The sequence below is a fragment of the Acanthaster planci genome, linkage group LG07 (genome assembly GCF_054643075.1).
Source record: "Acanthaster planci isolate LZ-2023a linkage group LG07, COTS_SCS, whole genome shotgun sequence".
In the NCBI taxonomy this organism is placed as follows: domain Eukaryota; kingdom Metazoa; phylum Echinodermata; class Asteroidea; order Valvatida; family Acanthasteridae; genus Acanthaster; species Acanthaster planci.
This window is the reverse complement of record NC_141783.1, coordinates 19,531,931-19,654,213: the sequence shown is the minus strand read 5'-3', so window position 1 is coordinate 19,654,213 and position 122,283 is coordinate 19,531,931. Positions and strand designations below refer to the sequence as shown.

Here is a 122,283-nt window from a genome sequence, read left to right as displayed (position 1 = left end):
ACAAAAACAGACGCGAGGAGACCAGATGAATGTTGGGATGCAACGCAGCTGGTTTGGAATGCGGCCCAGCTCTTGACGATCGGAACAACTCGAGAGGTTCCGGTCAATTTCCCCGATTTTTCTGCCCATCACGAACGGTGGAGTGCTCGTCCTCCGCTGCGGTGCATGCGTGCAACGTGAAGAGGATTCGGATGCATCTGGAAGATCTTCATCTATCAGAAATACAGCAATCTTATTTACCACATCATCTAGGAGACAAGAGTGTGGTGGTACATATTCATAATATCACAAAATTTCCAGTCACGAACCTGACGCATGGGATGCGTCAATGTTCTGTTTACGAGTAAACTATACATCTCCAGATCTCGTATTCTATTTATTCAAATTTGAAGGGCTATGACAAGAACATGGACCGCTCGCATTTCAGCGGAAGAGGATCAGCACCCCCAAATAACTTCTGACAACGGTGCCATCAGTTACTACAAAAAGTGCATCAGAGGACGCTACTTACTTTTTTCCATGCAAAAAACTGTTTCCTTTTCTATCCTGGCACAATCTGCTGTCATTCTTCAACTTGTCTCCACACGTTTACATTTTTCTCCGCATCATGTCGGAGTTTCACGGGGCCTGGAGCCAATTTTCCAGAATTCTCTAAAGGTGCCAAATTCTTCAATATTTTTCAGCTACTTTACACACTGTCCTAAAACAGCCACAAATTAAAAGCACGTGTCCATAGGAGATCTTCAAAATGCTTTAATAATAAAATACGGTTGAGGAAGGTTCTTTGTCAGATGTTGCCGTTCTGGAATGCAATATTGCAGAAATAAACAACTAAATCAAATGAATTACTCTGCAATACAACTTCAGAATAATCCTTAAGACAAAAAAAAAAGGTTTGGCATAAAGATTTCAATTCCTGCATAAATAATGGTAATATGAACTAGTAAAACAATTCCAATTCTTATTGTTCATACATGTGTCAGATGGGAAAATAACATCGAAGACTTTGTCTTTCCACTTATTGATGTTGCGGCTGGATTCCATACAGAGAAATTGGTATCTCTCAATCGTTTCGGTGAATCTCCATCCCAGTCCTGGAAGATTCTTCTCACGCACAGCACCTCCTCACTGGGCGTGGCTAAACAGGAGAGGAAGGGGGCAGCTTGGCAAATCATCCACAATCTGTCTCTTGGGACACATGTGAAAGAGCATCACTTCATCCAGTCTTTAATATACAGGTTTGATTCGCCTCCCCCAAATGGTCTGAAACTGAATCCGATCAACTTAAATCTTTGACATTTAGAGAATTATCCCTAATGTAAACGATTTTCACATTTCTTGTGCTTATACTCCACTTTATGGAGACATGCTTCAGCTCAAAGGATTAAATACAAAACCAATGTATACACTTTTTTCAGATTACAAGATTACATTTGGATAAATTATCTTCGCTGTTTCAGAGAACTATACATTTCCCATAAGATTCCGTGATGTTCTCAAATGAAGATGGAGATCTATCATCTCAACCTGTAAGTCTTAAGAAGATCACAAGCGACTTAACTGGCAACATGTTGAGCGACTGCGGGCGAAGTGGTACACCCTTTGAAATTAAATCCACTGGAGAATACGAGACACGCTTGAATAACATGCCAGACAGCTCCGAAAGCTTTTAAAAGCTCAGAGTAGAAGATGTGAGAGTTAAGAGTGCAATTTTCAAAGCATATGGCTAAATCTGGTCTTAAAACATAAAATCCCTCATTTCAAGAAAGAGTTCTTTGGGTTGCCAAAGCTCAATGGACTTTACTGGACGCTAACAATCAGGCGATTTTAAAGAATACTTCGGAAACCACAACTAGAAGCAAACACTGAGATGGTTATCATGCAAACAGGTGAGGCATTCTTAGATCTGAGGACATGCACAAAACATGTTTGAAACAGCCAATGCCTGGACACCACCAATGAGCTATGAGCCCTGCAGAGAGACTTTGAATCTGTGCTCATTCAAACGAAAATACAGTTGTGTGCACTTCAGAACCATGCTTGCTAAGCCAGAGTGCACGCATGCATCTTGTCTTAGGACTGAAGACGTCGTGCCATTGCCTCAGACCATTTCTGCACAGAGGCCTTTGCAGCGTTGTAGTTGGAGCCATCACAAGCCTGTTCACAATGCCCACCTGAAGAAAACCAGTCAAGAGTCATTTCACAAGACCAGTCACAGGTCAGTGACTTGGTTTCAGACTGGATGACTACATGTACATCACTGAGGCAGAGTAATGAGTGTCAAATCACTGACCCTCCCTAAACTGTCCCGCCTGGAACTGCCTGGCTTATACCTTACAGTCCAGCCACAAAGTTTTTTTTGGGGGGGTGAAATAAATTGAGTATTATACAAAGTGATTCTTTCTACACACTGTGCCTGCTAAACATACAAAATATGACTTTTTAAAGCCTGATTCCTGTTACCGTTTGATTAGTATGTTATTGTCCTTATAGATTTGGTGTCTAATGTTCTATACTATTCACTGTTCTTATTGTCAATATTTTATCCATCCATTTTGGATAAATGAAATAAAAAAATAACAACACAAAGAAACAGTCATTCCTCGTTGATGTATGAACAAAACCTCAATGAGTCTCTGTCACAAGCTTGATTTTTTTTTTGAGTTGTGAGATGTACAAATTCTACTTATCACATAATTAAAAATATAACTGTAGACTCTCTTTCCAGCCTGACTTTTTATGTCCTGGACTGAAGTGGCATGGATGCAGCGAGATCTCTGTAGGCTTTCCCTCCAGCCTGATTACCTTTGCATTTCACATACTCTAGCATCCGCACCTTGGAGGAAAACACAAGAGATTTTAAGCTGTGCAACATTTCAAATTTTCTTTCTTGCATGTGAACAGGCTAGATAAACAAGTTCAATTCCATTCCTAAACCTTGTCTCCAACTGCATGAATAAGATCTCAAATGCACACTGACATACGTAATCAATAGGAAACAAAATAAACAATATCCTCCGAATCTGTCCACTTTTAGGAGTCCCTTTATCCATTAGTATACTTACTTACAAGCTCAAATCACAGCAGTGTAGCAACAAAGGGATGTTGGGGGGGATGCGCCAATCCGTCCCTGATACCTTTGAATTCTCAAATTCTGCATACAAACTGCAGCTGATATCTGCTCTCCGTGGGCTTCTGAGAAACAAAATCGCACCCCTGGATCCCCCTTCCAGACATTTCACGCTAGTTACACCACTGCTTGCCCAGCTTAAAGCTATGCCAATCAGAACTAACCTAGCTTAGCAAAAATTCCTAAAGGACGTGCTAACCCACCCCGTCACTGCCTAACCAAATTTGACCCCTTCCTTCTCTGCTTGACTCATCTGTAGCCATCTCAAACACATCTGAACCACAATATGACCCGACCCACCAAACACAATACACCCCAACCAAACCCACTTCAACCCAGCTCAAAGTCAATCTAAGCATGGTCACACAAACCCCTTCCCACTGCATCCAACCTAGCCCCCAACCAGCTCACTCAAATACACTACACATCCTTCCCCAACCCAACTCAACAAAATAAACATACTTTACTCACACTTAAATACTTCCTTTCCAATTTTCAACCCCACCCATCTACGGGTGTTGCTAGACCATTTTGAATGGGGGGGGCACCACATGAAATTTGCCGACGGACTGTCACGCAGTGTACTGTATCCTCCTTCCTTTCAACTTGCTCTGTTCTTTGTTTTTTATTTTGCCAACAGACCTTAATTTTGCCAACAAAACTAACCAATGGGGGATGGGGTGACACCCACCAACATCACCTCCTCTAGCAACGCCCGTGTACCCACCCAACGGACCAATCAATACCATCCTACCCCAATTCAACCCAACTCAGCCCCATCCAAACTCACCCACCCTGCACCCACCCACCCCTCACCCAGCACCCACCATCTGCTTGGTGTCGGCATGGCCATGTTTCTGAGCCAGATTCCACAGATTGAGAGCCAGGGAGGCTATCTCTTGCTGCGCGATGTCGCCATGAACCAAGATGCGATTGAAGAAGTCCATAGCCAGATGGGATTGCCTCTTCTGTCCATTCTAGACAAAGAAGAAGAAACAATGTGTAAGAAGCCTCAGAACCAATAACCAGAACAAATTACGTGGGTATCAATCAAACAGGTATTTCAAAATGTTAGTTCTGTCAGCAGCTTCAATGCAATCTTTGGCTCTGGTCTTCTGAATATAGAAAGCTTAAACTGAAGATACATAAGATTTGAAACTTTGTATGGTGGAGGTTAGACTGAGGGAATGTTTGCAGGCACACCGAGTGGAATGGACCTCTTCTATAAGAGTGGCGGTTCGGAGCAGAAGCGGTGAGTGCAAACTCGTCGTTTCTTCTCTCCCGAGGGCAACCAAAGAGTCCTGGTCGAAAGAACAGATCCACATGACGGACATCGCTGAGATTTGATGAAAGGGAGCTAAAGCTGGAGTCTGAAAGTGTGACACTTTACACCCCACAACCAACACCTACCTCGGACTGCGCCAGCGATTTGCAGTGTTCCAGAATAGATGTGATGAGTGTGCCGCACAGGCCAGACACCTCGGCTAAGAACTTCTTATCACTTCCGTATAAGACGTCATTGGAGTCAACTGAAAGTCGAGAAACGAGAAACTCGATTAAAAAGAGAAGGCAGTTATTAGAGAGGTTCCTCCAAAAAAAAGGACTCCTTCTTTGAGTGACAGGTTGAATTTAAAGACAAGACCAGCAGCACTGGCATGTTTTAAGAAAAGCAGCAAAACAGAAACAACTTAAGCAACAACAGAAGGTCCGGAAATTGCAGCAACAGAGGAAAAGACACTGCTTCAATGAATGATGTGCACCAGTTAATACCTGTGCACCAGTTAATACCTGTGACAACTCAAGCAGCGGAGACAGAAACTGCCTCAACAGAGCCAACAGCAGGAAAAGCTCAGATGGAGCAGCAGATAAGAACAATATATATATGTGTATGTGCGGAAGGGAGAACGGCAACAGCATTACAGCAGCAGTAACGAAATTAGCACAGCGGCAATACAAGAAGCATCGATTGCAACAGTGATAACACACACAGCACGATACCAGTGACGGTTGTGGCAACAACAGTGGAAAAAGGATGCAAACAACAGCACTTCCATTAAGGGCCATGCCATTAAGCATCGACAACTGCAGCAGCGACTGGGCACACAACATCAGCAGTGGCAGTGGAAATACAACATATCACGGCAGCAACTGTGACATAGGCAGCGTTCACCACAGCAGCAACAATACCACAAATTAACAGACATAATGGCATTGAAAACAGAAATAAAATGTTTATTTTAAGCGTCTACCAACATCTATCAATATTGTGTAATCAGTATGTCTGAGGACAACGGTCCCGAGCTTCCAATTGATAACTGAGTACTTTGAAGTTGCTAACTTTAATATGTTTGAAGCTTGTCATTTGTTTTTGAATTGCAAGTTTGTGAATACTTGAGTTTTTTAATTAATATTTTAAAATACTGTTTTGATCTCACCCAATTTATTAGCGTTTATGGTTGAATATGAGAAATATATAAACAAGACTTGCACAAAAATTCACAAGCTCAGTAGGTGGTAAAAGCCTTAATCAAAAGCAAATTCGGGATTCAAACAAAACAAATACGGCAACACAATGGCAAGCCATCCCTCACCATTCTTGACATGGTATATGTACTGGTCTTGACAACTTGCAGACAGCAGGCTTAGGACATTCAAGAACACCAACGCCTTGGTGTCGTTGCCGGTATCCCACACGTAATCCTGTACCACATTAAGCAGACCACGAACCAAATACAGCACTCCGTGCTCGGAGTTGTCCTGAAATGACAGACGTTTCATACTTGGAGTCAGTACTCATGTTTGATGACACAACAAACCTTTCAAGATTGAAATGGGCATATCGTCTCTCTCTGTTGAAAAATTCCACTTTATGGGTTTGTTCCTGAAGTGTACGATGAAAAAAAACTACATTTTTGGAACAAAAACTCAGAACTCAGAACACACTACACTCTACATATAGCATTCTAAAAATATTGGTTTCATTTTGATATGGATGAAGCTTGATAAAATCAGTTGTTGGAATGATTACCTTTTATTTATTGCTGCAAAAGTTAGGAAGCAAATAAACAGAAGTGTTTTGGTCTGAACATTAAACTGAGGAAAGAAATAATCCTTCAATGTACACGTGATACTATGTGATACTTTTATACAGTGTGTTGTTTATAAAAAAAGGAAACCAAGATTAATTTGTTAATATCTTGGACATGGTTAAATATTTTGGACATTGACAACGACCACTTATTGACTAATGATGTCCTCTTCCTTATGATACCAAGACATCCAATTTACTGTCATTGATGAGCACGAAGCAGTTCAATCAACCATGGCAGAACTGGTCTTGCACCAGATAGATGTTTTGGTAAAGAACTTTGTCTGCCCAATGCAGGGTTTTGTTGCGCCTCCAATTTATGCAATCCTCAGCATGTTATTTCATCGCACACTCCTTAGAAGTTGGAAAGGTTGTTCATTTCTCAGACCAGCAAAATGCAGCTTACAACTAGGCAGCGTGTGTTTGTGGTAACAGAGTGGCGACATGGCCTCCTTGATTCAGATCTACCCAGACGACCAAGATTTTGACAGTGGTTACTGGACAGCCATCCCAGATTCTGGGAGCACCTTGTGATTGGGGATGGAGCAGTGTTTTCATGAATGGCCAAGTAAATAAGAATGTCTGTGAATACGCTCCGAAGCATACCCCACCCAACTTCAGTTTTGATGTGAAAATGAACTGAGAGAAGATTTCTCTTTGGATAGGTCTGTGTGGAGATGGCACTGTCGTTGGACTCTGTTTCTCTGATGACAATCTCAATGGTGAACTTTACCTTGAGATTATCAAGGACAAAATTGTACCGCAGTTACAGTCACACTTTGAACACCAGGGTGGAATGTTTCGCCGCTTCGGGTGGGTCAAGGATGGAGCTCCAGCTCCTCGTCAGATCATCGTGAGGGAAAGACAATGAAAGATGTTTAACCACGGTGGTAATCCGCTCGCTCTTAATTCCCCAAACCCTGGTATATTGTTTCAAAACAAGGCTGGATTATCTCCACTTTTGAGAGTGAAAAAATGTCAGTAATTCCCAGCGATTACGGTCTTTTGTTACAAGACCTTGTTCCTTTTGTCCGAGTTTGGAGACCCCGGCCACGCATATAAAGCATACGTGCCCGGATCCGGAATCCCTGGCAGGAATTGGTTAACACAAGAGTAATTGTGATAAACCATGAGATAGAGTGGCCACCAAGGTCCCCTGACCTCCTCCCCTGTGATTTCTTTTTGTGGGGGCATCTTAAGAACCAAGTTTACAAGTCGCTACCCCAAGATATTAATGATCCACGTGCCAGAATCGTTGCTGCAGTGGTGACCTTAAGAAGACAGAGAGATGTAAATCAGGAATGCATTGTGAACGATGAGAACCAGAGCTGAATCTTGTGTTAAAACGAATGGGGGACATGTCGAAGGACAATGGGGTTAGGTCCAGACAGGCATAAGCACCCAAATGTTAAATCACTAAACAAAAATTTTGCTAAGGACACACTGGATTTCCTTCTTTTTTTTTTAGGTAAGAAAACTGTCAGAGTCAGGCTGCGGTGAATCTGATGTAAGACCAGTTCTGACACGGCTGATTGAACTGCTTCGTGCTCAGTCATCTGTGACAGAAAATTGGATTTCTTGATGTCATAAGAAAGCGGACATCAGCAATTAATAAACGATGGCTGCCAATTTCCAAAATATTTAGCCATGTCCAAGAAATGAAGAAATCGATCTAGGTTTCCTTTTTTTAAAAAATATGCTGAATTATTTAGAATAATTATACTCTGATTTTATCTGAAATGTTTTAAATGAAAGAAAATGTTGAGAATGGATTGTTAACACAAAACTGCATCTGAATAAACACAACTTGTCAAAATATGTTCAGCAGACGGAGAGACGAAAATCTCAGAGGAAAACCTCATTAGACTTGATGATATTTGCTACTCACGGGAACAACAAGCAGAGTGGACAGGAAGTTATTGATGTAATTCAGGAGGAATGGCTCTGTGGAACGAGACTTGCTGTCGATGACCATGGTCTTGGGAACGTCCGGTATGAGACTGATGGCGCCCTTGAAGAAAGCATCGGCTGTCAACAAACAAAATGTTAGAGGAGTATACTTTTTTTTTACTCAAGAGGTCCCCCTTGACAACCACTGGTTAACAATTTCGAATACAATAACCCATTTTGTAATATTGCCCTAACATTTCCTTGTATTTACGAAGGATTTTCAGTCACATGATTTTTGATGATCAGCATTCAATTTCCAAAGACGTGCAAGGTGTGTACCTTTGAAGTCTTTCAATAGTCTGGCGTACATGAAATTACCAACAGAAACATACAGATTCCAAAATGCTCACGCCTCCACGGTACGCTTCCTGAAATCCTTTACCTGTGATGTTATGCCATGTGAAAACCCTCTATACAACCACGGTACCCCTAGCATTCATACCTGGGGAAACCCTGAGAAATGATTCACAATTGACCCAAAAACCCTGAAAAAAAACAAAATGGGTGTGCAGTGCAAACCAGGTTCAAATGGCAGTCCAGGTATGATTTGAACCCAAATCTCAAAGATGACACACCAACATTTTGATGATAAAACGAAAGGGTAGAGTCTTTTTATTTGTCTGTGTCTGTTATCTGTGTCTTTGGCACAAAACAGTTTGGAATATATTCTATTTCCCTTTGGGATGGGATTTCATAACTCTGTGGATTACCACCTGGCTAACGTTGGAACCAATTTACACCCCCTTGTGGTGCGAAGCAAGTCAAGGTAAAATGGCTTGCTTAAGGACACAACACATAAAGAGCAACTGGATTCAAACCTCAGATCCCCTATTCAATAATTCAATCACAAACCAAAACTCCCTTACCTGTTTCTCGTCATGTTATGCTCTAAAACTTCTGTGATTAATTTCATTTGACTAAATTCGTTCAGCAGGCAATCAGCTGCATGCCCTGTACACCGTTCACAAGATCAGAGCGCCCTAAGTGATTCTTACATCAGGCCAATAGGAGAGAAATTGTCCCTCACCTTGTGTCAGGGCCAGGTTGAGCATGGCAACCTGACCAGACAGGAGGTAGAGGTTCAGCCGATGGAAGATGTCGACGATGGAAGGGATGGTAATGAAGCAATACGCTGCGCAAGCCTGCGGGGAAATCACAAGAACGAGAATATGTCCAACAGGTGACAACAAAAATAGCATCACTGCAGATGATGACCCATTTGGACTGAAGCCTAAACGTCTTCCAAAAGTATGCTTTACACATCGAAAAAGAAAGCTTATGACAAAGACTCTGTACGCATTCAACTGAAAATCATTTGTGCAATTCATGCAAATGCGTGGCTGAGCGAGGTGAGCATAAAACAATAGAACTGTTGTAAGTAATCCCACAGCACCGTCTTCAATTTGAATGCGATGCAACGTGTGTTTCAGAAGAGTCCCTATGGAATGACATTAATTTCTCACAGAAATGAAATTGGTCAAAGAGTCACTAAAATGCACTAGTCTGGCCCCACTAGCGTAATTCTGGTTAACCCTAACAGTCCTCAATCCTCCAAGTTTAATATGATTTTCCACACACCCTAGGGGGTTAGGGTTAATGAATGAGTCTACAGAACTCCAGACTTTCAAATATATTCCACTTGCACTGATAGTAAAGAAGACTTGAAAGAATTGGTCTACTCACTCTGACAAACGCAGCGGTTTTCCTGGAGTGGTTTCCTTTCATGACAGTTCTTGTTTCTGATGCCAACTGATTTACGCACTAAATGAAAGACAGAGTACAGACAAGAAATACTGTCAGAATTCCCCTTCCAATTTCTCTATTTCTCTTCAGGGACAGGCCTAGGAAGCCTTCATCCATATCCACTACTTCAGTTAATCTGTAACCTTTTTCTTTCCCGTTAAACTAACAGGGCAATAGATTTTTCTACCCCATGCAAATAACTGCCAGTTTTGTTTAACAATTCAGGTACAAGGCATCTGCATGAAACAATTGTCATTTGCTTGTAGTAAGCAGGAGGAAAACGGTGGAAGCTGCCATCTGAATATTGAAAATTACCAATCATGTGGCATTTTGGCACCTTGCATGAGGCGAGCACATGGTTTTTCCTCTGCTAAGAGCTGTTCTTGTACTGCACAGTTCTTCAGTTGTTGGTTGGACAATTAAAACAATGACTGAAGGACTCAACCCTGACACCTTCAGAATTTAAAATGCTTGTGTCCAGGCCCCCGTATGTTGTCTCTCATCAAGCCATAAGCAAGTTTTTCAGGAGGAAGGTGCATGAAGATAATGTTAGACCATCTGCCCTTTTCCTCCAGAGCTGTGCTTGCTATTCAGTTCCTATGCGTGGAGAGTCTGGTGCAATCTTACCTGTACCAATGCGACCAGCACACTGTCAATATTGCTGAAGTTGGCACGAGCCTCCACGTAGAAACTCAATTGTTGCTCAAAATCTCGGCCGAATGAAATCTGTCGAGAAAAAACATCATGAAACAAATTCTCAATAAGTCTGTTTCAAATGACATCACTTCCTACAGGCTGCCGCGTGCACAAGTTTTGTATTTTTCGTGACACGTTTCATTTACGCTGTGCTTTGACGATATTTGGATCAACATGCATGCGTGTATGGAACATTTGCACAAACTGTGCACAAAGGCACTTGATAGAGCTGAAAAAGCAGCTCTGAGTTTCCTACAAAGATGGCGTCAAATGAGAAAGATCTATCGTTCCTTCACATTTCCTTGACGCTGTCTCCAACAGCCATTATTTGGCAATTTTCATTCATTTTCCTAGTTTAAACACTGGCTCGATATATTCTCAAACAAAAACAAATTCTTACTTTTCTGACGAAGCCGGCAATCAGTCGGCCAATTTCTCGGACATCGTCTTCCAAAGACAGGGCACTGATGGGAGAAATGAAATACAATCAACAAGGATGAGAAAGATATTGTAAAACAGAGGAATGCAGTCTGGTTTTTCTGTTCAAGTCTTGTTCAGAAACCTCAATGAACATTTCAAATAACACAAATAACCTTTCAAAGAATGTACACTGCGGTCTGTTGAAGATGGGCGTCCATGGGAGTTTCACTCCGGCACATGAACTACAGGAATGTTTGAACGACGGTCCATTATTTAATCATAGAACTCTGCCGTAGTGTGGATAACTTTCTTTCATTTTGGTTTTTTCACACTTCTCCACCCACCCTCCTGATGGTGGACCTGCATCCAATCCAGGCAGAAATATTCTCATTTAGTCATTTGGTGCAAGTGACAGGCGATGCAGATGCTGGCTTGAAGAGCCTCATTGCAATACGACGGAAAAAAAGCCTGATAGTTGCTAAAAACCGCTTAGAAGACTTTTATAAGACTTTCAGAAAAAAAAGAGTCACATGACCCACAAGAGCTCTGCACTTACTTGAGGGAGTCGTGCATGGTCTTGCAGACAAACATGAGAGCGTTGATGATGACTGGATCATTTGTCACTTTCTCTTGGTTACGGCAGAATGCCTCTATGATGGACCGGCAAAGCTCCACCTTTACCACGTCCTTCTGGAACATATCCACCATCGGCATGAACTTGTCCTGGGCACAGAGGAAAAGAAACAACAACTTGAGAGAAATTTAATTCCAATTCCTTGGTTACAAAGCTACCACCTTACTCTTCAAAGCAGATAAGTAACTGCTTTCCTAAACTTTGAACCGACCACAACATGTCAATTAAAGTCAAGTCCAGAAAGCTTTGGACCTGAATGATGCTGTGAGGCACTTACAACATCTGCTAAACCATATGTAGTTACCCAGTGACCCATACTCCAATTGAGTAATGCTCGATGCATGATGCAAAGTCAACAGTTTACTACAGGTTCTGGTACACAATATTTCATAAGAATATTAATGGTCGGGCAATTCTCAAATAATGCAACAATCTCATAAAGATAATTTCCGACACTCTCCGACTTGAGCTAAAAATCCCTTGCTTTCTATAAATATTGTGTCTCACACTGGCCAATATATGCAAGATGTCAATTTCAGTCAGAAAGTTTACAACAGCAGGGCTCTAACCTACTCTCAAGTGCTCAAGTTGAGTAATTCTATCGCATTTTAGGTAGTTTTCTAATTTTTAGGGCCCTTATTCATGACCTGATCTTCACAAGCTATGCATGCTGTTAAATTTCATTTCCAACCAGAGAGAGAAAAGGGCAGAAGGAAAGTCAACTTACCATTGACAGCAATGCAGAGAAATCCTTGATATGGGCCAAGACTTTGGACATCACTGACTGTAACTGAAATCAAACCAACCAATACAAACCATGAATGAATATTCATGAGGATAAATGAAACCAACTTTTGTTTACTGATATAGTTCAGTTTAGGGGAAGGGTCCAATTGAATTTTAATTGAAGTTTTAACCCCTGTTTTACTGTACTTAAATTCTGCAATTTATCTCCTTTTTCCGTGCGACCATTTCTTAGTACGCACAAAAATCCAGGTGTAAGATTTATATGAATTAAAATGGTCTAAATGGAAATGCTAAAAGCTGTTAAAATATCAGTCAACAGCAGTGACCAAAATTTAAGGGTAAGAAGGAATTTCAAAAAGAATGACAATTTCCTTTTCAAGTGCTCTGAAAAATTCTGAGACGGCCTGATTGATAATTAGGCAAACTGTACTGGCACATAAAACAAACTGGAAATTGTAATACGATAAAATTTGAAATTCTGGCTACAACGACTAGACTTGATTTCCATACCTGAGGATAGAACGACTCAAATGCACGGTCAGGGGTCATGTGCTTGATGATGTCACCCAAGATGGTGTTCACTTCCTTTTTCTACAAAAGATCAAGAACATTTTTACCCAAGAGAGCTCGCATACGAAATTGAAAAATTGTAATATCAGTCGATTTAACAATGCCCACCGTTGAGGCCAATTTCATAGAACACATTTTGCCAAGCCAGATAGTTTTGCTCAGCAAAATTTTACTCCACTTATTTTAATGAATAATTTATTAAATGGGGAAAATGGAAGCCAGTTTTAAACTGGTTCCCACTTGCCCTTGTGCACCAGATACATTTGCAACTTTGCAACCCTATTCAGTCACACTGCAAACTTGAGGCAAACCTTTCACTTTCATATCTGACAGATTTTATGTCAAATGTTTTCTTCTCTCAAATATCATGTAATTATTACAATTCGGTACTAAAATCCAAAGTTGAAAGACTCAATAAACGGACAGATAGTTGGCAACTTACAGTGAAGTGTCTGCACGGATACTCAATCCAGATCTCGGCACAACCGATGTAGTCCTGAAACAAGGAACAAAACAGAAAGAGAAATTCTTAAAATAACTTCAAAATCTCTGCTCAGAGTGGACTCAATTGCAAATGAGATTATTTTGAAAAAATCCATTTCTACCCGTGTATCACTATTATAACCACAGCAACATATTGTCATCAGATTTTACACACTAAACAAAGTCCTCTAATTAAATTGTACCCTGCTGATTCAGGACCCTACACCGGCCCCCATCTTATTAATGATTGTTAAAACCAGGAAATATTAAACTTCTGATATCACCTAGGGTGTCGCCAACTTAAAGTTGTAACTCACTGATGTCACTTGAAAACATGGCAAAATATGATTAATGAATGGAGCTCTGGTAACATACTGCTGTTAAAATGAAAACCCTTGTAATACAAATCTAGGTAAATGCACTGCACTAAACTCCCCTTGCATTAAACCCACAACTAAAATAGTAAGTACCTGACAATGTAAAGCTGGTTCAAATTGTCAATGGAGTCAGATGTCTGATAAAATACAGACCCGACAAAATATCAGTGCCAACAATTGAATGTACTCAGGTACAATACATCAATGGTTCCAACAGTGGTTAGATTTAACCCTGGTAGTTCAACCCCGCTCAAAGGTAAGACTCAACCAGTCTAGTTACCTACCTCTGGATTGCGTAACTTCATGACAGTCTTCCAGACTTCATTCAGCACTGTCAATCTCTGCTGCTGGGGTGGATCGCTCAGCGCCAAGTTGGTACCCAGAGATCGATACAGGTGGTGCTGTAAATGCCATAAAAATTGACAAAATACAAATGTTGAAGGTGGAACAGTATTATCACCAACAAAAATGCAATACTGTGTCAAGTGGAATTTTGTACTAGCTTTGGTGAAAGATTTTTGAGGATTTTTATACTATATTGGTTAATGTGTTTTTTAATCATATAACTGTAATTACAGGCCTGCCAAGACTATCACCACAACAGCTACATCAAAACTTTCAAAAACTGGTCCAACCACCAGTAAGTAATTTCTCACTTTATTCCTAGTAAATATCTGCAATACCCACTCTTTATTTGCCCTTTAACAACCAAACATCAGACCTTTTTTCACTGAACAGAAGGAAAGTCAGACAATGCTACCTTCAAGGTACAGAGAGTTATCCATAAACCCCCCAAAATTCAGCCTCTAAGCTGGCAAAATGCTTGGTTTCTGCTCACCAACATAAATAACCAGGTGATAGGGCAAAACAACTTGCTTCAGAAAACCAATTAACTCAGTTTTGATCTTAATGTAAGTTTTGTGGCAAAACATTCATCAGGGTTTGTACTTTGGGTATTTGAAACAAGAAGACTTAGTAAGTGTTGGTACCTTGGGAAATCCAGCTTCTTCACATTCCTTGATAAGATCAGTGAATCCGAGGGCCCTGCTGGCAATAAACTCCGGCTTGAAGGCAGACATGATGGAGTTCAACAACAGGGCACTAGTGTCAAAGTTAAATTTTGAATATCTAGATAAAGAGCATATTGTGGGTGACAAATTTTCAACTGACAAGAAAACATTCGAGAGAAATGTGGGGATCGCCCATACTGGCCAATACCAAAAGTGGCACCAAAGGTCAATGTTTTGGGCTAACAGCACAACACCTTTCTTACAAGTCCAAAGTCTGAAGTCTTGTTACATTCAGTGGCTTAACAGAGATAAAAAAGGTTGCTACATGTGCATAAGAAAAAACGGTCAGTGCTCTGAAGAAAAATTCTATGTTCTTGTTCACTTACTTGTTGCATTGCTTCTTGCATTTGCCAAGAATCTCAGTCAAGATCTCCTGTTCAAAAAAGCAAGTGGAAAGAAATCAAGTGGCAGAGTGATTCAAAGGGGATCTGATCTCATTTTGCGTACAAGAAACATAATTTGGAAAGCCACGAGATTGAGATCCGGCAGGACAAACTGAGGTGTTTTATTCGAGGCTTACCTCCGTGGCCTGATGTGCAATGCATTGCAATATCCAATCCAGTGCTGGCGAGTAGAGGGACAAGTAGTCGGCCATCTCCACACGTTGGATGGCTAGGACGTTCTGAACGCTGTCACTGTGGAGCTACAACAAAATAAAGAATACCTCTGAAATGTAAGGTGCAATGGGGCACAAGCTGTAACCTAGGGCATGTCACTTGACACCCTCACTCGTCTCTTGACACTCAGGGAGCAGAAGTAGCTACCTGTGAGGGCTGAGACGGTCATTTGTGATGGATTGACGTTGTACTGCTTAAAATAGTTCACCCATGGTTGCATCCTCCCTAGAGAGATGAGATGGTTTTGAGGACTGTTCCCGATCCTAGTGAGCTGGGACGAAATGGTGTGAAGCACATGGCGAGTTCGCCAGGAATGGAACGCATGACATATATAATATTATTGTCATCATATATTATGTAATCAAAGGAAAAAATTTGCAGCCACTTGGGCAGAGTATTGCTTGTAACTTGCTAAAGGAATGCCTCATCAGAAGATGGAACATTCCGATTCGGCCCGGAACACTCCTTTTGAGAACACGATACTTCCCTCTGAAAATTTGCCGTGTTCCCGTTGTGCTCCTGACAAAAATGAGTTCCCGGGTATGTCATTAAACAAGCAAATACTGGACAGCTATGTACCTGAGAGTACGAAGACAGGAAATCGTAGAAGTTGTTGATCAGGTGAGTGCGAACGTTAGGAGCTACAGCCATGCCAACCTGTCAAGATTGTAATCACACTGGACATTAATGAATCAGACAACTTCTGACAGAATGTGGAAGCAACTCATTAATCACCAATCATAATTATTTATGCAATTCTAATTTTATGATCAGTGCTGCATTATACAAAAGTTACTTTAAAACCCTCTCATTCAACTATTAATACGCATTTTGAAAATAGTTTTGTTGAGAATTTGAAATGCGTACGTGTGATGGTAGGGAAAGACAAACACAGATTATGAGATTAAAATGAGTACAAATGCAAAACGCTGGGTTCACCTATATATCCAGCATCATCACGTTAGAGGAAACAGTGACGGAAACTGAGCTAAAACTTTATGGCCTCTGTGCGGATCTTATTCGTACAGCCAATGCTGTGAACAGGGTAACAACTCAACATGCAACAAAATCAAGAATTTGAAAGGAAATTTACTTTTCAGAGTCCCCGAGTTAATTTTTTCCTTAAGCTTTGGGGAAAGTTTTCTTACCCGACACAGGTATGCCCTTGCATAGATGGCCACCAGGGGATCTCCAATGCCTCTCATTTGATTCGTTAGTCGTAGCAATGCTTGCTCATACTCGCTGAAATAAAAACGAGACAACTGAATCAAAACTGATCAGTTTTGCTTGTCAACCACTTCATTAATTTGAATCCGATCACACACCAGGGAGTTATGTTTGGGAAAAACCAAGAAAGATGAATTTTGATAGATTGAAATAACATGAAACCCTTTTGAAAAGTCAATTTACAGTCTCATAGGTTAATGGTCTTTCTTGCAAGTGGTTTTAACCAGCAGGATTAATTTCATTCTATTCTGCTTACATTGGACAAGATACACCATGACGGACACCTAAGACTTCTGACTTGGTCGAACGTTGTCTGGTTTGTTTGTCTCATTTCTGTGATATACATGTGTTTTATAACTTTCTGGGTTTAAATTTCATATGTAATCTAATTTTAAATTGCTCTTTCTTATTGACAAATTTTAATTTCTTTTCTGACATAACGCCTTGTATGAGTCTGTTTAGTTTTAATTATATATATGCATATGGATGTTCATGTCTTTTCATGTAGAGGACCACAATGGAAATACCGTTTCCAGCTTTTTTGGGTTATCCTTGACAATCCCTCGGATATACATGTATTTTGTATCCTGCTATATTGTATTATTGTCTGTTTTTAATTTTATGGTACCCGTGGAGATTATCAAATAAATAAATAAATAAATAAATAAACAAAACAAAACAAAACAAACAATGCCCAAAAAGAAAAAAATCTCCAAAGGCGGGCAGATAAACTAAATTCCGCTTACCCGGTTGTTAAAAAGCTGTAACAACCCATGATTGCAGCCTCAACATAGCTGTAGGGAACCAGTTAAGGTTAATTCACAGTCTCTCCCCCCTACCCCAAAAAAAAATCTCTCTCAGTGGATACACTGGCAGCAGTATGAAAAGAGGTCAGCAGTGCACTGAGCCAGGATTGTGAACAAACGACAGTTGTATAACACCGCACCATCTGGACTCTTTTACAAGGCTGCAGGCCTGGCTGAAAACCCAGGCGACAATAGATTTTGTCTGTCAGGCTAGAGGGGCCACCAGGCAGTCCTTCACGTGTTTGTAAGTGTCCAGAAAATGAAGATAGGAATTTTTAAAGAATTTTGAAAACAGAAAGCCCAGTATCATCAACATTGATAACTGCCCCAGAAGGAAGTGGTTAACGTGGTGGTACAATATTCATATGCATGTTGAAGGTTTTCAGTTTGAGACGCTGTCAGAACCCGAATGGTTGAAGAGTCATGACAAAAGTACCTGTAACCTGTGCGTGAATGCCTTGCCATCTCAGTGATGGCTTGTGTTCTTGATCACTAGAACTGGTCTCTGAAAGTACAACTTGACTCATAAATGCATTGCAGGGGGATAAAGAACAGTTTGAAACTGTCAGTTTTATTTTTCACAAACAGCCAAGGATACAGTCTTGGGATGAGCTCTCTGATGGAGGCGATCTTGAAGAACCAGTTACGGCAGGTTTCCTTGGCCGAGTCGGGGACCTGGTGAGGCTCAAAGTCCTCTGGGAGCATCTGGGGGGTGGTGCCACCGGAGGGGATGTAGGTAGACTTGCGGCGGATGCGGTCGTAGACAAGCCTCCCTGAAAAGAATGGAATATAAATACAATTGATGTTGTATGGAGGAAATGGTTAAGACAATACGAGGTCACCGGTTAGGGTTGCATGATGACTGTGATGACTGTGGTGGTGGTAGAGGTGACGGTGGTGTAACTGGTACACTGATGCAGGAGATGGTGGTGACTATGACGATGATGACAATGACAGCATTAATTGTGGTGGTGATTGCACGATGGGGTGAATGTTGTAAGTGGCGACGGTGGTCACTGTGCCAATAACAGTGATGGCGTTGAGGGATGATCGTTGTGGTGATGATGAAAATGAAGATAACAAAAATGCCTGCAGCAAAAGCAAAACAACTGTGGTGGAGACTGTGGTGAGTATGGTGAGTACGGTGACTATGGTGAGTACGGTGAGTATGATGAGTATGGTGAGTACGGTTAAGTATGGTGAGTACGGTGAGTACGGTGAGTACAGTGAGTATGGTGAATATGGTGAGTATGATGAGTATGGTGAGTACTGTGAGTACGGTGAGTACGGTGCAGTGAAAATAATAAAGAAAATGCACTAAACTGTGATAACATAAGTGATAAGAATGGCTCAGGTAAAAATGATAACAAGAACCGTGGTATCCATGACAATGTTATCGTTTAAAATACTTGTTTCTGCAAAAGTAAAAAGAGATGTTCTTGATTACTGGAATGAGACGAAGAAAAGATGGATTATCAATTGGAAGTAGTTCTTACCAAATGTGTCCAGGATATCGGTGATCAGAACAAACTTGCTTGGGTAGAACTGTATTACAGATGTATCTGCCAACAGCTTGGAACACTGTTAGAAATTGAAAATTCAACTAAATGATTTAAACTTTAACAAGAGAACAATAACAGATACATCAACTGATAAATTGCACAATTTTTAAGTTTGAAAAAATGCTGATTTTTGAGTTTGAACAGTTGAGTTCAGATTTTGATGACTCTAAAAGGTCAACCAAGATGAAGTAAAGATCAAAGACATTAATACTTTCAATGCCAACACCGTACATGTACAATCTCAAGTTTTCCTGTAAAAATGATTGTTCATAATTTCATGTAAAGTCACAACCTATCGCAAGAGGGCGTATCAGTCGATTTCTGTGTGGATTTTCTTTCATGTAAGACTTTTATTCATTGACTTCTTTTGGTTCCAAAGAGGGCGCACGTCGTAGTGAAGATGGCAGTCTCCAGTAAACGTGCGGGGTTTTCTGCAGAAGAAGTTTGTGAGTATTTTGCTGATTCGGACAGCAAAAGGGAGTATTTTCTGGGTTCAAATGATAAATCATCAGACCAAGATTATGAGTCAGAAGGTGATGAAGAAAATAATGATCAGGGGAATGGAGAAACCAATCATTCTTCTGATTTTAGTATGGATAGTGAAAGTGAAGAATTTCAAAAAAACCCAAAACGTTGGGCACTCTTGGGTAACATTACTGAGTATTCATGGGCACCGAAAGTGTTAAGCTGAACTGGCTTATTGAGCCTAATTCTATCACCTACTTGCATGGCTTTCACCAGCAACTTTGCTGTTTGATAGTGATCACACGTTGCTGCATGCATAATCGACTTTTTAACCCTAACTACCTAGAGAGTGTCTCGGTTACAGACCCTGCACAAATGAGGGGCCTAATTGCTGCACCAGGGTGCAGTACATCAGCTATCTCAGGGCTAAACAACCACAAGGTCCAAGCCAGCCAGCTACCATAGGATCCAACATGTTGGCAGTGCGCAATGGGACCGGCTGCCATTATCTCAGAATTGGTAGTTTAGGCTAAAGAGCGCTGTTGACGGCAAAATGCAACAGGGTCCTGCATCCCCGTACAGCCGTTGCGTCCGATTCACCACACGTCATCACTAACCTGTATGGCTATCTTGAGTGCCTTCACTTTCTGGTCCTGGTCCCAAGCACTGATGAGGGCTTGATTCAACTCGTTAATCCGATGAACATAATCCTGTTGACTCAAGTTCAACATCTCTTTCACGGAGCCCTGAAATAGACAGGGTTAAATCTTATGCCACATCATAACACATATTCCAGGCAGTACCGCAAAAGGTGTTTAGCGGCCTAATCACTGGTATGCACAGCAGAGAGCACTCAAGACCAATTGAGGATTGAGTAAACACAAATCTCTCATATCTGACAGGAACAAAAATGGACATTTTAAATAACTGTTTCAATTCTAAATATTTGAATGAAAAGGATGTAATTAAATGCGCATATTCTACAAAGCCTGGCCCATTAATTAAATTAATGAAGACAGACAACGCATTGCTTCTCCTGCAAATGGATTGATTAGACCAAACGCTGCCACTTTGAACTCAAAATACGAATAGTTCCACTGCCTCACCTCTTCAAAATCATCAATTTGCTCTAGTCGGTTCTTCACTTTGTCTGTGACAGTGCTCTGTGCTGCTGGTTGGGACTTGACAGTTGCTACCGGAAATAGAATAGGTTTGTTTAGAAATCCTGCGCATGGCCTACAAATATCTCAAATAAGATGCGAAGGTTTGCAAGTGGTTGGCGGTGACACCATGAAGCTTGAAAGATCTCTTTAAGTTTCAGACAGTGTGCTCTGTCAGTCAGACCTTTCAAGTTACATGGTGGCACCGCAAACCACTTGCCTTAAGGTTTTCTCATTGGTAAGTGATGGGATTTATAGTAGTTCAAGAACTGCAGTTTGCTGATCTCAAGAGTGACAGGCACACAATATGCACATGCTTGTTTGACACATGTACATGTGTGACTAATTTTTCCACGGAATGTGCACAAAAAATGGTGTTATCCACGAGACAATTTCACATTAGTAACAATATTCTGCATTTTTACTTCTGAGGGCTTAGTTGTGCTTAGAGTTCATGCCTGTTCCTTGCAATTTGTGGTTATCATTTGTGGAAACACAGGGTCAGTTTTCGGGGTGTACACCAGTGAAATGAGTACATGCTTTGTACACATTAACCAGACGTGATGACGATGTATACGTCTCAAGCAGACAGAAGAGCCTTTTTTTCTCTGAAGTACCTGTGGTTAACGTGGAAATTATACACTTAGTGGCTTATGTAAGCAGACATTTATAGAGCATTGTACATTATCCTCAAGGACTGTGCTTGTACCATATGGCATAAAAGATCCCATATCTGACCAGGGGTTGAGTACTGTGTTAGGAAAGTTGCTGAACTATTACACTTGAGTTGAAAACTCAACAGGTACGTATACATTCTGTATAAATCCAAAGTTATTAATGTCTCATTTTAGAGTTTCCTGTTGGGTTTCACTAGACATATATAACTAGATGTACAGTTTATGAATTGCTTGGTGGTGATCTGATCTAGCATGACGTACAAATACAGGAAATAAAACACTTTTACCTTTCTCTCGACCTGTAGTGGAGAGGAAGCTCTGTGAAATAAAGACCAATAAATGCGAGGTAAATTAAGGAATGTCACATGGAAAAAATTCTTCAAATTGAGCAAGCTTTGGTGTGTGGGTCAGCTCAGGCTGACTGAATTCCAACCACATCTGGAAACAAACTCTTTCTGGGTGTCATTTGTTTGGTTGAAATTCGAGATGACCTTTGGGGAGAACAGTTGGGATATTCTTGATATTTTGGAAGGAGGGAAATCTTTGGCTGAGGTTACCGTGGTGATGGAGAGCTTCTCGGAGGTGGTGTACTTGCTGAGGATGGTAGCTTTCTTGCTGGACCAGGGCTCAAAGGAGTCATCCAGTTGGTTCTTCTTAAATCCACCAGCATCCGTCTGAAAAACAGGAAAATAAGAAGTGATCCAAAATACAAAATGCTCCCAAAGGGGAAAAAAAACAAACATCAGAACCAAAAGCTTTCAGATCTTCAGTTTGTAAATCTTGACAAAAATGTGTGGTCAGATGCAAACTGGCCAGCCTTCCACTGTAGAGCCAGTGGAGATGTTGATGTGTGGTGCATTTCCTCTTTCATAGAGAATGACAATGACAATTGAAGGGGGTGATGTGATAAGGGAAACAAAAGAAAGAAGAAAATTGGAAAGGGGAAGAATGCAGTCAGTTTCCAAGAAAATGCCTCGGAGCTGACCTCCCTCCCGCTGCTCATGGCTTGCCAGTCTGTGTATCGTGTGCTTTGTCACCTCTTCTGGCCTCCAGCTCCCCCCCTCCCCTGGCAAGAGCTACGCCCATTCCTGGTGATTCCATAGATTGAAATACAAAAAAACTTGTGGCTGAACCGCTGGAACACATCAATTCACAACAATAGGGTGACTCATCAACAAAATAGGAAAAATGTAAGATACAAAAAACACAACCCAAAACAGTCAAAATGATCTCAAGACAAACTTCCTTCTCTTGGCCTAATTCCTGAGTCAGCCATCATGAATTACAATAGAGGCAAATGCCGCCAAAATTTCTACACATTTAGTAGGTTTGGGAACAATTTCACCTTTTTTGCCCACATGAACATTTTGTGCGCTTTGCAATCTCTTTGGCCCCTAGCTCCCCACTCCCCCGGCGAGAGCTACACCTGTTCCTGGCAATTTCATGGATTGAAATACTAAAAATAATGAACAGGGTGAATCATAAACAAAATACAATATGTGTTTTGTCCACATGAAAATTTTGTTTTTAAAGTGAGGGTTTAACCTGTATTAATGACAAAATAGTCAGGCGCCTTTGCATTTCAGAGTGTTCAGTAAAGTAAAGTAGATTTGGGGAGTTTGATCCACACTGATCATCTCATGAATAAAGCCAATCTGCTACGCTTGTATGAAATTTATTTCTGTCTACTTACAGCATCTGTTCCAATGCCTTGTGCCCCACCTTGAGACAAGGGGTCGACGACCTTGACAGCAGCCGCCGCTGCAGCAAACTGTGAAAGGGGATCCAAACCATCCATGGAGTCAGCCAGGGGGTCCAGGGCGGGGCTGGGCAGGGCCTTGGGCGTGGCCTTGGCTGCCTGCTGCTTGGCCAATGTGGAGCTGCTGCGACCAAGCTTCTTTACCTCAGAAACCTGAATATGGCGAAAAGTAAATTACAAGTGTCTGTTTAGCCAAAGTCAAAAAATAGATTTAGCATTCCATTTGCTTCCTATTTGGAGGCAATGTGGATTTAGTTTGAGGTGCCAAATAGAAATGGTTGTGGTTATAAGTTCTTGTAAAACCCAGCTACAAACTGAATAATTTATTAGAAACCATTTCAAATTTGTTCAATTCTCCATTGAAATCCTTGCATTTGTGTCTTTGTAGAGTGACAACACTGACAGTAAGAAAAAGATTAAATAGAGGCTGGCTGCCATCTTAAAAACTAAAATAGAAATAATATTCTCCATTTTATATTATCTTTAAAAAAAAATCGGAAAGTCTTTTTTTCTCTTAGCCAAACAGATTCTATAGGCTTGCCTTGCACAGAGGACTGACACACTAACGGAACAGAGAATTTTTCCGGTCTCAACAGTCAATCAATTGCTCAAAACCAGTCCACAAAAGTGTATAACTTTCTGCGGATCTAACGTCTTCAGTGACAGCAGAAAAGTGACAAACAAGTGCCTTGCCATAGTCCATTTGAGTAGCTTGTGATTAGCTCCAGACTGGATGACTTCTGATAGTCTTGACCGCAACAGTGGGAGTTTTACCAGTAGGCCTAGCTACTTACCGTGACTGGTTTCAGTGGGTGGTCCATTGTAGGCTCAGCCTGGAGAGCTCCAGCCTTCCGCTCGGCATTATAATGCCTGGGTCGAGGATGCCTAGGATAGATGAGAACATTTTGGAAATTCAATGCAGTTTTTTTCCCACAGTCTGGCTGTTGGGCTGATAATACAGGGTCTTTCTATGCCAAACCATACAAAACAAGGCCAATGAACAATGACCCAACTAAGATTTGCTTGAATAATTCCCAAATTGGATAATACCTCAATAAAGGCCTACCAAATAAGAATAACAAAAGTATTAGCTTCTCAGCTTTACATCTTGTGTCCTGACTTAACTTTGTCAACTGTCAAAACTAGCTTCATGTACATGTAAATTCATGGACCCAGTGGCAGTGTTATTCCCAATATGCTGTTTTTCTAAAATTTGTGTGTCCGTCATTTTTTACCTTGATTAATACCAAAGGGGTACTTGTAGGAAGAATAAATACATGTATGTGATTTGTGGAATCTACATGTACGGGACTTCACTTTAAAACTTTGAATCCGCAGTAAAGCTTTTGCCAAAAAAACTTATTCGACCCACACAATAACGTGGCGATGTCCAAACGAAATCCCTATTTCAGACTTACACATGTGAAACTGAAGATCCTTACACTTACCTTGATTTTATATTTTCATCTTACCTGTGGTACATGTCGGATTAGATTTGCATTAAAGATGAAAACTGAAACACGAGGTGGTTGTTATTACTAATGACCTTGCACAGTATCATTATCATTTCAAATCCACCGTTACAATGGGGAGGGGGGGTGCTGACAGCCCCCCCAGGGTCGGGAGAAATTCTGGTTCACTCCCCTTCCAACAAATTCCAGTTCCATATTGTATACGAGATACAGATATTTGAAATTGTATGTTATTTCTGAATTTATATCTTATAAACTGTCTAAAGACACCTAAAAGGTCACAAGTATTCTCGCAGTTGAGATGATGTCCCTGATCCTTGATTCTTCTTTCTAATTGGTCAATTGGTGGCTATTCCATATTTCACAATCGAAACTCAATGGGGCAAAAATTGTGTTGCCGTCTAGGCCAATGGGGAAAATCTGAATTATTGACTCAAACTCTTAACATTTACATCAACTGTGCCTGAAGTTTTACTATTTATGCACTATGAATATCTCCAACACCGAAAAGGTTTCAGTTATACATGTATTTATCATGTTGCAGCAAAAATGGAGGAAAAAAGCAAATCCCTGTACAAAGTGAATGGAGAGTTGCTCCTTTGCCCAGACGTGAGTGCAATAAATGGAACAACCTCCGACCGCAAGAATTTAACCTATTAAGCTACTTGCATGTTAATAATGTTTATGGAAAGCTTTCATTCTCTATTTAAGCACAACGAGGGTTAGAGCATACGGTGTATCCGTGAATGAATGGATCTCTTTCCAAAAGCGCAGCGCGATCCATCGAATATGTTGAACTTGTAGGCCAAATTTACAAAGCCAAACAAAACATGACAAACGTTAGATCCATGCCAAAGGTGCAAGTTCTCATGCAGATTTCGCCTAACATTTACACCACACATCAAACACTTTTAAGGTACTCATGTATGCTGTCGGTTTCACTTCGCATTGTAAATAAATTGCAGTTGTTCCTGTGCCAAAAATGAAAAGTTCTCACCACTCGTAAGTCGCCATTGTGACAAATGTAGCGCCCTCTGCTGTTTTGCTGTTCTCTGTCACGCCTCCTTCATCCCGAAGGGTGCACCGCGGCAAATACCCATAGACAGCAGTGATAAATCCCCATACTTCATAAATATTTTTAAAATACTCACAACTCTCACAGGTGTTCAGGCTGTACAGAAAAATGATATTCGACATGTCCTCTTTCATTTTCTTTTCAATTTTTAGTGGGATGACCAGTGAATTTTTGAGAAATTCTCCCCCAAAGCAGACCACTCCTAAAATTAGGGAAATTTCACTGCCCGGAAAAGTAGTCATTTTGAAAATGCATCCCTCTGCAAAATGGCTCAAATAGTGCCACTTTCGGATCTGATTGCATCCACATTGCTCAGAATTTGAAGCCCATAGTCAGGGCCAGAGGTTAAGTGCCATATTTATTCAATATCCGATTTTCATGGCTCTTAGGATCCTCTAATATAGAATATTTTGAGCCTATAACTTCTAATAACTTGAATGAGCTCGGCAGATTATTTCTGGCCTATATTATATACGTTGGTGCACCCCGAAACCTGCGACAATCTTTTCCTATACCTCCATGCATGGTATAAAATGTGTGTGTTTTGTTCTTCCGTGAGTAGCCTACATGTAATCCAATAATAAGCCTTGGAATTTCAAGTCGGGTCGTGGAGATCAGTAGGAAGGATTCATTTGTAAGGCCATTAATTTCCTTTGTCCGAAAAGTTCAGGAAGCATTTTATTTGTAGACGTAAACTGAAGGCTCTCAGTTTCAGAAGTCAGAAGTAGAAATATTTCTTCAGGACTTATGAATGAAATTCCATTCGATGAAAATTAGTTTGAGAAACTCTTACTCTGCAAAACCAAATGTAGCACAATACACAACTCCGCACATCCAAACTTTATGTTCCTACACTATGAGTACGACCGTGCACCGCGAAAGTGATCGTGTGACCCGCAATAATGCATGAAAATAACAGGTAGCGGTTTGTTTTTATTCTGAAGGTGACTGTGAGTTTTAAATTAACATCTGCAATAATATTCTAACTTCTTTTTCAGTGTTCTGAAAACAACCAAGGATCACATGTGGTCAATAGAGTAATATCCATCGGCTCGTCAACAGCCGACACACTCATCTAATCAACCTCATAGGTCAATATGAACCACGCCCCTCCCAGTACCTTGAAAACGGGGCTGGGTTCCCCAGTTTATTCAAAGGCTTTCACTACCTTGTCCATGTAGGGATTTTCTGGCACCCATAGTGGGCCCGCAGTTAGTCACCCACATTCTTCAGGTCCATTGTGTTCTCACCGAATCCTTTTGTCAAACGCTACGTAACGGCTAGAATGATGAATTGGTTTCTGTAAGCGCTGCATGCCATGAACATCACAGAAGTGTCTCCCAAGGATACGGCACGGGTCCTGTTTCCACACAGGGTGATTCTGCAAGCGGGTCTTCCTGATTTCGGGGAGTAATTTGTTCGACTTGTAAAGGTTCTTTATAAGACCTGATGGGCCAAGATGACTCCAATGATTTGATCTATACATCATGTCGACCTCGGATTGGGTTCGCCGGTGTTAGGAGGAAACAGTCTGTCATCATACACATGTTGGATGTTGACAGCTACTGTTAAATTCAACACGATCGGATCTGAGACTGAAAGAACTCGTGCCACTTTCTTATTTTCTTGAAGAACCAGGAGATTTCATTGCAAAAAAGACATGGAAATGCGAAGACGGACAGCCCAGGTACTGAACCTCGTTGTGCTAATGACTATCACGTTTGCATCGCAAGCAATGAGTGGTAAGTTTAAGACACGTTGACCTATACAGCTGTGAGGGCGGATGGGGGGGGGGTAGATGGAGGGCCTGCCCCCCCGAACAGCCCTCCCCATTTTGGGAAAAAGAGCAAGGTGTATTTGGTGGGCTGTTTCATTTCCTTTCCTTCAGAACACATGTAAAAAGCCCCAAAATGTAGCCTTAGGCCTACTTCCTCAGAAATTTCGGCCCTTATATAACTTATTCCAAATTCTGCCCCCAACTCGAAAACACGTGTGTCCTGCCCCCCCTTCGGTTCTGGATTCGTCCTTGATTAAAGCCACCGAAATCAATATTTGCGTCAAAATACCGTCACGGTTGAAATTAAAACGCCATCGGAAAGAGATTGGAGGGCGAAAACCAACAACTCGGATGCCTCCATACAGCGTTGTTCTCGTGGAGGAATAGTTCGTTGCACAGTACATAACACAACTACAAATTTTGGATATGGATTTTATACAAACAGGACATACAGCTAGGGAAAAAAGGACTTACCGAATGTTTAATTATTTCAATGAAGTTAAAATCAAAAGTCCAGTAACTTTACCTTCAGAGATGTGCGCCTGATTTCTTTTGCGTGCGACTCTGAGTCTCCACGCAACACTTCATTAATTCTATTGTGCGTGTGCTGTGTTTACATTGTAGGCAACTTGGGAACTCATCACGGTACTGTTATGCATTGTGACTTGAAATAGTTGTGGGAGTACACAACAGACCCATAAATCTTGGTGTTGAATGTCACGCAAGTCAAGGGTACAAGCTCTTCAAAAATAATTTCAGTCATGCAGTTGACGTTGTTTTTGTTTCCGGTCTTATAGGAATTTTGATTTTGTTGTACCCCCCCTTTTTTTTACAGTGAAACAAAATAGTTAAATTTTGGAACAGTGGTAAGGCTAACAATGAGGAAATGTGTTTCCCCTGAAATTAATTTCTGGAACTCGAATGAAACTATGACAAAGCATGAAGGAATCAAGAAATGACCACGATCAAAGAAAAATTGCGGGACGTGGCACATGGGTGGAGGCTGCATATGTTTTGAAACCCATGCAATTTGAAGATTGACTTAATGGTTTATTGGATTTTGTCTCGACAGTTTCGTACAATTTGCCCACACAAAAGCGTCATTATTATGATTGAGAATGTACACTATTGGGTGTTGGTTCAATTGATTGGAAATTGCTGAAAAAAGGGGTAAATTGGGGTGGGACCTTGACTCGGAAGTTTCGGCTTTATTCACGGTTAGGAGCGCTCAAAATTTTCTAAGGGCGAATGAGAAACTCGTGAGGGAGGGAAGCCTCACTCTCCTTAACAGGCTAAGTGACTGAGTTACAGCAAAACTGAAGATTTTTGTATTTGAATCTTTTATATCAGAGTTTGAAAAAATCGTTCCATTTGTGGTGGGCCTATACAGTTGCAGCAACATGCGTTTTCCTGCATCCTAGGCCCGTCACTAGCACTGTCCGAACACGGGAACTGAAGATTAATCTCGCAAAAAGTAAATCTTTCAAGTCAATAGGGGGCGGTATCACACTTGTGCGGGAGTTTTCGATTTTGCGCTTTGGATTATTTCCACAGCTGAAACTTTGAAAGCGTACATGTAGATTTGACTGCTTGAGAATAGGACCCATCTATTGCTGAAAAGAAGCCTCCATCGTGACTTTTTTCGGCGACAACTGCGTCAAATCATGAAGGAATAAGTTCCTCCGCGCTCTAATCGCGATAATTGAAGGTCCTGAGGCTCAGTTCATGCGGCGCGAGTCAGAATGCATGGGGCCGGGCGGGGACGCGTCAACATGCACCCGGCCGGCCGGATACTAGTTGACCTCCTTGGTTTCTCTGTTCCTGGCATGGTGGCCGTACCTGCCGGCCACGAAGAAATCCGTTGCTCCATTACAGGGTTGCCATTATTGTACATGTGAATACTGTCACTGATCAGAGCGACTGTCCTTGGTCACATTTACCTGTGAGTGACATAGGCCTAGTTTTGTTTGCAGTGAGTATTCATCTGTCATGTCTGTTCACGAGAAATTTGGCATGATGCATTGTTAGGGGAGGGGCAATAAGGGGAGGGGGTAATCACCTGGTAATAGTATTACACTTGTTGTAGCCCACATGGGAACTAAAAAACAAAATGTTACAGTCCCAGGAATTCTTTCCCAAGAAGATAAACAAATCAAAGATATGAAAATGCAGAAAACAATGTACTTAAGACTAAGTCTTCAATGATGAAGTTATCTAATGTTAAGCCTACTGCATTTTCAAAATATTTTGTGCTGTCAGTCCAAAATATGGACCATTTGCCACCATAATCTACCCCAAGAAGCTCAATCTGCCTCTCCAGAGAGGCAGATTCCTGAGCCCCGTTGATCCAGGGTAATATATAAACCTTTGTGCCGATAGAGTGGACATTTTTAGTGCTGATGACCAAGTTTTGTTGTCCAGGATGCAACTTGTTAAACCATGGAGGAATTCCCTCTTTCCTCCATGGTTAAACCTACGGTACATTACATTGTATCTCCAGATTGTTCATTGCGTCCATGTGAGAATGGTGCTACATGCCTAGATGCCTACCTCGACCCAGGATATGTCTGTCTGTGCCCTGCAAACTTCACTGGTGCAAACTGTTCCCAGATATCAAGTGAGTTACGTGGAATTCTTTGAATACTTGGTTTGTTCTTTAATGTGCTTTTCTTTCAGTTCTTTGCTTGATAATTAATACAAAAAACAGAAAAAATTATGACATACATGCATGAATAGTGTTGAAAGTCAGAAATGAGACTGGGGATTAATATTTTACAATTTTTGAATTGAGTAATGGGATGTTTTGGATGCATTTTGGCATTTCAATTAATGTAGTGCTGGGGTTTGGAAAAAGAATGAAAATTATTGTTAATTGTTTATTTATTTAGAAAAGCATAACCCCAACTTTTTTTATCTTTGAAAATTTTTTTTACTTTATAGAATCTACCTCTAACAAAAACGGTTGCCTTAAATGTGAGTAATATTTACATTTCCCTTGATTTTCAGATAAAAGATGCCAGTATAGTTTCTCCAATGCTTCCGGCATCTTCATGTCTCCAAACTTCCCCGGACAACATGACAACTTTGAGGACTGTCTGTACCACATCCGAGTGCCCGGAGCTGTCAATACCACCCTCAACATATCCTACATGCACACGGAGACGCTCAAAGACTATCTCCTGATTGGTTCGGGAAGCAACGAATCAAACGGACAGGAGTACAGCGGACAGCTGGACCAGCCGCTAGTCCTCACTTTGCAGACCAATCAGGTGTTTGTCAGGTGGCATTCGGACTTCAACATTATTCAGGAGGGGTGGGTGATCCAGTATAAAACAGGTAAATAGAGAATGTGGAATCTTTGGAGCAGTTTCACGCAAGAAACGCTGTCTGACCAGTGTTTGACTTGCATGTATTTTTGTCAAATGGTCAATAGTTTGTGGCCAGCCTACAGAGTTTAGTAATTTTGCTGGTTTCGAAGCCACGTGCAAAGCTTTCAGTTCTTTGGGGACTGTACAAATATTTTTCCTGAGATGGGCGTGAATCAATTGAAAATCAGTTGAAAATGAGTTTGTACTTTCATATTGTGTTACACTTTATTGTGACTGATAATTATAGTTGAATACATTTAATAATAACCCTGACAGAGCTAAAATCCTTTAGGTTTGGAGGATTCAGGACTGCTGAACAAACTTCATGTGAGTTAGTATTCATCATTACAGCTGATCACATTACAAAAACATTAGCCAATGAAATATCTATCTGGTCTACTGTTGCATGACCCATTTCATAGGGTCAGGTGACCAGTCTAGCTAGCTCACAGCCATTAAGTTCGATCAGCAATTTGTGTATCATTTGTCTTGCTATCCAGATGGTTTGGAATGTACATGGCCCACCAATCCATGTGAACCAGGCTTCAGGTGTATTGAAGGGTCTGGTAGCTATTCGTGCCAAGGTGAGTCACTCCATCCTTAGCATGTCAAAGATTGGACATACACTGTTGACTGGCAAGGCCACTAAAATGTGTGCCGTGATCGTAGAATTGTAATGTGTCGAGTTAATGACTCATCTTGAGTCTGACTTGAGTCACAAAGTTTGGTCACTCAACTCAAGATGAGTCGTAACAGGTGACTGTCTTGACTCAAGTACTTTTTTCCTCAAAATGACAAAACTTTGCACCAAGGTGATGATGGAGATTGTAGTGGATTCCTTCAGGAAGTTTTTACGCTCAAATTGAAGTTGATCACCTGCAAACCTTGTCAGGTTTCTGATATGGTACATGTATTTGATTTTGAAATTTGATTTCACATCCAAAAAGGAGTGCAAATGAATGAATATGCACTTTAATTTGAAACACTTGTTTTTTTTTCATCTGGAACTTTTGCAAGCAAAATTAGGCACCTAACAAATTGGATATTGGAGTTCCATTTTAAAAATAAATGCCATCTATCATAATTTTTTGGAAACCGTGACAGAGGTGTTGAAGTGCTCCAGTGATCCATGTCAGAATGGAGGCCAGTGTTTTGAGGGACCGTCGGCTTTCTTCTGTCGGTGTCCTGCAGGTTACACGGGGGATCTCTGTGAAACAGGTAGTGCTTTCTGGTGCTGAAAAACTGCATGAAATCTTTCACTGAAAGATCATTCCGACAGTCTTGATGTAGCCTGCCTTGAAAAGTCTTCACGAATTGAAATATTTGGTTCACAGGAAAGGAATGGGAGCTCTTTCCAGGTATATCAAATGCTACGACCCATCTGTAGCATGGAAAAAATAGGATTGAAGGCAGCTTTCTCATAATATAGACCAAACATTCTAAGTTTTTGGACCACTTAAAGGGATTACACCACAACTTGTTTAATCTTTCCATTTTGGATTTATCTAATAGTCAGTCAGTCAGTGCAAATACTTTGTATATTTGAATGCAAAATCAATTTTTCATTGTTGTAATGTCTGGGCAGAAATCAGTTTATGCAGTACAAGCAACCTTTGTATGAATGGAGCCACCTGTACTGCTCAGGGTACTTCATCATTTACATGTGAATGTGCAGATGGCTGGACCGGGTCGTTATGTGATGAAGGTAGACTTGTGAATTGGATCAAAAAACCTTGCTTAAGACGCTCATTCTGAGAATACACAAATGAAACAGTCACTTTACAAAATGGACGTTATCAACTTTGCAGAATTGGCCACTTACATGAAATACATGTATATAATCCATATCATCAGTTGCCAAATTGAGAAATAAATGATTACAAATATTGACAATATCAAAGAAATAATGTAAAAACCTTCAGAAGTATGATTCAATCTAAACTTCTTTCTTGAATCAGGGACAATGGGGAACAATTTCAACATGTTGCTGAAAACAAACACCAATTATGGCCAAGATACAAACATTTAAAATAAGCTCAGGCAGCATGATGCAGAGTTGTGGGAAGTCATATTCCATTTTTGTTGCTATTTTCATTTTGATCAATCTTTCTCATGTTCAGAGATTCTGGAATGTGCCAGTTCCCCCTGTTTAAATGGTGCTCTGTGCTTTGAAGGAATTGACTCCTACTTCTGTCAGTGTCCCGATGGATTTGTTGGTGAACGCTGTGAAAATGGTAAAGTTACAACAAGGATATCTTTACACTCCTTAGTTTGGTCTAGAATCTATCAAAAGTTGAATACTTTGTCTCACTATTCCTTTTCTAAAGGTGTGATTTGCAGCTTCACATGAGAAAAAAGTGGCTGTTGCAATCCATCCAATAAATTTACCGATCCAGGGTAGTTATCATTAAAGTTGATGAAACTCTTAATGACTGCAGACTGAAGCAAAGGTTTGCAAACTCTATGAAAGGTGTACAGAGACTCTGCTGTAAAAACGAATACTCAACTTTGGAAGGAGAATGCAGAAGTTTATAACTTGATTGTCCTGAATTGAAATGAGTCTTGGACGCACGATGGGTCGTTGGAGGGAGAGTTGGTGCTGGCCTCGTGTGGAAGTCCCACCATGTTTGGTTTAAACTTGTAATCTATGTTAAATTGTGTTTATTTTAATTATTTTGGGTCTTTGTAAATAGTATTTTTTTTGTTTGTTAAGCACTCCAGAACATTTTTTATGAAATGAGCGCTATATAAATTGAATTTAATAATAATAATAATAAATTATTGATACTTAAATGTTGTAAATAATTCTTTATAATTAGGATTAGTTTACGGATGGATTGGTGGAAATTCATATTTTTCCATTTGCTTTTGCATGGTCTAGAGACCTTGGAATGCGAGAGTAACCCGTGTCAGAATGGAGGCCTGTGTTTTGAGGGAGTCAGTGCCTATGCTTGTATTTGTCCATCAGGCTTCAATGGCACGAACTGTGAAAATGGTAATGTAGGATTTAACACGTAGGCGACTTCTTTGACAACTTTAATTAACCCTTTATTTTGACAAAGTGTGTGCAATATATTGCACACACTTTGTAACAAGTGAGGTTCAGATGCTAACAAACCTGCTGGAGAACTTATCCATTTGCCCTCAGATGCCTCAAATGATGGACGTGATGACATGAAATGATTTACTGTTTTGGTAAACTTCACCGAACTTTTTGGATGTTACTGTGACCATTCCTTAACCGTTCTATGAAGTTCTAATGCTTTTGTGGCAGTTTCCAAAGATGTATATTTCATGTTAGGGAGATGTCAATTTTTAATAGGTTTTACACTGATGTGTACATTCATAACACCGTATGCTCAGTGTTTGTGTCAGAGCTTGCAAAAAATATATATCTTTAGAAATAGTTCATGGTACTTAGGTATGCTCAGAATTTTTTGGTAAGTCTGTCAAATTTTACAAGACTGGTTTTCTGGCAGTTCGACTCTTGTGAATATAGCGCCCTCTACTGGTACTGCTCTTCGGCTGTGCTCGCCAGAGCATGTTGCCTGCATAGTGCACTGGCCAAAACAGTAAAACCAGTCTTTGGGCAAAACCACATCTGGCTTGGACTTGTCAGCCGACCTCGGCAAGCTCGGTGGTTGAGTGGTTGCACTAGTAAGCAAGCTTGAGTCCCATCTGAGTAAGGTTGTGAATTTTTTCACAAGCTCTCAGACAAATGCTGAGCATGCAGTGTTATGAATATATACGTCAGTGTAAAGGCAAAAACCTGTTAAAAATTATGGACATTGTGGCGGTAAGGTGGGGATGGCATCGTGTTGAAAATATTTCTGTTGTGAGTTGGTAAGCTTCTCCTGAGCTCAACATTTGGCCAGGGGGCAATGTACTCTGCCTGTCATCAACTGTGTAAGATCTCTTCATTATACACAGATATTGATGAGTGTGCCAGCTACCCTTGCATGAATGGAGCAATGTGTAGTGATGGCGTCAACCAGTATAATTGCACCTGTCTCCCAGGATTTAATGGTACAAACTGTGAAATTGGTAAATATTGGAAGTTTGTTTTCATCTCCACTCTTGCATAATCTAAAAAAAATACTTGCCATCATTTGCTTGCATCTATGCTCTTGTATGCATATTTTATGAATTAAGTACTTACTTTGTGCCACAAATGTAAATGTGCATTTCTGTGCAAAGTTTGGCACGCTGCAGTTTTTTTCCAATGTTATTTGGCTAACTCGATATGTATCATGCACTGAAGTTTGCACAAACATTTGACATCTGGGTCATACATGCTAAGTTGCTTCATTGCTCCACAGTGCTTGTGTTTAAGGCATCTAAATTCATTTAGCAAGATTGTGCCTGTGCCAAACAGGGCAACTGTTACCCTGACCTTTTGCGGCTCTAAAAGAAAATTGTACGGTGTCACTTCATCTCTGTATTTGACTTGATCTGACCTATTCAACTGAGTTGGTACTGAGTTTTCTTTTTTCTTCTCCAGATATCCAGGAGTGTGCTAGTAACCCCTGTCTGAATGGAGCATCGTGCATTGATGGAATAGACTCCTACTCATGTCAGTGTGAGCTAGGCTATGCAGGGGACAGGTGTGAAACAGGTAAGGACTGAGTGATTTTGCCGTGCTAAGGACACAACAGGTCACATGTTCTTTCTTAATATCCTATTCTTTGCTGTATCACTGACTGCTTTTTTGTTTGTATTTTTTGGTGTTTCTAGACATTAACGAGTGTGTCAGTACCCCTTGTCAGAACAATGCCACCTGCATTGATCTTGTGAATGCTTACAGCTGTAACTGCACTGCTGGCTGGGAAGGGGAAACTTGTGAAATGGGTGAGTAACTGCTAACGGTGGTTCCGTAAAAACACCATGTAGTAGAAATATTTTACTAATACCTTTGGATGCACATTTGCCTTTCAGCTGACCTTTTTTTCAGTTTTAATTTTGTTATTTCTCTTTGTTCTTCAGCCTTTTTAGTTTTTGCTCATATGAATTTGTATATTCATGGGCCAAAAAGTGTGATTTACTGTTCACTTAACTCCAAAAGATTGAGACAGTTTTCATACATTGAAGAAGAGTTTACATTTGTCCAAACAGTGGCGCTAAGGAAAAGTCAGTGCATTGTTTCTTCAAATGCTTTTCTTTTCGAGCAGTTTGTCTTGATTGATTTATGTTCTTACTGTCTAAAGCAGTCTTCACAAGCTGGTTCATGATTTCATTAAAGAACAAAAGAGGCTTAACCATTACAGAGCAATCTCATGGACTGGTAAGCTTGCGCAAGTGTATAGAACTTGCTGTAAGCTAGTTACTAGCTGAATACCATCTGACTGCAAGCTTGCTTTACTGTTGGGGATAATCACCCAGATGTCAAGTCCACATTTATTGGGGACTGACCACCAAAACAACCATCCAAACATCTTGGCAATGTTTTTTTGCCTCATATTGCCATGATTGTACATTATAATGTCAACATGTTAAAACCCAGTCATATTCGAAGTAATATACATCTACATTCAGTGCATAATAGAAAGATCGTCATGTTGTCAAGGAAAGCTGCCGTTGTGTGATCAAATGATAATGGTACACCAAAGCAAATGTGGCATCATCTAATTACAGGTTCCAATTACTTTGTTTATGTAGAAAATGTACCGAATAAATGGCACTCTCTTTTTAGATAAAAATTCAGATATTGAAGTACAGTTTTGAAAAATATGAGAAACTCACGAGTCGAGAACAAACGTGTACTGTGGTAACTGCCAAGCCAAGATTTTTATTTTTGTGTTTCTGTTTTACAGAAATAATGCCCACAGGGAAATTGTCTCTTTTAGATAACAGGTTCACGGAAATGCCTCAGTTGATGACAAAAATTTGTTTGAATTTTCAGATATTGCTGAATGTGCCAGCAATCCCTGTCTGAATGGAGGTTCGTGCATGGACAGCCTTGGCTTCTATGAGTGCCAATGTGTTGAAGATTACCTTGGAGACCGCTGTGAAATAGGCAAGTCAATTAAGACTGGTGAAAGATATTCGTTAATTTATCCCTGCAAACCAGAACATACATTGAAACATTTGACAAACTTAACCTCATGTGAGGAGGCACTGCATGATGTCACCTGTAGATGTCATTTTTGCTAATTTCTTAATTAATTATTAATTAATTATTCTTAATTAAAAAAATTTGGAAAAAGGAATGCATTAATCCATTCAAAAGATAAAGCTTGTGGTTGCTCAGAAAGTGATAAAGAACAGTAAATTATTGAACGTGTAAATATCTTACTCCGTAAATGATCCACCTCCTTCAGATACGACTCCATGTGGTAGCAGCCCTTGTATGAACAACGCCACTTGCAGGAACTTGAATTCATTGGCCTATAAATGTCTCTGCTCCATTGAATGGACAGGGAGCAACTGTGAGATTGGTGAGTCCATCTTTGTTGAAGGGACCCTAGAGCTGGATCCTTTGGCAAATATTTGTACATTTCTTGCATATTAGTGTCAGCCGGTGTGGTTGAGCACTTCTGTTCATAATATAAACACAGTATGCCGTCAGTCTTTACGAGACCAGACACAAGACCACACATGATACCATTCGCATGACCTGTCACAGGGGATGAGGTGAACTTTTTGAATGCTTTTGTTGCAGTTCATCTGAATAGCTTGTGACTTGAATTCAGACAGAAGGTCTCATGTTGGTCTTTTGATGGTCTTGTAGGGTCTTGTGATGGTTGGAAGAGGTCTCAACCACAATACTAATGTGTACAGTGTTGAAGTCTGGTTTCTACTTTGAATTTAATTATCTTATATTGGAGACATACGGGGCTTAAATGCAGCTTTAGAAGTTGCTTCATGTAGAGAATTAAAGCGTTCTTGCTTTGCTTTTTAAAGGGTAGCTGCAATTGAAGTTTTTGATTACAAACCTGTAAAATGCATCTTTGTGCCTCAGTACACCTTATTTTCAACTTTGGTTTCAGTATTTCAAAGGGTATTTCAGGTATTGCAGTTGTATGGGTGGGACTGTGGCAAAAGTAGACAGGCTTATTTGTGTCTTTGAAGTGCACTGCCACGCTTAGTGCTTGTCTTGAGGATTTATTTTGTGCTTTTTAGCTGTGGATGCCTGTGTCAACTCTCCGTGTCTGAATGGAGGAAACTGCACCAATCTCTACACTCACTTCAACTGTTCATGTCCGACAGGGTGGAGTGGCTCACAATGTGAAATAGGTCAGTCATATGGTCGACAGCTCTGTCTGACTGTCTTTCTTTCTGACCTGTTTGCCCATGTTTGACATGAGTTTGTTGTTTTCACATCTTTGGTACAATACTGCTTGTATGATGTCAGTTTTAGCAGACTTTGTTTGTCAAATACATTGTTTTGAATCATGTTTCCCAGATTAAATATAATTGTCATTCATATATACACGATTCATTTAACTACTCCATTGTCAATCTTATTTTTCAGACCTGCATGTTTTTTTGGGAGTGGTGTTTATTTGGACTGCATTTTGCAGATCTATTGAACAAAGATTGTGCTCCAAAAACTTACGTTGAAGAACCCTTTAAAAACATGATATGCAAAATGTATGCTATTACTTTCACATGCACTAGTGGTTTTTATACATTGTTGATAAGTTTGATGTAATTCAATTCAACAGAAACGATTGAGTGTGTCAGCCAGCCGTGTTTGAACGGAGGCACCTGCTTCGAAGGAAACAATGCATTCAGGTGTGTCTGCCTGCCAGGCTACACAGGAATCGTCTGTGAAGCAGGTAAACATGTACGTCGTTTACATTTACATTTGTAGAGAGGGCTTTCCTTGCAGATTGGATTGTGATGCGATTTTCTTGTGTTAAAGTTGATTCAGTGAAAATGTTAAGCTTATTCCTTGTTCCGTGCATCTTTGTAAAGATATTGAAGAGTGCTTGAGCAGCCCGTGCCTAAACAATGGAACTTGCATCGAGGGAGTGAATGGATATATCTGTCAGTGTCTGACGCACTACACAGGCATCCATTGTGAGCTAGGTAAGGCACTGTGATGCTTACAGTTAATAACCTGTGCCATTTGTGATTTATTTTTCAACATTATTTTCCAAATGTCTTTTAATTTACGCTTTAATCCCTGCCACATGTATGTACATCTGAATTGTATCCTTTGGGCAAAGACACTAACAACTTGGGAGACTACTAAGATTGCTGTCGTGGTTACAAGTTCGAATCCCTCTCGAAGGAAGGTGTATCATTTTTAATGTGAAAGGTGCTTGTTCTGGGACATACTGAACTGGGATATATTGATCTGGGATATATTGAACTGGGATATATTGAACTGGGACATACTGAACTGGGATATATTGAACTGGGATTTATTGAACTGGGATATATTGAACTGGGATATATTGAACTGGGATATATTGAACTGGGATATATTGAACTGGGACATACTGAACTGGGATATATTGAACTGGGATATATTGTAGGCATCTGGAAAACTGGACAAAGACAAAGAATTCCAAGCAAAGTAGTGCTTAGAAAGAAACAGCTAGAGTATGTCTTGGAATTGGCTTTGGAAATGTACAAATATAGAAAAATTGTTTTCATCCACGTTTATCACAACAACTTTTTGTTATTACAGTTTTCTTTGCCAAGTTAATACTCTTTATGTTAAAAGGTCTTCTTGCTTAACTTACAGTGTCATTTATTTAAAAATGGAAATCTGAAAGGACTAATTTTTAAAGAAAAAATTATTTCTTTACAGAAGTGGATGAGTGCTTAAGCAATCCTTGTCTCAATGGAGCAACTTGCAAGGATCAGTTGGGTGCTTATGAATGTATGTGCCCCATGAACTACACTGGTGTGATCTGTGATACAGGTAAGAGATTGTATCTGTGAGTTCCTTCTGCCATTAGGTTGAGTAAAAGAATAAGCCAAGTTGAGGTTTCACTCGCAGAAAACAATGTCTTTAGTGATCACAAAAGTCATGTACGTGAAAAATGTAGGTGTGTCTCAGATGACGTCACTTCCTGCAAATTGCCATGCGCGTTGGATTTTGGATTTCAAATTGTACAGGGTCATATTTATTGGAATGTGAACCAGTGACCTCCAGGACACCAGTGATTGCAGCTGTGCTTGCCTGAAGCCAGTGGTCTCCTAATTATTTTTCCAATGTCCTTGGACAAAATGACAAAGTGGGAAAGTATGGCAATTTATGGCTGTAAAGCGGTCAGTAGAAAGCAAGAGTACCTGTGGAGAGTTCCAGATGTCCTGTAAAAATGAGTGTGTGCTTGGCAGCATCATTCCAAAGAGCTGGTGATGAATTTATATGAAGGGGTTTAAACGGAAGTAGAAACGTTCAGATAATTGCTAGCAGGTTTATGCTGCTCTAGCAAGGTTAGGTTTTTTTTTAAGTTAAGACAGTTCTTGTATTGTTCATACGTGGAATGCCGCGTGTTATCACTTTAGGACCAAAGCCTGCATTGTAATTTTAACTTTAGCTGGGTTCACTGTTTGTTGTAATTGTTGAATGAAAGTTTTGCTGACTGCAGGATATTGTATTGGTGAAACCGTACCTTGATATCAGATGTTAATGAAGCTTAATTGGCTTGAATTAATTTAGAATTAAATCCTTGCGAGAGTCTACCGTGCCAAAACGGTGCCACATGCAACAACTTGAGAACCACCTATACCTGTGAGTGTGTTCAAGGCTATGATGGAATCAACTGTGAGCTTGGTAAGTTTCATGATTACACAGAGTGTTTTGGTATGCCTGTAAAGTGCCCTGCCCAAGGACATAGCTCATGGCAAGTAGCTGGATTTGAATCTTGTGCCCTCTGATCATGTGTTACAAACTGTAGCCCAAAGTCCTACTCCCTCAAATGAGGAAGATATGCTCCCAACATGATCAGTGTGATAGAATGTTTGTAACAGCAAGGTAGCTAGTAAACATGGTAAAACTGTACAGTTGTTGAGGTTTTATTGGTCATTTTTCCCCGCAGTCACTGACCTGTGTGCCTCCAACCCTTGCCGGAACAATGCTACCTGCATCAATTACGCCAACTACTATACTTGCAACTGCACAGCGGGTTGGGCTGGCCCACTCTGTGATGTTGGTAGGTTGAATATTGAAATTTTTCGAAAGGTATCTGATACTTTCTGCAAAGTAGCGATCGGTTGATTCCCTGTCACTTTATGCCTTTAGAGCAGGCAGATGTCTCAAGAGGTTACAAGTTCTTTTAGATAGATGCATGAGGGGCATCAGTCCATCCAATTTTTGGCCAAGATTTTTGTGTGATGAGTGGATGTGCTGATTAACTGCAGTAAAAGGAAACAGTATCTGAAGAGGAAAAAAAGACATTGGTCATCGTGTTCAAAGTTGTAAAGTAACGACAAAGATTGCTATGAAACCTTGTCTTCAACTTTTTCATGATGCTATCGGACTACAGCGAGAATTAACTGCTGGTGGCTTGATAGTGCTATTCTTGACAACTCTCAGAACTCACTGTATTGGACAATTTTCTTTCCTGTCTTGATGTATAATTGATTTTTTCGCTCTGGAATATATTTATAGAGATTTTCAAATAAAAAAACAAACAAGCAAATAAACTTTTGATCAATTTGTATTTCATAATGCTATTGGATGAAGACAAATGTGAAGGTCGTTAGACTCTCAGACTGTCCTGCATTCTCCTTCAGTTCTCAGAAGAATTTTGCTTGGCACAGGAATAGGCTAAGACAACACTGCGACCTCTGTGGACCTGTGCATGCCATGTAACCCTTGGGTCTGTCAATCCTCGTGCTCAGACCATTTTGAAAGGATGCAGACTGAGAGAAAGTTTCTCGGTAACTTGTGACTGAATTTTTCCTGTTTAGTCGTGGACCCCTGCGCATCCAATCCCTGTCAGAGCGGTGGATCCTGTAACTCCTTCTTGACCTACTTCACCTGTACTTGCCTCCCAGGGGTATCCGGCGATCTCTGCCAATTTGGTACGATGAAAAATATTTTCTTGTCCATGAAACTCTAATACCTAGAGGTCCTGAGATTCCTTAATCTAACAGAATCCAAAACTTGCTTGGTAAATCTTGGGAAAATGATTTGTGAATATTTGAACATGTAACGTAACATTGGCTGGGCTCAATGTATTTGTCAAAAATAGTCAGTAGATTTTAGATGAGTTGTTTGTACTTTGAGTCCAAATATTTGCCCAAAGAACTTGAATTTTTTTGGATTTTGAAAGAAAAACATGGTATGTTGTCTTGAAAATTGCAAATCTGTGCATTTTCATGTTCGTAGTCACTGTGTTTTATGTGGTGACTAGCATGACAGGTGTGCCAGAGATCGAAGCAATCAGTAATTTTTAAGATGACTAGGTTGGTAGCTATACATTCTTAAAATCTGTAATCCTCTTTTTGTATCGATACAAAAAAAAAGGCAACTGGAACACCTGCGCTTACAGGCATGCAATTCCATCTCAGATGGGTCTGTTCACAAAAAGGGTTCTCCAAAAGGGGTCACCAATTTTTTCTCTGAATTATCATCGTGGGATGTGGACATTTTCTACTATAAATTTTGCTCTGGTGATAAGAATGATAAAGAGAACAATGGTCGATGGTCTCTCTTAAAGACCCATGAAATATGAAACCTCCAATCTTTATGTTTAATTTACTTTCAATTTCCCAACCCTGTTCTCTAACATGACACAAAGATTTGTCTGACGAAGCTTTTATACTCTTCATCATGATAGCCTTAGATCCATGCACTTCTCTCCCTTGCCTGAATGGTGCAACATGCTCCAAGAATGGGACCTCCTACCAATGTGTATGTCCCCCAGGCTGGACTGGCAATGACTGTGGTGTTGGTAAGTCTATTCAGTTCCTGCTTCCACTCTAGGAGGTGGCCACTTGGTTTCCCTTTGGGTATTTGGGGAGACTTTAATGTGGTTTCCTTGAAAGTTTTGCGTAAAGTTCAATTCAAATCATCGTAGTTGGTCTCTGTTCCATTGGAATTTTATTGAAGCCAATTCACTGGGAAACATTGCACAATATTCTTAGATTGAATGCCGTATGCCCTCCATAACGTCACACTTAACCCCCAAAGAGTGCATTTTTTAAAACGTAAGCATCTAAAAGTAAAAGTCTCAATCCATTTTCCATAATCTTCATTATGTATTACTTCCAACCTTATCATGAAAAGAAATGAGCCCTGTTTGTGCAAAGTTTTGTCATTGGCTTGTTTTTAAATGTTATGGCCATCAGACATCGACGAATGTGCCAGCCAGCCGTGTCTAAATAACGGAACTTGCACAGATCAAGTGAATGGGTATCAGTGCACCTGTGAAGACGGATGGAACGGGACCAACTGCCAAATACGTGAGTACCTTAATTTAAACAGCCGGGGGGGGGAGTTCAAAGAGTGAACTGCATTGGTCTCGTGTATGGAGACTGTCGAGACCATGGGTTTTGGACTTTTGATTCAAACTTCACTATCTCCAGCCTCCAACTTTTGAGACTTTGGCAAAGTGTGGCCCATTTCTTAAAGGAACATTCTCTCCAAGTAATACGAGGCCAAAGTTAAAAGTGTTTCCATTTGAAAATGAAAGCCTTTGTTTAATGACTTCTCAGTCATAAATGAAACCACGGCCACAGCAGTACTGAAGTTATATCAACAATTTTCCAGGGCCATGTGTTAAAATTTACATCACCTGAGTACAAAATTCTTTCCGTTGTGCTGTGTATAAATGCAATACCTGACTAAATCTCAGTCACTAGATTGATGAGTTGTAAATCACACTTCAGTGAATTATTCATCCCAGTGCACAGCGCAGCTGCTCTTTAAAAACAGAAGTTCCATTTCCTAGCAAAAGAAGTGTGCCACGGCATTGCCACATTATTGGTGATGCAGTGATGTTCCCATTCAGTCTATTTCACCATGTGGAATGGAACGTTCCATCTCTCACATCAGAAAATATATTAATACTATTGCACTCACGTCCTTACCTATACAATGTGCTAATATTCCCTTCCTGGCAGCTATTGATCGGTGTGCTAGTTCCCCCTGCCTTAATGGAGGGCTCTGTAATAACTACAGGACCTATTACACCTGCAGTTGTGCCCAGGGCTTCACAGATAGAAACTGTCAGACAGGTGAGTGAAATTTTCAGTTTATATAAACCAGTCTTTTCTCAACCTTGAAACTCTTCCTTGTAGGGTTGATATTAGGATTTAGCTGCCCGTTCCGATAAGTATAAAAGATCTGGACTGGTTTAGTTTCTAGGCTGCTAGCTTTGTTAATAATGCACTAGTCTAGAGTTGTAATCAAGTCACTATGTCATTACAAACCACAAAGAGTCTCTATTACACGTTAGTCTCAAGTGATGAGCTACTTGTATGCACAGTGATGAGGCATTCCTTTATCATTTGTTAAATTGCTACGTGACCTGTGATTTGGCTTTTAAATAACTCCAAATTGGTTCTGCGTGTGTGTATCAGAGAGGATCCAAACTCTGACTTGAGTGTTTCTCTGGTCTCTGGTCTATTTGATCCCTTGATTGACTATTTTCACCGTTGCAGCACTCGATGCCTGTGGCCCCATTAACCCATGTCTGAATGGAGCAACCTGTGACAACCGCCTCACGTTCTACATCTGTCAGTGTGCGGACGGATGGACGGGCACAAACTGTGACATTGGTAAAGTTTGAGTTCTATACAACTAGTCAATCTTAACCTGTCAAATTACAAATTTTCATTGTAGTAAGCACGATCAAAAGGGTTCCAATTTTTTTATTTTCCCCAATTTTATTGTAGTTGCGGATGAATGCAACCCTAGTCCATGTGGTAATGGAGCGACCTGCACCATTCTATCCCCTGGGTCATTCTCCTGTGCTTGCCCTGATGGATGGATGGGTGAAACTTGTAACGAAGGTAAGGGAGGATAGCCACACTCGCAATTTGGGAGGTGTGAAAAATTGTCGTTTTAACCGATAGTTGATATGTCTTTGCATTTTCCATTGCATAGGTACTTTAGTTCATTACAGCATACGCTGTGAGTTTTTGTTCATTAATTTGGCAATCGGTCGCTCAAATTATTTGAACTTGTGTGAACAAGTGTGCGCGTAAATATGCCTGCCTCGGCCGTACTTGGTATTCTGCATGGTGCCCTCAGCTGCACCTGCATGGATCAAATACAACACATCGCTTTATTTGGCCCCGCACTAAAACAGACAGTTATGTGCGCTGTGAGATCTGTGCTACTTGCACGACACAAGTTAACCCTGGAAAATAAAGCTGACGGCCCTTCTCAGCCTGTTTTTTGACCAGAAGGGCTGAGTGTCTCCTCCATAGTCGCTACCCTTTGTGTTTATTGTTCTGTTATCTTCAGCTGTGGATCTGTGCACCTCTGCACCGTGTCTGAATGGCGCTACTTGCTTGAATCAGCAGACCAGCTATGTGTGCCTGTGTGTGCCGGAATGGACTGGTGAACGTTGTGAGACAGGTCAGTCCTTTGTCTGTGTCTCTGCTTGCCTAGCACTCCGTACAACACAAAGAGCTCATTTTGCCCAAATGCAAACTAAAAAAAGAACAAGGGCTGGAGAATGGCTCCAAGCCTCATTTTGTTAGATCTGGTTGAATGTTAGATTTTTCCCTCCGCCGTTCTAATTTTAGATATCATTCGGTGAGCATCCTTTGCTGTTCAAGAGCTTTGGGTGGAACTCAAACCCATGACCCTGTGCTCCCTAGTGCTGATGTCTCACCATTTGACCACCAGGCCTGCCACTTTCAGCAGGCTGGTTTTGAAGAATCCATAGCAATAGCAAAACATCACAGGAACAACTTTGGATGGAATTTGAAAAGATGGTAATGTTTTATTTTATGATAATGTTGTTTTTTTTCCAGAGCTGAATGCCTGTGATCCTGACCCCTGTAGAAACGGTGCCCTTTGCACCAACCATCACACTTCATACACCTGTGAGTGTACTCCAGGTTGGACAGGAGTGGACTGCAACATTGGTAAGTCACGAAGTTTCCTTTCTTCATGCAAGAAACAATGTTTCCTAATGGATAGAGTTGACAACTTGTAGCCTGGACATTGCTATTGTGTTCACATTCACGGGTGCTAGTGTTGTTCTCAGATATGATGTCATAGCAGTTTTGTGCCCATTCTGTCGAAAATCGGTCATGTGCACTCTGTGTCATACGAATAAGCCACATCTGAATGTTAAAAGTTTGCTTGAACTATCATTTATGTCTACATTAAGCCTCTGATGACTGGTGGCTTCATCCGTTTCCCATTGACAAGTGTGTTATTACTATCTGCAGCCAGTTGATTTTGTCATTTGGAGTTGAAAGACCATAAAAGGTGCTGCAGCTTGTCTGTTGTTGCATTTTCTGAACATGTTGCCTATTTCTCTTCAAATATTTACCTTGTTTGTCAACCTCTGTTGCAATCAGTTTGTAGTAATATCTAAATCTAAAAATGGCAACTTTCTCTTTTTACCCGCTTGAATCCAGCCATTGATCTATGCAACCCAAACCCGTGCCAGCACGAGGCTGTCTGTTTCAATCTACAGACAGATTATTTTTGTCTCTGCTCTGCCCTTTGGACTGGCAAAAACTGTGAAACAGGTCAGGTTTTTTTTCCAATTGTTTAATCTCATTTTGATTGCTCAGTTTGACCAGAATATGTTTTAACAGATGGAATAAGAGTCAGACATGACACCTACATACTATGACACCTACATACTATGACACTGACACACTATGACACCTACATACTATGACACATACACACTATGACACCTACATACTATGACACCTACACTCTATGACACCTTCATACTATGACACCTACACACTATGACACCTACACACCATGACACCTACATATTATGACACCTACACACTACGACACCTACATACTATAACACCCACACACTATGACACCTACATACTATGACACCTACATACTATGACACATACACACTATGACACCTACATACTATGACACATACACACTATGACACCTACATACTATGACACCTACACTCTATGACACCTTCATACTATGACACCTACACACTATGACACCTACACACTATGACCCCTACACACCATGACACCTACATATTATGACACCTACACACTACGACACCTACATACTATAACACCTACACACTATGACACCTACATACTATGACACCTACATACTATGACACCTACACACTATGACACCTACACACTATGACACCTACATACTATGACACCTACATACTATGACACCTACACACTATGACACCTACACACTATGACACCTACACACTATGACACCTACACACTATGACACCTACATACTATGACACCTACATACTATGACACCTACATACTATGACACCTACATACCTGTACTATGACCTTCACATTTCTTAATGAAGAAATATTGTTTTTAAATGTGGATTGGAAGATTCACCTGTAGGAAACTTAAGGAAACCCTAACTTTTCTGTATTCAATCGGTTTGATTTCAGCTGTGGACGTCTGTGACAGTTCACCGTGCTTGAATAATGGAACTTGCCAGAGTACATCAGACGCATATCAGTGTCTCTGTCCAACAACCTGGACAGGTGCCAACTGTGAAACGGGTGCGTTGCCTTCATACGCACGTAACACTACACCCTTTTAGAGATTAACTCAGAACTGCCTAGTTAAAATTCAACATCAAGCATCAAACTGTTTACTTTTTTTTTTTTTTGCATTGGCATCATTTGGATTTCACAGTCTATGCTCATGGCGAAGCTTCAGTAGCATGGTACTCCATACCAACCCTAAAATCCTAGGTTGTGTCAAAATTTTGATCAATTATATTAAAAAGGGTTCAGGACTGTGAAGATTAATGGAATACGTTTCCGGTTCTGTTATGTATTTCCGTGTATTAAAATTGTATAAGAAGTAGTTACAGTAATGAATGCACTAACTTAAAAATTAGGTCAAAATGCTGATTCACCGGTTGGAATTTCCATGACTTTAGTAGAAAATTTTGTACAAATTGTTTACACATTTCAAAGATTTTTTAAGGAGTTTTAGCTTGTAAGCATGCACGTGTCCCCTTACAGAGGATACTGTGATTAGGCAGTTTGTGCAAACATTTCTGAATTGGTGTTCTAAACACAGTAGGACGATTACTAATGCAGTATTGTCAGCAGTAGTCAGGACCCGGTTGCATACTTTTTGGACGCGTTTGTGCTTCTGTCATGAATTAGTTACATCCTTTTCTTCGGTTTGCAGCCCTCACACCGTGCGCATCCAATCCGTGTCGGCGCGGCGGTACATGCAATGACTACGGGACCTACTTTGAGTGCGATTGCCTACCTGGCTGGAAAGGAATCCTTTGTCAAACAGGTGGGCGTACTGTATGTTTTCTCTGTTTTTATTATAGCTGTGTCATGGGATACAGTTGTTCAACCCAGGAAGTGGGTGGGTCAGCTAGAATGAAATAAGAATGGAGCAAAAGCCAAGCCCTAAATCATGTCTTATTTAGAATTATTTTTTTTTTTTACATTTCAGTTCTGATCACGCTTCTTTTTGCCAGTTTTTTTTAGATGTAGAAAATGTCAGCCACAAAGATTTAACCCTAAAAGAGCCGTTATATTTTGGCCCCTCTCACAGCCAGGTGGGGGCAGACACTGCCCCCCCAAGAACTTGACTGTGCTAGGCTGAGTTTTTAAAACGTGGCAGGCATGTACAGACACTTCTTATCATTACAAGTGTGAAGTTTAAAGTCAATCAAACAAACGGTTTCATTGTTACGATCAAGTTCAAGGCTAAGCGTGTACCAGACTACATGCATTGAGCGGCACAGTAGCAAAAGTATACAGTTTTTGCTGACCTGTCTGGGAAAAACTGGCGCCTCGCAAGAATGGTAGGGTCAACTTTCACAAAATTGGTGTCAAAATGACCACAAAGAGTTACTCTAAAACTCCTGAAGGCTCAGCTCCTGAAAAATATCCATTGTGGAGATATCAGAAAAAATGTTGAGTGGGACAGATTCTGGCCCCTCGGCTGTTTTAGGGTGAAAGCTGTTTGTTGGTAATAATATATTGGCATTTGTAAAGTCTGTCCTCGTTTGGATTAATCAGAAAGTGAAGCGTGAGACTTCCTGACTGTGGTAAAATGGTGTTTTTTGTATTTCTTTTTCAGCCCTCTATACAAAGGAAAGTGGTTGAGGTCTAACCTGCAAAATGACCCTAACCCTAGTAAAAAGTCCTCCGCTATGGGTCTGGTTGTGTGTAACACCTTCCTTTCATGGTTTTAAAACAAGATGCCTGACGCAAGTTCATCCTCAACAATTTTTCAACATATTGCATAATAGTGTGGAACTTTAGGGAGCGAGGGTGAACGCTATCACACAGAATTACCGACTGTTAAAAAAGAAGGTTAACACACTCTGGCCATGTTTTGTCTGAAAGGTCTACTTGATGTACTTTTTTCTTTCAGCTGAGATACCATGTCTGAGCAGCCCCTGCTTCAATGGAGCTGAGTGCTTTAATAACGGAGAAAATTTCCTTTGTATATGCCCTCTTGGATTCAGTGGACCGACTTGCTCAATCGGTATGTCCCTCTGTGCTGAGCACATCATGTAAAAAAGACTCCTTAATCAGTGAATATTTTGCAGTCTAATACAAAGTCATAGGCTCTGCTCACTAGCAAGAGAGGGCTCCGAGTTACCTAGCAACAAGGGGACACCATGAACTACATGAGCTCATGTTTAGATCACCTACCTTGTGTGAGCAATGTGTTGTTTTTTGGGAGCTATAAAAACCTAGAGGAAACAAAAACCTCATTTTCATTATTTGAGCATTCCTCCAACCTTTGTTTTGGTCGTGATTTCCTAGAGCTAGAGCGTTCTCTTCATCTTGGTGATAACCCTCACTCGAAAAATTCCTCTAAAATCATATTATAGCTGCACACAAATTCAGGTATGCAGCCATCACCTTGATGGGAAAGGCTGGGTATAAAAGTTTGCATACTGCAGCATAGCAGTGGCTTCCAAGTGTCAGTCAAACTCTTTTTTTCGTCACCACTGAGGACGTACTCGGGCACAGGGTCCAAAAAGAGGACCCAGTGTTTTAGGTTGAACTTTCTTTGAAACGTATACTTCCTGTTTGACTTTGCTCTCAGATGATGACGAGTGTGCAAGTTCTCCCTGCCTCAATAACGGCACCTGCATCGACGGGCCAAACTCTTACACCTGCGCTTGTGCATCACGCTGGATAGGTGATCATTGTGAGACAGAGCGCAATGCCTGCAGCAGCAACCCCTGCCAGAGTAATGGGGAATGTGTCAACATGTACACCTACTACGTCTGCCAGTGCCCGCCGGGATTCTTTGGAAATCTCTGTGAATACGGTATGTCTTCCCGACGCACAGAAACATAGGAAAGTGGATAATAACCCCCAACTTGCTACCTCAGGAAGACTTTGACGTCCTTGACAGTGACAAAAGCTAATGCAATCCTCTTGTTTCCCTGCAAACAAACCTGACTTTCCCACTTGAATGAAAACTTTGGTCTCCGTCTCGAACCAAAAGCCTCAAGGAGACTCTGAAATGGCCAATGTGCAAAATATCTAATGTTCAGTATTGCTCTTTTGGTACTGATAATTTCTGAAAAGATGGCCCCCAATCGGTATTTTTAGTGATGTACATGTAAACTTACCCAACGGTTTTGAACTGAAAGAATATTCTTTACTCTCAGATGTGAATGAGTGTGCAAGCGGGCCATGTCAAAACGGAGGAACATGTACGGACGGCAGCAATGGGTTCAATTGTACCTGTGATGTCAACTGGACGGGGCCAACATGCGAAATAGGTGAAACAGATTGCACTGTGTTGGCCCATAAAATCCCACATCAAGATTTGGGTGTAAAATCCTAGAGATTCAAAGATTGAGTTAAGATGGAATTCTTAACAGAAAGACTGATTTGAGTGGAAAAGTTGTTGTGATGGGAACTGTGCTCTTCAGACTGGGTAAAGAGGGAATTTCTTTTTGCTATGAGGTTTGCAATTCTGATCAATAAAAACAATGAAATTCAGAGGGTAAACTTTCACTGGTAGTAAGTTTCCAGGTGTGTATTTGTGACGTCAATTCCCTGAAGTTGGAATATTTGAAGTTTCATAAGCAAATTGCTTTTAGCCCATTTTAGCCCGTTTCTAAGCTTTAAGCCAACATTGCAGACTTGTGCAGAAGGGAGCTTTCTTCTCATTGAGAGCAGGTTCAAATCCCGCCCCAGTCAATTTCTTTGTTCATCCTTATAATTTGTGTGTTAGTTTGATGGCCACACATTTCACCGGGGCACGCTCGATAGGAAGTGAATATACTCTAACACTCATTTTGACTCTGCATAATTTCTCAGGTGTAGATCCTTGTGACAGCTCACCCTGTGCTAACGGCGCAACCTGCACCAGTAATGTGATAGAGTTTGCTTGTTCATGCCAGCCAGGCTGGCAGGGAAGACTGTGTGATGACAGTGAGTACTGAAGCTTAGACATCAACAAGATCACTGAGAGATCAAACTGTGTACGATGTCTCTTCACAACCGTAATCGTTCTTGATGTTGCAAAAACTCCACAAATAACTAGCTTAAAACAAACACTTATTCCAACATCTCTATACAACGTTCTGATAAAAAAAACCTTAAGGTTTAATACTTTATAAAGGGTCCTCATAAAGTTTTCCATCCAGAAACGAAATGAAGTGAAGATTGACAACCCTCCTCGTTTTGTCACTAACATGTATGTGTTGGCATCCCATAATAACACTAGACACTTGTGAACAACAGAGGGCGTGCTGTAACACCTTCACAGGATTGATTTTAGCATTAACAATGGATGTTTTTGATTGCCCTACAGTGCTCTTCGTGTTTACCATGTACTGTTGCAATACTAAACTCACTGGTATTCCTGTTCATCTGGCCATGAAATCCATTGTGCATCAGCTTGAAAACCGTTCAGTCTGTTATCAATCCTCAGCCAGTGATGGAGTCGAGTCCATCTAATCCGAGTCCAAAATGAGCCCAGTCCGAGCTGAGTCACAAGTCCAAAAAAATTGGACTCGACTCGGAGTCTGGTTTCAATTCCTCGATCACTGTTCCTCACTGGTATCCATTTCTACTTCAGGGTGGACAGAGGTTATTGTAGTAAAGTTTCTTGCCCTAAGTCTCAAAGTACAACAATCCCTTTGAGTTGGGAGTTGGGAGTTGTATACCGCTGCATGACATTTTAGCAGCTGCTACAAGCCACTGATTGTAGCTATACCCTTGCAAAGGTTCAACTCTATGGCATTGGTAAGCACCCAAATCTGTGCTTACCAATATTTTCTACAAACAAAAGTCCTTCTTTTGTGAGCGGCCTTCATTCACATGGGCTCAATTTCTAAGCACCCAAATCTGTGCTTACCAATGTTTTCTACAAAGTCCTTCTTTCGTAAGCGGCCTTCATTTACACGGGCTCAATTTCTTAGTACCCAAATCTGTGCTTACCAATATTTTCTACAAAGTCCTTTCGTGAGCGGCCTCTACTGACATTGCATTTTATTGTGTCACCATGTAAAGATACTGCCTATTGTCCAGTACTGTCGGCTTTGCTCAGTGCTAATGTGTTGAAAGGATTCCAAGCCCATTTTGGTTTGCTGGCGGCCAGCTGACCAGTGACAAAAATAAACTGCATCTCTGAACGAATACTGAGTGCTCTTCACATCTCTCCCCCCCCATCAAAATCAGCTTGCTGTACCTCAGTTTTGATTTTAGGTATCAGATCATTAAGCACATTGAAGTATCCATCACACGGAAGGAAAGTAGGATTATGAATTGCCTGGCACTGCTCTTAATGCAAGGTATACTTTCACTGACGAGTCCCTTTTCAATTTTTATTCTAGACATCGATGAGTGTGCGAGTTCACCTTGTCTGAATGGCGGGACATGCACTGATGCTGTGGACGGTTACCAGTGTGATTGCACACCAGCTAGAAGTGGCAAAAACTGTGAATTACGTGAGTTTGTACCATCGCATATAAGGCACATTTGCGAAATCAGGTTAAATTCTGCACATGGTAGAAAACTGTTGCGGATGTTAAATTGGATTTCCATCTAGGCAAACATTTTCAGAGCCAGAATTTGAAGTTCATTTTTCACAGTACTGTTGTACGATTGTGGCACCTTGTTTATATCAAGTAGTTTGTATCTGCAAAATTAAAATGAATCTACATATTCTCTTTTTCAGAACCAGTGTTTTAAGAATTTTTCAGTCGTGGCGTGGGTACAGCCCTGATTTTTAGAATTTCACTGTCAATAGAAGTTCTGTCAATGAAAGTTCTAATGATGTTACAGCCAGACAAAATGAAAAGTCAGTTCTAAAAATAAAAGTAAGCCAGTTAATTTCCTATTCTGTGTTTGTACAATAGAGGGCAGCTGTGTCCTTAATTTGGCTGCACAACCGAATGACACCCTGATCATCCACACACCAAACTTCCCTGCCAACTATGATGACAACCAGTACTGTCGCTGGATGGTGACTGGCCCCGAGGGTGCTGTTCTGCTTGTCGATACTGTGGAGTTCCTGACTGAACTGAACTATGATTTGGTGAAATATGGCATGGGCTCGGACCTCAACGACCCGGGGTCCATTGTGCTTCAGACATCAGGGGACAAGGTTCCCATTGCATTCAAGACCGAGGCGAATCAACTGTGGATGACATTCACCTCAGATCATGACAAGACGGAGACAGGAATTTCAGTCCGTATTACTGTGGAAAGCGAAAGAGATGGTGAGTGTGACTGTGTCCAAATCAACTGGCTGTGGCTTGTCAGGAATGCATATGTCTATGGGAAGTGCCTCAGCCACTAGCCAGTGGCTCCCTATGCAGCTTGTTGGCCGTTAAGAGCAGCAGCCGTATGGCACTGCTTTGCAAGTTCTATGGGAACCAGTGAAAGACTTATCATGTGTGCACAGCAATTTGTGCATGTGATTGGTTTACATGCAGTGTTTGCAGTGAGTTCGCAATGTCTCTACATTAAAAGGAATGCAGCTCAAATTGAATATGGCTGTGTTCGTTTGCTCTGGGCAACAGGCTCCTGTCCCAACCATGTCTTTACTCCGACTCATATAAAGGAAAAGTCTTTTTTTCTTTCAAGCCCTGCCAGCACTGAGCCTGATCGATACCCACGACTGATTTCTTGTATGCCATGTCTTGTTTCCGCAGTTACCGATGAATGCAGCAGTAACCCTTGCCTGAATGGCGCGACGTGCCTGAACGGCATTGACAAGTTTGCATGTTATTGCATGCCTTTGTTCACCGGACCCCTCTGTCAAACTGAAATTAGTAAGTTGAGCTTCCACTGTACCCTCATTTTGTTGGAGCATATTACGCAGGCATATTGCCAAGAGTTTAATGCCCTCTACACAGACGAGTGCGACTTTTTTATATTCAAACAAACAGTTTGTAAAAGATCATTGGTGTTGTTATAGGTTGTCCAGTAATCACAAAGAGTGCAATTTGAAAAGATGTTTACAGTTGTGACAAAGCTAAGATTGCTGCAATGTGTATTTGTTTAGAAGTATTCAGCTTGGCATAAACTGCCTGTCTGGAGAGTACCGATGTATGACGCCATTTGAACCTGGAAAGGTAGTGCAAACGAACGAAGTGCGCGTGCGTATTGGTTCACACGCCGGTTCTTGCGCTAATGCTTTTTACACACATACATGTAATTGTGATGTATTCACTTCAGCACTCTATAGCACTCTGTGTTAAAAGTGACTTTCGTATCACAGATATACATTTATATCTATCGTTGGTCTCTTTCCAAGGTCCCAATATGTGTTACAGTAATCCCTGCCCTCCTGAAGCAGAATGTGTCAGCGAAAACAAACAGGTCAGGTGTGTGTGCCCTGAGGGATTCAGGCATCCGTCCTGCTCCGTACAGGGTGAGTGACAGACACGGTGAGAGACATGGGTAGGAATGGGGTCATATGTTCATTTATAGGGTGTGGTATGCTCTACACAGCGTAAAGTGACAGACACAGTGAGGTATTGCTGTCAAAATAGGGTCATAGATTCATATGGTTGGGTGTTCTTGTCCTGTGTAGGTTTTGCACTGTGTTGCTATGCTCTGCACATCGTGTATGACCGAAATAATATGAAACGGTGGTTGCAGTTGGGTCATATAAGCTAAAATGATTGGATAAACTTGCTTTTTTGGGCAATTTGTATTTCCACCCATGCCTGTGGACTTCTGTACTTCTACCCACATACTTTTTCTGTCATGGGGCGGAGAGCCGTTTTTATAGTATTCAAACTGGCTTTGTTCGTGCATTCTCATTATAGAGGTTGGGTTATGCGACAGTTCTCCTTGCAAGAATTCAGGGCTATGTACGGAGACAGCAGATGGTCTGAGCTTCGCCTGTGACTGCGCTGCAGGACGGGAGGGAACCTTCTGTGAACTTGGTAAATATTAACCATTGTAAAAACTTATCATAGAAATCCAAGAATTAATCCATAGAGGAGAATAGATATACCTGCTTTTTTTCCCTTGTTGGCAGTTGCACTCGGTAGTTAGCATGTGGGCGACTTCTACTAGGACTCATGACGGAACCTTGGTGTTGTGGAATTCTATGTCAAACCCATTTTAATCAAAACAGCACAAATGGCCAAAATGTTTACAGTTGAAAAAAAGTTTGAAGACACATTTTGCCTCAATCCATTCGGTGTTGGAGTTGAGTCCAACACAAGTAACTTCACATGTCCAGTGACAAGTCCTTTCACAAGATAGTCATAAGTGACAAAGTGAACAATGGCAAAGGAATGCTTTTGCCACAGCTCATTTAATGAGCTTGTGACTTGAATTTGACTTGATGACTTGTGAAGGACTTGTGATGGTCTCGGATTCACTGTTTAGAACGCACTTTTGCGTAGGTAGATGTTTCTTCATTTTGTGTCTGTAGTCTGTGAAGGTGATTACACTTGTTTTCGATGTGTTTTTGCAGACGTTGACGAATGTAAGAGCAACCCTTGTCTGAATTCCGGCGTCTGCATGAATGGAATCAACCGCTTCACCTGTGTGTGTATGCCCTACTGGGCCGGCCCCACCTGCAACTCGCGTAAGCTCACTGCATAACTCGTCAACAAGATTGCTCAAACACCATCGATCCATACCTTGATGCCTTAAGTTGTATCGACCTCAAGCAGAAATTACTGAGGCAGCCTTGTAGCTTAATTAGGGTGCTAGCTTGACGTAAGCTACAGATATGACGCACATGACCAGTCAACTGTTGCGTACGGCTGGTACCTGTACCTGTGGGGGGCGGGGTAGTATTTACACTGGAATAATTTGCTCTGGTGCTCGGTAGAAAAAGCAGTACTTTTCAAATTGGCTCATTGAGGGGGGAATACATGCTAAGTGACCACAAATTGAATGGCATGTGGGTGATGTGGATATCACTGTTGAGAAAAACCGTTCATGGAAATCTTATGAAATGTTATCTCGGGCGAGTAGTCACAAGTCAGGCCCTAATTGACGGGGAATTCACAGTGACAAAAATCTCAAACTTGATGATAACTTTCTCTCTTGCATGCAATATTATTCCTAATCTGTGTTTGTCTTTGTTTCTGTATCCAGCTGTGATTGACCTGCAGTGTCTGAACAGCCCTTGTCGGAATGGTGCGACATGTCAAGCTAATGGGGATACCTACCAGTGTGTATGCCAGCCAGGCTTTCAGGGACAATTGTGTAGCATTGGTGAGTGTATACGAAAGGACCATAAAGAACCATAAAAGTGCCGATTATAGGAACCATATGGGTACCATGGGTACCAGAGCCATATGGATACCTTGTCAGAACCATTTTGGTGCCAAGAATACACCGTTTGGGTCCAGTTACCATGAGAGAACCATGTAACAGAGATTCCACTATTCCAGTTTTTTCTAGATTTTTGGTATTTTCTAAACAGACCCCTGAAATTCCATTTTTCCTTTTTTCCCCCTTTGTTCTGGCTTGACAGAAAAGGCTGGAAAAGTAAACAAAAACGGGAATGCATTTATTTTCACCTCAGAGGTGTCTCCAAGTTCAATGACGGTCGCACACTGCATTCATGGCATGCATGTGCACATGTAGCTCTGTCCTTGAGTAGCCTTATAAACAAGGCTGCCAAACTCGCATGTGATGCGGCACACGCTGCCTGGGCCTGCCTTTATGATCTTCGAAATGACCAGAGCTCAGCAGCGCCACTTGTACCAAGACTGCATGTATGGTGAAGTGAACTGTCTGAATTCAAGACTATTATGCCAGTCAGTGGTTCCCGATCGCAGTGTTTGTGTGAATAGTTATATTGTACGTAACAAGCCGGCAACCAACTGCATCGTGGTTGTGCATGTGTGTTTTCGCAGGACGAGCCATGGATTGATGTCTGCATCATAATTGTGCACGGTTTGGGGTAAAACTTTTATTGATGCATCATAATTGTGCACGGTTTGGGGTAAAACTTTTATTGATGCATGAAATAAACAATGTAATTATTACAGTTGGTAACCAGAAGCAGAACTAGTCCTTTTTTGTTGAATTATTAAGCTTTAGGAAGGGTACTTTGGTAACAAAGAAACTAAGTTTGTTTTTCCTTGTATTGCACCGCGAATATTCAGATCAAAAACTGAATATTTGAAAATAAACTCAAAATGATGACTGGCTCTCTGTCATTCTTGCTTTCCAGTGGCAATCACAAATGACAGTATCTTTCATGATGATGGATTTCTACATTATTTGTTTCGTCTGTTTTCAGATGTCAATGAATGCGAGAGTAGCCCATGCATGAATGGAGGAACTTGTGTGAATGGCATCAATGAGTACATCTGTCAGTGTCCGTTTGGTGCCGTGCAAGGGACCAACTGTGAAACACGTAAGTAAAACAGATCTAGGCGCAATTCCAATTGCTTAACAATTAGCAGAAAAGTCATGCTTATTATCAGGAAATTTTCCTAACCATTAGCACTAATTCATGGTGTTGCTTGGCATGGTTATGCTTACGGTTGCGTGAACATGGACTTTCCATTGCTTTGTCACTACTGCGAGGGGTAAGCGTGTCTTCTACTGCTTACAGTCTATGAGGCGGAGCCTCTGTTAATGTTAAATCATGCTTAATTAGCAGGGCTTTGAAATTGGGCTCTGCAGTGTACGTCGCAAAGCTTTCTTAAAAAATCCACAAACACTAGTAAGGCCTAACCCAGGCTATGCAACAAGCTGAATACAATGGACCACATAATGACCCGTGAAGGGCCTAGGCTGATACGATGTTAGCCATTCTTTCGTTATTTCAGTACATGTGACCTGCTTATATAATGAGTGCACTAGATTAACACTGCATATCTGATATCACTCTCATGCTATGCTTTCTGTTTCGTTCAATCCCTAATTATTTTGCGTGAGATCTTGTGCTTGCCGTGACATCATTGTTTTGAATATTTGGAAGCGCCATGCTGACATTGTGTCCCTGTCAATATGAAGATGGCTCAGAGTTCAAAACGTTCATTGATTTTATGCATAGGAAGAATTCAGTTGTAGAATAATGAATGACAGTAGCTGTATATACCATGGCTGCATGACTGAAATGTGCCCTGGACTATTGACTTTCTTCTCAGCTGTTTGTGAGACGTTACCATGTCAGAACGGTGGAATCTGTCAGGAGTCTAGCCCCTTCGCCTTCACATGCAGCTGCCCTGTCGGATTTGTTGGCCAGTTCTGCGAAGTCCGTGAGTGCCATATTGGAAATAATGACATCCATTGGAATTAATCTTTTTGGGGGTAGGATAAATGTTTTAAACACGGTGCTGTCCTACCAACTCTTATGCATAAAATGGTTTATATGAGCTTGAAAGAACAGGTAAGTGTGAAGTCACTTCATCAACTTGAAGCATGATTTGGCACTAATTATGCCATGACATCAACGCATCGGATTTGCTTTCACATTGAGCACGAACCAGCTTTCCCAAAAGGTTTTTTTTCCTATTGGTAAAAGTCATGGAATTCAAAGCATGATTCAACAACATGGCAATGAACTCAACATTTCAATACGTCAACATTTTACACTTTCAAAAATCGTGACCAAGGAAAGTAATTGTCCAGTGCAGTAGATTTCTTGCAAAACTCTGCCTGATTTGGATTCACCCTTGTTTGATTTATGCAGCCACATCTAGGACATGCGAGACCAGCTTCTGTAACTACCACGGCATTTGCGTGATGACGGAGCAGCAGGTCAAATTCTGCAGCTGTGACAGTGGCTACTTGGGAGAATTCTGTGAGGCAGGTAGGGATCAGCCTTCACCCTCCTGAAGGGGTCCAGTCCCATTGCCACCAACCATTAAACTGCATTCTCTTAACACTGTAACAAGATAAGGACAGTCCAGTCTCGATTTGAAGAACAAATTCTGTAAATCCCAGTTTCTTGAATTCTTATGTTTGTCTTTCCACTCCTTTTATAACAGTGCCCTGGTTATGACACAGTAATTTGTCTGGTCGCCGTAAGTTTGTTGTAATGAGAGTTGACTGTGTTTTTCAGAGTAACCTCCCCTACTTTTAGTGGTCCTGCCTTTGAAGTATTTCTAGGGCTTTCCAGAAGCTTTGTTACAGTGAAAGAATAGAAGATTTCAGGATAGTCAAAAGCAGATTTAATTTATAATGACATTATATTCATTTTGTTATGATATATCTTGCCTTGACAACTAATTCTGTTGGTATAGATCAGTAAAATTACTGGTCTGTATAAGCAACTATTTACTTCCTTTGGTTTTAAAAATGCCTCAATCATGTGACGGAACATCGTTGCCAATTTTTCTGTTTGTCCACTCCAGTCAGGAATCCCTGCGCCAACCACCAGTGCCAGAACAACGGTACCTGCTTTGCCACCAGTCTAAATGACTACATGTGTCTCTGCACTGAGGGGTACGAGGGACACTTCTGCAATCTGGGTAAGAACCGGAGGAATGTTTGAGCTGGGGTTGTATTGCAAAGGTAGGCTGGGAACCAGAGGGGGAGAAAGGGTCCTGACTCACCCCCTCCCCGTTGTTTTTTGTTCTTGTTATTGTATGGAAGTTCAAAAGTAATTACATGTATAATGATGGACGAAGAAATTGACCGGAGGGGCATTTAAACCCTTGACATTCTCAACACTGTACAAAAAAGGGATATGATTAAAAGTGGATGGCTAACATGTACCCATGATGTGTGATATGGACAGAAAAGACTCGTTTATTAATAAAAAGGCTTTTTTTAACATTCCAGACTGGGGTGCGTTCCACAGGTGAATACCTTGTCAACGAATGAAAACAATTCTCTATTTGATTTGAAGAAAAGATTGCATGTGGTGAATAACGATATGCAGCCAAAATACTTGAAAACACTTGCATGGATTTAAGGCAATGAGACACTTCAACCTTTCATATGTTAGTTTTGTTACAGATTAAAAGTAATGATTATTTGATCTGCAGTGGGATAGGTGTGTAGTCAAGCTCTAGCCATTTCTGTGTGACCATTGACACTTGAGGCTTAATGAAGCAAAATTTGAATGCTCTGCGTCGTGTGCCTTAGGAACCTCTGAATAACTGATGACTTTTTGCGCACCTCTTTGCTTCGCAGAGGTGGATGAGTGTGCATCCAACCCTTGCATCAATGGTGGTGTCTGTAAGGATCTCTTCAGGTCGTTCTCTTGTACCTGCCCTGAGGGATACATTGGAGACCTCTGCAATACCAGTAAGTACCACTTGGGTAGGGGGAGTCAGGTGGTGCAGCTGCACTGTTCTCTCCTTCCAACCCCATGACCCGGGTACAAATCTTAAAGTCAAGGATTTTCCGCAAGGCGGAAAATCCGCAAAAATTGTGGATTTGGGGTATAGGACGCGGAAAATGCAATTCTCGTAAGAAAGAAATAAATAAATAAAACAAATAAATGTTTTTGATCGTTTCTGCACAATTAATCAAATAAATATCAACCCAAATTAGGAATGACAACTCATTTTCATTGATTAACTCACTTTGAAAGTAACATTTGTTAGCGTTTCCCTTCCTGTTTTTCCTTTGTGATATCGCAGAATTCGGTATTGATTTCCTCCAGCTCCGCACCACAAAGATCACACTGGTCCCCGTTCCCGTCATATAGCCCAGACGTCTTATGGCTTATGAATAAATCAGTAGGGACGGGGACCAGTCCATGATCACAGTGACATGGTGCGTGTAGGCCCTACATGTATCATTATGCCAAAGATACCTGTAGATGTACGGTAAATGTAGGCCTACAGTATATACGTAGAGTCACACACAGTTTTTGTACACAAAATTTAGGAAGCGGAAGAAAGCAGATTTGACTTTCAGAAAGCAGAAAATTCTTGACTTTAACGAATCTCTATTTCCTCATTGAATTAAAAACTGTATGACACTGTTAATTACTTGCTTAAAAGTCACATGGCTTGTAAGAGCGGATTGAGAGACTTTGCTTCTTTGGATGAGTGGGAATAATATGGAACATGAGTTTTTTTCCAGCTAAAGCATAAAGTTTTAATGAATGGATTTAATGCTCTCTGACTTTGGAACCAATTTGGTAGACTAGGAGATAGCAAACATACCTCTGAATTGTTTGGTACCTCTCTCTTTACCGGGGAACTGTTCTCATTCCAAACTTTCCCTTCTGTAGAGCTTGTCATCCAGAACGGGTCGGGTGCCTTGCAAGGTAGTAACCTGGAGATGGAGTGGATCATCATTATCGTCCTGTTGGTGCTCTTAACGCTCTTCCTGATAGGCCTACTCTGTCTGTGCTTCTGCTGGAGCCGGAAGGAAGGAGACCGGGAGTAGGGACAGTCTTCCCGGAGCAAGATCGATCAAGGACTGCTAGTTACAGGAGTTGATTCTTGAAGCACCTTCTTGCATCTTGTGACTAGAAGGAAGTGCCAGCGATTCTTAATTGTCAAACTTCAGGCATGTCGACATGAAATTTCATGAACTTGGCCTACCCGGCGAACGTTGCAGTGAGGCACCACTGACGATAGCTAGAAACACAATAAACCAAGGTTGGCCAAGCCCATAAATAATCCAAGTATTGATTAGGATTTGTTGGCAGTCGACTGTGCTCATTACGTAGATCCTCATGCACACAGGTCTACTCAAGCGGCAGAAATTGAAAATGTTCTATACAAAGTCTTTTTACTTTAATCTGAGGGGCTGTCATTCATGTGAAAATGAGAAAAATGGTATTTTTGTAAGAACTCTGTACATTTGAAAATAAAAGCTTTTAAATATTGAGTAATTTGAAGGAATGTTTGTAAATGTTTAAATGGTGTATTGGACATTCAGGTATATGCTGACATTTGTATAGGATTAGACTTTTATGTTTAAATTACAGTTCATATATATTTGGGTCAGTCATGGTATCAGGTATTGTGGAATTGCTTGCATAAACAGTATTTAATATTGATTAGAATGTATTTTAGCAAATGAAGTATTTTATACTTGATGTACTGTAAAGATGAAATGGTAGTATTCTAAATTTTTTACAGAGTAATTGTTATCTTTTTAACGAGTTACAGGCTTTTGCATAATTCAGGTAGTTGTCTTCCATTCTGGGGTTATTTTAGAATACTCAATAATTTTGAGATATTTTTAACCAGAAACATTTTGTATTAGCAAAACAAATGTCAGGTGGATGAAATTGATTTGATTGGAAGACCAGAAATATCAAATAAAAAGAAAGCTTTTTTAGCTGAAGTTACATGCAAACTTTGAAATTGAAATGACTTGTTCTTAGGCTTAAATTGGGTTTTTATCACATGCTAGCGAGAGCAACAGCAGGAAATTTGGTAATACAATGCCAGATGCTGAAGACAAATTTATACCAAATCTTCCCAAGATCACCAGTCAAGCAACCAAGCTGTCCTGCTGACCTACTCTACTCTCTCCCCTCTAAAAATCCAGTACTTTCTGATACTGTACTTACAGGGTGTACCTTTCTATCAAAAGTGGAAATCCAGAAACCAAACCTTGTACTGTTCCAGTGGTAAACAAAATGAAATAGCTGCACATGATGCAAGGTATGTGTCTTCTTTTCTGTTGATGGAATCTTTGGAATTCCTTTCAGTTGGGGGGGGTGCAGTAGGCACAATAGCCTTAGGGTATACAGCTTGTGCATCACGGTGGGGGGTCTCCCTTTACCGGGTAACATGCTGGATATCAATAGCCGGGTACTTGTGCATCTTATACTCCAGAACCTATTGCTGAAGGGGTTGGATAACAGAAGTGTAATAAAAATACCACCCCCCCCCCAAAAAAAAGGCAGTTTAAGATGTAATACGAGCCAGAATTCCATGAAGGAAACATTTATTTTTGAGGTGCTGTAATTTACAGTGGTAAACATACTTTATTAAACTATACAATCTTTCTACACTTAAAATCCGAATTTTTAAACTTCTCAAAAACTTTACAAAATTTCAGTTCAAACTGAACATAATAGATCCTCACTCTGGGGAGAAATGGGCTGGATGCCAAGCATATTGCATTCAATCCTAATTCAGTTTGACATCGTTTTTTTGAATTTTAAACCAGTGAGTACTTTTTAGTGGATGCAAATAAATCTATGATGGGGTGTAGGACTTGAAACACCCTGCCTTCTTTATGTTCTCCACTCTGGGCACAGCATGTTTCAGCATTGGACCCACCACACACCCAACCTCTTTTGACCACTCTTGATAACAGGTGTCAGGTGAGATTGACCAAATAACAATAGCTGAAAACAGCTGAAAAGATGCATACAGAAGCTGAACTGTGAAAATATCTCCCATACATTTGTACACAGCCAGTGAGGGGAAAAAACCTGAAATCCAAAACAAAAAAACTGAAAACAGCTAAAAAGCTGAGAAATCTCACCCCTGAGATATAATTTGCGAAGTGCACATCTCCACATTAAAAATCCTCCTTTGCTGCAACAGTCACAGACAGTCAAAAATTCCTTCCACTTGCTTTGCCCCAGTAAAGAGACACATGGGGGCCATTTGACTGATTTTGACTGATAGGACAACTTTGTCAAGAACGCATCTTTGCATAGAGGGGTTAAGGGTCCTCAGGGTGCTATGTCAAGGTTACCCCTGCTCAATGGGCCCATTACCTAGAATCACCTCAGCTCCTTGGGGAGTATACAGCTCGATGCTGCCATTTTAGGCCCCAAAAACACACAACCACCCTCTCTGCCCTTACATCTCTCGCCAAATAACGGGGCATTTTCATAAATTGACAGCAGGTTTGATACCCGCATTCCTGAAATTCATCAGGCAGTGTTCCTTGATGAACGTACTGTCTGTTTGCCAGGACTGGATTAAGTGCTCTGTAGGCTCTGCTACAAGTCCTAGATAGAGCCTCGCATTTGATGTTTGAACCAATGTACCAATGGCGACTTTGAAGTTTTCTTAAATTGAAAATTCTGAGAAGGGGGTTTAAACTTTCAGACACTTCTTTGTAAGTTTGTCTGGGAGTTATTTTAACATTTCTAGTAATGAAACCAATCTAGGATATCTTAAAGCACCCTAATTACTGTAGCTTGCAACCCTGACAAAACTGCAGCGAGGAGACAATGAGAAACAGTTACAGAAAACGGTTAATCCTCGGAATATTCTCAGTAAAACCCATGGGATCAGGTAGGGACTGGAAACCCAATCCACGTGTGGACCTGGCTGAGAAATGAACCCGGGAACAAAGGGGTGAACCTCGAGGAAACAACCACTACACCAGCCTGTGATACTCCCTTTGAGTACTTTATGGGTGTCTTTTCTGGCACACTGGTATTTTCCCAAGCCCTAAAAAGCTCCACAGGTGCTAAGCAGAGAGCCTTCTGTGCCAGCCCGCTGTGATGTTCCTGTATCTAGTCACTTTAACAGCCTTCCCTTGTTGCTTTTTGGTTTAGTCGCACATCGTTCTTTTTGTGGTATCCAATGAAGTGCAAGTGCCAAGACAGCTACCTCAGTGGTCAAAAATTTTTGCTTGCGAAAACTTGCGCCTCTAGGATCCGGTTCCGACTGCAAAAGATCAAGAAAACTTGTTGCAAAATGGATATAAACACAGCGCTTTTGTGACTATAGTGAAAATCTTACTCGAGCAAAGTTTGCCCAAACAGTCCTTTATTAAAACAAGCTAGCTTTTAAAGTTAAGTAACAATAAACTTCAGGGGGAGCCAATTCTTGAGATTTTACTTTGGAAATTAGAACTTTGCAGATATCAGAACTTATCTGGATGTTACTCTGACTGGAAGCACTTTTAAGAAAACAAAAGGTTCCCAAATGCAAAACTGTGGGAATTAACAACTTATCACAATAAAACTTTTTTCTAAGATATAAGAGGGTAAACTGAGATTTTGTCACAGAGGTTTCAACACTGCCTCCATGTAAGACATTTGGGAAAAGAATCAACTTCCTAAACTTTCCTATGGCATTTTACTACCTCTGAACCCCTTCACTTCTAAGTGGCAAAAGTGCCCTCGCTACGGACTCATGATTACTGAGTGACATGTTGGCCATTTTAATACCTGTTGCATCTGCTGCCCGGTCGAGAGCCATCCGACGTCGAGACGCTGTGTATACTCAACGCTGTGCCCGGCCTAGGGGAAGGTGGGTCTAGGGGCAGACTCTCCATGGTCGACCGCACACTCTCAAACCTACAGCAGATGTATAAAATGCAGACTAGTTTTTTATACATTGTGAGAAACAAATACTGCAAATATGGTAAGGTAAGGCCATAATCTAGAATCATGCTCAAGAGATTTCGTGAAGGACTTTGCAACTATGGTATCATTGGTTTAGTGTCATCTGCATGGGGCCTTTACCTTGCTGTAAGACTTGCTTCCAATGATGCCAAATCCTTTTCAACACTCTTCAGCTGATTCTCAACCTGTCTGGCACTCAGCGCTGATTGAACGAAAAACACAAACATGAGAAAGTTGTCAGCAAAAAACCAAACGTTTTGTGGGCATCAGTAGAATCTCCCAAAGCATTATGATATTCCCAACGAACAATTCTATTCGTTCCCTCGATGTTCCCACTTGCTGAGCTTAATGTTCTTTATCCAATGTCAAGGGGTTGTTGAAGTGAAAACAATGACGATATGTTGTTGACGGACTTTCTAGCAAGATTTCCACAATGGTTCTGAAAATTGTCTCTGGAAAAATTTGCCACTGCAAATGTATTTAGAAGAGATTTGTCTCTGTCAAATTGAAACCTACCAGACACAGCTGACATGGGTCTCATTACAGGGGCTGACTTGCTTAAGCTTCTTGTCATGTGAGCACCGTCTAAAATTTCAAGGTTAGGTATCATCGCCTGGATGTCATGATGGTAACTGAGAACAGAGAAGTGGAGCACTGTCCTTGAAACTGGTTTCAAAAACAGACCTCACACGGTCCAAAAATCCTCTAAAGAAGGCATCTCTGGCTGAATTCATCAAATAGTGGTAATGACCAAAAAGACGTTCCACAATCTATTTTACACTATTGTGGTTAACACTGAAGATCTTGTTGTCAGCTCTCTTGCTTAAGGACATAAATAGCACTTGCTTTAAGCCTCTACAACATGGAGAAACTGGCTGGAATGCTCTGGTTAAGTTTTAGTTTCCAGAACAGGTAAGAAGAAAAGTCTAGTTTAAACTTCAAGTCGTGAAAAAACAAATTCACACAATGCACCCTTTACTGCAATTTCTCGAAATGCTCTCTGTCTTGAATTTAAAACCTTTGTGAGGAAAACACCTCACGTGGTGTACTGATATTACCTAGGTTTTTCGCCGTCCTCTGCACAGAATGGATTTCCGGACAAATACAGCTCAGACAGACTGCTGCACTTGGCTAATGAGCACTGCGTGAAAGGGAAAAAATGACACGCCAATTGGCCGAGCTCATTACGTGGATGCATCAACTGTCAGCAAATTAAAAGCTTCACTGCACAAACATGTGGAAGTGGGCAAGTGTAGGTGGAGACATGTAGACATTGTGGATACGCCTGGTTGACTTTTCAACTACTTTAGTTGACATTAGATAGGGAATGAAAATAAAGGGACACATCTGGTAAACCAAAATTGAATTGGGATAGTTTTATAACAACAGTCGCGTAACACTTCATATTTCCATTTTGCTGATTAAACTCAGATTGTGTGTGTGGATTTGCCTCAGGCATGTCAGATACAGCAAGGGCAAAATAACATCACCAATGTTCATGTACAAAAATCTTAAGTGAGCCTAGGACTGAACTGTAGAGCAAACTGTTTTGCAAGAATGATGAAGTAAAAAAAATGATAGTTGCATTCAACAGTCCTTGGTCCCCTGCCAAGAAAAACATCAAATAAACAACAACAACAAAAAATGATAACTATTTACCATGAAGGTCCACTTTAGAATCCTGTTGTCACTCACATTAAGCACCTCTAATGATGGAAATAGTTCCGTTATGCAGGTTACCTCAGCCAACTGGTTGTTTGACACATCCAAATTCTGTAAGGACCTACGAGAAACAGAGATTAGCATTATAACGTGACCCAATCTAACCAAACAAGTCTCAAGTCGCCACGACAACTGTTACAGTTGAATGCCTTTGACGGAATCTTGAAAAGTGTAAATCAATTGCAGCCCCTAAACACTTTCCACCCAGGTAATTTCCATTTCTATCAGGATACCGAAATGAAGAGAGTAGTTTGTTCTTTTTCATGCAATCTAAAAAAAATACTTAAAACTTGGTGCCTGGGGACTACCAACATCAGGCTGGATAGCTCAACTGGTACAGATCTGGGGCAGTATTTAAAAAATTGTAATTTCAAAACCTGTCTTATTGCTGTCTTTAAGTTATGTTAACATTTGTCTGCAAGGTCCATTTCCACATCTTGATTTCTAGATGTCTGAAAGCCATTAAAACAAAACATATCCATCCCCCAAAACAGAGCTTGACAGAGCTTGAGTAATGCAACAAAACTGTTTGTCACTCACCTTGCTTTGCCCAAGGCCTTCATATGACCCGTTGTCAGGCTGTTATGTGACAGATTCAGAATCTGAAAATAGTCCAAAGTCAGGAAGTACTGAAATACCAGTCATTTTGATGAAAATGCCATGATAGCATTTGTTTTTGTGCATAGACTTGAAATGAGACCAACGAGTTTTGTGTCAAGGAGGCATTGAAGGACACTGTTGTTTCATGTCTACATGGATGTCTTGTAATTTATTTATACATGTATCTAGGATATTAATGCAGACATACCAGGAAGCTGCCTGACGACAGGATCTATGGAGACTGGTTCCTGGTCCCTCCATTACATTATATGGACCTTACCTATTTTTTGTATTCATCTCAGCTTGAAACCCTGCCAGACATGTCATCTGCATCACTTGTACTGCACCAAGATCCAGCAGGCCAGCTATATCCACAAGGCCAAATGGCCTCAACATCTCTGGGTCAAATGGCCTCAGACAATGTGGGTCAAACGATCTCAAACTCTGTGGTTGCCAGACACCACAGGATCAAACAGTACGCTAGTGCCGCTATTCGCTGGGACCAGCTCTAATGATCTCAACATGAGCAGTTCATTCACTGGTGTTGACTCCCCCAATTACAACAAAGTGTACCAGGATTTTACATTTGCTACACCTTGCTGAGGGCTAAAAATTAATGGGCGCAGGGAGCTAAGATGTGCCAATTTGTCTCAGATATGCGCCCCTACATCATACAGACAGGTGCAACTACTTACACCCATTTGACTCCATTATTGTAAGGAAAAATACATGTACCTGAATATGTTTACCATTTGTTTCTACTTTTGTCATAAAAACTACCTGAACTTTTTGACTTCACTTCGCATCAGCCTTGTCACGGAACCATAACACGGTACACTTTTTTTACGATGTCACTGAGCACACGCTGCAGTCTTGCATGTGATACATGCACACACATGAACGTACACACGCATACCCACGGCCAGTGTCACGATCTCGCTAAATGGTCTGCACAACACAGTGGCCATGTCTGAATAGAATTTACTGGAAACTGGCCGTGACCACGACCCCCTAGACTTGTGCGTAAATTGAAGCCAAACGAGCGGATTCGGCTTGGACTTCAGTTTAGATGGTTCCAGTCCTAGCTTGAACATGTGGTTTTGAACGTTCCTTCAAAAGAGCTGGAACCAGCGAAACCAAAGTCTCAGCCTAATCCACTCATTTCAAAAATGCTCGATTGCTGCAGTTAGTTCCTTTTTATGTCTGTGTGCATACGCAAATTATAAAGGCCTGGTGCCTGACTCTTGGCATCACGTCACTAAGCACGTTTGAGGATTGTGACTCTGAGTCTGACAGTAGTGAATAAAGCAGGGGTGTGAGAGTTCAGCTTTTTTTGGTTGGATGTTGACCCCAAATGTCAGCTGTTTCGTACACCTGGTCTGTACAAAAGTAATGGGATTTTTTAAATTCCATCTTTTTGCAAGCAGTTTTCAGCTTTTTATTTAACTGGCCACTCACACCCCCAATAAGGAAAGAGTGTACAGTATTTCTAGAGCAGCAGGCATTTTATCAAGGTTTTAATCTCTGCCAAAGCCTAAGCCATAAGTTGTCAGTGTCGTTAATTTAAACAAAAGCAACTGCAAGGACCAGGGTCTTTTCTTTCTTTTTTCTTGGAAAGACACTATGTCTTTAACATTGTATGGGAGCTACTTGCTCCCTTGATGATTGGCCCAATTTCGAGCCCTGATAAGGGTTAACCTTTGGATCAGAGAAAACCTTTGGCTTCATTCCATATTGATATTCACACTGCTTTAATATCAATGTTCCTGAGAAGAAACTCAACCAACACTGAGCTGGAATCCTCGTGTGAGAATTGAGGCTGTGGCTGATGATAACACATGTACCTGTCAAAGTCACTGGCTAGCAACTGACAGCCAATGGCTAGCAACTGACAGCCAATGGCTAGCAACTGACAGCCAATGGCTAGCAACTGACAGCCAATGGCTAGCAACTGACAGCCAATGGCTAGTGACTGATAGCCAATGGCTAGTGACTGATAGCCAATGGCTAGTGACTGACAGCCAATGGCTAGTGACTGACAGCCTGCATAGACATGTGCACTACTCCACAACCTGCCAGTTCATTCGAAGGCAATCCTCATGTTCACCACAAATTAGGAAAAAGTTCTACACAGTGATGGTTCAGTGTGTACAAAGTCTGATGGAAAAAATTGAGTATGTGTACATGTGCATATGTATGGTTTGGAACTCACAGTAACATGGGGAAGTCCCTTCAAGCCAGAGATGTCCGTTAACTTGTTGTAGGACAAATTCACTTCATTCAGCTGGAAAATAAAAATACATCATATTAACTTGCAAAAAAAAAAAAAACACCCCAGACCCATCTACTTGGAGTTGAAATACATCCTAACCAGAAGGGTTTTAACTGGACCCAAGCATGCATCGGGTGAACAGGTGAAGACCACCCATTCAAATATTACTTGCATGTGCTTCCTACGTCAAACATGCCATCCGCCTAAGCCATGTGTCCTATGCCAAACATGCATGAAATTGGCACCCAGGCAGTTGGTCCCCCCTCCTGACCATCTTTGTTATGTAAAAACACGGCCTCTATTGTAACCAACTTAAAGTGAATACTCTCCATGGTAACATACAGGTGACATCAGCCTATTTGTGACTACCGTGAAATTTTACTTTTTCAACACAGTTAATTCTGCTCTTATGAGTTCTGCTCTCCTAATGTATTTCATTTAATCCGCGTACAGTGTGCTAAAAGTCTTAAGTTTGTTTGGGGGGCAATCAAAATGTTTAGGGAGGTTGGGAGTTATTGGATGAACGATGGTGTTTATCTTGAGTGCTGCTATTTGGAAGAGGCAAGATTGTTATTTCTGATCTTACCCACCTTTTTACACCTGCTAAGATCTGTCACAGCTCTCAGACCATTGTGGGTAGCATGTAGCTCTTCCAATGCTGATAGACAATTTAAACTCTACTTGAACAGAAAAATAGTCACATGTACTATATTTTACAAAACTCAAATATCAATCGACAGTTTAAAAACTATTAAAAAGTCAATTGCTGATAATTTACAGAAAATGTTTATGTTTTCAACAGAAATAGCAGAGTGAAATCAGTTGACGGCAAACAAAACCGAGAGTTGGAATCAAGTCATTCACAAGAAAGTCAGTCCACAAGACAATCTGTAATCAGGTCAGATAAAAAAGGGATAAATGAGGAGAAAGGAATGCCAAATTTGTCACTGTTCATTTCAGCTTGTGAGTTGACTTGGAACTGACTGACTTGTGACGGACTCAATAACAACTCTTCTACACATCAATAAATGGTAAAAGAAGTACAGGTCTTTACAGTTAGGGTTTCAATTTTATTGCTGCTGATGTCAAGAAATGTCAGCTGGGAGCAAGCGGCGATCTCTCTGGATTCTAGCTTCCTGAGACAGTTGCTATCAAGTCGCAGTACCTTGAGTTTCTTGAGACTAGACAGACACTGTCCTGCATTGAATAAAATGATACGTTATATGTTAAAACTGCAGTATTGAAGACTCCATGTAAAAATGAACATTTGCAACCTGGCAACAACATCCCACGGGGCCAATACAGTCAAACCTCATTAACAAGAAGTCCTTTGGACTCTGCCCATTACCTTTAAATGAGAAGAACCTTCAATTATCAGGATTGAAAGCAGTGATGAACAAAGGATTGAGACCTACACAGTTCCTTGTTATAAGCAGTATGTTGTTAACAGCATTCAATTGTACAATGTGTACCTGCACTATACTGCAAGCACATTTATGCTGGTAAGCAAGATCTGTGATTTTCTTTACAATGTATGGACTTTTTGTGCCATCTCGCAACAGCTACATTTATACACCCAATCATCAAGTCTCTATGCTTTTCAATGTTAATCTGGGTGGGGTCAGTTATTGTTCAAGTTACACACAGGAAATGGAAATGAACAGAATCAAAGAAGACATTTGACTGGACAATGAGTCTTACTGAAAATATCTCACCTTGAAGAAACTGGATGATGGGTCTGGCCAGTGCGCAGTGTGCGGCCTCCTAAGGCCTTCCCACTTTTGGGAATTGGATAGTAAAGTTTGATAATCAAATGTCGAATATTAAGAGTTTGAGTTGTTACAGAAGGCCGTTAACCACTTCCTGATGGGTGGGATTTGCATATGCGGAATAAGTTCCGGCGATTTTCAAGATTTTCCATTTTCAAAATTCTTCAATAATTCATAACCTCATTTACTGGATGCTTACACCCACACGAATGACTGTCTGGTGGCTACTCTAATCTGACAGGCGACCTCCACTGACGCCCGAGTACTGCAGCCGGGCCTGTTGCCCAGTAAAGAGAGCCCACATTGTGTGGTGTTGCATAATTTCCTTTTTCCTGAAATTGGCCAAGTGTGTTGCTGAATGGCAGTGGTGTCTAGTCAAATGCAGCCACATTAGCGAGCAGCGGTACTGTATCGCTCATCTAGAGCTGAAGCACTTTTGTCCCCGCTGATAATCCGCAGGCGCTGAATGCTACAAATAGTGGTGTACAGTTTCAAAACAATGATGGATTACCTCCAGCTATGCGTACAAACCCATGGTGCCTGGTATGGTACCGGGAACCCCGGCACCGAGTGGTTAAACCACTAGGTAACCCTTTGACATTGACAGGAGCGACATTGACCTTGGCAGGAAGAGACGTGCTACTATAGTGGCAAATTCATTGGTAAAGCAAATGACAGAAGAAGATCAAACAAGCGGAATGAGCAGAACTCACCCAAACTCTGTATTCTGTTGTGCTGAAGTTGAAGAGTGTGCAGCTCAACAAGACTGAAATAAAGAATGACGTGAGCTGAACATTGACAATCTGACTGATGCTACCCTGGTACTTATCACAGAGCATCTTGGATCTTATTGTTTTGTGAGTGCTGCACTGTATTACAATCTGACTTATGCTACCCTGGTACTTATCACAGAGAATCTTGAATCTTATTGTTTTGTGAGTGCTGCAATGGATTACAATCTGACTTATGCTACCCTGGTACTTATCACAGAGAATCTTGGATCTTATTGTTTTGTGAGTGCTGCAATGGATTACAATCTGACTTATGCTACCCTGGTACTTATCACAGAGAATCTTGGATCTTATTGTTTTGTGTGTGCTGCACTGGATTACAATCTGACTTATGCTACCCTGGTACTTATCACAGAGAATCTTGGATCTTATTGTTTTGTGAGTGCTGCAATGGATTACAATCTGACTTATGCTACCCTGGTACTTATCACAGAGAATCTTGGATCTTATCATTTTGTGAGTGCTGCACTGGATTACAATCTGACTTATGCTACCCTGGTACTTATCACAGAGAATCTTGGATCTTATTGTTTTGTGAGTGCTGCAATGGATTACAATCTGACTTATGCTACCCTGGTACTTATCACAGAGAATCTTGGATCTTATTGTTTTGTGAGTGCAGCACTGGATTACAATCTGACTTATGCTACCCTGGTACTTATCACAGAGAATCTTGGATCTTATTGTTTTGTGAGTGCTGCACTGTATTACAATCTGACTTATGCTACCCTGGTACTTATCACAGAGAATCTTGGATCTTATTGTTTTGTGAGTGCTGCAATGGATTACAATCTGACTTATGCTACCCTGGTACTTATCACAGAGAATCTTGGATCTTATTGTTTTGTGTGTGCTGCACTGGATTACAATCTGACTTATGCTACCCTGGTACTTATCACAGAGAATCTTGAATCTTATTGTTTTGTGAGTGCTGCACTGTATTACAATCTGACTTATGCTACCCTGGTACTTATCACAGAGAATCTTGGATCTTATTGTTTTGTGAGTGCTGCACTGGATTACAATCTGACTTATGCTACCCTGGTACTTATCACAGAGAATCTTGGATCTTATTGTTTTGTGAGCGCTGCACTGGATTACAATCTGACTTATGCTACCCTGGTACTTATCACAGAGAATCTTGGATCTTATTGTTTTGTGAGTGCTGCAATGGATTACAATCTGACTTATGCTACCCTGGTACTTATCACAGAGAATCTTGAATCTTATTGTTTTGTGAGTGCTGCACTGTATTACAATCTGACTTATGCTACCCTGGTACTTATCACAGAGAATCTTGGATCTTATTGTTTTGTGAGTGCTGCAATGGATTACAATCTGACTTATGCTACCCTGGTACTTATCACAGAGAATCTTGGATCTTATTGTTTTGTGAGTGCTGCAATGGATTACAATCTGACTTATGCTACCCTGGTACTTATCACAGAGAATCTTGGATCTTATTGTTTTGTGAGTGCTGCACTGGATTACAATCTGACTTATGCTACCCTGGTACTTATCACAGAGAATCTTGGATCTTATTGTTTTGCGAGTGCTGCACTGGATTACAATCTGACTTATGCTACCCTGGTACTTATCACAGAGAATCTTGGATCTTATTGTTTTGTGAGTGCTGCAATGGATTGTGAGATGTTGCAATTTGTCATGCTTTTACAGCACCCAAATAACTCACCAACATCTGATTGGTGGGTTGTTGATCATGTGCTACTGACTTTGCGACAATTACATCTCCATACACGTCTACCTGTATTTACATTTATGTAATGGCTACTTTCAACCAATGTGATGTATTAAGCAAGTAGGTCTTTAATTAGGAAAAATGTAACCTACCTTTCAAGATTGCTCACTGATGTGATCTCATTTCCATACAGCTTCAACTCTCTCAAATCCTACCGAGAGTCAAGTGCAACATTACAGCTTGGTTTATACTGAAACAAATCACACTGATCCAACGCGTGACAAAAACCAGTATAAGGCACACTTGCTCACACGATAAATGCTCGCTTATCAAGGCATCCTATGCTATGTTGGGGCTTGAACAGTGCAAGTGTAAACCTAAGGAGTACAGGGTGCTTCAGCAACACTGCAGCTATAGCCCTACGCTTAGTTATGTTTAGTATTGCAGGACAACATGGTACAGTGTATGTTTGTGCACATGCTGATGAAAAGTGGTTGAGCCAATTCAAGCCAATTTGCAAGCAAGAACTAGCATGCATAGTAGGACCACATGCATGTACTGATGATGCCACAGTTTGCTTACACCTGCGCTTTCCTAAAGAGGGGGGTATGGTCCACTGAGCATGATAGGAAAGCATACATGTATAAAACACTGTGTGCTGCTATCATTTCAGTATGTGATGTGTGCTTCACAGGCTTTCATAAACAGACTGTAACCAGCGCCCTCTAGAATTCCGGCATGAAGCCAATAAAAGCTAATTTCAGTATTAAGTAACTACAATACTGAAATCATACCTTCATGTGATGCAGATTTGTGATCTGTTTAATGAAATTACAGGACAAGTCCAACAGACGAAGATTCATAAACTGAAATGATATAACACAAAAATACATATACTGTAATTAAGCAAAAACTAAAAAAGTGAATATAGACAGAATTGTGGTTTATTATAACACACAAAACCAAAATGCTTCTGGATAAAAAGCAGGATTCTGTGCAACATTAAAGCAAGGTTCTAATTAGCAAATTTTGAAATACCAGCTCAAGTTTCAGCTAAGTGTATATTTGCATCCACTTACGGGCACTAATATTATTGACAGCTATAAACAAGTTTTTCTTAGCCAATGGCATGGGATTCTTGCCCGAGTCTGTGAATATTTGGCAGCAATAGCAATAACAGATGGCAGTCTATTCAAGTAAAATCTTGAACAATTTACAACCACTTCCACAACTCTTGAATTATGGCTTTAAAACTTAAAAAGAAAAAAAGGCAGCATCACTGAGCAGCATAAATAAGACTTTGAAATTCTCATACCTTCTCTAAGTTCGGAACTGTGCCAATATTGGATGCATGCAAAGTCACTTCATACACATCAGCATACTTGGACTCTTGGCTCATTTCAAGCTGCGGCAAGATTAAAATAACTATTAGAGTTTCATCTTGAATGTGACTATAAAACACTTCAACCAAGACAGACCAAAATGTGTTCAACTTCATTTTAAAGTTTGCACCATCACCTGGTTATAATTTCATTCTTCAAATTTTCTTACTTTTTTTCAATAAAGTCTAATTTTCAGCAAATTTCTCAACAAATTCAGGGTTGCGTTACCTTGCATGCAAACAATGAAGAAAGTTTGACTCTTTGTGCAATATGCAGTCAATGTCCAGGGCAGATCCAGTGCTCAAATTAGTCTGGGTGCCAAAATTGGTTTATTAAAAAGGAATGCGCGGTGGGAGGAGTATAAAACCTTTCTGTGGCCTTTCTGTTTGTTGAAGCTACACTGAGGGACTTTTGGATGGAATCAGAACGAAGTGCATCAAAAATTAAAATTGAATTTCAACTGAATTTGTAAGCATTACATACGGGTTAGTAAGCAGTGCCAAACCGTTGCCTCTTCACTTACAATTTCTTGAGGTGACACGGTTTGGCATTTTGAGTCTGACTGTCCAGATGTGCCATCTTCAGATGGCACATCAATGAATCGCACATCCTGTCCTCTGTCATTTGCCTGCAAATCCTTATCCGTGTGATCATCAGCTACAAGTTTGAAGGAATTAGGTCTTCGGAGAAAAAAAATCAATGTGTTAAATATCAAAATTGTGCTAACACTAATACTTAAACCAATTATAGTTTTTGACAAGTAATTTTATCTTTTGCTGGACAGAATAGTGTTTTGCAATCTTTTCACACAACTCACAATGCAACAGATGGCTTAGTGTACATGTATTAGTAACCATGCCTTTTTACACAGCAGGAGACGATTAATAATTCACTTCAGGCAATTTTCTTTTCTTATGTAGTGGCTTTGGTTGCAGAAACCATGTGGTGAGTTGTGAATCAATTATTTAAAGCACTTTACATGACCAATCAATGTATTCAGTTCAGTTTCCCGTAGGCTATCATGGTCCTGCAGCAGCTTGTTCAATATGTACATGTACATGCTCCCAGTAAGCATGTGAACCTTGGTTTTAAGCCCCGCGACAATTGTCAAATTTTTCTTTCAAAAATTTTCAGTCAAATCTTATTTTTACTTTCTAAAGACCTCGTTTTTTTGGGGGTAGATTTACAGCCCTAGAGGATTTTTATAAACGGGAGATATAGACTGTGATCCATTTGCTACAGAATGGTCTGGTTTCTGTTTCCAGTGGTCCAGTTTAGAGTAATAGAAGTAGACAGCATCTACATGTAGTCTAAAGTGCCATAACTACCACGATAAAGTTGAAAGTAAACAGCTCAGCAAAACCCAAACAAAAACAAAACAAACCCCCCATTAAAGAAACAAAACAAAGATACATTTGAAAATCACAAATGTGTTGCATTTAATGTTAAACTGTTTGATTTTTTTCAATGTTTTCACAAGAAATTATATCCAAAATTAAAACTGAGCAGTAAACAAGACTTGAGATCAAAACCAATGCCCAGCTACCCCAAGAACTGTGGAGCTCATCATCTGCCTCACTCCCAGTGCCCTACATTTGTGAAAGCGTGGTGGATGATGAACATAACCAACCCCACAGTTTAGGGTAAACGCCAGCCCCTTCAACTTCAAGGCTTCAATTATTAAAATAAAATATTTCTTCTAAAATTTTGAAGCAAGTTTTACAACTATTGGCACTCCTTTCTTTCAATTTGGTGTGGGGCCAATTTTCTCCGCCATCCAACGCATTGAAGCTCACCTGTTTCGTGCATGACCCGTCACATCCCCACCATTCGCAACACGGCGTCCCAGATCAATGCGTGTTGCTGGTCGTTGGTTGTGTGCTGGCGCACTACAGCTGTTTTTTGGCGTCTCGGTTGAGCTCTTTCTGCGCGTCATTTCAGAATTTTGATTGACCCTGGAAGAAATGGGTGCCAGCTTCGACTTGGCTTGAAGAACCGTGGGTTTGAAAGATGCCATTCGAATATCCCCACTGGGTTTTCCAGGGATTCTTCCTGGAGAAAGTTTCCCGTTGTCAATGTCAATATTACTCGCCAGCGGGAGCTGCCATTGTTGTTTAATTGACACTTTAAAACACTTGAGGGCGCCAGAGTAAGCTCAGCACAGGCGTTGAGCAATGAGTACTCGATCAACGGGACCGTGGTTACCCCATAGTTCGACTAAACGTCTGATCAAACGCACGTTGGTCGACGATGGTTGGACTAGTCTAGAAAACTATTCGCGACCAGCCTACCGAGGTTGGTCGCGTCGATCGTTGGAGTCCATCAACCATTTTTAATAGAACGGTGCGTGCAGAATGGACCAATGATAAGAAAAATTCCTGGAAAACAGTATGCCAGTAGTAAATGACCATTTTCACTGTAAGTTTTCTATTTTACCACCTTTGCTCCCCTTCGGCCTGATGACCTGAGGACAGACGACTAGGGTCGTTCGCACTTCGGCCTAGTTGGATCAAGGAGCATGTTATAACTAGCGGTCGGTTGGTGACGCATTTAGGGCATGTGCTGAGAAGTTGAAGTGCGAACGACCCCGTAGTAAAACGTTGTTGGGTCATCAGAGGCCGAAGGGGAGAAAAGGAGGCAACAGGAAGGATAAACTAGTAAAAATAAAAGTGAAAATGGTCGTTTACTTTTGACATACTGTTTTCCAGGCATTTTCCTTACAACTTGTCCTCTCTGAACTGTGTTACTACGACTTATGGCAATCAACGATGCGACCAACCTCGATCATACTGAGGCTGGTCGCGAATAGTTCAAGTTGACTCAGTAGACTAGTCCAACCGCCATCGACCAGCCTGAGCGTGCGTACAATCAGAGTTGGTCAAACTAAGGTTAACTATGATCCTTAATCGAACTTGCCCGACCCGTCACTGCAAACTCTAGGGGACTAGGTACGTCACGAACCATTCACCACTAGTTAATTGCCTCTACAGTCTAGTAGTCCATTTAATAGTTGCCTTAAACCGCCTTTAATTGCACAGAGCAGAGAGGGCCAATTGTAAGAAAAATGACGGAAAACATGTCAGAATAGTAAATGACCATTTTCACTTTTATTTTTGCTATTTTGCCCCACCTGGTCTCCCCCTTCGGCCTACTGACCTGACCACGGTTGACTAGAGTCGTTTGCACTCCAAATTCACCGCATACATGCCATCATGCGCCAGGTACGTCATGAACCAACCAAAATGAGTTAACTAGTATAGCGCGCCTTCATCAAACTTGCCCAACAATACAAGACAGGGCATTCATCATGTTTTTTCCAGTCTTGAAAGGACACTGATCTGTCGAATTGTCGGACTGTGTGTACTTTAAAAAGAAAAGAAAAGAAAAAGCCAAAGCCACGAGTAGCCCTTTTAGTCAAGTCTGGTTCCACCATCCTGTTGTGTTCACAAAAAATCGAAAGCGGTGCAAGCTAGACGTGTCCACGATTGAAGCGCAAGACTAACTGTCCGGTATTCTTAGTTGCTGTGGAGTCGGGAGATACAGCGGCTGTGCATGATGAATAACGTGTCCCCGGTAAAATGTTAGCCAAACGAGGGAGGGAGAAGTGAGGGGGTTGGGCGGTTAAAAAAACAAAGTGTGCGATACGTTGGGGTACCATCCACCATTCTCGGTCGACGGCGTACGTGGCGAAACAAACCTAAACCAGTCTGAAGCTTGCCCGCAAATACCCTGCGTTCAGCCCGCGATTCAGAGTAGTACGAGTGGTGCTTAGTACACAAACATTAAAATTTAATTGGACATGGTCAAAAGTGAGCCTTGTTAATTCTTTTGACCGTTGTGCGCTCGGGGAGAAAGCAAAGTTTTTTATTCAATGCAGTGTAAAGTCCTTTTAGACCAGAGAGTAATAGCTATAGTAATTTTAGAGGGTTTCCGAAGACAAAAGTGAATAAAAGTGCAGAAGCTGAGAGAATTTAATGACATTGAAATTTTTGCCCCTGTACATTTTCAATGGACCACTCAAGCTTTTTGCCTGCACATGCCTTGTATGCGCATGAGCACATAAATTAGAATTTATTAGTGGAAGAGCCTATTGAACCGCACTCGTCGTACGTATCCACACGTGTTTCGAACGGTCCAAGTGAAAGAACAACAATGTGTCTGGAAGTCCCACAGACGAACATAAAATACGTCAGTGGCCATACCTGACAATATTGGCTATAATAGTCTTGTGTGTGCAAATGATTATGCGCAACGCAACAACAAGCGGGTAGAATATTCTACAGGCATGTGGGCACGTATACCCACACTATCCAGTAAGTGAATTAATTTCAATGTGCATTAGTGCATTGTTCGATTTAAATGTTTTCAACAATCGTTCTGCGTCACTGACTAGAGCCTACCGATGATGGTACAAATTTATTGCTGGTTTTGTTGGTGAGGAAAGCAAACATCAGTTTAAGATATAGCTACTACAAGACTCAAGTATCCAGAGTAAAGCTGACATGAAGGAGGCCGGCATATAGTATTGTTATAGTGTGGACTCGGACTGAAACAAAAGGTAAGATTCTGGAGAAACTTTGCATTGAAAGAGGCTGTAGCTTGTCTAAATCATGTCCGCTTTTATACCTGTATAACATCCTTTCAGTATTGACAGTGGGTCCAGGTATTTAAAATTATTCTTGAATGTTTCATTAATTTAAGAAGTGGAGCTAGTTTTGACGGCGCAGTCTTTGGAATTTTTGGACTGCTTACCCGTTTAACGTTTGCAGAGACCACGGTGAAGGTCCTTTTTATCACTAATTCTGTAGATGGACCAACCTAAGGCAGCCGATAAGATACCCTTAATGCTGGAGGAGCATGCGTCGTACGGGGACAGGGACGCCACACCTCCTGTTAATGGTGACCAAGATGACCAAGAGGTTCGTCAGATGTCGCCCAAAATGAAACATTGAAAACAAAGACAAGAACCATTTGCAAAGTCGTAGGCTCGTCTGTAAAATGCAATGAAAAAAATGTTAAGGTCCAAGGTTATCGTAGTCCTGCCAAATATTGAAGATAGGTTAGCATCATAACCACACGCAAGCACGGGCCATAAAGTTGAAATTTGGGAAACATCACCATGACTCTACGCCACGAAATGCCCTACGGAATAATGAAATATCCGAAAGTTTTTAATGCTGAATGAGTGTATTTTTGTGAAATGGGACTTGTGGTATTTTTTGATATTCTGTCTGGTGATATGCGGGGGGGGATCCATGATTTTCAGCTGTTATAGTAAAGTGCTATGTGTAATATTTTCAAACTATTTGAGCTTGTTTTGGCCCCCCCCCAATTTTTATGCGAGTAGGCCTACCTGGATCTTTTTCTCACCAGCAGACTTACTGTGTGACTTTTGTATTTTTGATAATTAATACCGAATGGAAAATGAGTAAATTATACAGTTAATTTATATGATTAATTGTTTGATTGTGTGTCTTTTATACGACGACAGGAACCGAAGGGACTCACTTTTTGGCAGACATTTTTCGCTGGATCCGGAATTATTTCTGGCTTCAGTGTCACGGTGTTGATGACAGTAATTATTTACACAGGTAATGGCACAGAACAGGCAAGATGTGCGTGCACAAGGAGAGTTTCTCTGCCAAATCTTCTTCCCTAAAATTTCAGTTCTAATAGAATATCCACAAGATGTATACCCATGTCTTTGATAAAGGGTAGTGTTGTAATCGAGTATTCCTAGTACCAAATTCTCTGCCATATTCAGGGAACTGGTTAGGAGGGAACAAAGCCAGAGAACATGGGTATTGGACGTCATTTTCAGACTTCAGACACTCTTAGTTTTGTAAAAAAACCTTTGGGTGAGAAAGTACGCGACGAAGCAATTCTGTCTTAAAAATAGATTTTCATTTAATAGAGATGATCTAAATTCATCTTTTAATTTTGTAACCTTACCTTAATGACGTCCATGTCCAAGTTCGTCAGCTCCAGTTTAGTATTTGTTAGAGAACTTGGTACTCAAAACGTGCTCTACTGCAGCGCTGGTAAAGGGATGATGGGGTAATAATACCAACAATTCTTGATAATTGAATATGGCAAACTCCAAAAAAATGGCAAAAATCCTCACAGAAGGGGTTTCGAGGAAACTTTAGACCCACTTTGTGACCTTGGGATTGCCCTGTAACGTTTATTATCTGTACCAATCGTTTGATCTTGGATGTCAGTGTAAGTAGCTGTTATTTGACAGGTTGGTTATTGGGTATCACGATTTACGTCGTGGTGGTGCTGCTGCTGACCTACACGGGAACTTTACTGGGGAATTGCTGGGAGATGATCGGGAAAAATTGCCGCGATGACCGGCATCCTTATGGAGCCATCGCAGATCAGGCATGCGGTAAAATAGCAAGGTAGGCAAATGAAGAAAGGTGATAGGTTTTCCAACATTCTCATCAGGCGGTGCAAGGGTTCACGGTTTATTTTGGGACGCTGTCCGTTGTCAGCCCGTCCATTTTCGACCGCTGCAAAATTAATTAAAGAATCTTTAAGAGTGGACTTTCTGGGGGAGACGACAAGAAATAATTTCTTGGGTATCTGTTTTTCTGAAACAAATCTCTGAAGTTATCATTGGGACATTGGTGCTGGATGAACCCCGCTCATCTTTTTTTTTTTGCAAAACAATCGGTGCCGTATTCAACAGGGATGGAGGGGGCGGGGGTAAGTTCCCCCATACAGGTAACCACTGTTTTTTGTTAGGAACTGAATGGAAACGTATTCTAGACACGACACCACCTCATTTCTCTTCGCGAAATCTTTTATATTTAGATGAAAAATTTGTTCATTCATATTCAGGGGAAAAAGACCCATACCTGGATATGCACTGAAAAACCATATCAATGCTGAAGAAACGTCTAAAGAAAAGAAAACAAAACAGACAAAAAATAGTTTGGGACATTTCTCAATTTCTGTTTTAATAAGTATGTCGTCTGGTCGTAGTACGTGGTGACCAATAAAGGTAACACAAATTAGGAACTCCTCAGCTACGCTTTTATACCATTATTCAACACTAAAATTACTGAATCTGTCTTCATGTCAGGATGGCAATCAACACAGTAGTGGATCTCAACATTTTCACCGCCAATGTCATGATGCTTCTTATAATCCCTGATCTCTTGTACATCATCGCGGGGCCCTCTGTCCACGGAACCTTCTGCTATTGGCCGCTGGCCTTCGGACTTATTGTGCTGCCGTTCATGTGGCTCGGCGCACTCAAAGACTTATGGTAATACTTTCGATAGCTATCCCCTTCTTTAACACGACATTATCTGGACACGTAGGCCTATAAATCCGAGATTTGGCGAGGGCGAAATTTCAAACTTGTCGAAAAGCTGAAATAAGAGCTCCAGAACCAATATCAAAACTACAACAAAAACAAACATAACACACGAAAGAAAGTTAAAGACACGGTTCTAAAATAAATTGAAACGAAAATAATTCTTGTTTCAAAGTGACTGCAGAATAGACTAGGCGATGATGATGTTTTTTTTCTTTCTCCTGTTAAGGCAACTCGGTGCAATAAGTTATTTGGGCTGTTGCCTCGCTATGGTCTTCCTACTGATCAACGGCGCCCGGCAGATTCCCAAGTCGCTGGGCTGGCGGCAGCATCCTTTCAACCAGTGGAACGTCTCACTGGACACCAGGGACAACGACCCGCCCTCGTTCTACCTGGGCTGGCTGGTGTCGCTGGTGTTTTCCACGTCGCTCTTCATGGTGTCCTTTCATTTTGCCATACCAAGCATCCAACGAGGCATGCATCGGCCCCAAACTTTCAACAAATGCCTGGTTACCATCTACTCAGGTATAACAACGTTATAGACTTTTTTGATGACGTCATGTTTTCCTGCCTTTAACAAAGCCTTTTTTGCCCGTCACGAGCACAATCTCACCTACCAGTAGCTGGCAAAACTATGGCTAGCCCTGACTACAAAACTGGAAAGAATGCTTCAAGAAGTGACAACATACTTATTTAATTATTGACACCCCAAATAAATTATATTTGTATTAGATACTAAACAAAAAATGCGTCTCATGTTTGAAATCAAGGAAGCAAAATGTGCATATTGAGGAAAACATCTTTGCCAATAAAAGGTAAGCTTCCTGCAAACTTTGGCGGCTCTACAAAGTGGTTTTCAGTGTCGGTAAACAAAAGAAATGTTTATATCCCCAAATGGTGACTTGCCTTTGGAGGTCCTGGACCATTGAGGGTCTTTTTTTTGTCAATTTCAGGAGCTATTAACCGATTGCTATACTCAAAGATGGACGCCCCCTCATTTTAGTTTGCCTATTTAAGGGCCTAGTTTAAAGCGAATTGGTTTTCCGTAATGTATAAACCATGGAGTTATGTTAGTATAATTCAATACCCTGGGTGTCAGAGGACTACATGCAGTCTGGAGTGGTCCACTGATAACATAAAGGGTTTTACATGAAAAACGTAGTTTTTATCGTGAAAATAAAATCTTTTCTCCCCTTCATATAGGTCCTTGACTACAATTAATGAACGGCGTATTGATACGTGCTCTGGTTACAGTGTATCTGTTTTGAAGTCCTCCTGAATAATTATGACCGCTGAGATTACATCTTTTGTCATCTTACATTCTAGTGTTTAGTTTGATAAGCATCCCAACCCTCCTGGTAGTCTTCTTTGGCTTCGGTCATCTCTTCGCGAATTTCAAGGACAGCGGAGTCAGCATCCTGTACATCATGCCCAGAGATGACATGGTCATCACTCCTGCGTTCTTACTGCTGGTTAATAGTCTAATGCTCATGGTTCCCGCTAGCAATCCGCTCTTTCAACACTATGAGGAGATACTCAATATCCCTGAAGGTGAGACCGCAAAATATATCAGTGCTGAACGCTTCCCAAGGCTGGGGAGACGTCGAGGACTAATGCTCGCATTTCCCAGATAGTTGAGCGAGGAAGCCGAAGGGACTCTGTTGCGGCTCTGGCCCAACATATCAAGAGTGAAAGGTTAAGAACATAACTAAAAGGTTTTCATCGGAGGTCTGGTTCAATTTGGTTCCCTCGTTAACATTGCCTTCAAGTAATCTTATCTCCTTTGGGAAAATTGTGTGGCCATTTTAATGCCTTTGGAGAAAATCCTACCCTTGCAAATATATTTATAATTGTTGGATGAACAAAATCAAGGAGACATATTGATAAAGAAGACAGTCTTTCTGTCGATTTAACCGATTAACGGTTAATCGGTTAACTGTTTTTGTCTGACTTAACCATCGGAAACAGCTTAATCAGATTTTTTTTGACTGTTGACATCAAGAATGGAATACTGCTCTTTGTGGACCCCTTCGTACGTCCTTTGCACTGACACTGTTCCATAATTTTTGGCCAGTGTCTTTGTTCAGCGACCCTCAGTCTTGAATCTTTACTGCTGCCTCTGTGAGCTGTTTTTTCATTTTTCTACATGGTAGAATGCGGGTGGAAGCGCCTGGTGTTCCGAACTCTCGTCGTTCTCCTGGAGATATTCTTTGCCGAGACGATACCTCAGTTCTCTGTCTTCATTGCCATTCTCTCGGGACTGTTCATCCCGCCTCTGACGTTTCTCGCGCCAGCGCTATTCTACCTGAGACTTAGGACCATGCACAGGGCAGACAGTTCATCAACTCGTCCGTGAGTAGCTTTGTTTGATCCAAGTAGGGTTGGAAGTATTTTGCAAAGAGGGTATGCCAGACAAACGTAAGGATGATTTTGGTCGTGTAGATTTTTGTAATGATTGGTAGAATAATTAAAATATGCTGGTAATAATGTTTTCGTTGATTGTGATCGTGAGAGAAAAAAATCGCTCTAGTCATCATATGGTGACTAGCGGTATTAGCGATTGAAATAATGGGCGGTAGGATGTCTGGATGGATTGATGTTATGATTGTGTTGATGACGACAGTTGGTAATGGCTGATTGAAAATGAAACATGATGAAAGTAACAAAGCAATTTTTTGTCTTTTCATGCTCGTAGATTTCACCATATGTGTGAGACCGTGGCCTGTATGGCCTTGATAGTCGCTTCTCCAGTCGTCATGGTCCTCACCATTGTCATAACCTCGGAGGCCATTGCAGACGGTGATACACTGTTTGTGGCGCCATGCTACGTCGACCCGAAAGCAGCTCACGTGTAATGAAAACGCGGGTGGATGGGGGTCAATAAACCCCAAAAGAAAAATGCTTAAGCTTTGAAAAATGATGAGAAACAGATCGATTGTGGGAACCATTTCACTTGCCATCCTTCCAAAAGCATGTAAAAGTCTCATCCATCAGAAAGGCCATAAAAAGGTTAAATGAAAGAAATTCACAAATGTTTTAGCAACCCAAGGCCCTAACCCCCAAAATGCATTGCCCTGAATCTGCCTTTGAGTGGAGAGGCAGGGTAACTTTTAGCTCTTTGAAACAGGTACCTTTGATTGTTGTGCTGAACATGCCACTCTGACGATAACAGGTCAGTGATTGCTTTGTGTGGCCAGAAAATTTCGTAGGCTTCATCAGCCTACTCTAATTTGGGCACCAGCAGCAATTTCATTGCGGTTGGAGTTAGTGCTTGAGTCTCGCATTTCCTTTTGTTGCTCGTTTGAAGTTTTATCTCAAACTAAAATTCTACGAGAGACTCTCGAAATTTGAAACGCGCATTTTATAGGCAGACTGTGACTGTGTTTCCATTATAGGCCCTAAATGTTTCTTTTAACCCGAATTTTGCGTAGGCCTGAGAAACAGTGTTAAAAACTGGTCCTACTGGATAATCCAGCGTTTGTTTGAGGGTTAGAGTGCACAAAAATAGGGGTCCAAATTTCATGTGAAGTTAGGAAAATGTTTCAACCCGAGCTGGCAGTTTTCTCTCATAACACCACCCTCTTGAGGGGCTCGTAACAATTATGAATGTAAACCGTCTGAGGTGTTCATGAATATAATACATTAAACAATACATAATTGCATCTTTCAGCCTGCATATTTTTTTTACAATAAAACAGAAACTATCCGATTTCCTTTCAAAATTTAAACCAACGTAAGTAAAAACTTTAGCCATTAAAGTAAAGTTAAATAAATGATATTCTCAAGATGTACCTGCTCAATAAACGGCATTAGCATTGTATTATTTGCAATTCCATTTTGGTCGAAGCATCAACCTGTAACATATCTTTATGTTATTTAATACGTACTTTATAATAACATATAATGCAATTTCGGGTAAAGTAATATTCTAATATGTATCCGTCAGTCATCTGCATTAACGAGAACTTTATTCTATAATGCATGTTTGAAAATCGCAGAATTAAGAAACCACATACCAAGCCTATTTTTCAGAATATTAAGCCGGGCACAATATTGGGCGTCGCCTGCAAAGCAGTTTTATGCAACAGACAGTAGCCAGCGCATAGCAGCGATCGTGAGCTATAGTGTCATTTGCCTAGTTGAAGTCTGGCCGTCACAGAAGGAGGCCACTATTTGAGGGGGGGGGGTAATTCTCCCAATTTGTATAACCACATACTGCCCTTTCATTGGCATTCTACAAAATGGAACAAAACTAATAAATCTTAGGACTGCCTGAAAAACAAGCAGTGCATTTAATGGACAACCCGCAAGAACCGGTGTTGCACGGAAAATTTGTAATAAAGATACGAATAACTATCGAATTTAAAAATCACGAGAAACAAAAAGGTGGAATCACTTCTACAAACCCCACCCTCTGCCCTGAAACCGCAATCGTGAATGTCAAATCTTTTCAAAAGCTTTCGGGAGATTATTTCTAATTACAAAAAACTGTACTCTATGCCAGCACCAGAGATTGAATGAGCAGATACCTGAGAAATATTCGGAAGAAAAATGTCACTTTATGATTAAATGGCTTGTTCATTCCCCTTTAGGATCATTTATAAAATGATCGACTTGTCTGTCATCACCTCTTATGATACAAGGATGTCGAGAAGTTAACTGATGCACAAATCATTCCAAAACATTCGAGAGCAGCCTCATTTACTCGTCGCCACCCAATGAATATCCCATGGCCAGTTGCCATGCATCTTCTTACGAGTAAGTATCGCATGCAATACCTACCAGCAGAAACTTGTCTCATTCTCGGCGAAGTAAAAATAAAGTGCTCAAACAACTGAACCGGATGGCCACAATTTACCACTACAATAAAGGTGGATTTTGAGTTAACAGTCGAAGGCTTAGAATGTACTCGTCATAAGGAGGGTAACATGGCCTTAATCGCTTTACAATGCTAATGACTAAGTAATTCGCACACGGATTTATCTGCCATGGAGAGGATCCGGAACCGATAAAAGCAGCGCAGTTATGGTGACAAAAGGAAATTTGCTCGCCAGATGACCCATTTACTCTTCCATCACATCATCAAAGTATAATTCAATTAAGACTTTCAAAAAGTTGGGTGATAATTACAATCTCTACTCTTGAATGATCTTGTTCTCGAGTAGCGTTTTGAAAAACATTAGGTCTTTGGTATGTAAGAGAGGCCCCTTCAGTATATTCCGCTTTGCATTCCATAAAAGTAGGCTATCCTGACTTTTAAATAACGCACGTAACCACAAGATTTATCAAGCATTTTTACCTTGGCTTCAGGTCACCTTGTTCAGAAGGATCAGATTCCCGTTTTTCGAGGGTGGCATGGTGATTTTGGATAGTGTGCCATTGTGACAAAATTCGTGATTTCGGGGCAGCACATTTTATTCTCGAGCTGACAACATAAGTCTAATTAACTCGCAAAATATACTTAAGAATTGACTGCTGTGATGTTGGATGGGATGTTTTTACAACCAAGGGACTCATAGCACCCAAGGCGAAGCTGAGAGCGCTGCGTTTCCCGAGGGTGTTTGGAAATCACACCCCACAGTCACAAATCGCACGCGTCTTGCTCGAAAGAGATATCTTCACGTCCTAAAAAAGTTTAAGAACGTTATGAGTAAAGGAACTTCGAACATAGATTCAGTGCGGAATAACTTTGGCAAACATAAGTTTTCCACCAACAGTCGATCGCAACGTACATGTATATACGCATACTAGTTCGCTACAGAGTACCACTATTAAACGTACACGACCTGTGTGTGGTGTGTGATTCGATGACCCTCTTGCATTGACTCTAACACAAACCGCGGCTGCTCTGAGCCCAGCAAGCGCTGTAACAATTGTGAATGGACTGGAACTCTTGAGTCCCTAAAGAAAATACCACTAGTAGCAAGCAGCTGCATCACAAATAGAAAGAGTTCAACAGACACCCTAAGGAATGCCAGACAAATAGTGATCTTTATGGACGTGGTATTTTCACACGGAGTGGAATAGTCGCGGACCAGCTTATACAAGCCATTTTATATTGAGAATAATAGGTATTATTTCCACCTCCCACAAAAAGTGGGTCACCTTGTTATTTGGCTATAATAGCTGCCTTTGTCAGGCAAGGACGGACCCAGAACCGAATTTTCGGGCTGCCAAACTTGGCAGGTTTGTAGATAGCAGCACCCCAGTAGCGACAGCTTGATTACGTACCATAGGTTTACTTAAACTTCATTTATTTATGCACACTGACATTGACGCAAACGACAAAACTTGTGCAGACAGTTGAAATTATTTGACTAATTTTTCTTGCCAGCGTAACTTTAGCTAGTGTTTGTTCTCATAGTTTGAACTCAGTGGTCCTCCCAAGACGATCCCTCGAATCAGTAGTCTACCAATCCAAGGGCAAATCGCCCAGTTAACTATCAATATTAACCTTACCAATTGCAGCCCCTGATAGTGTTTAAAAAAACAGTCATCAGTCATTCTGACACGAAACCATTCGGGGGGCTGCTGTGCCTTGCCTTGCCCCATTAATATGTCAAGCTGGAGAAAAATCTGCTTAACAACACAATAAGAAATAGGCAACTATTGTATTCCAAGGCCAGCCAATTCTTTCAAAGCTTAGAGTTATTTTTTGAATTCCCTTTTGCCTCTACGCGTATTGTGTGGGCCTGTGTACAATAAAAGCTATTCTTATGCTAATCCATCTCAGTCTGGATTCCTTTGCAGTCGAAGTCCGTGAAGGTTCACAGATTTTTCTTAAAAAGGACACGTACAACTTATGTGACGGGTTGAGTTGCAGGTGAAACTTAGCTGTTGGTTTTGTCCAACGTTGCCCTACCCTTAATTCAGGGGTTGTCTGCGCTACAGCACCGATACAAAATGGAGGTGAACGGTGGGCCTGCTCCCGCCAAGCAAGGCGCGGACGATGACCAGACGATCCCGTTGCAGAAATACAGGACAACTCTGTACATGAATTCTGACCAGGGGCCAGAAAAGCTTCAGACCACAGGGCCGGTTCGTACACTGTGTCTGTGTTTGGGTTGAGGGGATATTAAACTAGACATGCTAGCTGCCATGTAGTCGGGCACTAAGTTAATTCATGCGGAAGAATTACCAGTATGTTTCGAAGCTTGCATTCATGCTTACTACTCGGGTTATAATAGCTATCAATCATCGAGCGAAATCGATTTTTCCAAATCATGCACACGAGGATAAAACACCTTGGCTCCAGTTGGGATCAAACGGGTGACTTCATGCATCCAATATAGATCCATTTTGATTACTGACATTTGAATTTGGATTCATCGATTCGCATTCACCAAACCGTCTAAATGGTGTAAAACTGGGCCATAGTAGTAAAAACAAATGGTGTGACTTCATAATAAAGATTAGGACCATATACTTGGACTAACGCCAGATCTTCTATATCTTCTACACAAGACTTGGGGTGAACGTGTTTAATTCTACTTCTTTCCTGAAAGAAGCAATAACCCTTTTTTTTAAACAACAGTTAGACCCCTTGTTTAAGCTTATATCCTTGCCAAATCACACGCACTTTGTCATGGTCTTAATGCATAAACACAATAAAATGTTAGGTGCACTTTTCCAAAAGAATTATGTAATAAAGGCAATTCGAGATTTCACATAGTATTTACAGAATATGTACAAAAATTTATTCCAGAATTATATGAATTTACCATGGCCAATCAGCTGTTCGATACAAATCCTCTTTCCCTCACACGCACAATGGGAACGAGAAAGTTGCAATATCTACAATTATCAATCAATTTCTCAACCCCCCATTACAGGTTAGTTCCGATTCTGATCACTCAAGACACATCAGGTTTCAAATTAATCCATAGAATTCAGCTTTCAATATCTCAACGGAGTTTCTATAAACTAATATAGACAAAGCCTGTCAATTTTAAAGTGTGCTTTTTAGAGTGCTAGAAGTTCATTTATTTATTTGATTGGATACTCAGGAAAAAGGAACAACAAAATCGCAAAAAAGTAAGTTATTGATAAAAATGCAAAGCGAAAACACAATCTAGATGCTGATTGCTATCGCACGTAACATCGCGTTTAAGTTGGACAAATAACGATCGAATAAATTTTAAACTCGGGCTGGGTCCAAAGTTATGACCGCGAGGGGACAAACATTTCACTCATGGAGGCTACTGGCTAGTGGGAGGAGCTACTTCCCATCGGAGATGTATGTTGATCGAAGTCACAGCCTGTAACTTTGACAGGGCCGGGTAGCACTTTCTTGTTATTCTCAATGTCACACATTCAGAATTGACAATACTAGTACTGTTTGAACAGACTTATGTAGAAGCACAAAGTTAGGCAACAGTGTACAGCCTACATGAGTCATGCACTTATGCACAGACCGTAGTATTATTGTTCTGAACAATACGGGCGTTTCACAAGTGCACCTCCAAGTCGTCGGCCAAACACAATGCGCAAAATCTGTTGACCCAATGCGCATTTGGAAAGAGTCGACAAATTTCGCGCGTTGTGATTGGCCAATGCGTTTCAACCTCTTGGTGACGCGCTATTTTATATCGCACGTATTGTTGTATGAGAACTTAAATAATCTAACCTGAACATCAGTTATGAACAAGTTACCATAACCGTAACCATACAACTTTGGTGTTTTTCATTAAATGTTTGGGTTTTAGGGCTTGGCATCATTCACTGACGTGTGCTAATGCAAAGTAAACATAAACTTTTTTAACAGGAATGAAAGTAACCGGCAGATTAAAGGTATGAGGCACTTTAACACAAAGTCCAGGTCCCCAACTGACTTTTGTTGAAACCTCCTTCGGCATTCATGTCGGCGTGAAACCAGACATCTTTGGCACTTGTAGTGAATCCAGGGGTGCAGGAATGAGGCAATTCAAGCGTGTGAGCTCCTGCAGTGCCATTCACGGAGCTCTGACTCTGAAGGTCTCCGCCGACCAAGTTTAGAGTTTTCTCGCTGTCCCGTTGGCAGTTCACGCTTTGCACTGTTTTCGCTTCACTTCACTCACCCATACTCTGGTGCGGTATGACACCGCAGTTTCATGGGGCCTGGGGAATTTTGACGCTGACTGCGCTGAGTATTAAACGATACCGACAGTTTCGATTTCTTAGAAATCAACACAAAAGACAGCACACTCCTTTCGTTTCAGAAGTTTAAGACGGCACTGTATACCAAGACAGACACGGAAGATATGGTGGAACTTAATTTAAATGATGACAGTGACGCAGATGATAGCAGGAAGGTACGGGAACAAGATGTGGTTGATTATTCTCTTGAACTCCAACTGCTATTAGTTAAAGGACGTTTCAGTTAAGTTAAGATGAATACAAGGATTGCGTGTTGTTATCGACAGGCCTTGGATGGGGTCTCTCTTTTACTCATGTGAATTCCAAAACATTCGGGCCCTAACATTTCTTTAACACAAAAGCCACTATAGTGCCACGAACAGTATACATTTTCAAGAAGTGAAGTCCTTATTTACGAGCTGAATTTTTTCTTGTTCGATTCTACAGGATCTCATTCAATGAGCATTGTTCCTGTTTTTTGAAAAATCGTTTTCACAAAGTATATTTTCAAGTTTGTCTTCTGGCCTCTTTTCCATTAGCTTCGTTTTTATCCAGATACACAGCCGAGTCTGATTTACACGTTTGAACAGTCATGCTCCAAGAACTAATTCGTTTTTAATTAAATTTATTTTGAAATAACCATAACTTCTTTGTTGTCAGACCAACATCACCTGCATCGTATGCTTCGATGGCTTAGACCCCTTCGCCGATTATCTCATTATAAAGACATAAAAACGAAAGTGGCAAAAGTACCAGTATTTCTTATAAAAGCACAGTTTGAAATTTGCTTTAAATAATTTTCAACTCTTTAAAAATTTCTTTTAAAAATGGCACAAATGGGTTCTCGTATTGAAGCACAAAGTGCGTGACCTTGTTGAGTGCACTAAGCGCCCATTCACCGAGGGTCTAAAACTCAACAAGTCTGCATCAATTTGCAAGGGGCCGGAAAGCTGTTGGTTAACTCTGCGAAGTCAGCAACCTTGCAGAGTGTGTGGCGCCTTTCAAAACCAAAGAATCTCTATAGCTTTGAATACACTCGTTTACATATGGCTCTTTGATTAGCCTCTGTTGTGACATAACTGAGACTGGAAGGGGTTGAATTAGACTGGCTGATTTGGCTGTAAGAAGGCCTAGGTAAACCAGCTCATTTGGGATTGAGCAAGGTCATATTCCATGGAAACCTTGAAATGTCTTTAGAACCAACACTAAGGGGGGGGGGTATCCTCATACAGACTGGAATATTTCCTCCCGCAAGCTAATTTCTCTTTCCCTAACCAGCTAGGTAATATCTGAGCTCAGTTTATACATACCTGGGAAGAAAAGAACCGGCGAAAAACCACTTGTGGTTCGAAGAAAATGATATTCTGCTTAATCCCTGTCTGCGTGGGCCTAACGGTATGAAAAGACTGGACTTAGGTTGCAACTATTATCAGAAACGACACACAGCCTAAAATCGCTAATCACCTAAATTATATTTTGCAAATTGTGCAAATGTGTTTTATCTTTACTGTATAGTAATTTTAAAAACACTTGTTTTGTTTTTTTTTTACTGATCGTAGCCCTGTTGAAGGGCAGGGAGCCCATGTAATCATGGGAGAAGGGGAGGTGCTTAGAAATATTTTTTGAAAAAATTTAAAATAAAATGGAAAAACAGACTGAAAATCACCAATTTGCTCGAAAAACCTCAAAATCGACCCTTTGTATCGTTAATGGTTTATCAGTTTGTTAATAGTTTATCAGTTGGCAGCTGACGAGTTGTTTGCTTCCTGGAATTCCCCCCGGAAATAGATGTCTTGTCCATGCGCCCCAGAAAAACCCTTGTGATGCCTATTAGCCTAATAATCGAAAACTTGAAATCATGTGCTAAAAGGAAAGAACAAATAGGGAATTGTATAGTAGAATCCACACATCGCATTGTCTTTTGATTCATGGCTCTCATTCTTTCCTGGATAAAGGAAGATCGAGCTCGACCAAAGACACCGACAGGGCATTTAACCTAATGTGGTTTTTCATTTCTTTCCTTCCAGCGTCACGAAGGTCTCAATTTCCAGCAGACAATATTTCTCATTGCTGGCTACTGCCCAGGTTTTGCAGCAACGATTATGATGGTAGCCATCGTCAACACAGGTGAGTGAATTCAAACTTTTGGGGTGTGATAGTCTGAAAAAGAATTTTATTTTATAAACCTTAACAGTCCAAAATCCTCCGATTTCAATATGATTTTACATACACCCAAGGGGATTAATATACTTTTCCAGTCTTGGCTAAATTATGGAATTTCTAATGAAAACTTGGTTTGCAACAAGTATAACGAGTTTTATTACATTAAAAAACTGTCATTAGAATAAAATTTGAATTTGAATAAAATCTGGTACACTGAGTTCTTTAAATTCATATGATCGTAACAATTTGTATTTTCCATACTAAACACACCATTGCTATACCTCTTTATTCGGGGCAAGCTTTTCCTAAGTTGCATAAGAGACACCTTGCCCCAATACACTGTTTTCAATGGATAAGAAGGGCACAATGGAACCATTTCAGGGCTCTATCAGCTTGCCCCAAATCACTTGGTATAGAAACACTATTTTTAGTCTGGGGAATTTAAATGGCTATGTTAAATTAATGTGCAGTGAATTAACTCATTGTACCAGATTTTATTCACATTTAACTCGCAAAAGGCTTATTTCACAGATTTTTATTTTCAAATTTGCCCAGTTGAATCTATTATGTGCACTCTGATTTTGTCACACAATTTCAACTGTTCAAGCGATTTCAAACCACGAGAACACATTTTCGGGGAAGGGTGTTCTACTGTGTCTCGCTGACATCAAGCCTTGTTACCCAGAAAACGAATTCGTCTTTTGTCACCAAATTTCATCGCTTGTTTGTTAAATGTTGTCACAATTCATTGTGACATGTAGGAGGGTCAGTGGTTGTTGATAAATTGCACCGTATCTTTTTGCTGTTGTCCTTGCGATTCAGAAATGAACACTTTTTTTTCATTATTTTTCTTAAAAACGTGCTACACTCATAAGCAACTCTAGAGGAAACAACGGTCATTGCATTGATTTTTATATACATATCCATTATCGTCAATATAAATTATCCATTATCACCTTTATTTTTAATGAATGAGCAAATCGTTCCTCAGGATACAAGAAAGAGTGCCTGCAAAACGAATTGACATTGAGAAAAGTTTCAAAGTAATTCATAAAGAACGAATCCAATTTCTGTATACATTGTCATTCAGTAACAGCTTAGACAAATTTCACTTTTCTCGACACTGAGTTCAAATGTGACGACAGAGCGTTGAAATATTATGGTAAATCATGCAAACAGTTTATCCACAAGCAGATGGAATTCTGTGACGAATTTAGACTTCAGAATTCCTGATTTAGATAGAACATTGTTTTTTAAATTAGTTGGGAAAACCTATATATACACGTCTCTTTCTACGAAGGAAATTATAACATTTCTTTCTCTTGACGAAATTAGATGTTAGGGTAAGCACCCAAAAGTCTGTACCGGGGAAATTAAAAAAAAAAACTAACCTTTTCTTCAATTATCTTTTTAGGGTGGGTAGGCTTTCTGGTTTTTGCCGCCCTCATATTTCTCTTGGCCTATGCCGCCATACTGCTTGGAAGCTGTTGGAACATGGTGCGAGTGGCGTGGTTTGAAGACCTCAACCCTTATGGCGCCATAGCCTACGAGGCCTGCGGAACCTGGGCCAGGTGAACTTTTTTATACCAGCTGAGGGGGCAGTGATATCATTGGTAATATTTGTGTCGAAAACAGCAAGGAAAATATACCATAATGTGCTTTAGATGTGTGCTCATTGTAGTCGTTTTAAAAAGGTGCTCGATAATAATGTCACTGTTTAAAAAACGATATTTTGAGCAATGTTGCCTATTGAAAGCAATTAATACTCGAGCCCCTTTGTCAATGAGTTGTGTTGATTTAATATGATTGTCTTGTTGATCTCATCGGTTGTCTTGTGCTGTCTAGACTGTGCTCTCTGGCGAATGTGCCGCTAAACTGTGTTGCTAATTTGCCAATGTGGCCCACTGCGAATGTATTATCTAATGTAGTGAAGCGATTATTTAAAACAATGCTGCAGGATCAATGTACATGTAAAAGTTCTTCCCTCATGTTTGAATGTACATGTACATGCTATTTGGAAACACGAGACAGCTTAAACACTGAAATACACTGAAATACCTCAATTGAAAAATATTCGTTTTCAAGCACGCTGCTTAATCTAACATCCAGGCACACGGTGAACGTTTTGGTTGACCTGGCGAGTTTTGGTGGTGGAACGGTCATGCTTCTGGCAACCTCGGAACTGATACTCGTGGTCATTGGTCCTCAGCTGTACGGCACCTATTGCTACTGGCCTCTCATCATAGGAGCCATAATGTGCCCAGCGATATGGGTAGGGATGCCCAAACATTTCTGGTACGTAAATCCTCCTCATCTTCATTGAATTTGAAGCATTCACGCGAAAGATATTGCTCATGTGAAAATACAGATAGACGTTGTCTTTTCAGCATCAAATAAATCATAGGCAACGTTTTACAACCAAGTCTAGTTAATTAAAAAGTGCCGAAGCTCTAAAAATTCTCAAGAAGTGAAGCCAACCAAGCAACCCTCAAGTAAAAGACAAAGTCAAAAAAAAATGGAAAACTAAGACATCCGAAGTAGGCTAGTTGAGGGGGAGAGCATGGATAAACCCCAAAGAACCTAAGTGAAACTGGCGAATCTTCAACGGTTCACTGACAGGACCTCATTGATATAGAAACCGAAGACGGGTTTACCTTCTATTCAAGTAAGATTAGTTTGCTACGCTAGATCTGGATCCACAATTTATTTAACCAGAAGGAAAGCAAACCAAACCAATCCACTCACCACACATTTGATTTAATAAAGCAAAAAGCCTTTCATTAGCTTAGTAGACGTGTGTCTACTCTTGGTATGCCACAGTCGCATATTTTCGTCCACAAGTGATTGGTAGTATATGGTCAGCAGCCGGTACGTAGGCAAAGACAATCTACTGAGCGTAAAAAATATGCAGCTATCAAAAAATCTAAATAATGCATACCATACTACTGAATACTTCTTGAAAACTTGACCTTATTTATGTGTTGTGTATTATTTCTACCAACCAAAATTCTGCCAACCATGATTGCCAAAGAGGGCGCTTGTAACGTAGCGACGGTATATTGGCATTTCGTTTGCTTAGAGCATTTACCGTCATTATGGTGGGCCAAAGACTGCAGAGAGTTTACTCTTGTGTGGCAACTACCCTTACTTTAAAACGCATAATTTAATTCATCAGTATATAAACAGGCAGGACCTTTTGAAAGTATTTGGACAGAAGTATTCAGTCCTTATTGCTTTCCTATTTGCGTAGCTTTTTGGTAATTTCTAAATTATTCTCTTGTTTTGTACTCATCAGTCAGCCATGTTCCACCAATCACGGTCGAAAAATTGAGCTTGTGACGTATGGCCTGCTTGTTTCACCTGGATTGCGATCAGTGATCCGTCGTTGGCTCGCTGACACCAGAAGTTATGGATGCAGCGAACCAGCGTTGGGATCAGTAATCGAGATCCAGATTCGTGCGAAACAACCAGGCCGATGACAAGAGAAGGGCCTCTTTCCGGTTCAAATGTTCGCATTTTTTCACATGCTTCAGGTTACTCGGGGCGCTAAGCATCGTCACCACTTTGCTAGCCTTACTCCTCATCTTCATCGACGCAGCGATCTACCTGCACGGGAATGGACGGGCCCTTGCCGAGTTCCAGCCACCCATTGAGTCCTGGGCTTTTGGCAAGCTCATCGGCGCTACCATTTTCCTGCTGGGTGGGCACTTTGTCTATCCTGAGATTCAGCGGGCCATGAAGGAGCCGGGGAATTTCGATCGGAGTGCCCTCACGACTTTTCTACGTGAGTGAAAATAACACTGTTTCAGCAGGTATCTTCCTCAAAACTTTCGAAGTATTGAAACGGTTTCAGCCCCAAACTTCTCCAGCTGTACTCTAAAATTCGATGAAAAAAATTCTGAGAATTAAAAAAAAAAATGGACCGCATACACCACCAAGAATAATAGTCGGTTTAACAATGATATAAATCCTTTTGGGATGCAGCGCTGTACTCAATATTTATATTGCATCCAGACTGATAATAACTTGTAAGAAAGAAAGTGTAAAAGACATATATTGATGACTTTAAATCCCTGAACAGTCTCTAATGAAACCTTTGTATATGGGGCAATGGAAAATCCAAAGATGTCTTCAGAAGTGTTCAAAAATCCTTTTTGAGATAATAATACGGTAGTGAGGATTGAATACTGATCTTGTAGTCGAAACTGCTCACAAGGTTCAATGAAGTTGCCTGAAACATATTAGGCGAGTGGATACCATGATTGTTTTCGTTTTGTCAAAATACTAGTTCGAAACTTTCTACACCAGCATTGAAGTTTATAGGAGGAACGATCTTATATTTCTTCAACCGTAAAGACCAGATAACAATTGGTCACATCCGTCCTTTGCCCAACAGTGATTGTCGTCTTTCTCTTTCCGACCTTGCTGGTTGTCTTCGTCACCTATGGGGACATAATTGCCCCGAATGATATCGACCTGGAAGCCGGCCTCTTGTCGGTTCTCCCCCGGGGCGCCTTGGTGGTGATTCCTGGCCTACTCTTGCTGATCAGCAGCGCCTCCGTCATGCTAATCATCATCAACCCACTCTTCAGTCATCTTGAGGAGGTTCTGAACATTCAGGAAGGTATAGTGTGTAATGCTAAAACAATGGATAGTTCAGGATGGGTGCCGTGCCCACCCCATTTGTGCTTATTCAATTAAAAAAATCTTAATAAAATCCTGACGCTTCTATCAGACTACAGAATTCAATAGTTAAGTTCTTTAATGAGAGTGTGCCAGTTTCTGGGGAACTGTGAGTAAATCTTTTCTCTATGCAAAATGTTTGACGGAAGCACATACACTTGCTGTAACTAATGACTGTGAAAAAAATCAATGCCTTACTCAGGGATGGAGAAGCACTAAAGTTTAAACCAAAAAACCTCGGACGTCATAACAGGCTTCTCTCCTAAATTTCGCCAGTGTCGGAACTGAACTACTGAATCATGTTTCAAATTCATCAAAATTCATCAAGCTATTAAGTTGGCTTTGCAAGAGTTAGACAGAGTTCTCAGCTGGTAGTGCACCACAGTGGATTTTATAAACCAAGCAGGTGGCATTAATGCCCATTTCTCGCCCCGACCTCCAACCTTGGGTGACACTGATGTGACCCAGTTGCATGCAGCAGACATCTGTATAGTGGATGAACTTCACAAGACATATTGCATGTCAAGCTCGAGTCTGGTCAATTTTTTTTTACATATCATAGGAAAAGCCTGTGATGTCAGTAAGACTGGACAACTTTTAATGGACTGGATTAAAGTATGTTGGCTCAGCCCACCGTGTAATTTTTCCTGCAGATTTAAACCTCAGAGGTTTGGATCTGCATAAGAGCTAGCTGGCGCACCTCGAAGGTTCAGCCGAAACAGGCAACCAACAAACAAAGACAATTACTAAACCATATAGTTTACTCCCCTTCCGACTTTTTCTAGGTATTAATTGGAAGCGCATCCTCCTTCGTACTTCTGTCATCATCTTGATCGTCTTCCTGGCGGAAACGGTGAACGAGTTCGCCTTGCTCGTCACCGTGGTTGGAGGCGTCGTGTTCCCTTTGCTGACCTTCCTGGCTCCCGCTGTGTCTTACCTGCGACTGCGATCCATGCATATGCCTGACAGCTTCTCAGAGCGCCCGTAAGATATTTTTCCTCGACTCGTAAAGGGTCTACGCAGTGCGATTGTTTTACTTGACCTTACCCTTTTTTCACCTTATTTTCAATTTTCGTTTGGCTGTTTTAAAAGGCTTTTTTGTTGTCGTTGTGGTTTAATACTTAAGTAAATTTCCAAAGGCATGAACAAAACTGCGGTAATGATCCATTTATGTCGAAGCTGGCGTTAAGCCAACTAGCAACCATTCTCAAAAATGTTTTTCTGAGAGCATAAGAAGCGGACATAGCAGCAAGGTGGACAATTTCAACAGTTTAAGAATATAACGTTTTTCAACACAACCTCAAAAGAATGCCAGAGTGCCTTCATACATTGAAAAGGCGCATAATGTTTCACAAAACGTGTGTCCAAGAAATTGTCATCGCTCTGTCCTTTCAAACCTCGAAAGTGAAAACAGCCACCTACACGGAACTCAGTCTATCGCACAGTATTTTACAACCTAGTTGACATCTTAAACATCATGAAAGGCTATCTATTTAACCGGCTGCACGTATCGTGGAGTTTGTGTCGCCTTCCTGTATGCATTCTACTTCTGAAGGTTGAGAGGAACTATTCTGTGTATGATCCAAGATTTTCAGTTTGGGGAACGAGAAGAGGAGTTGAATGAAATTCCAGAGTGTTCAACTATGGTGAATGTAAAACAATCTACACAGGCGGTTTGTTAAGATTCGTCAGTAAGGATGGAAAGGGACAACAGAATTATCATGCCAATCAAGTTTCATTTTTATGGGGAAAAACTAATCTGAACATACTATTTTATAAAAGTGAAATTGCATGTTAGAAGCAACCAGGAAAAGATATTGTAAAATCCAACTTCAACTTAGTTGACAAGGTTATTATAATCTTCGTACAATAATTGCGGACTTACACAGACGGGGGGTCAGTGATTAGAGTAATTCGCCTGTAAATTCTTTTCTCTTTGTAGGAAAATGCACATCTTTGAGAGTATCGTCTCATTCCTCCTCATCCTCGTTACTCCGGTAACGGTCATCGCTGTCCTGGCCATTACCATCGTAGCTCTTACCAATGACCAGACAGGCTACGTGAAGCCGTGCTATGTCCAGTACAACGCGACTAGCGTCGAATGGGCAAATGATACATTGCCGACCAACGCCACATGGGCAAATGATACATTGCCGACCAACGCCACATGGGCAAATGATACATCGCTGACCACTGTTGCCATGTGAGCAAAACCATGACGTGTTTACGAGAAGCCTGGTGTATTGTGATTAAAGTCTATTTGACAAAAAATGAGAGCAGTTTTCCAAGTAACTTTGAAGTGGCTGACAACTGAATTATAGAAATTTTTGACAAAATTGTTGAAATATTTCTCGACGCGCAGAAGTGCAGGGTAATCCGGTATTCTGCAGGTGGTACTCAATCACAACATGATATTATAAACACTTTCATATTTTTGTAGGTTTTTATGTACATGTACTAACACAATCCACAAAGTGGAAAAAGAAACGCCAACCATCCCATTCAAGAATGTGCACGTCTATAACAAAAGAATATCACGGCATGTAATACTGGTAATGTAAATGATGGTAAAGTTGTGTAGTTATCGATCTACTCTTCAGCAGGATCAGCAGTACATGTTTTTGCTGTTACAGTGGAGTGATATTTTAAATAATGATTGCCTCGATGCTTCTGCCATAATCAAGAGCAGATCAACAAACAAATAAGCAAACAAACAAGCCATAAAAATAAACAAACAAAAAACAAGTACACACACACCAATGAAAAAAAAAAGCAATACAGATCGGAAAGTAAGCCGTTTGGGAGTAAGCAATAATGGACGGTTTCTTTTTGTTAACTCTATGGTCTTTCTGAGATGGTAGGCTAAATTGTTTGGTCGATTTTCTTGACACTTTAATTAAAGGGAGGAAAGTAAATGGAAAAAATACAAACCAGTATTCCCGTCTGCTTTGTTTGACCCCTTCTTCAAGACAAGGGAGGGAGTTGCTCATTTAGGTATCCCACAAGAGTTCATTGATAATATAATATGCTTTGCCTATAATTTGTTTATTATTTTGTATCTGTACAAAAATGTTGGGTACAGTTACAAGGTGGAGGTGTAGCTTTCTTATAGTACTATATTTCCCTGTTAAAAATCGACTACAGATTCTTATCTTTAAATTATAGATTGAGGCATGAAATGTGGCAAATATACTTACTTATTTTTTTATCTGCTGTGCTATAAACGATAATAAGCACTTTGTGACATATTATTTGGTCAGTATTTGAAAAGTTTTCCTTTATTCCTTGTACGGCGCCTATTTAAAAGAGTATTTGTTTTAAATTCTTCAACTGGACAAAATTGTTAAACGTTTCTTCAAATAAATAAGTGTAAAAGACAATATTGGTCCTAGTTTAAAATCTCAAATATTAGGCTTGTCCACATTAGGATGCATAGTACAAACTTGCACACATAAATTGTTGCCAAGTTAAGCCGTGTTTATATCTTAATATCGCACGGAGTCTTAATACTTAATCCTAAAAGAACTTAATTATGTATGCAAGGTACAAAATCACTTTCTGAAGGGGCTTTGAAGATTTTCAGAGGTGAGATGTAGAATATATGCGTTGCGTGTGCGTTGCTTAAATTTAATCTGGCTACAATGAACTTCTTTAACAGCATTAGAATTGGAGTGCACTGATGTACGTTTGCTTGCATAAAAGAAAGCAAACCGTCTGTATTCTGTAATTTAGCAAGTTGTTTCCCGACATCACGAAAGGCTCACAAGAATTTGAGACACAAATAGAATTGCATGGGATCACGAAGGTCCTTTTCATGTGAAAGCAAATCTGACCCCTCGTTTTGCTCAAGGGTACATTAAACTATGAAATATTCGAAATCGCTTTGGATGCATTTGGAGCCCTTGGTGTCAGTTTCAAAGGTAATGTTCTCCTTTGGTTGGGTTCTGGGACGCCCTGCTGCTCCCCAACCTGACGTCTGTTGAGTCTCACTGTAAAAAAATTAGAAATTTATCTTATAATTCATATTATTTAGATCATTTGGTTCGGATAGAGAAGGCTTATGTTCTTTTGGTTCCCCGCAGAAATTGCAAACCAGAGGAATAACGCAAGGATTCGGTTTGTTAAAAGTTTAAAGTCTATTAGCATTTTGATTCTTGTGGTTTGAGAAATAAAAGTTTTAAATAGCTTGCACTGAAAGTAAGAGAAATTATATATTCTATGTTTCTTGTATGTTCACAAACATTCGTTTAGTATCAGTGGCGTAAATTTGTGCCAGAATTTTTTTTGAGGGGGGGGCAGACTGTAAGAGATGCCTTGCCCGGCCATGAAAATTCGACAGTTGGGGGAAGGTGACACCATTTTACACTAAAAGAGGGCGATGTTAGTGATGTAGTGTGTATTATATTAATGCAGAATCTTACATCAGAACGGCATATTTATGTTTTTTTGTGTTCTCCTTTTTTGAGTACTATTCGGTACATTTTGGTTGTTGGGAAGCCGAAACGTTCTTCACAATCCACTCTGTTTCTTTCACACGATGAAAAAGTGGGGTAAGGGGAATGATTCAGTAGCCCATAATCCCCAATAAAAGTGGGGTGTGGGTGGAATATGTACCCCATTAGTCCGGGATTTATGCCCACGATAGTGATGATTTCCGCCGTTCAGTTGTTCAATGGCAGGACACTAACTTCATTCAAGCCTCTCGTATTTATTTTCTTTTATATTTTCACTGAGAAGTGACGATAGTATACTAGTTTTCGTTTAAAATTTACTAGTTAAGAGAAAACAAATATATCTGATTCTGGTCCGAGAAAAAAAATGGGATAGCAGTTTGTTCTTCAGACTTTTGTATGAACATTTAAAAAATAACATGCTTCAACAGGCTCTGGAAAACATGTAAAGTATACGAGCTCTGCATTGCATCACAGCACTGAATGCAGTCTGACTTAAAGCCCAAACTAGAGCTTGACAAGAAGGATCAAAGTCTCCATCTAATTTCAGCGTCCCCTGCCCGAGCGTAGGTTCGAGGACGGGACGGTCGCATTAAGATCTGTATTTAATATACAGTCATTGGAAAGGCTGAGAAAAGAATCTGATCCCTGATCAAGCCAAAACTCTGAAACCGAGTGAGCTTTCTGCGTGAGCCCAATCAAGATCTGGCCATCGTTTTCAGAATCCTTTGTTGGGAGGTCCACCATCCACACTCTAAAAAGGATCAACAAATTTGACTAGAATTCAGTAAAATGTGACTAGCTCTTCAGGGTCAGTTAGGTGCAACTGGTAATTAGCCAATCTGACTAGATTTTTTATTCAGTTCATTGATATTTCAAAGGCATAGAATAGGAATCTTATCAGAAAGGATGATTTGCCAACGTTAGCGTGGGTGTTTGACTGAATCCATAGTCAATTTTGAGCAACTAGGAAAGTCAGTCAACATTTTGACTAGGTTGCTTTAAGAGTGCATGCAGCTACAAATTCATGCTCTGCGTCACAACGGTGGAATCGTACATATATAGTGGTGACCAAGGTTACATTGGCCAGACCATATTTCATATGCAGCTGGTAACAACAAAAGTGCAAAAAGACGGAATATGTGCGCCCGGCAAACAGATAACCAGTTAACAATCTTAGGCATTGTATATTGCCTGTGAATGTTGCAAAGTACGAAAGCCCTGGAGTGCCATCAAGTATGTTTTTTGAAAAAGTGAAGCGTATTTTTTCCAAAATTTGTTTCTACGAGATACATTTTTTCGAAGTTTGTTTTTTACGAGATATATATTTTTTGAGATCTCTCTCTTTGATCTATTATTAGAAACGTTTCTGTTTTTCGAAATATTTGTTTGTACGAGTGATACGCACAGTCACACTCGATCTAGCATTGCATGTATTTCGGTTCACGTTTCTTTAACGTCACGCTCTGGGGACCTACGCCTTTCACGTTGTCTGGTTCCCAGATCAAACAGATCCCGATGGGTTTGTATCACCCGTCAAACAACAATTGGGAATTAATCACTGTAGTAAACGAATGGCCGTGTTGAGAAGACCAAACTAAAAAAACATTATTTCACGGATAGAAACAAACTGAAAATCGCCCGTATTGACAGACCAATGACCATTGGGGTGATTGAGCCGTATAAAAAAAATGGGACTCATAGGAAGCGTTTTCGCGAAGTCTCCACTTTTTGGGTGGGCTGTCGTAGCGCCAAGGATACGGAGATGGTCCAGTAGACTGGCCCCAGTCCGGGACTAGAAAAATATACCTCATTAAACAAAATTGGAAAAAGTAAATCTTGCAAAGCAAACTCTAGATAAAATGTATTTCATTGAAACAAAACTGGAAAAAAAATCTCATAAAAAACAAAATTGGAAAAATATATTTCGTAAAAACAAAAGTTTCCAAAAAAAGAAACAATGTTTCTGAAAATAGATCACTGAGAACAATCTAAAAAAATATATCTTGTAAAAACAAACTTGGAAAACAACGTATCTAGTAAAAAACTGTGAGAAAAATACATCCCGTAGAAACACATTTCGGTAAAAATGGATCTCGTTAAAATCAAACTTCGAAAAATATACTTCATTTTTTTCAAAAAATATACTTGATGGCACTCCAGGGCTTTTGTAGCAAAGTACAAAATGTCACGACACTCTCTTCTGCCCGCACCGGGCTCTGTTCACCCATTCTTCTATGCTTCGTCCGAATTAAAATTAATGGCAAACCCGAGCCTTTGCACAAAATAACTCATACAGAACTATGGGCCTCACGGGTCCCAAAGCCAGCTTACTAAAGAAAGCGGTCCTCGATTGACGGATTCCATTTCGGAAAGAAGCACTGGAATAAGGGTGTGTGTGTCAGGGCCTATACGGAAATACATTTAATATTTAAAAAATGTTTAAACTTCCTGTTGCACATAATATGTGCCAACAAGGAAGTTAAAAACCGAACCCATTGTAATGGGTTCGGTTTTAAACTTCCTTGTTGGCTGGAGACAAACCAACATTGGATGGGTTGTACGATCTCAACAACTGTGATTGTGTTCACACGATGACATGGCAATGTCAGGACGGAACAATGTTCAGTGGAGGTGCAATGTGGTTCTTGCAGAATCGAATGTTGCAGGCTGCGCTTTTCTGTGCCTTTCTCGTGGTTCTCGTTCACGGTCGAGATGAGGCTTGCCAGCTCTGCACGTGTACACGAACAAAGGTAGTGGACTGTACGGGCAAAGGTTTGACGTCTGTGCCTCCTGGAATACCACAAGATACTGCTATTCTGTAAGTTAGTGTGTGCTTCCCAATGCAATCATTTCATTACAACCCTTGAAAGTACTCGTGACCGGATAATTCGGTATTTTGTATTCTGAATTTCGTTTACTTTGGTGATTTACTGTTGCGTAAGTACAAAAAATAAAAGAAATTGGGTTCCCAATTTGAACAGTAACTGACAAGTGTTTTTTCCCACCATGGACGCCCCTCGAAACCATAATACTTAAAGCCAACAGCGCCTGTACAGAGATTCGACTTTGACACCAAGTGTTTCCCATACAAATACTTTGGAATTTCAATAGTAGTCATGCTTACAATAAGAAACGGGATCACAAGAGAGTGAAACAATTAAAGCTGAGCTTTTAGCTGGTGGGGCAGGCTTTTTTAAAACCCCGTAAATTCTTCAAACTTTCAATTTATTACTCTGGTGTCCATTATGTAGAAGGCACAACTCTTGAATTTAGGCATTAGGCTATTCATTCTTACCCCTCTGAGTTCTTCTAGAACTTCAGCTGTTTTCAACTGCCCTTGCAAAAATTGTGGCACGTGTCCAGATTCGCAGCCAGATCACGTACAAGAGGTAATCAGAGTATATGAGTCACCCGTTGCTATGTGTTTTTTTCTAATCGTTTCTGTACAAAGGAGTTGCTAGTTGTGATTTTTGTAACCTGGTCTCTTTGTTAGTACCGTTTCGTTTACCTAATAAAACAGGTATTTAATCCCCTTAGCTTTTTTGTGTATGTTGTTGGCTCCCCAATTCAGTTCTAATTACTTAAGAAAGGAATTTCTGGATTATTGTGGTTTGAGAAGGTGTGGTCCACTTAGTAGGAGTATCATCGTGCGCGCTTTGACCCAATCATACACTATGCATTAATGCGTCAACTGCGGAAATGAAAAAAAAATCTTAAACTCCTGCATGAAACAATTAAGCAAAATTGTGCATGTTTACACGTCATCAGCCGACAAGTGGTGAACCACTGCCTTCCGGGATTACTGTTGGCTCAAAGCGGGATAGTTGAAAAAGGTAAAACATGCCCGCCAATGATTAGCCCGAGAGTCCTTTGGATAATATTTTTACGCTATATGATTCACTATATAAGCTGGTGCCACACCTACAGGCCATTTACTTTGGCAAAGCTCGAGTTGAATGATGTCAGAAACGTATTGCTTCTATTGCGTTCAATCATCCCTGCATTTTCTTTCATTTCAGGGAGCTTGGACATAATAATCTGACGAGAATAAATGAGCAAACCTTCATGAACCTCACCAGACTCTTAACATTGTAAGTATAGGTTCATAATATATTCCAAAGACTGTGTCCACTAACGTCAATTGCAACATGTAAAAGGTATTACTGTGTAAATGAATCCATGTCCCGTGTGGGACCCCACGTATATAACACGCCTCTGACACGACTGGTGTTAGATCAGTTGACTCCTGACATTGTGCCCATGTGGCTTCTCTAATTACGTTAACAAGGCCAAATGTTGGCTTTTTACTTGATCACAACTTGATTCACAACTAACAAAGGATCTTTAAAGACTTCAACTTCTGAGTTGTTTTTACGTGGCCCACGGCTATGGAATGTCAAACCTTCGCTTCCATTGATTACAAAGCTTGTTGACTCCAGCATTCATTAAAAATAGAGTGAGCCTTTCTGTAATTGAAACCAAAATAAATCAATTGCAGGAATGACATATTTCAATCTGCTTTGTCATAACTGGCTCTTCTTAGAGCCGACATTTCTCCAATAAAGAGAATTCCTCCCGTTACCTGCAAAAATCATTTCCCAAATTAAAATCTTTTTATAATGATAAAGATTGACTTCCGAAAATGATTGTCACATTAATAGTGATATCAAATGAAGAACGTATACAAGAATATTTGTACTATATTCTAATTGTGTAATCAGAGAGAAATTTGTTACGATTTTGTTTCATTTTCAAGGAATCTATTATGGAATCAAATATCGACGATTGAGCCAGGATGCTTTAGTGGACTTTCCAGATTGCTGCATTTGTAAGTTAGCCTTTTAAGACATTCCCCTGAAAAGATACTTAAACATCACTATGCTTGAAATTAGGGGGTCATCTGCGAATTGGGTTTTCTGGCCGCCACTGTAGTCATTCTTGTGCTGTGATGAACAGTTTTAGTCGAAGATATAAAGTCATCAAGTCAATTTTCCCACATAAATAAGTTGTCAGGTGTCTACGGGTTTGCGAGATGATACTTTTCGACAAATCGTATCTATTCCTCGACTTGTTAAGATAACATTTCTTAAAATCATGCTGTGGTCAAGAAGTTGACTCGAGGAGAAACGACATGGGAGAGGCCTTGGTGTGCTGGATGTTGAATTGCTGACATAGTACTTCTCGACAAGTCGTTATCTTGTCTTCGGAAGGTTGTCTCCGCGAGATGTTATATCTAGACAAGTTGTTTATCTCCCCATCCGGAAGTCAACTCAGAGAATTACTTTAAGTGATTAAGTTGCATTACTTTTTAAATATGTCGACGTGACGTGATAAACCTTGGCATTTCTGGTGACAGGTATTCATGTAATTACTGTCGGATTACTGAGGAGGACAATACAAACTACTATATCAAATAAAACTAACAAGGTTGGGAAGGCCAGATTTCTCACGTATTTTTTTTTGCCATGCCCAATAATTTCAGTGTGTGGGGCGGGATTTTTTCTCATCACAACGGATGTTTACCAAAAATATGAGCAGACATCTGGACTTTGGTGATTGGAGGGTTTGTCTTTGTGCCCAGTACTCCAAGTCTTACTTTCCCTCATTCAATCGTTTAGAAACCTTGGTTCCAATCAACTAGAGAAGCTGGATGCAGACATCATGTTTGGCGTCGGTAGAGAACTGTGGTTAGTTGATATCATTTCATCATCATTTTGTATTGAATGAATTCTAATCTAACCTCTTTTGCAAATGATTAACTTGTTACAGCTGTCGTAATTTTGGGCAGACCGAACGAACGTTTTGATAAACTGACATCCATTTCGATTTAATGTTGCCGTTGGAAGCTCATTTTTCACGTTTGGCATCAAAAGGCATACGCTAATTTTACTAAATTTGGTATGCGCAGATTTCATCACCGGTGAAAAGTGTGTAATCAGTAGAAACTATTTCACTCTTCAACTTTAACAGGTTTGAAATGAGGGTGGATCACAACAGACTGAAGATATTGGACCCGCTGACATTCAGTGGAATATCATATCCCGGACGCATGTAAGATTTACACAATGCTCTTCGATATAATTGTCGATTTTGAAGACGGAGAACATGCATTACAGAGGGTTTGCGGGGCTTCCATCTTGCAGGCCAGTGCTTATGTTCCGCATTTATGCGTAAATGAGGCTTCCCTGTGGCACAAAAGAACTGCCCTGCAAGATGGCCACCACGTAAAGCCTGTTTTGTAGCGCTTTTGTGATTTTTTTCACTTATGAAAGTATTTACCGCTGCATTTGTACTTTTCCATCCATGAAAGACTTTACCAACGAAGTGGAGAAAATACAGTCGCAACTAGTTGACTTTATTCATATTCCCGCGATTTTGTAGTAACTGTGGCGGTAATCGTCTACTGGAGATTCCATCACGGCTGATGTATCAAAAACACAAAGAACGTACCGTAAATACATTGTAAGTATATTCTGGAGAAAACTATGATGCACTAATATGACAATATTAATGAAACGAGTCTATTCTTAAATTTATTTATGGTGATGGTACCAAAAGTGCTCAAAGAAAAGCAGTCTGTCTACGACAAAAAATGCTGTGCTGAAACCACTTGGATTTAAGGAATATTCGCAAACTGGGAATGTGTTTAAGGATATTTCTTATAAAGGCTAGAGTGGGATTCAAACCAACGGCGTGCACATTGAAGGCGAGATAGGAAACGCTGCGCCAACTCAACTCCAGGAACCTCTAGATTAGTTGGGTCAATGTTTTGAGAAGGGATAGGACCGGCTGTATGGTCCTCTCAGATGTTCTAAAACACAAGCAAATTGTGTATATTATCGGATTTTTCGTTATTACATCAACGGGCGGTTAATGATAATTATATTATCGGCAACGTTATAGGAAAATCTTTCAATGCATCACCTGATTGTCGATGGTGACGGTTTGTCTAAATGTCATCGGTTCCATTAGATGCATGTAGATAGCTTCCATTTTAAATACTAAAGATATTTTGGAGACGGTGGACGGGGTTACTATATATTTGTCCTTGTTTTTACCCATGAATGCATTATAATGTGCACCTGATGCCGTACACAGTTATAGTATCTAAATCGGAAAGAGTGAAATTAGGGACAAGACGTTTTAGAGTGAAAATCACTCTGAATTCAGACTGAAAAACGCTGAAAATATCCCCTTCCAGTGGAAGCTCAAGTGAAATTTCAATCTTTTGGAGTGACGAAATTTCATTCCAATTCATGTGGTCCTTAATTTCAATCGGAGGGATTGAATTTTCACTCGAATAGAGTGTATTTTAACTCTTTGGAATATACTTATCAACACTATTGCTACTCTCTCTCTGACTTTCAAAGATATTCTCCAAGGCTTGACTGGCATAAAGTAAACGTTTTCTTTGTTTTTCAACAGGATTTTTACAAATAACCAAATTGAACGGCTAGCACCAGATGCATTCGAAGGACTGAAATACATACGTATGTTGTAAGTGGCCGATAAACTTGAAGTTTAGGGTGAACTGTTTTATTCGGAATGAAATTTCAATAGAGCAAGTTTAGAACAGTGTTGTAGTCGAGTACTTTTGGAGTAACAACGTTCTCTGCCAAATATTGATCTGGGTAAGAGCGAATAAAGGTGGAGTGCATAGTTATTTGATGGTAATTGCACAAAGGTAAGAATGCAAATTTAATGTAAGACTTCAGACACCCCAAGTTCTGTAAATGTAAGTTTTAAGGAGAAAAGTACTCGGCCGAGTTGGTTTCGAGTGCTCTTGTCCTAAAAACGTAATTTTTTTTTTCAAACAGTGATTGTCTGAAGTCATCATTTTACTTTGTAATCTTACCGATATGCCAACATACTTTGGCTTTTCTCCCTCCTATTTATATGACTGGCAAAGAACTTGGTATTCGAAAAATTGGTTTTTTGAATAAAATATTCAAAAGAAGTAAGGAACAGTGATGAAATTACCTACGATATGAATTCAATGGCTACATGCACTTGCAGGATAAACTGGATAAACTCACAGTGAACAGAACAAAGACTGTTCTGTTATGCAATTGATAATCTGTCCGCAACGTACCATCAGATGCGTTTAAATGAAGTCTTCAGTTTTGAGAATATAATAATCCTAAGCTTTATTTTGATATTTTGGTACCTGAAACACTTGCTGAAAACCTTTTTTGGTTTGCGAAAACACATGTTAGGCCTACTTTTTGTTGAGTTTGTGGGGCCACCCTGTATGATAATCGATTTGGGAACATCTTTGTAATATTTAAAAAAAAAGGCAAAAAGGAGAAACTCGTAGCCTGTCGGGCTGACTGGTTTTTAGGGCGGCTGTACGCTGTTTCGGAGATCGTAGATTTAAATCAGCAGCATTCAATTTCTTTGCTTGCCTTTTTAATCCTTTGGTGGCAGCAAATATTATATTGGTTCCGCGTAGTTTGAGTTTAAAAATTATTCCGTTTTCATGATTAGGTAGGAAAAAACAAGCCCCGTACAGTGATTATTTTATTATGTTATTACTTAAGGATTTTTGCTTTTAGTTGTATCAGGCAGTTGACTTGAAATTTCACTTTAGTTGTTAAGAATAAGACAAGAGAAAAGTTAACCTACCTTAAAGCTGCTTTTCCTAACTTTTTGGATATTATTGACTATTTCTGTTTTTTCCCTTAACAGTTCTTTTTTTTAGAAATGAAACAGTTGGTACTGTTATTTTTTAAATTAATTGGTAGTTAGTACATATGAATAATATTCATGTTTTCCAAATTATATCTAATTTGAAAACAAGCAAGTGTGTATAAAAAATACGTTTTCTGCATCAATCCTTCCAGGTATTTCGCTTCCAATAGAATAAAAGCTCTCCCCGACAGTATTTTTATCAACACGACTATAGGAAATACCTTGTAAGTATTTTTCTGCCGACGGTTTGATGTTTGAGTACATGTTTTGAATGAAACATTTCACAAATCGATGATGCATATTGCATTTATGTCGAATGCGCACTAGAGTCAGTCAGGGTTGCCGTTACAGTAACTCTTGGAATCTCAAGTTATAAAAAGACCTGAAAAGCAGATCTGTAACAGTAGAATTCTAAATATTTGGGCATACGGAATTCGTTCCGCACATTATTACAATACAAATTATGTTTCTTATATCTAGAGCCCAAAAGACCTTTTACTATTAAATTCACAATTATGCACGCATGCACATGAATAGGCACGGCGGTCAAAAGCGTGAGCGGCCCACCAAAATATGTACAGGAGTGAAAACTACATGACCATTCAGACTTTTTTCAAGATTTTCTCAGACGATTTTAGAGCGTTTTCCGTTGAAAAAGCTAGAAATGGCAGATAATTTACTGAGAGGATATTTAAGTTTGTAGCTCTGTCCATTTCTAGCTACTTACACTTTTTGTCGATAGACGTATTTTCTGCACATTCGTGTAAAATCATGATTGTTTCAGCTTAAAGGACCTGTACAGTGAAGGCTACAGTTTCGTTTTAAACCATTTACCACGATGATCAGCCATAGACAACATTCCTGGTTTCAGACGCAACTTTTTTGACATAACTTTACTATTATCCTGATTGTTGGGTGACATTTTCCACAACTTTTCTTTCAGGGACTTGTCTTCGAATATGATCAGGTGCCTCCCAGATGGCCTTTTCCGGTCGATGAGTAAACTCCGTTATTTGTACATGGGAAATAACATGCTGACCGTACTCTCGAAGAAAATGTTCGACGGATTACGCTCTTTAAGAGAACTGTAAATAAGTTTCAACTTTACTAAATCGACGATCAATTTTAACGAAAAAAAAAATACCCCCACTCTCCTACCACCATGTATCACTCACCCGCCATTATCTCCCCCACCCGCTCTACCCCATCGCCCCACCCTAACACCTCACCACCAGAAACCGCCATCCACCAAGTTTAATTTCCCTTGGTCTTTTTTTGCCACCTCACAAGTTTAACTAACATCCCAACCACTTCGCTTTAATAGCAATTGGGTTTGCATGAAGGACATGAAAAAAATTTAAGGGTTTCAGGAACACTTTGCAACCTAACGAGAAGCAAAACCACACAACTCACTCAGGGCCGGATTATTATAAATATTGACACAAAACAAGAGATTTGTAATACAAAACTGCTGCAAACTGCTTGCTGACTACAGTGACCTAAAATACAAGTGGAGGGCCTGACGTTTCGATCCTAGCCTAATCTCTCTCAAAGGCGAAATGACAAGTGGACAGGATCCACGAGCAAACAGGGAATACTTGGTAGATTCCCTGTTTGCTTGTTTGTCCTGTCCACTTATTATTTTGCCTTTGAGAAAGATTCTGCTAGGATCGAAACGCCAGGCCCTCTATATTTTGTAATACAAAACAAGTAAGCAGCGTCCCCGGTACACTTTTGCATAAACTAATTGCACCAGTCACAATTAAGCAGCTGCTCAGAAACAAAGTCCTCAACAAAGTGACGCTGTCAATCAAAAAAAAAAAAAAAACTCGACTTAAGACACTTAATATGTTCACTCTAACTGATTAAAACATTCCTCATTGGTGTTTTTTTGGGGGGGAAGGCAAAACCTCCGTTGGCCTTCCTACCTGGATCCGCCATTGAACTCATTAGAGGGAACAGCTTACAAGAGAGAACAGCTTACGCGATGTTATTGCAGATCTTTTTTTTATCATTTTACCCACAGATTGATCTCAGACAACCCCATTATCCACATCGATGACCGGGTGTTCTCTGAAACTCAGCTGGTCAACCTGTAAGCATACCTTTTAACACTTCCAGACCTTTTAAAAGAAACTAAAAGAAAGAAAAAAATTTAACACTCAGCCAGAAATATATTAACAGACAGAACATTTTTTCGATATGACACCACCAAGAGCTTAAAACCATAATTTCATGCAGTTACATATCCAAAGTTCTGTTTCACGAGTCAAGGTAAAAGCAGAGAAAAACCAAAACACTATCGGGCATAACTGTATCTGGCACAGTTGTTGACATCTCCCCCCGCGGTGACTGCATCAAGAAAACGATGTATATGTAACTGCCATCCTGGGACGGCTGTGGATCGGTTGATGCCTGGGCCATTTTCCAATACTCGACTTCGGCTCCGTCTCAGGCTTGAACTGTTTTTTTTCCCTCCTAACTTTGAAGTTGTAAGCGCAATAATAAGTCTGATAGTGTCACAAAACATCAAGTAAGATGCAAACGAGCCAAACATTACAGAACTTCAATTTAATTTAAACACTTCAGGCCCACAATCGGGGATTAGTTTCAAAGACGAAGCCTGAGACAGAGACGAAGTTGAGTATTGGAAAACGGCCCCGCCCAAGGAACGCACTGCACTATGTTAAAACACTCAAAATGTTTCATGGTCCCTTCCTTATCTAGCTAATGAAGGTTCCTTCCTGTCGACGCTTCCCGATGTACGGTAAACAATGGGGCGCACATCACCATTACCCAGCTCTATTAGAACCACTGTACATATCAGTCGTACTCTCGACGCTGGCTAAAAATTAGTCTGAAAGACCACTGATTCTAAATGTACGGACACAAACAGGCGCCACCTTTCAGAGACCCAAATAGAACCATAATTTTACAGGCTGATATGTGCCGGAACTCTTGCTGGCCCTTTTATGTGCATTCTGGTTTTTATTTTCACCGGAGGAATTTGAATAAATTCTTTATGAATTATTTAGTGCTCGATCAACACCGGTACTGTTCGACAACTGCGAAGACCCCTATTCCCACTGCTATTTTATATAACACTCTTGTTACACAAAACAATTGTTTTGTCTGCAGGTACATTTACAACACCCAACTGAAGTCCATTTCTGACAGGCCATTTGTGACAAGAAATAGTACCATAATGCTAGTGTAAGTATTGTGAAGTAACGTACCAGCTCTGCGCCTAGCTGGTTAGTTTGGTAGCGTGCCACCTCGATGGTGTTGTATCCCGGCGTTGGTGGGCCACACACCAGGCAATCCCCTTTTTGTTGAACGGATATACCGAGCAAGATACTGGAGGGAGGGGTACCCCTCCCACATGTCCAATCCCTATGCACACCCTTCAGTTTTGTTACCGAGAATTCCTGAGATTCCAATCAAACAATGACCAACACAAAGTTGGAGGATGCTCTCCATCCCATATCTTGCTTTATACATATGGCCGGTGGCATACACAGTGGAATGGGGAGTTGAATGTGGGTGGAGTCGGAATCAACTAGGCGGAGCAACGTGGCTTAAAACCTCTATCCTAATTAGAGGTAGATCCGACCCAACAACATCGACCGATGATTGGTGAACAGAGACAATAAATCAAAGACGGTGGTCACGCATTTAGATCATCACTGGCCATGTCATTCCGTTTAATCCAATCTTGGAAGTGAAAATATAAATTTGTATGTCTTATTTTAGGTCACTTTATGGTAGCAACATCGAAGCTATCTCGGATTCTGTTTGGCAAGATTTGGGACTGAATAGCAGAATGTGAGTTACTTGGAGTTTATAGTTTGGTGTTTGGCCTCTGATAATGTTGCAAATATGTTAATTTGCGTATATATGCAGATAGCCATAGCCGTCGCCATAGTCGTATTCGTCTGAAGGCCCTTCACAATAAAAAAAATGCAAACCAACAAATGTTTTCAATTTTAATTGCACTAGTTTAATTTTGGTGCTTTTTAGTTTTATGCTAATGAGTATTTTCATGTTATGCAACTGATCATCCCGGGGAAAGAACGTTGGCACTTCGAGCCAGATCATTGCGGTCAAGATCGGCATGTGCTTTCGGGCTTTTTGAAAACTCGGCTGTCGTGCACGCTTGAGCTCTCTTCTAACACACTTTCTAATTCTGCTTCTGTCCATGAAATCATCATGTAATCTATAATCCTCGACCGATTCCACAGATTCATCGAAAATACTCTACGAAGAGTACATCAGGCAAGATCAGACGTGGAAATGTGAGACACGCTAACATACTCACCTTACCATGTTTGGGAATTTACAGTGGGGTAAATCTCTGTGGAAATTGGGGGATGGGTGTCGGGATGGGGAAAAGTGGGAGGGGGGATGACTTGCCCGCCCATGAAAATTTGAAAGGGGGGGACACCATATACACTATATACATGGCGATGTTCATGATAAAGATGTTCACCTGTAATGTGTATCAAATTCATGTAGAATCTTACATCAGAATATGGCTTTTTAAAATTGCTGTCCCTTTTTAGTGATATTGAAAACTTTAGTCTTTGGGAAATTTTAAAAATTCTTCAAAATCACAAAAAGTGTGTATGTGGGGGATGATTCAATAACCCATTCCCCCTCAAATAGGAGGGGATATATACCCCGACCCTCTTTACGCGCATGGTAAATTAACATCATAGAATCGGAACCGTGCTTCGTGCGCTATCTCAATATTTTAGTTATTTGTGCATATGTAATTCCCTATTGGGCCAGATATTATGTTATTTTTCTCTCATTTTTGTAACGCTATTATCTACCGTATATTTGAAACTCTCCTCAAGATGCTAACTGTTGATCAAGGTTTTCGCTCAGATAACGTTTTATTATATTCCACACTCTTTTGCCTTCAACATAGTTACCATATTTATTCATTTGTTTTCATACCAGTGGTTTGGTAGGAAGTGGATTTGTTCAGCCAATAAATGTTTCGTCTCAAAGTCGAAAAGCCTTAATTACCTCTGGATTTCACTGTGGAAAAGTATACGGTGAGCGATGGCAATGCACCCCATGCCCCCAAGGCACTTACGGAGGCCCTTGGGGGTCATGCAGGGCCTGTCCATTCGGTAAGGATTTCATTTATCATATTTGTGTATAATACAATATCGTGGTGCAGCCAGTCGCACTTAAAAAATAGGCATTATGATGTTTCGATAGAGGAGGCTGCAGCGTGCTGCTCTTTGGGTGAACTGTTAGTCTTGGGGAAAATTTTTAAAGCCCGATTTTGGAAATTTTCTGAAACCTTTGGGAGGTTGCTTATACGATTTGAAGGAAGTTACTGTTCATCGTTTGCAGGTGGATTTTTCCAAAACCGAACCGGACAAGTCTTAAAGACAGGGGCTGACATGAACTGCCTTTCCTGCAACAATGGCACCTACGTGACACCGGCGGCTTGTCCTGGAAGAAGTATTGGTGATTGTGTGGTTTGTCCGACGGGCACGGATAAAAGTCGCCACGCTGGATTCCGCGCGTGCCCTTGTGCATCCAGTTACTACCGCCGAGACAGGTTCGGTGAATGCTTCCCTTGCCCCTTGGAAGGTATCAACTGCTCGGGGGAATACCAACACCTCGTGCCTGGATTCTGGTGGACTTGGGACTGGGGTTCGACTGACAATTACCAATCTTACGAGAACTATGTCAAAAACATTCTTGTGAAAAACGATAGCTATGATAAACACGCGTGTAAGTTCCAAGGAGTCTTGCCTAAAGTTCACTCATGTCCAAGGAGAGCCTCGTGTCAAAATCTAGTTGAGGGACTAAATGCCACATGCCAACATGGTTACAGTGATTTCCTGTGCTCTAAGTGCATACCCAAATTCTATTCTTGGTTCGGCCAGTGCTTCAAATGCCCAAATTGGCGGGTGTTCCTCCTAGAAATCCTCGCATCTGTGCTGGCCATCGTTGTAGCAATATGTATTGTTGCATGGGACCTTCGGAGGCATCGTCGAAGAGGTCGCTCCGTCGTCAGTGTACTGTTCTCACGACTTAAGATTTTGCTCGGCTTCTATCAGATCATGGGAGAGATATTCGACGCAGTTCATGACCTTCCTTGGCCGCAGCCTCTGATAAAGATCGGTTCTTTCTTCAGAGTTTTGGAGGTGAATATCATGCAGTTGATCGTGAGTCCTCGTTGTTATTTCCCAAACTTTACCTACCCAACAGTTTACATTGAGTTTATAGCTGGTCTCAGTTTTTCCATTCTTGTAATTATCTCGGCGTTGAGTTTGTACAAACTCATATGGTTGTATCTACGCCTTAAGGAAACACCGGCCGATGTTTGCAGTGATGTACTGACTAAAACAAAGCAAACGTGCTATCTCGTTGTTGTTATTTTGCTGTTTATTGCCTACCCAAGCCTATCGCATGCCATCTTGACGTTGCTGCCGTCTGGCTGTGATGAATTCGACCTGGATGAAACAGAAAAGATCAAAGTACGTCGTCTTAGATCAGACTTCTCCATCGACTGTAAGACATATGAACATGGCATGTATATTACTGCCGCCGAAGCTTCTCTGTGCTACGTTGTAGGTTTTCCATTAGTGTTACTATTTATGCTTTGGATGATTCGTCGGAGGAGAAAGAAGGCCAGTAATTCCTCGAGCATTTCAGATTCCAGGGATGACCTAGGCCAAACACCATTGGACGTTGCAGATCGTCAGACCGGTCATGACACTCACCGTCATGAGCTGGAAGACATCCCACAAGGTCGTATCGAAGATTCTGCCAATTTGGTTTCTCATGATAACATGAATAATATGATAGACACCGCGCCTAACATTGGTCAACTCGCGTCTCCATCGTTCCTTGCATTAAATAGAAAAATTACATGGGAAACCTTCCTGTGTGAAAATTACAAGGAGCAGTTCTGGTATTGGGAGATCGTAGAGCTCGCACGCAAAATCCTCCAAGTCCTCTTTGTTCTGTTGTTCGGTGCTGAGGATCACTTCACCCTCTTCGCGACCATCGTCCTATCCGTTGGCTTTCTCGTCGTCCATGCCTACGTTAAGCCAATGAAGGATGCTGCAGAACATCGTCTTCAGATGTGCTCCCTGGCTAGCATCTTTCTTAATCTGTTGGTGGCCTCTTTGCTTCTGTTGCCAAGTGACGGCAGTGGTCCCAGCGAAGCAAGGAAGAAAGTTTTGGCAGTATTCCTGGTTCTTCTCAACCTCAGCATCGTTGCTTTTGTGGCAGGTAAGTCACACGTCAGGCTTTAGTAATTGAAAAATCACTTGCAAAGATTTTCAATTTATTCATATTTACATCTTTTGGCATTGAAAATGATGCAATGTATCATCGGTGTTTCAAGCACGATTTACAGTATTCTAACTAGTGGATTTGAATGGAGATAAAAATCGGCATTTCCGATGGACAAGTGAGTAATATGTGCAACTTAAGCGAAAAAGAAAATTTCAACTTCATGGCAAAATAGAGGTAATAACAATGTCACGAGATGAAGAGGCCACTACAGGTTGCAAAGCCTTAAAAGCAAAGCTTGTGTAAGGCATGCCATTACAAGAAACAAACAGGACAATACAAAAGAAACAGCAAAATTCATCAAACTAGGACTCTGGAGACTACATGTATTAGGACACATGAAATCTATTGCATAAGATAAAATTGAAGTTTCAGCTTAAAAGTGTTAGAAGACGTTAAACACCTGAGAACATCGGTAAGCTATTCTATAAAATAATGGAGTTTTTGCCAAAAAGGCAAATATAACCTTCAGCACTAGTTGTGCATCACTGCAGGTGACATAGGCTTACTTAAAGTCCGTCTTAGTACAATCAATCCTGAGTGGAGTCTCAAATATACTGCAAACGTAAATGTTCATGTGTTACCAAAAGCTCAGGAGTCATCCCGAGTCCAGAGTTAGCTTTTGGTATCAACTAACTCATCACATCTGGAGGATCGTGTTCTGTTGCAGTTTCAATCTTTCTTCTTCACAGGAAGTGCGATATGGTCATTTGTGAAGCTGGTTTTCAAGACAGCGTGTTGCCGGCGTGCTACCATGTTCGTCGCCCATGTCTGCCGCAAGCTTCTGCCACTACGACGGTCCTGGGTATCGAGACGCCGCCCAGGAAGTGAGACACAAGTTTTGTTAAGCGGAAGGCCTGTTAATGGACAGAGTAACCAGAGAGGTTTGTCTGAGGCACGGGTTGTGTGACCGGTTTGTATATAAATGGCACTGTGATTCCTCCTTTAAGGAGCATCACCATCATAGATGAATGTTTTTCATTTTCTGATGTTTTGTTTTAATTAGTCAAATAAGACTGCATGCATTTTTTCTAGTCATTTGACTAAGTAAAATTTTCAGTGATAGTACATGTAATGGACACAAAATAGAATTTGTGAAAATCTTGGGCAATGGGTTGAAAGAAAAGATTAACAACGATCAAATATTTCGAGAAAAGACTTCTCCGTCATCAGAGGCCTTGTTGGCAGCAGTATTGTCGACTGTCGTTTTATCGACTCTGTACCCAGTGAAGACCAAGTGAAAATCATGCTTGCAGTGTCCAAAAGTTCGCTACCTGCGGAGTGTAGTGCATTGACTTCGGGTCTTTGTTAGTTCATTGGATGTAAAGGGTCTGCGCTTTGAACACCACGGTCGTGTTTTCCTACAAGTGGCTGCCCAAACTATGGCTGGCTGTCAGTACAAATTAAAGTAAAGAATTAAAAAATCTCACACAGAATACCTGCAGATAATAATACACATACTACTGAACACTACATGAAAATCCAACCCGCCTTAAAATTGGTAGGACAAATGTACAGTTTGAAGGAATTTGAGGTGCAATCTAACCAAAGGATAATTTTTTGCAAACTTTGGCCGCCCATACAAATTGTAGGCAAACTGAGGGTGGTCTATCAACCTTCAGTAGAAGCACCCCTCCTCGATTAAAAAAGAACCATATTGGTCGGGAATAATCATTTTGGTTGATAGCTATTTAACCGCAACGCATGTATTTCTTTATCGTTTGTGAACTATAGCGAAGTGCAGTTCCCATCGAAGGAGCTTCTGTTGCTAGGGAAATTGTGCCTGCTCTTGGTGGCACTCGTGGCCTATAAGCCATTGGCCTATTGCGCACTTCAGGTCTATTTCCATACCATATATATTGAATAATGTAGAAGTTAACAAAACTTAAGTTACAATAGTACGGAGGAGGTTAGACAGAAAGCAAAAGCTTGTACTGGATCTGCCCCCTGAAGTAGAATACATGTAATTCACACAATTATTAGTGTAAAACATTAACAATATATACAGACGTAATGAAGGTCCTTATCATGTAGATAGTAACTTTTATATCATGCAACGTCCTTGATACCTGAATATTTTTTAAAACTTCTCACCATGGTACAGTTTATCAGAATTGGGATTTAAATAAAACAGATAAACTATACCCTGGTGATAAAATTTAAATGTTATTAAAATATATAATGTACACGTGGATAAAAAGACGGAAGGAATAAAAGTGTTTAAGATTTTGACAGTAGATTATAATTCATCGCCGAGGACGAGGTCTGGCTGCAAAAATGTTAAGACTGATTATCATCTGGTGCCCCTCTACGTAATGTGTCAAGAATTCGGGGGATTCAGATGTTCTGGCGGTTGTAAATTTGTGCAAAACAAGCGCATATAGAAAGGTTCTTGCTCACACAGCCACGGATAAGATGCCGTAATTTCTCTCCCTCCCCCAGAAAAAGGGCTTGTTCATTGGGCTGTTCGTTCAAACTTCGCAATGGCATGATCTTGGTGAAATAACACACCACGCAGATTGATGTATATTTGCTTGAGTTTTAAATTTGGGTCGGTTAGAACTTTTCAATGCGTAGAAGCAGTGATTTTTGCAACGATGAGAAGGAAAAACGTATAGCGTTCATTTGGGAAGCACGTGTGTTGCAAAGGATTTG

At 40.6% G+C, this 122,283-nt stretch overlaps 6 protein-coding genes across 14 annotated transcripts; 4 read left to right on the top strand and 2 right to left on the bottom strand.

Moving 5' to 3' along the window:
• Window positions 1-729: 729 nt before the first annotated feature.
• On the bottom strand, window positions 730-25,714 carry LOC110976161 (VPS35 endosomal protein-sorting factor-like). The gene is made up of 29 exons (XM_022229222.2): window positions 25,651-25,714; window positions 23,976-24,066; window positions 23,116-23,334; window positions 21,980-22,096; window positions 21,710-21,740; window positions 20,692-20,777; window positions 20,203-20,331; window positions 19,055-19,139; window positions 18,157-18,331; window positions 17,499-17,546; window positions 16,674-16,767; window positions 16,105-16,182; window positions 15,429-15,551; window positions 15,235-15,281; window positions 14,828-14,939; window positions 14,123-14,239; window positions 13,421-13,474; window positions 12,919-12,999; window positions 12,389-12,451; window positions 11,584-11,750; window positions 11,008-11,071; window positions 10,539-10,637; window positions 9,852-9,929; window positions 9,196-9,310; window positions 8,107-8,246; window positions 5,722-5,887; window positions 4,541-4,659; window positions 3,958-4,107; window positions 730-2,836 (listed from the first exon to the last, which is right to left on the bottom strand). The coding sequence occupies exons 1-29, from the start codon at window positions 25,665-25,667 to the stop codon at window positions 2,738-2,740; spliced, it is 2,964 nt and encodes a 987-aa protein (XP_022084914.2). The 5' UTR covers window positions 25,668-25,714; the 3' UTR covers window positions 730-2,737.
• A 1,235-nt stretch (window positions 25,715-26,949) lies between these two features.
• On the top strand, window positions 26,950-63,540 carry LOC110976137 (uncharacterized). Of its 4 annotated transcripts, none has more exons than XM_022229173.2 (47): window positions 26,950-27,470; window positions 30,006-30,122; window positions 30,512-30,841; window positions 31,374-31,457; window positions 31,978-32,091; window positions 32,459-32,578; window positions 32,994-33,107; window positions 33,755-33,868; window positions 34,804-34,917; window positions 35,375-35,488; window positions 35,608-35,721; window positions 36,773-36,886; window positions 37,191-37,307; window positions 37,993-38,106; window positions 38,538-38,651; window positions 38,791-38,904; window positions 39,635-39,748; window positions 40,493-40,606; window positions 40,872-40,985; window positions 41,746-41,859; window positions 42,618-42,731; window positions 43,129-43,242; window positions 43,903-44,016; window positions 44,443-44,559; window positions 44,677-44,793; window positions 45,251-45,364; window positions 45,766-45,879; window positions 46,381-46,494; window positions 47,392-47,505; window positions 48,149-48,262; window positions 49,358-49,471; window positions 50,042-50,269; window positions 50,616-50,729; window positions 51,274-51,387; window positions 52,794-52,907; window positions 53,319-53,681; window positions 54,117-54,236; window positions 54,722-54,838; window positions 55,239-55,358; window positions 55,898-56,011; window positions 56,530-56,649; window positions 57,686-57,802; window positions 58,542-58,652; window positions 59,087-59,206; window positions 59,751-59,867; window positions 60,535-60,648; window positions 61,586-63,540. In XM_022229173.2, the coding sequence occupies exons 1-47, from the start codon at window positions 27,389-27,391 to the stop codon at window positions 61,741-61,743; spliced, it is 5,967 nt and encodes a 1,988-aa protein (XP_022084865.2). In that variant the 5' UTR covers window positions 26,950-27,388; the 3' UTR covers window positions 61,744-63,540. The 4 variants fall into 4 exon arrangements, with proteins under 4 accessions (XP_022084865.2, XP_022084866.2, XP_022084870.2 ...); XM_022229178.2 differs by lacking the exon at window positions 26,950-27,470 and adding an exon at window positions 29,043-29,447; XM_022229177.2 differs by lacking the exon at window positions 26,950-27,470 and adding an exon at window positions 29,043-29,477.
• On the bottom strand, window positions 63,230-77,994 carry LOC110976138 (uncharacterized). Its single transcript, XM_022229179.2, has 16 exons — window positions 77,664-77,994; window positions 76,391-76,547; window positions 75,801-75,890; window positions 75,280-75,351; window positions 74,638-74,696; window positions 72,709-72,761; window positions 71,281-71,423; window positions 70,817-70,903; window positions 70,167-70,238; window positions 67,895-67,956; window positions 67,292-67,415; window positions 66,691-66,773; window positions 66,149-66,264; window positions 65,753-65,834; window positions 65,456-65,584; window positions 63,230-64,949 (listed from the first exon to the last, which is right to left on the bottom strand). Exons 1-16 carry the CDS (start codon window positions 77,882-77,884, stop codon window positions 64,901-64,903), a joined length of 1,599 nt encoding a protein of 532 aa, XP_022084871.2. The 5' UTR covers window positions 77,885-77,994; the 3' UTR covers window positions 63,230-64,900.
• A 1,985-nt stretch (window positions 77,995-79,979) lies between these two features.
• On the top strand, window positions 79,980-88,266 carry LOC110976241 (uncharacterized). Of its 2 annotated transcripts, none has more exons than XM_022229344.2 (9): window positions 79,980-80,180; window positions 80,676-80,786; window positions 81,359-81,458; window positions 82,112-82,271; window positions 82,958-83,143; window positions 83,424-83,719; window positions 84,521-84,745; window positions 85,348-85,546; window positions 85,890-88,266. In XM_022229344.2, exons 2-9 carry the CDS (start codon window positions 80,676-80,678, stop codon window positions 86,047-86,049), a joined length of 1,437 nt encoding a protein of 478 aa, XP_022085036.2. In that variant the 5' UTR covers window positions 79,980-80,180; the 3' UTR covers window positions 86,050-88,266. The 2 variants fall into 2 exon arrangements, with proteins under 2 accessions (XP_022085036.2, XP_022085034.2); XM_022229342.2 differs by having other exon boundaries at window positions 79,980-80,425; window positions 85,890-88,265.
• Window positions 88,267-89,971: 1,705 nt separating this feature from the next.
• Window positions 89,972-103,364, top strand: LOC147798692 (uncharacterized). 2 transcript variants are annotated; one of them, XM_087138714.1, is made up of 9 exons: window positions 89,972-90,232; window positions 92,392-92,484; window positions 94,336-94,435; window positions 95,886-96,042; window positions 96,581-96,766; window positions 98,005-98,255; window positions 98,868-99,095; window positions 99,940-100,138; window positions 101,097-103,364. In XM_087138714.1, the coding sequence occupies exons 1-9, from the start codon at window positions 90,098-90,100 to the stop codon at window positions 101,359-101,361; spliced, it is 1,614 nt and encodes a 537-aa protein (XP_086994840.1). In that variant the 5' UTR covers window positions 89,972-90,097; the 3' UTR covers window positions 101,362-103,364. The 2 variants fall into 2 exon arrangements, with proteins under 2 accessions (XP_086994840.1, XP_086994841.1); XM_087138715.1 differs by lacking the exon at window positions 92,392-92,484 and having other exon boundaries at window positions 89,975-90,232.
• Window positions 103,365-106,152: 2,788 nt separating this feature from the next.
• LOC147798691 (uncharacterized) lies at window positions 106,153-121,865 on the top strand. Of its 4 annotated transcripts, XM_087138699.1 has the most exons (16): window positions 106,153-106,426; window positions 107,628-107,699; window positions 108,365-108,436; window positions 109,227-109,295; window positions 109,579-109,659; window positions 109,990-110,070; window positions 111,034-111,105; window positions 112,452-112,523; window positions 113,243-113,386; window positions 114,326-114,394; window positions 115,438-115,512; window positions 116,053-116,124; window positions 116,541-116,594; window positions 117,265-117,440; window positions 117,670-119,565; window positions 120,321-121,865. In XM_087138699.1, exons 1-16 carry the CDS (start codon window positions 106,200-106,202, stop codon window positions 120,536-120,538), a joined length of 3,450 nt encoding a protein of 1,149 aa, XP_086994825.1. In that variant the 5' UTR covers window positions 106,153-106,199; the 3' UTR covers window positions 120,539-121,865. The 4 variants fall into 4 exon arrangements, with proteins under 4 accessions (XP_086994825.1, XP_086994827.1, XP_086994826.1 ...); XM_087138701.1 differs by lacking the exon at window positions 109,990-110,070; XM_087138700.1 differs by lacking the exon at window positions 116,541-116,594.
• Window positions 121,866-122,283: the final 418 nt, after the last annotated feature.

Excerpts from the sequence above, each read along its gene's own strand:
- LOC147798692 (XM_087138714.1), top strand. The coding sequence starts at position 90,098 with ATGGAGGTGAACGGTGGGCCTGCTCCCGCCAAGCAAGGCGCGGACGAT. Across the intron at positions 92,485-94,335 it reads ACGCAGATGATAGCAGGAAG|CGTCACGAAGGTCTCAATTT; the intron begins GTACGGGAACAA and ends CTTTCCTTCCAG. Across the intron at positions 99,096-99,939 it reads GGTTCTGAACATTCAGGAAG|GTATTAATTGGAAGCGCATC; the intron begins GTATAGTGTGTA and ends GACTTTTTCTAG.
- LOC110976161 (XM_022229222.2), bottom strand. Across the intron at positions 20,332-20,691 it reads AAATTGATGATTTTGAAGAG|GGCTCCGTGAAAGAGATGTT; the intron begins GTGAGGCAGTGG and ends TGTCTATTTCAG. Across the intron at positions 10,638-11,007 it reads TTGCCGGCTTCGTCAGAAAA|ATTTCATTCGGCCGAGATTT; the intron begins GTAAGAATTTGT and ends TTTTCTCGACAG.
- LOC110976138 (XM_022229179.2), bottom strand. The coding sequence starts at position 77,884 with ATGGCATCTTTCAAACCCACGGTTCTTCAAGCCAAGTCGAAGCTGGCA. Across the intron at positions 76,548-77,663 it reads ACGGGTCATGCACGAAACAG|ACCTAATTCCTTCAAACTTG; the intron begins GTGAGCTTCAAT and ends TTTTCTCCGAAG. Across the intron at positions 66,774-67,291 it reads TTCTAAAGTGGACCTTCATG|TGCTCATTAGCCAAGTGCAG; the intron begins GTAAATAGTTAT and ends CCTTTCACGCAG.
- LOC110976137 (XM_022229173.2), top strand. The coding sequence starts at position 27,389 with ATGGAAATGCGAAGACGGACAGCCCAGGTACTGAACCTCGTTGTGCTA. Across the intron at positions 44,017-44,442 it reads AGATAGAAACTGTCAGACAG|CACTCGATGCCTGTGGCCCC; the intron begins GTGAGTGAAATT and ends TCACCGTTGCAG. Across the intron at positions 56,012-56,529 it reads CGGCCCCACCTGCAACTCGC|CTGTGATTGACCTGCAGTGT; the intron begins GTAAGCTCACTG and ends TTCTGTATCCAG.
- LOC147798691 (XM_087138699.1), top strand. The coding sequence starts at position 106,200 with ATGACATGGCAATGTCAGGACGGAACAATGTTCAGTGGAGGTGCAATG. Across the intron at positions 113,387-114,325 it reads TTACGCTCTTTAAGAGAACT|ATTGATCTCAGACAACCCCA; the intron begins GTAAATAAGTTT and ends TTTTACCCACAG. Across the intron at positions 117,441-117,669 it reads ATGCAGGGCCTGTCCATTCG|GTGGATTTTTCCAAAACCGA; the intron begins GTAAGGATTTCA and ends CATCGTTTGCAG.
- LOC110976241 (XM_022229344.2), top strand. The coding sequence starts at position 80,676 with ATGGACCAACCTAAGGCAGCCGATAAGATACCCTTAATGCTGGAGGAG. Across the intron at positions 80,787-81,358 it reads GTGACCAAGATGACCAAGAG|GAACCGAAGGGACTCACTTT; the intron begins GTTCGTCAGATG and ends ATACGACGACAG. Across the intron at positions 85,547-85,889 it reads GACAGTTCATCAACTCGTCC|ATTTCACCATATGTGTGAGA; the intron begins GTGAGTAGCTTT and ends TCATGCTCGTAG.